Raw genomic sequence first — 121,896 nt, 5'->3', positions numbered from 1 at the left:
CTAACGGAGGGTAAATTTGTTATAGGTGTACCAATTTACGGTTTTTGATGTCTAAAAAATTAGTTTGTGGTAAATTTGTCACATATGTACCAATATAGAGTTTTTAGTAGTATTAACCCTAATATAAACCCGCTTAAAAACACATGAACATGTATATTTCTGCATTGCGAATATTTTTTTCGTATTATTTTAGTACCCTCACTTCTTTAACACATTAAATCCTTAAATCCATTAAATAACTACAACCTTGCCATAAATTCCAAGTCGACCCAAGAAAAAATTTATTCTTTACCCCCCGCCACACGACATGTGTCCGTGTTCCTCGCAATTCCTAAGGGCTATAACTGCACGTATTCTCCACCCGGATAAGCATTCACTTTCCAAGCCCCCACCAAGAAAACTGAAGCATAAAACAGTTACCAAAACCAAAAACCAAACCCGAAAATGAGACTCCTCCTCCTCGCCGCCGCCGCCGCCGCCCTGCTCCTCCTCCAAGTCTCGGCCTTCGGGGCGGCCCCCGGGGAGCCGCTGCTCGGGGGATGGACGCCGATAAAGAACCTGAGCGACCCGTACGTGAGGGAGATCGCTGAGTTCGCCGTCAAGACGCACAATGACGATGCCAATACGGGGCTGCTGCTGAAGAAGGTGGTGAAAGGCGAGACCCAGGTCGTCTCCGGGACGAACTACAGGCTCGTCGTCGAGGTCAAGGACGGGGCCAACACGAAGAACTTCGAGGCCCTCGTTTTTGACAAGCCGTGGGAGCATGTCAGGCGCCTCTCGTCGTTCAAGGCCGTTCACGGCAGAGCCTGAGTTCATCGTTTCGTCGTACTTCTTCTGAGTTATTACTAGTAATCCTCGGTCATATTACAGTTTCAGCAGTTTGAGAATAAATTAAAGAGTCTGCAGAAGTGAGATCTGGTTGTTTGTCGTTAGGGATGGAAGCTTCAGTCCGATCTGATGCGCTGTTTCCGTTTGAAAACTTCGTTGCAATTCGAGAGATCCCATGTTTTCCTTTCCTTTTTCTTGTTCTGCTCTTGCTTTTCTGGGTCTGATGTTTGCTGCATGCGACGTGCAAGAATCTTGCGAAGATGGATCAGATTAGGTCAGTCAGCCGAAGAGAGAAATCTGCAGATGAAGAAAGATGTTATCGTTGATCTTTCACTCGTGATGGGGATGGACGGTCGAGAAACGTCGAGATGACTGTGGGATCCAGCAGATCTGACGGGGGACAGACCTTATAGCCTGACTACAAATAAATCACTTTTTTTTGTACATAACTTTGTGCTATGTTCGATTCGAAATAAAGAAAAAGGGTTTTTTCAGACAAATTATCATGCGCCGAAGATTACGTTCTGTTGACTTCTGGTCGAAAAGAAAAAGATAGTTTCTTGGCTGTGGTGACTCGACGAAATTTAAGAGCGCGTTCGGTGATGGGACGTTGGAAGATAAGTAAGAAGAATAAAAATTAAAAAATTAGGGGAGACGTAAGAATGAAGACTAAATAACCCCGTCAAACAGGTGGATTAGGACAGCTTTGCGTCCAACCATATCGAAAGTATTTCAATCCAAATTGACCAATGTAATAAATATGGACCCATTTTATGCGGTACAAATTTAGCGCCCCATTCCCATACTCGTACTTGATCTGGACCCAACCGAGCTCCACTTCTTAGCAAATATTCTTTTTAAATTGCTAATATTTTTAGGCTATTTTGATTTTCCTACAACAGTCTGTAATATAAAATGATCGAATATGGTGCGGGCGACACAATAGTCAATTATAATTAGCTTTATGATTGAAGGGAAGAACTTATACAGTTGTCTGTTCTTTTTCAAAATTTTTGGCTGATCTTTATCTTTTGGATTAATACAATGAAAAACCCCAAATTAGTATACTTGTGATAATTTTACTCAAAATTAATTTTCTGACCACAAAAAATCCCAAACTGGTACACTTGTGATAATTTTACTCAAAATTAATTTTTTGACCACAAAAAACCCCAAACTGGTACACTTGTGACAAATTTACTCAAAACTAATATTTTGACCATTAAAAACCTCAAACTGGTACATTTGTGATAAATTTACCCTCCGTTGATTTCTGTTAAACTAGATTTATACCACAAAAAATCACAAATTGGTACACATGTGACAAACATAGGGTAAAACATAAAACTGGCAAATCAGACAGCTGTCGCATGTCATTTAACAAATCAATTTGACAGTAAAATTTAACGGAAATAAACTGAGGGTAAATTTGTCACAGGTGTACCAATTTGGGGTTTTTTGCGGTCAAAAAATTAGTTTGAGATAAAATTATCACAGGTGTACCGGTTTGGGGTTTTTCGTGGTATTAACCCATTTCTTTTTCTTCAGTTGATCTCGCTGTTGGATGGAATTTAGGAGTGTGAAAATTGATGAATTTCATCAATTCAAAAACTAGATTATATGAAAGAAAACGAAATTTACGAAGTTTGAGTATCATGTGGTAACTATTGTTCATTTCATTAAATAAATTTTCTTCAAAGACCGAAAAAAGTATATTTGTTTATAGGGATATATTCACTAAAAATCCTAATATTTGTTACGAACTTGCAATTTAGTCATAATACTTGCAAAAAGTACAATCAAAGTAATCTGAAAACTCTTTCAATGCCAAGAAGGAGATTTCATGAAATTTTGAAAGAGGATCTTTTAGTAAACTACAAATATGAAACATTTGATTCAAAATAAAGAAATCCTTAAAAGCAACGAAGTAATTAAAGAAATCTTGAATTCAAAGAATAAATCTATAACAAATAGAAATTTGTAAAAACACCTCTAGTAAAGTTAGTCATAACAAGATCTTTATGCAAAGAAGTAAAGCACTTATAATAATAAGCAACTAGGCTCCTACACCAATTGTTGGGGCTAACAATACAACCTAGATGGGGGTGAATAGGTTGAATGAGAAACTATAAAGGACTTTTGTGGAACACAACAAGTGAAGCTTCATTAGTAGCAGCAATAATTTAATGTAATCATGAGTTCTGCTGATGAACTAATAACGTAATCAAGTGCGGTGCCGATAAATATTTGATTTCTTTCTCTTTGAATGAGATCTCAAATCCAACGACGGTTTCATTATATATCTTACAACTAGAATCCCTCTTTTTTTCGATTGAGTTCCTCCACCACTGTGAACCCCAATTAGATTGAGGCATGATACATTTTTTCGTTATTGGGAGAACCCAAGTACTTTCTTTTTCAGATCTAGGAAACAACTCTCAGAGATCTTTTTTCCTTTTGGAAGATCGAGAAGTGAAACAATCAACCTATTGATATTAGAAGACTCAAAAGATTTTTCCGATGTAACATTTTTGGGTCCAATGGAATTCATAGGTATAGGAAGAAGTCCTGTCAAATAATGATTCTTTCTTTTGACCATATTTTGATTGTTATTACGATATAAACATATAATGAAGAGATAGAAGACAGCACACTGAGTTTTGTAGGCTTTATCCCTAAGCCTACATTCACTCTCAATACTAACGGTCATAATAGGCTGAAATCCACTAGTAATCAACATTGCAAGTTACAACTGGTAAGTATTGTTCCTTTCACGCGATAGATCACACTATCAAGACACAATCACTGCTCTTACACTTGTATACTTGACTCTACTATGATTACAACTTAACATCACAAACATAGAGACATTATTAGCATCATAGGTGCTAACAACAGAAAAAAGAAAAAAGTAAAGAAGAATACCCATGAGCTATAGGCTTGGTTTGATCATTTCCACCTCAACCTTACTATTTCACTTGGATTGAGTACATATAGCCATGCAACCCTCAAATGACCGTTTGACACTCAACTCCATGAAGTATCCATTGGTATTACCATTGCCATCAGTAGAACGACTCCCTATCACTCACCAGCATCATAATAGCTATCGCTGACTGTGATAGTTTCCCAAACTAGTCAGACTACTCCTGTCAATGTCTATCTTTTGTCAATTTTGTCGTTACTACTCTGATTCATCTCCAGTTCTCATGATGCGAATTCCAAGCCTTTGTAACGGCTATATTGGTGTTGATCAACATTCCAGTCAGATGAGCGTGCGAACACCACTTCCCACAACTCGTTATCTACACTATCCCTTACCCATATAATGAGGAGTGTAGATCATTAATAACTTGTTGGTGATACCCCCCAACGAAATTGTGTGGAATGACTTCCAATCAATCTTCCAATGATCCTCTTGGCTTCATAAGCTTCCAAAGACTTCAAAGACATTAGCATTCCCGATGATTCTTCGTCTTCACTGATTGACCAAGTCAGCATCCAAGACCTCTAATGACATCAACATCACCGTTGATTTCTCATTTTCACTAAACTCATTGGATTATCGGCATTGTCACTATCTTCCCACCTCATATGAAGAGACTACTCCAGCAAACAATTTATTGTCCCAATAGCGATCCGTTACTCTGTTATCTTCTGGTCCTTCCAAGCATATTGACGATTGTAACTTTACTAAGTTGTTCACTTTCACAAGTGCGGTCCTTCCAAGCTTCAACAAATATTACCATTCTAAGCTTGTTCACCATCACCAAGGTCCATCTAGTGGTTCACCTTATCTTGATTCTTCCAAGCCATCGCAAACATTACTAGAGTTGGCATGGTGATGTGGATCAACGTTTTGTGGACAATGAACCAGTGGTCTCCGTGCTTGTCCTTGTCTAATTAGAGTTACCAAGTGTCGAAGAATATTAATATGGACAATGCATTGCTGAGATTTCACCTGTCATGTATATTTATAGCTGGTGTATATGTCTTTCTCTAATTATAAATTCTTTAATGACTTGATAAATTTGGGTTAATATTGAAAACTTGTCATGTAGTTGAGAATTTACTTGCCATATATTTTCAAAGTTGACATAATTTTAACTTGTTGTTTTCTATTTATTATTTAAGGCATAAATCTTGTAAATTCAAAATCTTTTGGGAACATATTGAATGGCTTTACAACTTAATTTTCCTTTTTTTACGTAAGTAATGTTGACAAGTGTCAAAGGCCGTTCACGTGGGCAATATAGTGTCGAGATTTAACTTATTATGATTTTCATAGTTAGCATAATTGCAATATATCCTTTTCCTTTCTCTTTTAATGAATTGATAAACTTGGAAAAATGGTTTTCCATAATTAGAGTTACCAAATCTCAAAGAATGTTAATGTGGGCAATGCATATCTGAGATTTCACTTGCCATGTATTTCCATAGCAAGCATATATGTCACCTTACATACCTCAGAAACTTTGAATAGGGATAAGAAGTTTGTGATGAGTGTGATATGCTAGGATTATTTCTATTTTTGAATCACATCTTATATGATGTATGAGTTTAGAGTTTTGTGGCGCATTTCATGCGCTTGTGGCTTATTTACATAAAATGGGCTTATTTGCACAAAAAAATGAAAAAAAAAGATTATACAATTCTCTTTTCGTGTACACTTATCTCACCCCCTAAATGAAAAGAAAAGAGCCGAAGCAAGCGATAGTGACATTAGATCATTAGATTTAGGCTCATCGGAATTGAATCTATTTCTCTTACCATTTCATGGGCTCGTGACTTATTCGCGTAAAGTGGGCTTACTTGCAAAAAAAAAAAAAGACTGAAAAAGTAGATATGATCGCAGTTACGGAATTAGTCTCGCCTTAATTGACCGTGCAAAGAATAGATTCACCATATCAAAGGTTCAGATACGGATTCAGACACTGATTTTATTGGCGCTTTGGTTCGAGAAGTTTCTCTATGGATTTTCTATAAAGAGTGGCATAGCTTCTCTCCAATCGGGGGCTCATTTTCATTCAACTATTAAATCATGGTGTATTCAATCTATAAATTTTTTTTTATCATAAGCTCGACGACCACTATTTTGTGGTTGCATATCTTTACATATGAGTTCGATTGTTGATTAATATGCTCAATATACATTGTTGGGTAAATGGGAGTCTTGCCGCATACAAGCAAGAGAAGACCGGAAATGAAAGGTATGTGATTAGTTATAAGCCTTCTATTTTGTTGCGAAAAAAGAGTGACAAGCATCGTCCGTCAATAAATTGGACAAATGAAGCGATATTTGTCAACACTCTTTTCATGTGAAATGAACAAATCCTCGTTCTTTAACTGCAGTGTGCGAAGGACTTCGTTGTGAGGGCAAACGATGGCTACTATCGCGACCTAAATTTCTCAGGCTAATGGATTATTAAGACTAAGCCTAACTCGGGCCCTCCCAAACCCTATCAATTCGCAACTTAGGGTTTAAGTTTTTAATATACAAAAGTTTTCATGTTTGGAGTCGCCACTAATCTATTTGTCGTAGGTCGATTAGAAACCTAAATAAAACATATGGAGATATGTTTTATTCTTACGAACCAGAGATTCTAAGCTCGAGGACTTGGTTACGCTAGATCTAACGTCCTTTCGGTACCTTTTCTTTTCAAAAATGTTTATGCAGGCAGTCTGGATCCATTTTATTACCTAATCACTAACATGTGAGGTATTCATGCGGGTGCGCAAACCACCATTTTAACACCCAAGAAAGCAATAAATAAATTGCAAGATTAGGAGAATGACATACCTTAATGTAACGCAAGCATCTGCATTGTTAGTAGAAAATCATACAGACAATCCTAATATGATTTCTAATTAACAAAGCAAGGCACTCAAGATGTTCTTTAGGGTTTGCGCTTTATTAAAATGCAAACTAACCTATATGCAATGACGTGCAAAAACATGACATGCAATTAATGCAACCTAGCATGCGAACTATATGTCATGCGATGACGTGACCTAATTCTAATGACGGACAAATGATTTATTTTTTTATTTTTCTCATTGAAATTCGGAATTAAAAATACTCAAATCAACATGCAATCTATCCTAGAGAAAATGATTTGATCTATCCTAAAGTGATTCTTTTTTTGGGATTTTTATTAAAATTCGAAATTTTAAAATAACCTAAATAATCTATTAGGATTAGAATAACACCTAATTTAAACTAGGAAATAAATTATCTCAAGTTCTAATTTAAATTAAATAATTATCCTATCTTCTAGATACATTTAGGGTTCCCTAAACATGCAAAACTTCTAAGTTAAATCTAACTAACAAATTTTTGGATTTTCTTTATTTAAAAGGAAAGCAATCAAACAAAGATAACAACCACGTTCAAACAATCCACGTAATCCGCAAGATTCTTCTTATCAAATTTGAATTACGAAAGGAAATCAAATTAACGGTCATATCTATAGGGCTATAGATATCAACGGAAAGCCGATTGTTCGAATTTGGAAAGCAGATAAAATCTGTTATCGCATCCAAGTGATTATGGATAAGATAACGATTTTTCCGTTTCGCCGCATATTGTACCTTAGGGATAAGTTCGGATAGTCGTCCAGATACGTTGCCAAATTAGGAATAATTCCTAATTTTGAGTGTTTTAGAATATTGCGGATAGAGCAAACAATATCCCTAAGATTTAGCAATCCACCAAATATTCACAGAATATTTAAAACACCTAAACTAGGAATTTAAAATATTCTGAAAAAATATTGGATATCGATCATACCTAATTTGACGGATATTTCAGATTCGAACTTGGATCGGACTCAGGCTTGCGGATCGGGATGGTGACCGACGGCGGGCGCGGTGTGGCTCCGGTGTTGCTTGGTGAAGTATCGAAGCTCGGTATGAACCAGTGGGCGTCGAACAATGGACAGCAAATCTGAGAGAATTTTCACCGTGGCTAGCTATCGTCGGGCTGGATTATGGCGTGCATTGAGCAGGCCCGTCGTAGATGTAGGAGGCGTAACAGCCGCAATCGCGGAAGGGAGAGGGCAAACTCCTTTGTCTTTCTCTCTCAACGTGTGGGTTCCCGTATGGAAACCTCTACTCCCTTTTGACTTCTTCCCAGTTGACAAAACGTGGCCTTTGTCTCAAATCTTCCACTATCTCCCACTAACGGCTAAATTTGCACCGCTTCAAGCTGGACGTTGTCCACTTTTCATGTGGTCTTCCTTTGGCTGAGACTCATTGGCTCCATGGATGAACGTGAATCGGAGAACTAAGAATTCTCGCGTTCTTTGATCGAATTTCAACCACTAGTGAAGTGGGTTGATATACTCCAAAGTGCGAACGCCGGTGAAGCTCCTTGCGGATGATGATCCAAGAGCAGGGAAACGCCAATGTATTCAAGGGGCATCAAAGTGGTGTTACTTGCAGATGTAGCTCAGTGGATGCCGGAGAAAATTTTTGAGAGATCATGCGTAAATCTCCTCTCTCTTTTGTGGTTCTCTCTCGCTCCCTCGTGGCCGTGTATGAAATTGTGTGGCCTCCGAAAATTATGAAAGTCCTCCCTTGATTATGACGCATAACGACATATTTATATCGCAACCCTAGATTAATTAACCGGGCTTCCTAGTCCTAATGGGCTTAGACTTAGGCTTTATCATTTAATATTATTTTAATTTCAAATGGGCTAAATTAATTCGGACTGATTAAGCTCAAATTAAAACAACCAAAGCCTTTTAGACTTGTGAATTTTGGCCCCCAATCCCTTGAGTGAGCCGAGTGCTTGAGCTCGGTTTACGCGATGAATTTTTAGCTTTCTCGCCACAGCCGGTCCGATACGGAATGCAACTAACCTATATGGACTCAAACTATATGCTATACAATTTTAATATTTTTGTTTAGGGATTAAAATTTAATCCCTAATTTTCTATGCAAAGTATCATTAAATGGTCGATCGAAATTTAGGTGTAAATAGCTACGATCTCATCCATCAATGCCTCAGTCTCGCACAGCTCGGCAAGAAACTTATCCAGGTTGTGATGCCGACTGAACGTGAATCATTGACAACTAGCTACACGACTGGGTTCAATACAAAGAATCCGATGCTTCGAATCCTCGAAGTCAAAAGATCCAATCCAAAAATTTAAACTGGTAAATGAAGGGACTACATATGTATATAAAGAGCATATAGACCCGATAGACAGGCAATGTGGGATATATTAACACTCGCTAAGCGGACTCCGAAAACAATCTACGAGGGAGTCGATGATCAGGAGAAAGAGTTGATCTAGCAAGTGAATGATTTCGATTCGAGATCACCGAGTTGGTCAGAGGTGAATGTCACAGACCTGAGATTTTTAAGGTGCAATAGGCCAAGGGTGATCGAAATGACCGGGCATGCTTTCAAGTTTCTCTAGGATTTTTTTTATTTATGTACTTTTGCATCCAAGAAAATTCTTGTAATTAATGTGTTGCTCGTGGATGGGGAGATTAGATCCCTACTATTAGATCGAATAGAGATCTACGGTTGTAATTGGAGGGGTTCACATTCATATAGTGCCCCTCCCCTCATTTCTAACCTTGCACAAATATCCACACAAGAAGAGTAATAGAGCACTCTCTCTCAAACCCTTTTCTTTCTAGAGTTTCTCTCTAAGATCCAAGGTGGGTCAAGTGAATAGTGAGCGATTGACATGGGGAAAATCGAGCTCAGACGACTCTAATAAATAATGAGCGAGTCAAGGGAATCAGACATTGCACAATTTTGATCTCAAGTACTGAACTGTAATATTGGCAACAAGAGCTCAAAATGAATATACACAATTGGCCGTCTGTGATATGATCATTATTCCCGGTAAAACAAGGTTGCACTACCAATATCTACTTCTATCCCATAATTTTGATAATGTAACTCATGTAATCTTTTTTACCATATACTCCATTTGTTCTTTAACACAAAGGAGGCTAACGATTGTAACAAGCTCATTGATCCCTCCCACTTGTTTAAATCATCTCCAATGGAGACCGTAACATTGATGGACACCATTTGGTGCACGTAGCCACCAAAAACACGCTACATGTTAAAAAGACCTTTGGTCAAGCATGTAGAAAAAAGACAGAGATTTAGGATTTTGTTTTATCAATTTGAAATTACAGTTATTGAACGAGGGTGAAAAGGAAAATCGAGAACTTTCATCAGCTCTTTGTTTCGGCATATCCAAAAATGCTAAAATGCCCAAAGCCGATTTGCCCTTGCCTTGAAAGAAAGGGCTTTCGGAATGCATTGCATTTGCCAAATCGGCTTCGAAATTACTTCACCAAACACAATTCTTCTTGCCAAAAGCTTTTTGTAAGTTCAAAATCTCTTGACAATGCTTTTCAAGCGCAGCCTAAGTTAACCACAAATCGATCAGCCCCACCCTGCCCATTTTTGGCCACCATCTTCAATCATTAGGCGTACGTAGCCACTAAGAAGATGCCACGCGTGGAAGACCTTCGACATGAACGTGTATCTATGGATTGGTCCATCACCCGACTTCTAGTCAATCAAAACATGCCAGATCATCACAACGTGCGAAAGTGCTGCCAGATCATCATCAACCCTTTCGGTGGGGGCCACAGAAAAGTTTTTGGCCCGGAGTGCTGCATTATTATTGGCCCACCTTGCTGTCTGCTGTGCCCACGTGGCACGTACCCATGCCCTTCAATCGATCATCTAAATTATTATTTCCAAACTTTGGAGCTGATGAAGAGAGAGAAATGGTGCTAGGTCGGATGGTACTAAAGGTTCTTGGAAGGTTGTCGGCTATTGGATTGTTTTGTTGCTGCTGCCTTTTGGTCCACCCCAAAAGTCCCTCGTGAACCTCCTTCCTAGGTTAAGGTTGGCATAGCCAGACAGCATGCCGGAGGCTACGTGTTTGACCCTCATTAAAATTACGTGTAAATTCCTCTAAGTTGGGATAGGATAGGAAAGGTAAAGATCGGAACATTAGAGATTCTCGAAGGTGATACTAATGGGCAAAAGTATTCGATCAGTTCTGGATGCCAATTTAATCATAAATTTTTTAATATTATCTATTTAGTTCTAAATTTTTGCACGAGATTCCAATATAATCTTTCAAGCAAATTTTCATCAGAAATCATTGACGTACCAGTATGGCACGTAGGATGGCCGACGATTGGCACACCGGCATGTCAATGATTTCCAGCGAAAATTTGGCCAGGAGTACTATATTGGAATTTCGCGCAAAAATTTATGACTAAAGCAACAACGTTGAAAAATGTATAATAGAATTAGTACCCAAACGATGAGTTTAGAATTGATGGGACAATTTTCCAAATACTAATGTAACTCGAGATGTTAAAATAAGGAGATTAACTCAACCTATGTTGTGTAAGAGCATGATCGAGCCATGATTCTTATCTCTTCAACACTTCTTCTGGCCAAATTGGAACGAACGTGATAAATCAAATCCGCAGCCATTTAGCGAATCAATACCCATTAAACAACATCCAACTCATATTATTAATTTAATGCATTTTGCTAATAAAAAAAAAGATGATGATAATCAGCAGGCGGTGCTAACGTGTCATCAGCTCAATCTTCATCGAGAAATTCCACGTAAGCAAATTGGATTAAGACAACATTTGATTTTACAAAATGACCACATATGGGAAACGACGCAACGGCGACAGTTTAAGAAAGAAAAAAGTAAAAATGGAGCTGAGTGTCATACTTAAATTCTCCAGCGTTGGGGCTCCACGCGCCTGAAAACGATCTCATCAGCATCTCGCAGGCTTCTAGCACCTCAGGGTGATTAGCACTAATTATAATTCCACGTCACGTAATTAGAATTCGATATTTCTTGTGTTGACCAAAGATTAATCGATGTGTATTTTAGCTTCATAAATGGCATAATAATTAAAAAAACATATTAATATTAAAGTGTTAGGATAGTCATGTATGGATTTTATATATTTTTCACATCTATATGTGGTCTCTCTCTACTTATTGATTAAATTTTTTGGAAAAAGCATTGTAACATGATGTCAGAGCCGGGTTCCAGCCTCGGCTTATTTTGCATGGCGCAACATCTTCCCGGTCAGATCAAAGGCGGGTTTCGTTTGGATGGCCATGACAGTGATTCGGATTGAGACATTTTCAATCTTTCTTTTTTGTTTCTACTAGGATGGAAGGAAACATTATCGGAAAATCGTCTATAAGTATGGAATGAAATCAAGTTGAAATTGCATAAGCAGAAAGAAAAAAAGAACTGGGATTGTACGTTTGAAAAAGTCTCAACGCTGCCATGTGATCTGCATGGACACACTTGCATGTGGCGGCAAGAAAATAAAAATTAATTAAGGACTACCATCTAGTTAAAATATTGAAGAAGATGATATTGACATTAAACAAAGTAAGTCTAAGACCGCATTTAATTTCATTAATTGACAACATCCAAGACCCAAAAAAATTGCAAGATAATAATAAAATTGCCATGAGAAGAAAAAGATGAATTTGTCCACTGCCAAAGCGGGACCAACTGAGCTCCAAATTTCACAGATACAAAAGAAACGCTTCCCATACAATTCCTCCCCACCTCCCCACAAGATGAATGGCAACAACGATGACCCCACAACCCCTCTCCTCCCGCTCCGCGGAGATTGCGACAGACGAGGGCCGCTCGTTTCGCCGTCCCCCTCGCCCCTCCTCGATCTCTTCATGCCGGGGAATGCGTTTGTCGCCCTCAGCCCGCTCCTGTGCGCCGTGACGTGCCTCTGCGTGAGGCTCGACGGGCTGGGGGCTGGCTGTAACATGCTCGGCGTGCTGGTGTGGATGTTCGCGTGGTGGCTGACTGAGGCCGTGCCGATGCCAGTGACCTTGATGGCGCCGCTCTTCCTGTTCCCGATGCTCGGGATCGCGTCTGCGGACGCCGTCACCAGGTCTTACATGGACGACGTGATCACGCTCGTCCTTGGGAGCTTCATCCTTGCTCTCGCCGTCGAGCACTATAACATCCACCGGAGACTCGCCTTGAATGTGAGCTCTTCTTCGATAATCTTCCTTCTCCTCTTCTACATGAGTCCACTTGCAATTTATTTTCAAGATAGTTCATGATTATTGCACTATATGTTATTTCGAGTATAAACATTAATTTCAAGAATTTCTATCTTCACTTTTTCTTTGTTTCAAATTTATTTTTCTTGGATTAACTTTGGTGTCAAATCAATGAGCCTAGGACACCCCATATTGCTGGGTCCTGGCCCTTCCAAAAGTGGTATCAATCCTCTCTTTTCGTCCACAAAGTGAAAGCGAAATGGAGGGTTTCTCTTGAGCTTTAATAATTTGTATGGTACATTATGCTTGATCATCGGATCAAAGCCATTCTATAATGTGGATTAATTGTCACTAACATCATCTCAATGATGCCCTTCTTTTATATTGAGGTGGAATCTCCATGATGACGCATGTAAGTATTTGTCATTGTGATGTGGACTAAAGAAGCATCATCACATGTAGATGAGTGATTCCCTATTCCTATAAACCATCATGTTGTCTCATAGGAAAATATTATAATATTAGCCGGTAGGGTATTCAGTAAATCGGTCTGTGTAAACGTATACGCACAAAGTTTAACCACCCTATGAATTGTATGCTGAGAAATTGGTCATCCTTAAGTTATAGCTCTATCGTTAGTAGGGGTGACAACAGGCCAAATCGGTTTCGAGTCTCCACTGATATCAGACTAAAGATCCAACTCGTATAGAACTAAACAAAAAATGATCATGTCAGGTTATCAGGTTTTATTTTCCGTATTCGTGAATGTGTTTAGTGTTTGATAAACTATGTTTACTATGTTTGTTTTGATTTTGAAGTAAGTTCAATAATGTTTTTGGAATCGATTCGGGTTTATGATATAAAACCAATCAAACCATCGGAAACCTATTGTTTTACTTACTACCCGAAAAAAAGAGAAACCCAATTCGGAAAGATTCAAAATCTTTTGTTCTGGTCAATTCGGGTCCATTCAGGTTTTAATGTGGGTGGTTCTTTTTTACACCCCTAATAATTAGTAATTGTGAATGAGGCAGATAACATTACTTTTCTGCGGAGAGCCGCTGAACTCGCCTCTGTTGCTCCTCGGGATATGCACAACCACGGCATTCGTGAGCATGTGGATGCATAATGTGGCGGCGGCGGCGATGATGATGCCCGTTGTTACGGCTAGTTCTATTACCTAGAGGGGGGTGAATATGTGATTTTACCAAATTGGATGATTTAAACATGCGGAATGAATATGGTCGAGGTCAACAACTCGTATGTACAATAATAGATGGATGCGAATTACATTTTTGCATGTAAGTTGTCGTCAGATGATTGCGTCTGATGACTAAGATGATGTTCTGACGATCTTGTTTGACAGATATGTATGTAGCATAATGTCAGTAATAATAAATGAAAGTTTAGGGATAGAGAATACTGCACACAGATCTTTATAGTGGTTCGGTTTTATCAAGCCTACGTCTACTCTCCACGCTGGCAGCCTATTGGTTGTGTTTCACTATTGAATCACCAGAAGATTATGAGAGCAGTGCTTCATAGATGATAGACCGCACTATCACATACACTCTTCACTTAAGTAATTTTCTTTCTAAAGTTACAACGTGGAATATAGTAATCACAAGTGTATAAGATCGAAGCTTTATTCAGACTTTGGAATTCTCGATTCTAGTTCTTATTTCTTGTACGATGTTTGCACTCCTTTTATACTCCTCTACTTTCAATCTATCCGTTGGACAGTCTTCAGAGAATTGATCTCCAAATCAACCTGTTAGAGATTCTTTCCAAAATAGGATGCATAGCCGTTAGAAAAAGAACCATTATCTCCGAGTGATTTGATCGCCCATACAATTAAATCAAGGTTTCCATAAGTGTAGTTCTTCGTGTTTAAAGAACGATCTTGTGATTGCCAATTAGGATATCCTGAGATATCAATTTGATTATCCTGCATAAACTTGCCAAAAATAACACTCATTGAATCTGACGAGTAATTTTGAGTTTGATGACAAAGTCTTTTCATCGACTAAGTCTGATGACTCAGCATTTAACTGCATCAAATAACGTAAGTGTAATTCTGGTCAGTAACAGATAGTTTTGTCATTCCTCAAAACTCATTAGGGATTTTTCTCAACACCCGTCGCCACGGGGATCCTCCAACGCCTCCTAGAGGGGCCAGCCCGGCCCGACGCGGCGGGTAAGTTTTGCAAGGCGGTGGTGCTGGGGGTGATATACTTGACCGCCGTTGGGGGGATGAGCACCCTCACCGGGACAGGTGTCAACCTGATATTGGTGGGGATGTGGAAGAGCTACTTCCCAGAGGCAAACCCCATCAGCTACAACACATGATTCTTCTTTGGGTTCCCTCTGGCCTTGTTGATCTTCTTGGGCTTGTGGGGGATCCTCTGCTTGATGTACTGCTCAAGGGGCTCAGGAAGGGCTCTATTTGCTTACTTGGACAAGGCCCATCTCAAGAGAGAGCTTGAATTGTTAGGTAAATGAGACCCCGAAACTCACTTTCCTACCTTTCATTTCATGATCTTGGTCTTGAAATCATTAAGTGCAATGTGTTTCTTAATCAAAAGAAAAATGGCAGGCATCTTTTTCTTTGTTGATGAATGAGCTAATTTAGGTTAATTTGTGTGAAAAAATTTGAGAGTAGGTCCAATGGCATTTGCTGAAAAGATGGTGTTGACCGTCTTCTCGGTGCATTCATAACTTGAATTTTACTAGTAATTTCTCTAGCTTATGCGATTGACAGCATTATTAAGATGAATAAATGAAAAAAATGTGCATATGCTAATAGTTTTGTGGATGACAAGAAGCATAACAGAAGACATTCCCGGCTGGGGAGCTCTATTTGAAGGAAGAGCAGGCGATGGAACCATCAGTGTGAGTATATATGAGTTCAAAACTAAGTTACACCAAATGTTCGATCCATCTGGACATCGACTTGTGCTCTTGTCGCGATGTCACGCAACATGGTATTTACGAAACCCTAATCGCGTGATTTTTGCTCTTGAGAACAGGTGATGATGGCGACGTTGCTCTTCATAATCCCGAACAAGAAGCAGAAAGGAGAGAAACTGATGGACTGGGACAAGTGCAAGAAGCTACCGTGGAACATCATCCTCCTCCTCGGGGCTAGCTTCGCGATCGCTAATGGGGTCCGCTCCAGCGGGCTCGCGGATGTCCTATCGGAGACCCTAGGATTCCTAGAGGCGGCACCGTACCTGGCCATTGCCCTGGCCGTCTGCACCATAAGCGGGACGATCATTGAGTTCACGTCAAACAACGTGACCACAACACTCCTCATCCCTCTCCTCATTCAGATTGCCAAGACCATAGGCGTGCACCCGCTGCTCTTGATGGTTCCCGGAGCGATCGGGGCTCAATTCACTTTCTGTTGGAGTTGGCGAATACTTCGGGGACTCTTGTTTCTCATATCGGGCACGCCCATGTGAGTTTAGGGAATCTAAAGTATGATCCGACGACATGTGACCCCTGCGCACTGAATGCGGGGGTTCGGGGGTAGCGCCCCTGACACGGGGGTCCTGCTGACCGAACAGCTGGCGGGGGTTCCACTCCCCGATGGGTGGACGGCAGCCCCACTCGCCGGTGAGCGAGCGGGGGTTCGGGGGCAGAGCCCCGAAACAACATCGAGTTTGATGACCCGTTTGTTGTGGGATCAAAGGGATTTGGATAGGCTTGGGCTTTGAGCCCATTTTAAGTCCTATATATATTGTACTCGTATGAGAGATCATTGTAACGAGTGGCTGTGGTTGAAAACCTAAATATCATAGTGGAATCCCTTTGCAGGACGTAGCCCTATTCTGGGGTGAACCTGGGTAAACCTGTGTGTCAATTTTTCAATTATCTGTGTGATTGTTCTGATTCAATTTCGGATAAAACCCCATTAATTAGTATTAGAGCCAAGTTCGAGGAATTAGGGTTTATCTGAGATGTCAGGAGGGTCACGGATTGAGATAGAAAAATTCGATGGGAAGCATTTTGATCTGTGGAAGATGAAGACGGAAAATCTTCTTTGTGATCGAGATCTTTGGTTGGCAATCATAAGGGAAAGGCCGGTTGCTGCGATGGCTAGTGTCGTGATAGGTAAGGAAGCGGAGGCAACTCTCAAACAGCCAGATCTAAAGGAGATTGAAGACTGGGATCGGATTGATCGGAAAGCAAAGGGTTTGATCTGGCTTTGTCTCGCGGACTCCATTCTGACGAATGTGATGGATAAACCTACAGCCAGGGATTTATGGCAGAAACTGGAGTCGCTATTCCAAAGTAAGTCTCTGGTAAATAAGTTGTTCTTAAGGAAGAAGCTATATAATCTTCGAATGCACAAGGATGACTCGTTTGCTGCACATCTGTATAACTTTAACACGTTGATAAGCCAACTCGTATCAATCGGTGTTAAGTTCCAGGATAACGATAAGGCGATAACACTACTCTGTTCACTGTCGGATTCATGGGATAACCTGATTGTGGTAATCGGTGGTGGGGACAAGGAATTGTCATATGAGGTCGTGTGTTCGGCCTTATTATCAGAGGAGACACGAAGAAAGGGGTCAGAGAGTTCCAATAAAGAGGTGTTGGTGGCTAGGGGCAGGGCAGCAGAGAAGGGACTAAATCGGAAAGGGTCCAGATCCAAATCTCGTGGACAATCAAGAGTAGGGAGAAGAGGGTACAGTGCTGGAGATGTCAAGAGTGGGGCCATGTGAAGCGGGATTGTAAAAACAAGCCTGTTTCTAAGAAAGAAGCTGAATCATCCTCGGGAAAGAAGGAGGACGAGACAGGAGATATGTATGTAGCTGCTGCATGTATGGCGCAGTCAGACAAGGATATTTGGTTCGTCGACACCGGTGCTTCATACCACGTGACGCCTCATAGACACTGGTTTTGTGAATATGAGAAATATGATGGTGGAGATGTCATGCTCGGAGATGATACTGCAATTCAGATTGTCGAGTGTGGCAGGGTGAAGCTGAGGATGAGTAATGGCACAGTGAAGACTCTTCCAGACGTGATGCACATACCCTTGATGAGTAGAAACCTGTTATCAATCAGTACGATGGCTGATTCAGGCGTTACTTTCAGCTGTGATAAAAATTCGTGCAAGATGACTCGGGGTTCTATTGTGATTGCACGAGGAGTCCATTATGGAACGTTGTACAAGCTGCTAGGGGAAACGGTGATTGTTGGTGGTGGGTTCGTCTTTGAAAAGGCAAAGGAAGATGGATATGACACGTCCATGTTGTGGCATCAGAGGCTAGGGCATATTGGTGAAAATGGTCTGTCTACTTTAGCTTCGAGTCAAATGGTAGAGGGAGTACCAGATTGCTCTATGGGTTTTAGGTTCTGTGAACATTGCCTTCATGGAAAACAAAACCGAGTTAGTTTCCAACACGTCTGTACGAGAGCAACAGAGATTCTGGAGCTTATTCACAGTGATGTTTTCAGGCCTACTTCAACTCCATCTATTGGAGGATCTAGGTTTGATGTATCGTTCATAGATGATTTTTCAAATATAGTTGGATTTATTTTATTAAAAGTAAATCTGATGTATTCGAAAAATTTCGAGAATTTAAGGCTTTGGTTGAAAATCAATTAGGCAGAAAAATCAAGATACTTCGTACGGATAACAGAGGTGAATTCTGTTCGGACAAGTTCGAGCAATTCTGTGTGGATAATGGTATCGCGAGGCAAAAAACGACCTTATATACACCTCAACAGAATGGGGTGGCCGAAAGATTAAACCGGTCACTCATAGAAAAGGCGAGATGCATGCTGAGTTGGGCAGGTTTGAAACCTGCATTTTGGGCAGAAGCTGTAGCCACGGCCAGCTATTTGAAGAACCGGTCACCGACCTCATCAGTGAAGGATCGTACACCATACGAGGCAGTGTTTGGGAAGAAGCCGAATTTGTCACATATTCGGGTGTTTGGGTGTGACACGTATGTTCATGTACCCAAGGAGAAAAAGGGGTAAGCTTGACAATAAGTCTGAAAAGGAACATATTCGTTCGATACAAGGAAGGGGTCAAGGGCTATAAGCTGTGGAACCCTGAATCAAAGACCATTGTATACAACATGGATATTGTCTTTCTTGAAAAACAATCCTAGGCAAGCACACAGGAAAATGATGAGCCCAAGAAAGTAATAATGCTTGAAGAAAACCGGAAAGTTGAAACTGTAGAAATGGTTCCACCAGGTATACAAGTGGAGTCTGATTCTGATTCGGAACAAGAGGACTTGGTTAATGAAATTGAGGATGCAGATTCGGATGAAGACCCGGACACAGATAACATGCCGGCTCTCAGGAGATCAACGCGGGAGAGGCGAGTACCACTTCGATACTCACTTAGTGCATTGAGTATGTTTCATGCCTTGAGCATTACTGGGGATGATCTTAGTACTGGAAAAGAGGCAAGATCCATGGATGACGCGAATCAGTGGGAGCTCGCAATGATAGTTGAGATGCAGTCGCTTGATCATAACGAAACATGGAACCTGTGTAAATTGCCTAAGGATAGAAAGGCAATTGGGTGCAAGTGGGTGTTCAAGCGAAAATTGAAACCGGATGGGACTGTGGAAAAGTACAAGGCGAGGCTCGTAACCAAAGGGTATTCTCAGATCGAGGGAGTTGACCATGATGAAATTTTTTTCCCCTGTGGCGAAATTGACCTCGATACGGTTTGTTCTGTCCATAGCAGCTGCATACGATTTTGAGGTGGAACAGATGGACGTGAAAACGGCTTTCCTTCATAGGGACTTGGAGGAGGAGATTTATATGAGGCAACCAGAAGGTTTTGAAGCAAAAGAAAAGGAGAATCTGGTGTGCAAGCTGAAAAAATCTTTATATGGGCCGAAACAGCCACCGAGGATGTGGTACCAGAAGTTTGACACGTACATGCTCCAACTTGATTTTGTGCGTTCAAATTCTGACCACTGTGTTTATGTGAAGAGGGCTACCGATCAGTTTGTCATTCTCACACTATACGTGGATGATATGTTGTTAATCGGGAATAGCGTGAAGATGGTGAAATCCGTAAAAAATTTGTTGGCTATGAAATTTGATATGAAAGATTTAGGGCCTGCAGATTTTATTTTGGGCATGCAGATTACCAGGGACCGTGGGAAACGGAAGTTATGGCTAGGGCAAGAGAAATACATCAAAGAAATGTTGAAGAAATTCAACATGACGGACTGCAAGCCTGTTGGTACCCCCATACCTTTAGGGACCAAATTATCTGCGGAACAGTGCCCTAAAACGGATGATGAGACTGAAGAGATGGCCCGAGTTCCGTACGCAAGTGCAGTGGGTAGCTTGATGTATGCTATGGTGTGCACGCGCCCGGATATAGCCCAAGCAGTGGGAGTCTTGAGCCGATTTATGTCCAACCTGGGTAGAGAACATTGGAATGCAATAAAAAGGGTTTTCAGGTATCTTCATGGAACTTGGAATTTTTCTTTATGTTTTGAAGGTACCGGGAATGGAAACATCCTCGATATCGTGGGCCATGTAGATGCAAATTGGGGTGGAGACATTGATAGTAGACGGTCTACTAGCGGGTATGTTTTCACATTATTTGGAGCTGTGCTGAGTTGGATGAGTAGGAGGCAAAGCGTGGTAGCGCTCTCTTCTACGGAGGCTGAGTACATGGCTCTTACTCATGCCGGAAAAGAGGCTGTATGGTTATGGCGATTGTGCTTGGAGCTCGGTTTTAAGCAAGGTGCCGTAGAGGTGAGATATGACAACCAATGAGCTATTTATTTAGCTAAGAATCCAGCGTTTCACTCACTCACAAAGCACATCGACATACAATATCATTTTATCCGAGAGAAAGTGGAGAAGAAAGTGGTTCGGCTTATAAAGGTCGATACGGTGAAAAATAGTTTAGACTTCCTTACTAAAGCCGTCACGGGTGCGAAGTTTGAATGTTGCTCTATAGCGATTGGATTGAAGAGGAATGATATTGGGAAGGCTCTCATTTGCGCGAAGTATCCACCAAGTGGGAGAATGTTGGAGTTGGTGAATACTTCGGGGACTTTTGTTTCTCATACCGGGCACGCCCACGTGAGCTTAGGGAAACCGAAGTATGATCCGACAACATGTGACCCCTGCGCGCTGAATGCGGGGATTCGGGGGTCCCGCTGACCGGACAGCTGGCGAGGGTTCCGCTCCCCGATGAGCGAACGGCAGCCCTACTCGCCGGTGAGCGAGCGGGGGTTCGGGGGTAGCGCCCCAAAACAACATCGGGTTTGCTAACCCGTTTGTTGTGGGATCAAAGAGATTTGGTTAGTCTTGGACTTTGGGCCCATTTTAAGTCCTATATATATATTGTACTCGTATGAAAGATCATTGTAACAAGTAGCTGTGGTCGAAAACCTAAATATCATAGTGGAATCCCTTTACAGGACGTAGCCCTATTCTGGAGTGAATCTGGGTAAACCTGTGTGTCAATTTTTCTATTATCTATGTGATTATTCTAATTCAATTTCGGATAAAACCCCATCACTTTCTTGCTCCCCACCTGCACCCCTTCCAACATCGTCGGCTTCACAACCGGCCACATCAAAATCGCCGGCATGATCAAGGTCGGTTTGCCTCTCAAGATTACCGGCATTGCCATACTGTCCTTGCTGATGCCCACATTAGGTAAACTCCCTCTTCTTGGTGTAAAGTTGTAAACTACTTCATCAGTTAGCGCATCGTTTGTTCTCAATCGAGTCACTCGACTTTAATCGCGCTTCAGATGAAAACTGCTCTATCGTCGAATTCCTGATCAAAACCTGATTCGATCTGCTCTTTTTTTCTGTTGGGTGTAGGAGCATATGTCTTCGGAAACAAATGGTAAGGTGCCATAGCAGAGGAGAGCTGTCTTTTGCCATTGGAGTTTTGCATCCCAAATTCAACAGGCAAAAGAGAGGTTCCAGGATTCATCAACAGTCTAGTACAAGTGTTAGGATTAATTCTTTGGGGACTATTCTCAATTTTCCTTATCAACTCTCTCTGTATATAAAACGACTGAATATGGAGCGGGCAATGAATATCTTGAAACGAAAGTACAGGAACGACTATGAATTTTGAACCGGAGATATATAAACTGTTGGAAGATTAGCGAAAAGATTGAAGATTCCGATTATTGATGGATGAACAAAAACCATGCATAATCAGGATCAAATGCGAAAACGTGAAAAATTCTGTATAAACCTCTAGCTATTAATGAAGTCGAAAACCAGATATGCAAAGACATGAATGATCGGTGAATGAGTACTTCTAGTCAGTTGCGTTCTTGCGTGTTTTTCTATATCTCGAGGAGTTTGACTTAGACGTATTTATATTTTCATTCGCACCCTTACAGAGATAACCTCTTCCACCAAAACAGTTAACTTAAAATTGGGACGCAGCTTAATGCAGACAATAAACGTCAACAAAATTAATTAATGTGGGGGCAATAATAAACTGAATGTGGGATCACATTATCGATCGGTATGATAACATATACGTCACCGTTACGATGTTATTCTCTCTATGTTTATGCATTACAATTTCTTTTGCATTCCATAGCCCTTTCTAGTAGCTGTTGGGACTTGAATTGAACTGCGTGGGCGCCGCTCATATCCATCACAGATCCAGACATTAGTAAGTGCTTGCTTGGTTGGGTTCAATTCAATGGCTCCGACCTCGTATGTTTTACGTGCATTTGACCTCGCCACCCTTGCGAAATCCCATGTTCAAGCTTCGAATCATTTCGAACTACCCTTAAACGCCACGGCCATTAGACTCCACAAGATCAAAGGAGGGCTCGTTCAAAGCTCAAATTGAAACGTCTAGTTCAAGAAAGAGAACGTCTGTTGTCAACACTCGAAAGAGCGTGGGAAAAATTACCGAAAAAGTCCTCAACATGTCGCAATTTTACCAATTTGATTTTAAACCTTTTAATTGTGTCAATTGAGTTATAAACATTTTCATGTTTTGTCAATTGTGTTGATCCGACCAATTTTTGCTGCAAATCGTTAGCGTGGACGTTGACCGTCCTGCCTGGCACGGTCAATGCTGACGTGGATAATTTTTTTTTAATTTTTAATAGTTTTTGACTTGTTTATTAATTTTTTTATTCTTCTATTTTTTCTTTGTTTCTTTTTCCTTTTTACTGTGGCCGGTGAGAGTCGCTAGGCCCTCATCGCCCACTAGGCAAGGGTAGTGAAGCCCTCACGTACTGCTAACAAGGCCGTAATGCCCTCGCTAGCTGCAGATGAGGGTCGCAGCCCTCGCTTAGATCTGGGCAAGGCGTCCTCGTCCGTGGCCGGCGAGGGTCGACCCTCATCGGCTATAGTAAAAAAAATTAAAGGAGGAAAAAGAAGAAAAAAAAAGGAAAAAAAATAAAAATCTCGAAAAAATATTAATATATTTATTAAAAATTGTCAGTGTCAGCCACGGCACGTAGAACGGCCTGCGTCCACATCAGCGCTTTCCTGCCAAAATTGACAGGATAGATTCAAGGGAAAATTCCATTTTGGTACCCTAAGTGAAAGCGTTTTCTCAATTTGGTTCCCAAAGTGGACACTACGTCAAATAAGGGCCTGAAGTGTCCAATTAGTCTCAAATAAGGACCTGAAGTGCCCAAAAAGTCTCAAATAAGGGCCTGGGTCGCCGCCGGCCAAAATTGCCTGCCGGCCGGCAATAATGTTACTGTTCCGGCACCGGAACAGTAACTTTTTAATTATTTTTTCCTTTCTATTTTTTTTTCCTTTTCCTTTTCCTTTTTTTTTCTTCTCTTCCTCCGCCGGCCATAGCTGGGGCCGGCGGAGGTTGCCCGCCTGAGGCGGAGGCGGCCCTTGCAGACATCGGGCAAGGGCCGCCCTCGCTTGGGCTAGGCGAGGTCGGCCTCGCCGGCGTTGGGCGAGGCCGGCGTCGCCGGCGTTGGGCGAGGTCGGCGTCGCCGTTGCATGCGAGACCGACCCCGCCGGCGTTGGGCGTGGCCGGCCTCGCCGTTGCAGGCGAGACCTACCTCACCGGCGTCGGGCGAGACCGGCCTCGTCGTTGCAGGTGAGACCGACCTCGCCCGACGCCGGCGAGGTCAAGCCTCACCAGCGGCCGACAAGGTCGAGACCTTGCTAGATCTGGCCCGGCTCGACCTCGCCGGCGTTGGGGGAAGCCAGTCGCCAGGGCGAGACCGGCCTCCCCCGACGCCAGCAAGGTCGAGCCTTGCCGGCAACTGGCGAGGCTGACCTCGCCCAGCAACGGCGAGGTCGGTCTCGCCCAGCAACGGCGAGGCCGAGCCTCGCCAGCGACCGACGGGGCCGAGCCCTTGCCAGATTTGGCGAGGCTCGACCTTGCCGGCAATTGGCGAGGCTGACCTCGCCTAGCTTAGGTGAGGGCGGCCCTCGCCCGACGCCGGTGAGGGCTGCCTCCACTTGAGGCGGGCGACCTCCGACGGCCCCGGCTATAGAGAAGAAAAAAATAAGAAAAGGAAAAGGAAAAAAAAATACATAAAGGAAAAAATAATTAAAAAAAGTTACTGTTCCAGTGCCGGAACAGTAACATTCTTGCCGGCCGGCAGGCAATTTTGGCCGGCCGGCGACTCAGGCCCTTATTTGAGACTTTTTGGACACTTCGGGTCCTTATTTGAGACTAATTGGACACTTGAAGCTCTTATTTGACACCGTATCCACTTTGGGTACCAAATTGAGAAAACGTTTCCACTTGGGGTACCAAAATGAAATTTTCCCTAGATTCAATTGATAAAACGTGAATAGGTTTATGACTCAGTCGGTACAATTAAAATGTTTATGACTGAATTAGCATAAATATAAAAAATTTAGAACCGTTTTGTTAATTTTCTCCGAGAGAGGAGTTCGAGGTGTAAAGGAAACCACACCGAAGATGCTCCCGTGTTTCGGACAAAGCGCACCCGCCGCTAATCTCCCGACCCCCAACAGAAGCTCCGTGTTTTGGACACTCACTTTGCTCCCATTTTTAACGTCAGTGGCGCGTTCCATCTGTCGCCAAAACATCCTCGTTTTGTCGTCGCTGTTGCTCCGACCCTCACGACCCGTCAAAAGTTTTTGCTGCCACTTCTTTTTTCACAAACTTGACTCTTTTTTTTTTGAAAAATATCACAATGTTCTTTATGGGGCTTACTTCTATTTGTAGCTACTAAATCCCGGGATTTAATCGAGCAATAAAATGAAACAAGTAAGATCCACATTCCAAGATCGTGAAATCTCATTTGCAGTTCACTTACTTAGACTCCGTTAGTCACGGAGAATACGACATTTTTGGAAAATGATTTTCAAGGAAGTAATTTTGTCGTCGCTGTTGCTCTGACCCTCACGACCCGTCAAAAGTTTTTGCTGCCACTTCTTTTCTTCACACACTCGACTCTTGTTTTTTTTTTTTTGAAAAATATCACAATGTTTTTTATGGGGCTTACTTCTATTTGTAGCTTACTAAATGAAACAACTAAGACCCACATTCCAAGATCGTGAAATCTCTTTTGCAATTCACTTACTTGGACTCCGTTAGTCACGGAGAATATGACATTTTTGGAAAATGATTTTCAAGGAAGTAATTTTAAAAAAAATGACCATATTTTTTTTATGTTTAGTTGAAACCTAAAAATAAAAAGGAAAATATTTTTTCGTCGTCTAAAAGGAGCATATTTTTTCAACTATGCGAATCTCAAGAGTTAAGTTAGGCTCCTTTTGTTTCGGGGAAAATGAATTATTAGAAAGATCTTTTTCCGAAAACAATTGCTTATACCTCTTACGAAAAATGAACGAGCGAGAAATATTTTCATCGTCCATGAAAATATTTAGACATAATATAATGACAACACTTTCTATTAACTAATTATCTCGAGTGATACAAACGATCGCCTTTAGGAAAATTTCTTCAAAATTATTTATTTTCCATAAAACAAATAGAATCTTAGTCAAAAAAAGGTTGGAAAGAAGGCGAGAGGAAAAGGCTCTAGCATGAGAAAGAGGAAAAATGATTTCCTTTTTTCCATTTTTCCCAATTTTAGAAGGGTATTTTCCGCTGACGGAAAACTTTTTTTTTTACCACTTATTTTTCAAGTCTCAAATGCCGGAAAATGAGGATTTTTTTTTCTAAAAATGTTTACCTCGAAACAAACGAAGCCCTAGAATCGAGTTTCGAAGGAGCAATTTTTGGACTTCGAAGAATCTCCTCGTCCCAACATGCCTAGTTCGCCTTTGACCAAACTAAAAAATCCGACTTAACCTAACACATGCAAATTGACCCATGATATCATCCGACGGATAAATGCGAATATATGATCTAATGAACAGATTAAATAATATTAATAATATAAAGGGTTAATACCACGAAAAATTCCATACTGGTATATCAGTGATAAATTTATCCTGAACTAATTTTTTTATCATCAAAAACCTCAAACTGGTTCACCTTGAAGAAATTTACCCAAAACTAATTTTTTGATCACAAAAAACTCCAAACTGGTACACTTGTGACAGATTTACCATTTGTTAATTTGAATTAATACCACAAAAAATCACAAACTAGTAAACCTGCGACAAACAGAGGGGTAAAACCCTAAATTGGTGTACTCTTCAATTGACACGTGTCAATCAACTCAACAATTTGACGGTAAAATTTAATGAAAACTAATGGAAGGTAAATTTGTTACAGGTGTACTAATTTACGGGTTTTGATGGTTAAAAAATTAGTTTGGATTAAATTTGTCACATACGTACCAATATGGAGTTTTTGGTAGTATTGACCCTAATATAAACCTGCTTAAGAACACATGAACATGTATATTTCTGCATTGCGAATATTTTTTTCGTATTATTTTAGTACCCTCACATCTATAAGACGTTAAATCCTTAAATCCATTAAATAATTACAACCTTGCCATAAATTCCAAGTCGACCCAAGAAAAAAATTATTCTTTACCCCCCGCCACACGACATGTGTCCGTGTCCCTCGCAATTCCTAGGGGCTATAACTACACGTATTCTCCACCCGGATAAGCATTCACTTCCCAAGCCCCCACCAAGAAAACTGAAGCATAAAACAGTTACCAAAACCAAAACCAAACCCGAAAATGAGACTCCTCCTCCTCGCCGTCGCCGCCGCCGCCGCCGCCCTGCTCCTCCTCCAAGTCTCGGCCTTCGGGGCGGCCCCCGGGGAGCCGCTGCTCGGGGGATGGACGCCGATAAAGAACCTGAGCGACCCGTACGTGAGGGAGATCGCTGAGTTCGCCGTCAAGACGCACAATGACGATGCCAATACGGGGCTGCTGCTGAAGAAGGTGGTGAAGGGCGAGACCCAGGTCGTCTCCGGGACGAACTACAGGCTCGTCGTCGAGGTCAAGGACGGGGCCAACACGAAGAACTTCGAGGCCCTCGTTTTTGACAAGCCGTGGGAGCATGTCAGGCGCCTCGTCGTTCAAGGCGGTTCACGGCAGAGCCTGAGTTCGTCGTTTCGTCGTACTTCTTCTGAGTTATTACTAGTAATCCTGGGTCATGTTACAGCTTCAGCAGTTTGAGAATAAATTAAAGAGTCTGTAGAAGTAAGATCTGGTTGTTTGTCGTTAGGGATGGAAGCTTCAGTCTGATCTGATGCGCTGTTTCCGTTTGAAAACTTCGGTGGAAGAAAAGTAAGAAGAATAAAAATTAAAAAATTAGGGGAGACGTAAGAATGAAGACTCTTCGTTCTTCTAGATAAGCCCGTCAAACAGGTGGATTAAGACAGCTTTGCGTTCAATCATATCGAAAGTATTTTAATCCAAATTGACCAATGTAATAAATATGGCCCCATTTTATCCGGTACAAATTTAGCGCCCCGTACTCATACTTGATCTAGACCCAATCGAGCCCCACTTCTTAGCAAATATATTTTTTAAATTGCTAATATTTTTAGGCTATTTTGATTTTCCTACAACAGTCTGTAATATAAAACGACCGAATATGGTGCGGGCGACACAATAGTCAATTATAATTAGCTTTATGATTGAAGGGAAGAACTTATACAGTTGTATGTTCTTTTTCAAAAATTTTGGCTGATCTTTTTCTTTTGGATTAATATTATGAAAAACTCCAAACTGATATACTTATGATAATTTTACCAAAAATTAATTTTTTGACCATAAAAACCCCAAACTGGTACACTTATGACAAATTTACCCAAAACTAATATTTTGACCACTAAAAATCTCGAACCGGTACATTTGTGATAAATTTACCCTCTGTTGATTTTCGTTAAATTAGATTTATATCACAAAAAATCACAAATTGGTACACACGTGACAAACAGAGGGTAAAACATAAAACTGGCAAATCAGACAATTGTCGCGTGTCATTTAACAAAGCAATTTGACAGTAAAATTTAACGAAAACAAACTGAGGGTAAAATTGTCACAGGTATACCAGTTTGGGGGTTTTTTGCGGTTAAAAAATTAGTTTGGGGTAAAATTATCACAGGTGTACCGGTTTGGGATTTTTCGTAGTATTAACCCTTTTCTTTTTCTTCCGTTGATCTCGTTGTTGGATGGAATTTGGGAGTGTGAAAATTGATGAATTTCATCAATTCAAAAACTAGATTATATGAAAGAAAACGAAATTTACGAAGTTTGAGTATCATGTGGCAACTATTGTTCATTTCATTGAATAAATTTTCTTCAAAGACCGGAAAAAGTATCTTTGTTTATAGGGATATATTCACTGGAAATCCTAAAATTTGTTACGAAATTGCAATTGAGTCATAATACTTGCAAAAAGTGCAATCAAAGTAATCTGAAAACTCTTTCAATGCCAAGAAGGAGATTTCATGAAATTTTGAAAGAGGATCTTTTAGTAAATTAAATGCAAATATGAAACATTTGATTCAAAATAAAGAAATCGTTAAAAGCAACGAAGTAATTTCAGAAATCTTGAGTTCAAAGAATAAATCGATAACAAATAGAAATTTGTAAAAACACCTCTAGTAAAGTTAGTCATAGCAGGATCTTTGTGCTAAGAAGTAAAGCACTTATAATAATAAGCAACGAGGCTCCTACACCAATTGTTGGGGCTAACAATACAACCTAAAGGGGGGTGAATAGGTTGAATGAGAAACTATAAACGACTTTTGTGGAATACAACAAGTGAAGCTTCATTAGCAGCAGAAATAATTTAATGTAATCATGAGTTCTGCTGATGAACTAATTACGTAATCAAGTGCGGTGCCGATAGATATTTGATTTCTTTCTCTTTAAATGAGATCTCAAATCCAATGACGGTTTCATTATATATCTTACAACTAGAATCCCTCTTTTTTCTGATTGAGTTCCTCCACCACCGTGAACTCCAATTAGATTGAGGCATGATACATTTTTTTGTTATTGGGAGAACCCAAGTACTCTCTTTTTCATATCTAGGAAACAACACTCAAAGATCTTTTTTCCTTTTGGAAGATCAAGGAGTGAAACAATCAACCTATTGATATTAGAAGACTCAAAAGATTCTTCCAATGTAACATTTTTGGGTCCAATGGAATTCATAGGTATAGGAAGAAGTCCTGTCAAATAGTGATTCTTTCTTTTGACCATATTTTGATTGTTAATACGATATAAACATATAATGAAGAGATAGAAGACAGTACACTGAGTTTTATAGGCTTTATCCCTAAGCCTTCATTCACTCTCAACACTAATAGTCATAATAGGCTGAAATCCACTAGTAATCGGCATTGTAAGTTACAATTGGTAAGTATTGTTCCTTTCACACGATAGATCACACTATCAGGACACAACCACTACTCTTACACTTGTACACTTGACTATACTATGATTACAACTTAATAGCACAAACATAGAGACATTATTAGCATCATAGGTGCTAACAACAAAAAAAAGAAAAAAGTAAAGAAGAATACTCAAGAGCTATAGACTCGGTTTGTTCATTTCCACCTCAACCTTACTATTTTCAGTTGGATTGAGTACATATAGCCATGCAACCCTCAGATGACCGTTTGACACTCAACTCCATGAAGTATCCGTTGGTATTACCATTGCCATCAGTAGAACGGCTCCCTATCACTCACCAGCATCAGAACAGCTATCGTTGACAATGATAGTTTCCCAAACCAATCATACTACTCCTGTCAATGTCTATCTTTTGTCAATTTTGCTGTTACTACTCTGATTCATCTCCAGTTCTCATGATGCGAATTCCAAGCCTTTGTAACGGCTATATTGGTGTTGATCAACATTCCAATTAGATGAGCATGCGAACACCACTTCCCACAACTCGTTATCTACACTATCCCTTACCCATATAATCAAGAGTGTAGATCATTAATAACTTGTTGGTGACACCCCCCAACGAAATTGTGTGGAATGACTTTCGATCAATCTTCCAATGATCCCCTTGGTTTCATTAGCTTCCAAAGACTTCAAAGGACATTAGCATTCCCGATGATTCTTTGTCTTCACTGATTGACCAAGTTAGCATCCAAGACCTCTAATGACATCAACATCACTGTTGATTTCTCATTTTCACTAAACTCATTGGATTATCGGCATTGTCACTATCTTCCCACCTCATATGAAGAGACTACTCCAGCAAACAATTTGTTGTCCCAATAGCGATCCGTTGCTCTGTTATCTTCTGGTCCTTCCAAGCATATTGACGATTGTAACTTTACCAAGCTATTCACCTTCACAAGTGCGGTTCTTCCAAGCTTCAACAAATATTACCATTCTAACCTTGTTCACCATCACCAAGGTCCATCTAGTGGTTCACCTTATCTTGATTCTTCCAAGCCATCGCAAACATTATTGGAGTTGGCATGGTGATGTGGATCAACGTTTTGAGGACAATGAACCAGTGGTCTCCGTGCTTGTCCTTGTCTCGCTTGATTCTCCAAGACAATGAGGACTTGAGTCATTTATTGCTATAGATTCTCTATGGCTCTTGCCTTTCATCGTGGGTTGGTTCCAAAGTCAAGTCTCTAGGCACCAGATCACTCGTACATTTTAGAACAGAAGTATGAAGCGGAGAATCGTAGAACTTACCCACCTAACTCAACCTATAAGCTCTGATACCAACTTGATGCATAGTTGATTTAGGTAAAGTTGCTGAACGAATTTGACAATGAAAGTCTTTCATGTATTTGCGGGAAAAGAACTTTGGGATAGAATAGTTTACCACCAAGGCATAAATGAATGTTCCCCCAATGAAAAATAAAGAACTTTAAGGTTCACCACCAATAAATTGGACAACAAACCAAGTGAATCACTCACTTGAAAAAAAAAATTCATGTATTATCAACTCAAAACATTGCATGCATATAACTGAGAAAGCACCTCTTATATATAGAGCGACTTAGACACTAAACTAGGAAATGCTAAATAAGAAATCTTAAACTTTGAAACATGAAATGTTAAACTTGGAAAATAATCAAATTAAAAAAATCAACTTAAATTAGGAAACTACACTTCAGCGTATAGAAAGAGCCTTTGTTTTTCAACTTATAGAAATTACTTATTGAATCATGTTAATGATTATGTGCTTAATCTAATGTGAAAATATATGACAAATAATTATAAATTATTGTGAGATCCATTCCTTCAATAATTTATAGCTCACATCATATTACAAAAAATAAATTATAAATTGTTGTGGGGTCTATTCCTTTAAGAATTTGTGGCTCACAACATTATGTTATTTTCACGTGACTTAAAATATGTTATGTTAGTAAAGCCCAAATGATAAATCGAAAGAGTCATTAATTTCATAATCCATAAAAAAATTACCTTGTCATATATTCAAAGTTGATTTTTTTCCCACACCACACGACAAGTGTCCGTGATTTAAACAAAAAAAAAGACAAGTGTCCGTGACTCTCACAATTCGCGGCCCATAAATACAGTTACCCACCACCTATAGAAACCTTCAAGATAAGCATTAATTTCGACGCCCCACCAAGAAAAGTAAAGCATAAATAAACATCCACAATTATCACAACCCAACCGCCCCAAGAGAAGACCCAAGAAAACAGCTAACAAAACCAGAAACCGAAGCTGAAAGCCCTCCGAAAATGAGACTCCTCATCCTCGCCACCGCCGCCGTCCTCCTCCTCCTCCAAGTCTCGGCCGTCGGGTCCGCCCGCACGGAGCCGCTGCTCGGGGGGTGGAACCCGATAAAGAACCTGAGCGACCCGTACGTGAGGGAGATCGCTGAGTTCGCCGTCAAGACGCACAATGACAATGCCAAGACGGGGCTGCTGCTGAATAAGGTGGTGAAGGGCGAGACGCAGATCGTCTCCGGGACGAACTACAGGCTCGTCGTCGAGGTCAAGGACGGGGCCGACACGAAGAGCTTTGAGGCCCTCGTTTGGGACAAGCAGTGGGAGCATTTCAGGCGTCTCTCGTCGTTCAAGGCCGTTCAGGGCAACGCGTGATGTCGTCGTTTCGTCGTACTTCTGAGTTATTACTAGTAATCCTCAGTCATATTACAGTTTCAGTAGTTTGAGAATAAATTAAGAGTCTATAGAAGTAACATCTTCTGGCTGTTTATCGTTAGCAAATGGAAGCTTCAGTCTGATCTGATGCGCTGTTTCTGTTTGAAAACTTTGGTATAATTCGAGGGATCCTATGTTTTCCTTTCCTTTTTTTGTTCTGCTCTTGCTTTTCTGGGTCTGATGTTGCTTAATGCAACGTGCAAGAATCTTGTGAAGATGGATCAGATTAGGTCAGCCGAAGAGAGAAATCTGCATATGAAGAAAGATGTTGCTGCTGATCTTTGATCTGGGATGTGGATGGATGGTCGAGAAACGTCTCAGATGACGGTGGGACGAGCAGATTTGACGGGAGATTTAAGTATATGCTGGTATATTCTCACGTGAACTAATGGGAAGGGACAGACCTATGGACTGACTATAAACAAATCAGTTGTTTGTACATACCTTTTTACTATGTTAGATATGAAATAAAGAAAAAGGGTTGTTTGAGACAAATTATCATGTGCCGAAGATTAATTTTGTTGACTTCTTGTCGAAAAGACAAGGATGGTTTCTTGACGGTAGTGACTTGACAAAATTTAAGAGAGCGTTCGGTGTGGGGACGTTGGATGAAAAGTTAGATTACTAATTTAGGCTTTAGGGAAGATATAAGAATGGACACTCTTCCCTTCTTCCTCCGCAAACGAATTGGCCGGATCGAATTTGGGCCTAGTCGGGATGAAAGTGGTCCAATCCAAATCGACCCCATTTAATCAATATGGATTCATTTTTATGCGATTCAATTATAGTAACTTGTACCCATGCTCATGCTCGACCCCACTCGAGTTGCAATTCTTAGTAATTATTCTCATTAAATTGCTAAGGTTTTGGGACTATTTTGATTTTCCTACAACTCTATATAAAAACGACCGAATATGCTGCAAGCGAGACGATAGTCAATTATAATTAGCTTTATGATGAGAAGAAGAACTTGTTTGGTGCTCCCTATGAAATAGAGATATTTCTATTTTTTTCAATGTTTTTGGCAAAAAATATTTATTTTCTCCTGTTAATCTCGTTGTTGGATGAAACTTGGGAGTGTGGAAATAGATGAAGATCTTGTTAACAAATGCTCTCAGAGTACATATTAAGCATAACTAATAGAGAACAGTTCGATCTCCAAACGAGTTGATTACGCATAATAAGGGTGATCGGTTCCAGGGAGGGTCGTTCCCACCCTGGAATCTAAAACTGGACCAAGCAAGGTCGATTCCCCGTATGTGGAATTGGGAACGGACCTACCCGATCCTGGGTTTGGTCCGATTCTAGGGTCGGTCTCAGAACCAGTTATTTCTTTTTCTGTTTTTGGTTTCTTCTATTATTTATAAGTGGGAGTTTCCCAATATTAAAAGAAAAAATAATAATTTACCAATTATGATTTTTTTCAAAATAAAAAATAATAAAAAATTAAGAAATTTTGGCCGATTCGGATCCGAACATTCTGGTTGGTTTGGTTCCTTATGTAGAACTAGGAACCAAATCGGTCCCCCCTGAGAACCACCCAAAACCATGACTTGCCGTTGTGGCTTATGGCCTGTAACCACTACCACAAGGTCATGGGAGAGAGAGAGAGAGAGAGAGAGAGAGAGAGAGAGAGAGAGAGAGAGAGAGAGAGAGCCACCATGCTGCAATCATCATAACCCGAAACTCACAAGACAACAACGATCATCGCGCACATTTGATGTGACTTTTGCAAAAAAATATAACACATTTTTGAACTTTTCAGAAAAGTACAAAGATCTTGGATTCTCTTTAAATCAAACCTTAGATAGATAAAAAATTTGGTGTCATTTTATCCCTATAAGTAAATTTGTCACAGGAGCAATGAATCTTTTGAACACTAAAACGGGAGAATGATTATGAATTTTGAGTCTCTATATCTTTATAGGCAATTTTTTTGTACCTTTCATAGCTCTTCTAGTAGCTGTTGAGACTTGAATTGAACTATGTGGCGACCGCATAATCCATCACAAAAAATTAGTAAGTGCTTTCTTGGTTGGGCTCAAATCAATGGCTCCGGCTTTTGTATCTTTTATCTATATTTGACCCTGCGATACATTCCAAAATCTCGTAATCAACGTTCGAATCATTTCAAACTAATCTTAAATGCCACGGCAATTGAACTCCGCAAAATAAAAGTTTGGCTCGTTCAAAGCTCAAAGTAAGACGTCAAGTCCAGGAATGAGAACGAGTGGTCAAACCCTAAAAAAAAGAGAGGAGTTCAAGCAGCAAAGCTGCAAAGGAAGCCCCACCGAAGACACTCCAAGTTCCATCCTTTCCGCGACCACTTGCGACTCGTTCATCGACCATGGACAGCAAGACAAACCACATCCACTCAAGTTGCGACACCCCAAAGAACACTGTCGCTTGTGCGATCCATCTGTCGTGAAGACTGTCGTTTCCCGTCGCCATTGCTCATCCATCGACGCCCGCCAAAACTTCTGCTGCGATATTTTTTTCTCCGCGCACTATTTCGGATCAAATCGATCGAGTACAGATAAACTTACATCTTATTTTAAGGATTTTGATTTATGGATTTTGTCTCGCACCCTAAATAAATATCACGACAATTTATCGACTCGACTTGATCTTGTAGCTACTAAACTTGAGGACTTGATTGAAAAATTAAATGTAAGAATACGGTCTTACATTCCAAAGAGCATGAGATCTAATTTTCAATTTCTGAAAGATCGATATCAAATGAGCGGATATCTTCAGCATTATATCCCTGTGAGAACATCAACCGTCCGCGTCTCTTCATGTCCAAACTAAGTTTTAGCCTTTCTATGGGGAAAATTATCTAAAAAATTCTAAACATATTACATTTTTACCAATTCAGTTCTAAATATTTTCATTTTGCTAGTTTAGTCCTGAACCTTTTGCAATTGTACCAATTCAGTCCATCCGGCCAATTTTAATTGCCGGCATCCGATCGTCCAACCAACGCTGACGTGACAATTTTTAAAATTATTTTAATATTTTTTTTGAATTTATTTATTTATTTTTTCTGCTCTTCTTCCCTCTGGCCGACGATGTCGACCTCGCTGGCCTTTGGCGAAGCTCGCCCCCGCCGGTCACTAGTGAGGGCGAGGCCGACCTCACAGCCACTGGGTCTGCCTCGCCTAGCGATGGTGGGCTCGACCATACCATGGCCGGGCTGACCCCGTTGCTAGGTTCTCCCTTGCCCAGTGACGGCGAGGTCGGCCTTGCCTTGACTGGGTGAGGTTCACCCTCACTAGTGGCCAGTGGGGGCGAGCTTCGCTAGAGGCCAGCAAGGCGCCGGACCGGCAAGAGGGAAGAAGGGTAGAAAATAAAAAGAAAAAGAAAGAAAAAAAGGGAAAAAATTACAAAATAAATAAATATTTGAAAAAAATTAAAAAAAATTACCACATCAGCGTTGGCCGGACGGCCGGCACTGGTTGGCATCCACATTAGCGCCGGCTGCCCAAATTTAACCATATAGACTGAATTATCACAAATATAAAATATTTAGGATTGAATTGGCAAAAATACAATAGGTTTAGGAATTTTTGGATAATTTCCCCCTTTCTATGTGTATGCCTGATGCGGAATTTGGTGATGCTCTTACATTGCAAGCACTGGTGTTGGCATTGGGAGTCTTTTGAGGAGCATTGGTTTCTTCGTGAGGCATCATTGGTTGTGGCCAGTTGGCTATATATGACAAATTAGATGGAGGGACCATAATCCAATGGATCCGGTGAAAGTGGTCCACCCCAAAGGTCTTGTGAGGCTAATTGATGAGGTTGTGGTGATTAGACTGGCTGAGAAGGATTATTTGCTTAAAACTCTGATACAGCTTGCTGAATGGCATCTCTAGTTGGTTTACCATCCCCTTGGTGGTGGTTCTTTCTTCAACATCTTCTGGAGTGGATGCATAAACTTCGAAATATTGGGAACAAAGTCCCTAAGATAATTAACAATTCCAACGAACTGCTAGACTTGCTTGTGAGAGAGATTCTCATCTGGAAATTTGAGAAGTTCTTTTGCAATATGATCACTCGGATGGAATGCTCCATCCTTCAAATGCATACCTAGAAACTCAATTTCCGTCTGGACGATCACCTTCTTCTGGGACAGCATAATACCATATTGCTTAATCAAATCAGCGAATTGCTTAAGCAGCTTGCAATGAGATTCCTCTTTAGGACTCTAGAGTATCAATGTAAATCTGGGAGTTTGCGCTAATTGGATAAATTATTTTGCAAATGGCCTTTGGAATAATGATGGCGATGTCTTGAGGCCAATGGAAGGATTTTCCATTGGAAATGTTTGTTTGGGATGCAAAATCTAATTTTGTGTTTGTCTTCTGGATGGATTCCAAGTTGCCAAAATCTTGCCTTTAGATTAAAATTTGAATAAAGCTTGGTTGGGCATAAATCAATGGCTCCAACCTTTGTATCTTTTACCTATATTTGACCATGCGACCCTTCCGTAATCTCGTACTCAACATTCGAATCATTTCAAACTTATCTTAAACGCCACGTCAATTGGACTCCACAAAATCAAAGTTTGGCACGTTCAAAGCTCACATTAAGACGTCAAGTCCAAGAAAGAGAACGAGTAGTCAAACCCTTAAAAAGAGAGGAGTTCAAGTTGCAAAGGAAGCCCCACCGAAGACGCTCCAAGATCTATCCTTTCCGCGACCACTTGCGGCTCGTTCATCGAAAATGGACGACAAAACAGACCATCCCCCACTGATCTTACGACAATCCAAAGAAGCTCCACGTTTTGGACTCACACGTGCCCCATTCTCACGTTTGTGCCATCCATCTGTCGTGAACACCGTCGTTTCCCGTCGATATTGCTCATCCCTCGGTACCCATCAAAACTTTTGCCTGCGATTTCTTTTCTCCGCACACTGTGATTGGATCAAACCGATCGAGCACAGATAAATTCGCATCTTATTTTAAGAGTTTTTATCTATGGATTTTGTCCCGCATCCTCCCTAAATATGACAACATACTTTATCGACCTGACTATATCCTGTAGCTACGAAACACGAGGGCTTGATTGAAAACCAAAATGAAAGAGTACGATCTTGTATTCCAAAGAGCGCAAGGTCTCATTTTCAATTTCCTCAATTGGGGTTAAGCTCGAAAGAAACAAGTTTTGGACTTTGGAATCCCCCCGTTCCGGCGTGCATGGTTTGCCTTTGACTGAACTAGGAAGATGACTTAAGCTAATACATGAAAGTCGACTCGTGATGCCATCTGATAAATAAATGAGAACGTACGAGTTAATAAACAGACTAAATAATGATATAAACTCCACTTAAAATACATGAACATATATACTTCTATATCACGATTAAGTTTACCTATTCCGTAATACATTGATTGTCGCTTCCGGTATAGATGTAACAGCTAAATCCAAAGAGCGCATTAAATTCTTAAAGCATGAAATCATTAAGACCTTGACATGAAATCTGAGGCTATAATCCTCTCAGCGATATCCATGCATGAAGCTTTAAAGAACCAGAAAGGGTAACGTATAGCCACCTTTTAAGCACGTAAATTAAAAGTGATAAATGCAAAGCGGAAAATAAAGTTGTGGAATTTTCTGTGTGTTTCATTGAACTATACATGAACTTATTTATAGGCTTTACAAAATGACTAACTATAGTAACATAATATTACAATAGGAATTACAATAAATCAGAATAACGGGATTATGATTCTGAGAAATACTGATAATCAGAATAACGAGATTATGATCCGAGAGATACTCAGAATCAAAATAACGATATCATGATCCAAAAGATACTCAGAATCAGAGAATATATTTTTAACAAAAAGCATTAATCCTCAAATTAGTAGGTGCAAAATTGTTTTCAGTCAACGGAAATTCTTAGCTGACCCAAAAGAAATATGCAAATTCTTTTACTACCCATATAAAGTGTCCATGAATCTCGCGTTTCCAAAACCGATCCACGTGCCCACCACCTATAAAAACCTTCACCATAAGCATTCCATTTCAAAGCCAGAGAAGACCCAAGAAAGCAGTTACCAAAACCAAGAACTAGAGCCGAAAACCTCCGAAAATGAGACTCCTCATCATCCTCGCCGCTGCTGCCGTCCTCCTCCTCCAAGTCACGGCCTCCAGGACCACCCACCCGGAGCCACTGTTGGGGGGGGGGGGGGGGGTGGAAGCCGATAAAGAACCTGAGCGACCCGTATGTGAGGGAGATTGCCGAGTTTGCTGTCAAGACGCACAATGACGAGGCCAAGACGGGGCTGGTGCTGAAGAAGGTGATGAAGGGCGAGACGTAGGGCGTCGCAGGGACGAACTACAGGCTGGTCATCAAGGTCAAGGACGGGGCCGGCACGAAGAGCTTCGAGGCCATCGTTTGGGACAAGCCGTGGGAGCATTTCAGGAGTCTCACGTCGTTTAAGGCCGTTCCGGCCAAAGTGTGAGGTTGTTGTTGCGTCTTCTTGGTTAATTATCAATAATCATCCTTAGACATATTACATTTTCAGTAATTTGATAATAAAGCTCCCACAGAAATTGAGGGAAAGAACATGTTTGGTGCTTCCTATGAAATAGATATGTTTGTCTTTATTTTTTTTTTTTTTCTGAATTCTTTTTTCTTCCGTAGATCTCACTATTGGATGGAACTTGGGAGTGTGGAAGCAGATAAATTTCATTGATTCAAAAACTAGATTACCGCAAAGAAAACGGAAGCCAAGTAGTTTCACGAAATAATTAGACAAATAAAAAATATTTTCATTAGCGACAATATTTTATATTTAAATATTCTCGTAGATGATGAATATATATTTTGTTCATTTTTTTTTTTGGTAACCATTGTTCATTTTTTTTTGTAAATGATATAAGTGATTTTTTAAAACAATTAATTTTCAAATTAGTCGTTTTTAGTGGAACATACGGAATCTGGTATTGTTAATTTCATTAAATATTACTTCTCCAAAGACGCCTATGGCTTGCGACCACCACCACGAGGTGACCGTCGGGACGACGGTGACCCATCCGTTAGTCAACTACCATCAATTGCATCTGTTGTTACTTTGGCAAAATGTATAGCGCCTTTTCAAACTTTTCAAAAAATTACATGGACCAAGATTTTCTTTTGATCAAGGCTAATTAGATAACAAGATTAGCATCATTCATTCTCATAAGTAAATCCATCACCGAAATGGTTTAGTGATGGTCTAGTGATGTTAGGATTCGGCTTACAATCACAAGGAAATTAAAGTAAAAGTGAAAAGAAAATTGAGACACAAAAGTTTTAATTTGGTTCATTCTTAAATTATGGTTACGTCCAGCAAAGAATTTCACTATAATTATTATCTCTCACCTCTATGTAAGAGAAAGAGAATATATATAGGTAATACAACTCTATGTTACATCTCTCAATTATAAAATAAAGAATATATATAGGTAACAGTAACTATTCAAAATAGATACTCAAAATATAATAGCCTTCTAGCTTTGCGGAGGCGCTGCCCCGTATGACTCCAGTCGGGGGCGGCCCCCCAGACCCCGCCCGCTCACTAGGGAGCGGGACTCTGTGCTTTTCTGTCGGAGAGGAGTACGAACCATACCCCAATAAGTGATTCCTTTCGTAGCTCTTAGAGTTGCTGTTGGGAGTTGAATTGAAGTGCTTGTTGCATTGTCTTAAGTCAATTGCTCCAACCTTGTATCTTTTACGTACGTTTAACCTCGCGACACCCTCGCAAAATCTCGTATTCAACCTTCTAATCACTTGAATGCACTTCTAAACGCCACGTCAATTGGACTCCACAAAGCTAAAGCAGGCTCGTTTCGAAGCTTAAATCTAAAACGTCAAGTTCAAGATAGAGAACAAATGTCAAACCCTAAAAGGAGAAAGAGTTCAAGCTGTAAAGGAGGCCACACCGAAGACGCTCCACATTCATCCTTTTCACGACCACATGCGACTTGTTCATGGAAAATGGACAGCAAGACTGACCATTCTAACGTTTGTGCGATCCATCTGATGTAAACACTGTCACTTCCCGTCGCTATTGCTCGTCTCTCACGACCCGTCAAAATTTCTGCTGCGATCTTATTTTCTCCACACACTTTTTTTGGGATAAAATCCATTGGATGCAGATGGTCCCCCGTCTTAATTCTTCGAGATGTGACCTCTAATTAGATAGCGCTTCATCCTCAAGATATGGAGAAAGGCCTCCAGCAATGAATGTTCCCGAGATGCCATAATCACCTTTACTTGAAGGAACTCGACTGTGAAAGTTTCTCGTATAGCTTTTCCAACTTTCTAGACAATACATCAGCTTTGTTGGGAAAACCTCTAATGACATTTTAAAGTTGACAAAACCTTCTTTCTCTCACTATTGTTTAATAAATGAAAATGTTGTCTCATTTCATGTAATGTTTATGTTGTAATATTAACGCGGAAGCTAACAAGCATCTTGCAATTTAAGGCAATGTGAAATCACCAGAGAAATAAATAAGGAACAATAAAGGGCAAGAAAGATTTACGTGGTTCGATCCGAGTGTCGATACCTACATCCACGGGGAGAACCATACTGATATACTTGTCATTCATGGTTATCTTGTGATGCTTGAATTCCTATTGTCTGTTGATACCGGATTGAGTAGTAAGGTGATTTCTTACCTTAGATTTAGAGATTTCATTTACTGGACTTCGGCTCACCCTTTATTTTTCAGATTTGTAGGACAATCCCCTGGACATGGCGATGGAGGGGAAGAGATGAAGCCAAAGGCCATCAACCCTTGAGTTGGATGGTGGCTTGGTTAATGTTTAGGCTCGCTTTTGATTTAGTATGGGAGGAGCGGAGCTTGTGGACCCGAAGCGGGATTCTCTTTTAAGAAAAGTACAAAATGCTGGGATTCTCTTCTAATCAACCCTACATAGATAACAAAATTAGCATCAATTTGTCCCTATATGTAAATTTGTCACCGGAAATGGTTAAGTAACAAGCAATGGCTCTTTTGAAAACTAAAACAAGTGAATGAATATGAATTTTGAGCCATAGTTATATAACGATCACTGGTGACCTTATTATTTCTATATCTTTATGGACAATGTTTTTTACCTTTCATAGCTCATCTAGGAGCTGCTGGGATTTGAATTGAACTATGTGGCGGCCGCATAATCCATAACAAAACCAAGCATTAGTGAGTGCTTGCATGGTCGGGCTCAAACCAATCGCTCTGACCTTTGTATCTTTTACCTGAATTAGACCCTGCGACCCTTCCAAAATCTCGTATTTAACGTTTAAGTCATTTCAAACTAGTCTTAAACGCCACGTGAGTTGGACTCCACAAAATCAAAATTTGGCTCGTTCAATGCTCATATCAAGACGTCAAGTACAAGAAAGAGTACACGAGTAGTCAAACCCTGAAAAACGGTAGGAGTTCAAGCTGTAAAGGAAGCCCCAACTCGAAGACGCTCCAAAATCCATCCTTTCCGCGACCACTTGCGGCTCAATCATCGAAAATGGACGACAAAAACAGGCCATCCCCCACTGATCTTACGACACTCCAAAGAAGCTTCATGTTTTGGACTCTCACTTGGCCCATTCTCACGTTTGTACCATCCATCTGTCGTGAACACTGTCGATTCCCGTCGCCATCGCTCATCCCCCACTGCCCGTCAAAGTTTCTGCTGCGATTTCTTTTCTCCGCACACTGTTTTTGGATCAAACCGATCGAGCACAGATAAACTCACATCTTATTTTAAGGGTTTTTGGATTTTGTCTCACACCCTACCTAAATATCATGACATACTTTATTGACACGACTTCATTTTTTTTAGCTACTAAACTCAAGGGCTTGATTGAAAAATATAATGAAAGAGTACGATCTTTTATTCCAAAGAGCATGAGATCTCATTTTCAATTTCCTCTCTTGGAGTTAAAGCTCCAAGAAAAGAATTTTTGGACTTTGGAGAGCCCCCAGTTCCGACGTGCATAGTTTGCCTTCGACTGAATTAGGAAGATGACTTAAATTAATGCATGAAAGTGGACTCTTGATGTCATCTGATAAATAAATTAGAATATACGAGTTAATAAACATACTTCATAATGATATAAACTCCACTTAAAAAATACATGAACATATAGATGTAATTGCTAAATCCAAAGAGCTCATTAATCTCTTAAAGCATGAATTCATTAAGACCTTGCCATGAAATCTCAGGCTATAATCCTCTCTGTGATATGCGTGCTTGACGCTTAAAAGAATCATTAAGGGTAACGCATAGCCACCTTTTAAGCACGCAAATTAAAAACATTAATCCTCAAATTAGTAGATGCAAAAATTGTTTTCAGTCAATGGAAATTCTTAGCTGACCCAAAAGAAAAATACAAATTCTTTCACTACCCATAGAAAGTGTCCGTGACTCTCGCGTTTCCAAAACCTAAATCCACTTACCCTCCACCTGTACAAACCTTCATCATAAGCATTCCGTTTCCAAAACCTAAATCCACTGTTGGATGGAACTTGGGAGTGTGGAAGCAGATAAATTTCATTGATTCAAAAACTAGATTACTGCAAAGAAAACGAAAGCAAGGAAGTTTTTTTTTTTTTTTTGATGACCCAGGGAACCCCCGCACGGCCGACAGCCGGGAGGTAAACCCTGGGGGCGACACGTGCTAGCCACCACACACGTGCACCGGTTAAGTCACCTTGCGGCACCCGGGATTCGAACACTCAACCTTTTGCGAGAGGAAGAGTGCGCGCTCCAGCAGCGCCACCCAGGCGGGTGGTAAAAAATATTTAAATAATTAGCTAATAAAAAATATTTTATTAACAACAATGATAAATATTTAAATATTTTTGCGGACGATGAAAATATCTTTTGTTCATTTCTTTTTGTAAATAATATAAGCGATTATTTTTTCAAAAAAATTATTTTTGATTCAATCATTTTCCACCGCGAAACAAATGGAGTTTAGTATTGTTAATTTCATTGAATAAACCTTCTCCAAAAATGGCTATGGCTTGCGACCACCACCACGAGGTGACCGTCCTCCCGACGGTGACCCAAACGTTGGGAAAATTACCAAAAAAGTCCTCAACCTTTTGCAGTTGTGCCAATTCAGTCATAAACCTTTTTTTTTGGCCAATTCAGTCCTAAACCTTTTGCAAACCAGCCAATTCAGTCCTTTTGGCCGGCCGATGCTGACGTGGCCGCCGGCCGGCATCCATGTGGCAATATTTTAATAATTTTTTTATTATTTTCGATTTTTTTTTCCTTTCCCTTCTCCCCCCTGGCCTGTCCTGCCAGGGGGGACGCTCGCCGCCGCTGGGAGAGCTCGCCCAGCTCCGACGAGGCGGAGCTCACCCTGCCATGGCGAGCTCCGCCTCGCCAGATCTGGGCGAGGGCGGAGCTCGCCCAGCCAAGGCGAGCTCCGCCGCGCCAGATCTGGGCCAGGGCGGAGCTCGCCCAGCCATGGCGAGCTCCGCCTAGCCGGAGCTGGGCGAGCTCCGCCCTTGCCCAGATCTGGCGAGGCGGAGCTCGCCATGGCAGGGCGAGCTCCGCCTCGCTGGAGCTGGGCGAGGCTCGCCCAGCGGTGGCGAGGGCCCAGCTCGCCATGGCTGGGCGAGCTCCGCCCTCACCGCTGCTGGGCGAGCTCCGCCTCGCCTTGGTTGGGCGAGCTTCGCCCTCACCCAGATCAGGCGAGGCGGAGCTCGCCATGGCGGAGCGAGCTCCGCCCTCGCCCAGATCTAGCGAGGCGGAGCTCGCCATGGCAGGGTGAGGGCCCAGCTCGCCTCGCCAGAGCTGGGCCCTCGCCGGCGAGTCCGGCCAGGGGGGAGAAGGAAAAGGAAAAAAAAAATTTCGAAAATAATAAAAAAATATTAAAATATTGCCACTTGGATGCCGGCCGGCGCCACATCAGCTGGCCGGCGGCCACGTCAGCGCCGGCCGGCTAGAAGGACTGAATTGGCTGGTTTGCAAAAGGTTTAGGACTGAATTGGCAAAAAAAAAAGGTTTAGGACTGAATTGGCACAACTGCAAAAGATTGAGGACTTTTTTGGTAATTTTCCCCCCAAACGTTAGTCAACTAACATCGCATCAGTTGTGACTTTGGAAAAAAGTATAGCATCTTTTAAAACTTTTCAAAAAATTATAGGGACCAGAGATTTTTCTTTAGATCAAGGCTAAGTAGATAACAATATTAGCGTCATTCATTCTCATAAGCAAAGTCCGTCACCGAAAATGGTTTAGTGATTCCTTTGGTAGCTCTTAGAGTTGCTGTCGGGAGTTGAATTGAAGTGCTTGCTGCATTGGCTTAAGTCAATTGCTCCAACCTCGTATCTTTATCGTACGTTTGACCTAGCGACAACCTCGCAAAATCTCGTATTCAACCTTCTAATCACGTGAATGCACTTCCAAACGCCACGTCAATATGACTCCACAAAACTAAAGCAGGCTCGTTCGAAGCTCAGACTAAAATGCCAAGTTCAAGAAAGAGAACAAGCAGCTAAACCCTAAAAGAAGAAGAGTTCCAGATTCATCCTTTTTACGACCACTTGCGACTTGTTCATCGAAAATGGACAACAAGACAGACCATTCTAACGTTTGTGCGATCCATCGGTTGCAAGCACTGTCACTTCCCGTCGCTATTGCTCATCCCTCACGACCTGTCAAAGTTTCTGCTGCGATTTGTTTTCTCCACGCACTTTTTTTTGGATAAAATCCATTGAATGCTGATGGTCTCACGTCTTATTTCATTGGTTTTGGTTTATGGATTTTGTCACGCAGCCTACCTAAAAATCACAATATACTTTATCGACTCGACCTTATTTTGTAGCTACTAAGCTCAAGAAATAAAATGAAATGAGTACGATCTTATATTCCATAAAGCGTGAGATCTCATTTTCAATCCCGTCGTTTGGAGTCAAGCTCCAAGAAAGCAATTTTTTGGATTTTAGTGAATACCCCAATTTTGACACGCAGAATTTGCCTTTGATATAACTGAGAAAATAAATTTAACCTAATGCTTGAAAGTTGGGTCATTATATAATATGACAACTAAATGAGAAACTACGATTTGATAAAGATATTACATAATGCATGAACATATATATTTCTGTATCATAGAACTACAAAAGAAATCAAACGCCAGAAAGTATATAACAAAGTATAGTTTGCAGCTATAAGCATACTCTTATCCTTCAAGAATAGATCTACCACAATAAAAGATCGGTGGTTGATCACTAGATTCAGTGATGAGCACACGTCGAGATTTCCCACTCCATTTGCAATGATTTGTAGTACGCATCTAGGTTCACCATCACTGTACAGAGACACTAACATTAAAATGTTGAAAGAACATAGATCAAATACTAAGGAGCTTCTAGATCTATATCTAGATTTAGTTCGAGAGAGTAAAACTCCCAAAACTTGAACTAAATCTAAATCGGCAGAGGAGAGCAGCCTAATCTCATAGAGGTTGTAGAGTCTCGTTACAAACATTCTCCTCGATGGTTATTGATTGGACAAATGGCCAAACTGGTCTTCACATTGACACAATACCAGTTGCAGAAATTTATTTACACACACCCATAACAAATCGAGAGAGAAGAGAAAGACAAAGAGCTTCAAAAGAGAGAGAGAGAGCTCCCTCTCCCTTAGTAGCGGCACTTCAAAGAGGTGGCGCCTTCAAAGGAAAGAAGAGGAAACCCTAACTTAGGGAAAAGAAAGGAGGTCGATCTTCAAAAATAAGTTATGGCCCAAAGGGATTTTAAGGTTCATCACCAACAAAATGGATAAAAAACCAAAGGAATCGCTCAATTGAGAAAAATTGTAATATATTATCAACTAAAAATTTGCGTACAGACAACTGAGAATGCACTTCTTATTTATGGAGGGACTAAGACACATTAACCTAGGAAACATCAAATTAGGAAGCTATCCTTCAGCTTTTAAATTAGCTGAAAGTCCTTTATTCTTCAATTTATAGAAATTCCATCTTGGACGCTTTCTCCTCATTGGATCAATTGGGTCATGTTGTACCCGAAATGTCCTATTGCTTGAATAAACAACAAATGGTCTTTAATGGAATTCGATACTGCCGCATCACCCAACCTACTTTGATGGAGATGTCACCTCTAATTAGATGGCAGTTCATCCTAAGATATGGAGAAGGGCCTCCAACAATGAAAGTTCCCGAGACGTCATAATCACTATTACTTCGAGGAACTTGATTGTGTTAGTTTCTGAGACAGCTTTTCCAACTTTGTAAACAATATATCAACTTTGTTGGGAAAACCTCTAATGACGCCTTAAAGGGGAAAATTACCAAAAAAAATCTAAACATATTGTAATTGTGCCAATTGAGTTATAAACATTTTTTTACTAATTAAGTCCTAAACCTTTTACATTTATACCAATTCAATCCATCTAGCCAATTTTGTCCGGAAATCGTTAACTAGTGCCACCGACACTGACGTGAACAATTTTTATAATTTCTAAAAATTCTATGAATTTATTATTATATTATTTTTTTCTTTTTTTCTGTTTTTCATTGTGGCCGGCAAGGCGAGGCTAGACCTCCCTTTCGCTAGGCAAGGTCGGCCTTGCTAGAGCTAGGTTGGTGAGGGTCGTGCCTCACCTAGTCCCTAGCAGCCCTCACCAGTGGTCACAAGGTCTAGCCTAACTCATCGGATCTAGTGAGGCTCGACCCTCGCTGGATCTAACGAGGTCAACCTCACCCATGACTAGTGAGGCTCGACCCTCTCCAGCCTAGCTGCTGGCGAGGTCGACCTCGCCCAATGACGGTAAGGTCTAGCCTCACCAACCCAGCCCTGGCGAGGCTGACCTCACCCAGCGACAACAAGGTCCATCTTTGCTTGAACGATGAGGTAGCCGATGACCTCGCCGGCAATGATAAAAAACAGAAAAAAAAGGAAAAAGATAGATAAAATAATAAAAAATTCGTACAAAATTATGAAAATTGTCCAAATCAACGCCGGTGACGCCATGTCAACGATTTTCAGTCAAAGTTGGTTGGATAGATTGATTGGCACAAATGTAAATGGTTTAGAACTTAATTGGCAAAAAAAAAATTTAGGACTCAATTGGCATAATTGCAATAAGTTGATGACTTTTTTGGTAATTTTCCCCATTTTAAAGTTCACAAAACCTTCTATATCTAATTATTGTTTAATAAATGAAAATGTTGTCTCATTTCAATTAATGTTTATATAAATAAAGCTTCATAATCATTGACGGAATCTGAAGTGAAAGTGAAAAGATTGATAGAAACTGGATGGACCCTGATAAAAAGTGACCAAAGTCAGGAAGAACGAGAAGTGTGTGAAGACTTGGAGGTACCGTGACAAGGTGAACAATTGAGTGAAATTTTGATCACTAATGTACTAAGGAAGAACAAGGGGAAAAATTGTCTAAAAATTCCTAAACCAGTTGTGCGGCGATCAATTCACTTCATAACTTTTTTTTTAGTTTAACCAATTTAGTCCTCAACGTTTTGTCTAATTTTCAATGTAGCCATTCTAGTCAATTTTAGCTGTGAATTACTCACACGGTGATCCAATCAGTGTCAGCCATCCTACGTGACAAGACTAGCATTGACATAGCCGATTTGACATGGATGATATTTGCAAAATTTTAAAAATTTTCTGAATTTTTCCCTTTTTCTTTTTTTCCTTCCTTTTCTTCCCTTTTTCTTTTTTCTTTTTTTTTCCTATTTTCCTCCGCCAGTCACCGGGGCCTCAGTGAGGGCATGCGAGCTCTCATAGTGGCGGCAGCGAACTCAAAACCTTGCATGCTTATAACTGAAAATGCACTTCTTATTTAGGAAACGCTATAAAAAATCTTAAACTAGGAAACTTCACATTAAGAAACGTTCAACTAGGAAATAATCAGATTAGAAAATCAACTTAAATTAGGAAACTATACTTCAGCTTATAGAAAGAGCCTTTATTCTTCAACTCATGGAAATTGCCTGTGGAGTCATGTTGTACCCGAAATGTCCCTTCGCTTGTATTTAATGGAATCCGACTCCCGTATTACTCACATCCTTAATCAGGTCATTGTGGCTTCCATTAAATATCAAGCATTAATTTCAAATCCATGAAATAATTGCCTTGCCATATATTCTAGGTTGACCCTAAAACATAGATTTTTTCCAAAATCACACGACAAGTGCCCATAATTCTCTCAATTCCAAGACCTATAAATACCCGTACCCACCACCCATGGAAAACATCAAGATAAGAGGAGACCCGAGAAAACGGTTATCAAAACCAAAAACCGAAGCCGAAAGCCTCCGCAAATGCGTCTCCTCATCCTCGCCGCTGCCACCGTCCTCCTCCTCCTCCAAGTCTCGGCCACCGGGGCCGCCCGCAGGGAGCTGGTGGGGGGCTGGAGCCCAATAAAGGACCTGAGCGACTCCTACGTGGGGGAGATCGCTAAGTTCGCCGTCAAGACGCACAATGACGAGGCCAAGATGGGGCTGGTGCTGGAGAAGGTGGTGAGGGGCGAGACGCAGACCGTGTCAGGGACGAACTACAGGCTCGTCATCCAGGTCAAGGACGGGGCCGAGACCAAGAACTTCGAGGCCGCCGTTTTTGACAAGCCGTGGGAGCATGTCAGGCGTCTCACTTCGTTCAAGCCCGTTTTGGGCAACGCGTGAGGTCATGTTTGAGAATAATCGATGTCAACCATTTCAGGAATTTGACAATAAAACAAGATCCGGTTTTCATTTTTAGAATTGAAATATTAAGTCTGATGTGATGGCCCATTTCTGTTTGAAACATTTGGTGCAATTTGGGGGATCCTAGGTTTACCTTTCCTTTTCTTGTTCTGCTTCTGCTTTTCTGGGTCTGATCTTGCATAATGCAACATGCAAGAATTTCGTGAAGGGGGATCAGATTAGGTGAGCTGAGATGAGAAATCTGCATATAACCTTTTCTTTTTCTTCGAGGAGTGCAATGAAATATTCGAATGTTGATGTTTAACGAAGGAACCAGTAGATTTAACGGATATCACTTTGGTATCTGCTCACGTGAACTATAGGGAAGGGACAGACCTATGTTAGACTTGAAATAAGGGAAAAGCATTGTTTCAGATGAAATATCATTTGCCGACGGTAAGTTCTTGACTTCTGGCGTTTGGTGATGCCCGTTTGATGAAAACTCATATGACTTTGGGTGAAAGATAAGTATTAGAAATAATTAGGGATTTCTCTAAGATAATTTGTTGCCGGCCTCAGGCAAGGGACGCCCTAATCACATCGCCGTCATTCGACAGCCTAAAACCATAATATCGTCGCCATTGCCTTCAACATCAAAGAGGATCGGTAATTCACCATCTCTGCACATATCTCTCCGATATTTCCAGTCTCTATGGGCCGCGAATCGTGCTGTCATGAATTTAATCGCGGGCTCGTATGAGAAGTTCATTTGGGGCTCCAAGCTCAAGCCCCTCAAGCACTTCCCCCATGGCCATACCCTAGCCCTAACCAAACTCTTCTACTACCTCTCCTACCTCTCTCCAATCTCATCGGTCGCCGCTAGCACCCCCGTTGTGGCCTCCAGCACCGGCGATGCCACTGTCCACCTCTATAACCTAACGACGGCCTCCTCCCTCGGCTCCCTCCACCACCATTCTACTATGGTCACCGCCCTATGCTTCTACACCCCTCCGCACCTCTCGTTCCCGCACGATCTCCTCCTTGCTTCAATGGACGGCTCAGTGTGCATCTTCGACACTAATCCCTTTGTGCACTTGAAAACAGTTAGGGTTTACAAGAAGGGCGGAGTCAATAGCCTCTTGGTGCATCCGTTGGGGAAGCTGGTGAATTCACTAAAAGGACGAGGGAAAAAGGGAAAAAGAAAAAAAAAAGAGAAAGGGAAGCAACAGAAAATGAAAAGCAGCAAAGAGAAGAAAAGAACAAATAAAAAAGTCAAAAAAAGTATCAAACTACTAGTGAAAGCGAAACCTGTACACAAATAGTCAATATCCAAAATAATCTCGCAGATCATTTAGACTCCCATTGTTACTAAATTTAAAGGAATATTATCACAACATGTGTATTTATCAACACCCTCGCCTTTGTATAGAACAATAGCAATCTCATGATATTGATAATTTTGAAGAAACCGGTGACGATTTTTAGACGTTTAGGCATATTGGGATTAGAGTGAAAGTTTGAAGTTTTTTCGGATAAAAAACAAAGTTCGAGACAATATTGAACCTAAAGTTGGGGGGCTTTTTAAGGGAGTTTTGCCGAAGCAAGGACAAAAATACTAAGAATTTTTGCTAAAACTTAGTATATCCAATGATTTGGTAATTGGATGTTCAAGTAAGAGCGAAACCTATACACAAATAGTAGATATCCAATATAATATTGCCAAAACATTTTGGGGCAAATGCTAGTCTTGATTAATGAATTTCAGCATGCAATTGAGTCGCAAAACTTTAATTTCAATTATCCGATGTACTAAGATTTCATTGTGTTGTAATTGGTTCCTTTGGCCATAATTGATCAATTCCTTGATGAAATGCTAACATGGAGGAGACGTGGTCAACTTTATGTAAGCCGTCCGTGAGGCGCGGCTGAGCGCCCTAAATAAGGCAATCAATTTCAAAGCCCACACCAGGAAAAATAAAGCATAAATAAACATCCACAATTGTCAAACCCAACGCTCCAGGAAGACGCAGAAGAAAACGGTTACCAAAACCAAAAACCGAAGCCGAAAACCTCTGAAATGAGACTCCTCATTCTCGCTGCTGCCGCCGTCCTCCTCCTCCTCCGAGTCTCGGCCACCAGGGCCGCCCGCAGGGAGCTGGTCGGGGGCTGGAACCCGATAAATGACCTGAGCGACCCTTATGTGGGGGAGATTGCTGACTTCGCTGTTAAGAAGCACAGTGAAGAGGCCAAGATGGGGCTGGTGCTGGAGAAGGTGGTGAAGGGGGAGACGCAGGTCGTGTCGGGGTCGAACTACAGGCTCGTCATCGAGGTCAAGGACGGGGCTGATACCAAGTGCTTCGAGGTCGTCGTTTTTGACAAGCCGTGGGAGCATGTTAGGAGTCTCACGTCCTTCGAGCCCGTTCAGGGCAACGTGTGAGGTCGTGTTGTTAACCCTTTTAGTGATTTGAGAATAAAACAAGATCTGGTTTTCATTTTGGGAATTGAAATTGTTAGTCTGATCTGATGGCCCATTTCTATTTGAAACATTTGGTGCAATTTGAGGGATCCTATGTTTACCTTTCCTTTTCTTGTTCTACTTTTGCCTTCTGGGTCTGATCTTGCTTAATGCAACATGCAAGAATTTCGTGAAGGTGGATCAGATTAGGTCAGCTGAGATGAGAAATCTGCATATAACCTTTTCTTTTTCTTTGAGGAGTGCATTGAAATATTCGAATGTTGATCTTTGACGGAGGGACCAGCAGATTTAAGGGATATCACTTTGGTATATGCTCATGTGAACTATAGGGAAGGGACAGACCTATGTTAGACTTGAAATAAGGGAAAAGCATTGTTTCAGATGAAATATCATTTGTTGAAGGTAAGTTCTTGACTTCTGGCGTTTGGTGATGCCCGTCTGATGAAAAGTCAGATGGCTTTGGGTGAAAGATAAGTGTAAGAGATAATTAGGGATTTCTTTTTAATAATTTGTCGCTCGACAGTGTTCTTTCCATACGAAAAACTCTCATATGAGGAAGTGCTTAGTCGAGTCAATTCCATGATGGTTGTGTTTCGATGCCAACCGCAATAACTACACATCAACCGGTTGAGCATTTAATATTTTTCACGGAGGTGGCTTTCGATGCCCGCCGCATAGCATCGCCCAGTAACAATTTTCCCAAGCTAGCCGTATAGGCCGGTTGGTGCATCGCTAAGTTACTATTTCGCAAGCCAGCCACATCAGCCACTTGCCCTCTCCAATTCTCTACGTTTCACACATCTTTACACCACTGCTAGGCTCGTCACCCTCAAACCAGCTAGATATGGAAGACATTTCTCGTGTTGTTACACGACCACTACACTCACCGCTCTCAAACCAACTAGATTTAGAAGTTTCGCCATAAACATATGCGGATGCCACCTCATCCTCCAAGTCTTAGCCGATAGACACTGATTGACTTGATTTCAAACTCAAGCTGACTTGATCATCTTGAATACCTTGAATTTGAGGGGATGTTAGAGATAATTAGGGATTTCTCTGACATAATTTCCTATGTTAGAGATATTTTTATAGAATTTTGTTGGGAAAATTGTCTAAAAAGTCCTAAACCTATTACATCATTGCCAATTCAGTCATAAATTCAATTTTGTCAATTAAGTCCTAAAGATTTTCACGTTTTACCAATGAGGCCATCCGGTCAATTTCGGCCAAAAATCACTAATGTGGACTGTGTCAATCCACTTGACATGTCTTGCATTGACGTCAACAATTTTTTAATATTTTAATTATTTCCAATTTATTTTTTTCTTTTTTTCTTTTCTTCTCTTTTCCTTCTTTTCTTTTTTTTTTCCTTTTCTCTTCTTTTCTTTTCTTTTTCTTTTCTTTTTCTGTTTTTTCTTTTCGCCGAGCCTTGTCAATGGTCGACGGAGGTCGCCGGCCTCGGGTGAGGGATGCCCTGATCACATTGTCGTCGTTCGGCGGCCCAAAACCCTAACTTCGTCGCCATCACCTTCGACATCAAAGAGGATCAGAAATTCACCATCTCTGCAGATATCTCTTCAATATTTCCGGTCTCTATAGGTCGCGGATCATGCTGTCATGAGTTTAATCGCGGGCTCGTACGAGAAGTTCAATTGGGGCTCCAAGCTCAAGCCCCTCAAGCACTCCCCCCATGGCCATATCCTAACCCTAACCAAACTCTTTTGCTACCCCTCCCACCTCTCCCCAATCTCGTCCATCACCGCAGCCTGCCCCGTCGCCGGCGACGCCACTGTACACCTCTATGACCTAATGGCGGCCTCCTCCCTCGGCTCCCTCCGCCACCATTCTTCTACGGTCACCACCCTCTGCTTCTACACCCCCTCCACACCTCTCATTCCCGCACGACCTCCTCTCTGCTTCGGCGGATGGCTCAGTGTACATCTTCGACGCTCATCCCTTCGTGCACCCGATAACAGTTAGGGTTTACAAGAAGGGCGGAGTCAATAGCCTCTTGGTGCATCCATTGGGGAAGTTGGTGCATCCATTGGGGAAGCTGGTGAATTCGCTAGAAGGGTGGGGGAAAAAGGGGAAAATAAAGAAAAAGAAGAAAAGAAGAGAAAAGAAAATAAAAGAAAAGCAGGAAAGAGAAGAAAAAAAATTCAAAAAAAGTATTAAAATATTATTAAAAGCGAAACCTATATACAAATTGCTGATATCCAATATAATATTGCCAAAACATTTTAGGGTGAATGTCAGTCTTGATTACTGAATTTCGGCATGCAATTGAGTCGCAAAACTTTAATTTCAATTATCTAATTTACTAAGATTTCGTTGTATTGTAATTGGTTCCTTTGGCCATAATTGATCAATTCCTTGATGAAATGCTAACATGGAAGAGAGGTGGTAAGCTTTATGATTCTCATATCATTGCCATTTAACCTCCACCTCAATAGTTTTTCAGAAAGCTCGTCAAATTTCGGTTGAAATCCTGTTGTGAAAAAAGGAGAAATTTGGTGCATTGAGTAATTAAAATCAAATTTCATTATTGTGATTGTAAAATTTACTAAAAGATTAATGACCATTATTGAAACCTAGAGAAATATCTAAGTTGTCCATATGGGGGCATAACCATCGTTGACAATAACTTTTACTATAACGGCCTCAACTAGTCATGAGATCGCAACACATGTCCATTTTAATTTGTGTTTGACCACCTCCAAAGAAATCCTTCACCCAAACCCTAATCTCCTCCTCCCTCCCTTCCTCCCTCCCTCCTAGCCCAAATCCCAACCAAGCCGCAGCCACCTCTAGCCACTGTTGTCGATGACAAACACGATCCCCCCCCCCCCCCCCCCGCTCTCTCTCTCTCTCGGCCCCCTCCCTACTAGATCTCTCTCTCTCTCTCCCTACTAGAGCTTTCATAAGTATTGAGCTTGTTAGCAGTGATCAAGGTTGATGAATTTCACCCTCCCTCCATTAAAGTTTTTGGCTCCATCACCGTCAAGAGGCACACGTTGAACTCACATGGTCACAATTTGGATGAACCCAACCAAATAGATTCGAAGTCGGGCAAGAATCTCCATAATCTCTTCCAACATCAGACGAAACCCACACTTTCCAATAATTGTTTCACAGATTTTTAGAAAAAAAAAGTCATATATAAACATTTGAGCAGAATGATCACATCAAGGTATTTATATACTAATGTAAAAAATCTTATGGTTAATGTTGAGGTACAATATTTCTTTAATACAAAGGGGGTAATAATGCATAGGATTTATTATTAGGATAAATAACATGACGAAAGAGAAGACAAGGGAGGGGAGAGCGACAAGTGTTAATGACGACAAGTGTTAATGACTTTGAAAGTAGGACTCGAGATCCAGTTGGATCCCGCCAATCGGCTACCGTGCACCCATGGCCACCGAATTGCTCCCCAAGCGCGGATGGCCAACCGTTTCCTGCGTGTGACCGGCACGACCTGACAACCGTTGGATCTCTCCCTTGTCAAAATCTAATATTGCATCATCATGTCCTTAATTAATAAACTCTGAACAAATTAATAAAAAAATAATGACACAAATCGTCCCTAAATTTTTACTCAAAAGTGTAAATGTGGTTCTTAAACTTTTAATTTGCTCAATGTGATCTTTAAACTTTAGGCCAATGTGCAATATCATCCTTGAACTTTGAAGTTGTTTAATATAGTCTCTGGACTTTTGGTACATGTTCAAATTAGTCCCTAAACTATACGAAAATTGTTCATTGTTGTTCTTCAATTAATTCAAGTTCCAGGACAATGCTAAATATTTTCATATAGTTTTGAGACTATATTGAATATGAATCAAAAGTTTAGAAACTATGCTAAATAAATTAAAAGTTCATGGATGACATTAGATATTGAGCTAAAGTTCAAGGACCACATTGAATAAATTATAAGTTCAAGGACCACATTACACATTAGGCAAAAGTTCATGACCATTTATGTCATTTTACCTAAAAAAGGGAAAAATAAAATAATTAACTAAAAAAAACAAACTGCATGTAAGAAGAAGATCGTGTTCTCTCTCTCTCTCTCTCTCTCTCTCTCTCTCTCTCTCTCTCTCTCTCTTTGAGAATTCCTATCTCGCCATGCCCGATCTATTCTTAGTCAAAATCAGGCATTGGAGCGGGAAACCCTAGGAGGGGATCAATAGGCGGTGGCGGAGGCAAAGGTAGCGGCGGAGGCTAGATGGACTAAATTGACACAAATACAAAAGGTTTAAGACTTAATTAATAAAAAAAAAGGTTTCGGACTGAATTGGTATAATTGCAATAAGTTGAGAAATTTTTTGGTAGTTTTGCCAATTTTAAAGTTGACAAGACCTCTAACTCTCATTATAGTTTAATAAATGAAAATGTTGTTTCATTTCAGGTAATGTTTATATGAATGATGCTTTATAGTCATTGACGGAATCTAAAGTGAAATTAAAAAGATTGATAGAAGCTGGATGAACCTTGATAAAAAGTGACCAAAGTCAGGAAGAACAGGAAGTTTGTGAAGATTTGGAAGTATTGTGACAAGATGAACAATTGAGTGAAATCTTGATCACTAATGTGTTAAGGAAGAAGAAAGGAAAAATTTTCAAAAAAGGCATAAATCTATTGTACAGCGGTCAATTCAATTAATTTTTTTAAAATTTTATCAATTTAGTCCTCAGCTTTTAGACGATTTTTCAATGTAACCCTAGCTTTCAGCCAATTTTAGCCGCAAATTGCTCACCCAGTAATCCAATCAGTGTCGGCCATCCCACGTGGCATGACCGGCATTGACGTAGCCGGCTTGACATGAATGATATTTGCAATTTTTAAACAAAAAAATTCTGAATTTTTTCCCTTGTTTTTTTCATTTTATAAAGTATTCTTTAACTTACGTAAGAATAATTGTCTAACGCAAATAATAATTATGTATTATGATTTGAGAACCGCTTATGTAAAGAATAAGTTATACCGATAATGTATTGGTACTTTTAAATAAGTCTAATTTTGTAAGTTTATAGACTTTAATTTTTTGTGAATTCCTTTCACGAAAAAAATATCTGCTGGTGGAACTACTAGACAAAAAGGTGGGTCTAATGGTCATAGGTATTTTTTAGGAGATGAAATGACAGAAACGGATGAGAAGAAAAATATTTTAAGAAAATATATGAAAATAAAGAGTGACTGATTTGCTTGGTTTCCAGTGCTTCAGTTGGAAAACTTGTGGCCCCTATTGCTTCGTCATTTCTAAAGCTGACAGAGCGGTCATGCCAGCGAGATACATATTTATTGCAGGACTAAGACACTAAATTAGGGAATGCTATAAAGAATCTCAAACTAGGAAACTTCACATTAAGAAACATTAAACTAGGAAATAATTATATTAGAAAATAAACTTAAATTAGGAAACTACACTTCAGCTTATAGAAAGAGCCTTTATTTTTCAACTTATGGAAATTACCTATGGAGTCATGTTGTGCTCGAAATGTCCCTTTGCTTGTATTATTCACAACCTTAATTAGGCTATCGTAACCACTGGGGTTTGTCCTAGTGACCACCCTTCCTACTTGTGAAGGGAGAGATGGAGAGTTCGATTCCCCACCTTCTCTCGGAGGGGAGGGGTTCAAGGGTGGGGAAGTTTAGTTTCAGATTGGGTTTTCACTCCCACGCTTTGCAAAGAGGCAGAGCAAAAGTCCGAGAGTAAGTTGAGAGTTAGAGTATGATAGGCCAAAAAAAAAAAATTAAGCTATCGTTGCGACATCCAGATTTTTCATAATAATATTTGTGTGACATTAAGAATTTTCTATGTCCAATAATAACATTTAGGTTATAAAGTGAAGTATTATTTAGCTTAAAATTTGGGTAGACATGTAGAAATCTTAGTTAAAATGTTCATTTTATGAGGCACGGAAACGTGGAGATGATTTTTTCTCAAACGTGATCGTCAAGTTCAACGTGTTGCAAATTAAAAGAAGTTTATGCATATGTTAATATTATAACGGTGTTAATTAATTCAACGTCGTCTTAATAGTTGATGGGTGGTATTATTTATTTAAACTTAAATTAATTAGCACTAATTGTAATCACTTGCATTAATGGCCCCAAAAATAGAAGAATACTGTTTTTATTATAATTATTCATAAATATCTTGGATTAGGACACAAACACATCATGTGGCATTTGAGAATAAGTGCTTGGCCATATGGCTCCTTCATACTCAAACTTTACCACTAATTTTGACACATATCCTTGAGTCATCATTCTTATTAAGCCACCTTAATAAGCCACTTGTTTTCCTTAAATAGCATGAGAGCCACTTGTGTTATCTTTGCATGTCAATACTCTTTTAATCTTGACACACAATACTCACATGCCCTTCTAAGGATACATGTAAAGCCACGTGTCTATTCCAAGGTGAGACTCATGCTAACTTGACACCTAAAAACTAACTGTCATCACCATAGGGCATTAGTCATCAAATTCTTCTATCATTTGGCCATCAACTAAGTAAGACATGGCCACATGTGATTTACATGCAACATTCCATCTAATAATTAACCATGGTCATCGTTTTAATCCTAAAACCGAGTAGATTTTACTTTCTGAATTTGATATACTTACTTATGAACTCGATTATGTTTTACTTTCTAAATCTAAATATACTTACCTTTGAACCAAGTAGATTTTACTTTTTGAATCTAATATACTTATTTCTGAATTCGAGTAGGTTTTACTTTCTGAATACGAATATATTTACTTCTGAACCAAGTAGATTTTACTTTCTGAATTTGAATATACTTACTTCTAAATCTGAGTAGATTAGACTTTTTGAATCTGAACATACTTACTTCTGAACTCGAGTAGATTTTACTTTCTAAATCTAAATATACTTACTTCTAAACCCGAGTAGATTTTACTTTCTAAATCTGAATATACTTACTTCTGAACCTAGGTAGATTTTACTTTTTGAATCTGAATATATTTATCTTTTGAACGTGAGTATATTTACCTTCTGAGTCTGAGTATAATCACTTTCTAAACTTGAGTATGATTACTTTATGAACCTGAGTATATTTAATTTCTAAATCTGAAAGTATTTACTTATCTTCTGAGTATATCTATTTATTGAGTACAACCACATGTTGTTTCTTTATTTGATTGAGTGACTAATGTACTTCATTATGTTGATAAATGTGTGGCCAAATAAGAAGGGCAGAGGAGTATATGTATGGAAGTGTTTGTAATTGATTGTTTATCATTATTTGCATGAAAAATGACAAATTATTGTGATGAACATGGCAATTATTATGAATTGCATGCGAATGGTGTGATTAAGACCTTTGCCAAGGCTTATTTGCCACCGAGCAAATTCCCTTGTATGAGATGTGAATAAAACTCTGGAATTAGCTAAACGTTCTACTGTTTATGATGATTCTCTACAAGGTTGAGATGACATGATATCTTACGATGACATGACTCATGTAGTCATGGTATGACATGATCCAAGACTATGTATTTTGGGTTAATGTGGGAGTAGTGGCGCTAGTTACCCCGACCCTCTACCCAAGACTATGTATTTCGTTATGTTTTGCTTAGATGTTGTAACAAGTTAGTAGCCACTGATGCTATCATAAGGAAGATGCATGTGTATATTATTAAAATCATGTGATTTTTTGTTTAGGATGATGTAAAATTTAGTTGTGCTTCCGAGTGCTATTAATAAATTGAAAGAAAATTAGAAAGAACACGTGTCACACGTGACGTTCTGGGGTGTTACAATCGTGGCTTCAATCAAATGTCAAGTCATTAATTTCATAATCCATGAAATAATTAATTACCTTGCCATATATTCTAAGTTGACCCTAAAACAGAGATTTCTTTCTTAAATCACACCATAAGTGCCCGTGATTCTCTCAATTCCAACACCTATAAATACATGTACCCACCACCCATAGAAAACATCAAGATAAGCGTTCGATTTCAAAGCCCACACCAGGAAAAATAAAGCATAAATAAACATCCACAATTGTCAAACCCAACGCTCCAAGAGGAGACCCAAGAAAACAGTTACCAAAGCCAAAAACCAAAGCCGATAACCGCCAACAATGAGACTCCTCATCCTCGCCGCTGCCGCCGTCCTTCTCCTCCTCAAAGTCTTGACCGCTGGGGCCGCCCGCAGGGAGGCGCTGCTCGGCGGCTGGAACCCAATAAAGGACCTAAGCAACCCGTTCGTGGGGGAGATCGTTGGGTTTGCCATCAAGACGCACAATGACGAGGCCAAGACGGGGCTGGTGCTGGAGAAGGTGGTGAGGGGTGAGACGCAGGTCGTGTCGGGGACGAACTACAGGCTCGTCATCCAGGTCAAGGACGGGGCCGAGACCAAGAACTTCGAGGCCGTCGTTTTTGACGCAGGTCGTGTCGGGGACAAGTCTTGGGAGCACGTCAGGCGTCTCAGGTCGTTCAAGCCCGTTTTGGGCAATGCGTGAGGTCGTGTTTGAGAATAATTGATGTCAACCCTTTTAGTAATTTGACAACAAAACAAGAACTGGTTTTCATTTTCAGAATTGAAACATTTAGTCTGATGTGATGGCCCATTTCTATTTGAAACAATTGGTGCAATTTAAGGGATCTTATGTTTACCTTTCCTTTCTTGTTCTTTTTTTGCTTTTCTGGGTCTGATCTTGCTTTATGCAACATGCAAGAATTTCGTGAAGGGGGATCAGATTAGGTGAGCTGAGATGAGAAATCTGCATATAACCTTTTCTTTTTCTTCGACGAGTGCCTTGAAATATTCGAATGTTGATCTTTGACGGAGGGACCAGCAGATTTAAGGGATATCACTTTGGTATATGCTCACGTGAACTATAGGGAAGGGACAGACCTATGTTAGACTTGAAATAAGGGAAAAGCATTGTTTCAGATAAAATAGCATTTGCCGAAGGTAACTTCTTGACTTCTGGCGTTTGGTGACGCCCGTTTGATGAAAATTCATATGACTTTGGTTGAAAGATAAGTGTTAGAAATAATTAGGGATTTCTCTAAGATAATTTGTTGCTCAATAGTGTTCATTCCGTGTCCCTAAGATGACTTTATGTTTAATGTTCATAACAAGAAGGAACGAAGTTTTATAAGAAGTATTACCTTTTACTATTTCAGCTTTTGGAATTTTATAATTAATATGTAATTTATTTCCTGATGCTGATTTAAGTGATTGGGTTATTTTCTCAAAATATTTGGTCGGTATAAGACCTTCTCTAATACAGTTGAGATCTGCTCCTATATCAAAGAGTGCTGTTGTATTAAAATGAAATCATTATTGATTCTTATAGTGATATTTGTAAACCATTTTCTTGTTGTTATTTCTGAAAGAACGAGCAAAAAGTTTGGATCGGAGGGGTTAGGGCTAGAATTGAATTGAGATTCTGAAGATTCTTCAATTTTTTCATTTCCTTTCATAAAATTGGATTTTATCTCTAGAATTTCCTTTTGCATCTCAATTTGGGTATGCTTGAGATTCTGAATTTCTTGCTTCTAGTGGTTGATCTCTTGATTAAGATTGTTAATGGAAATAGGTCGAGAAATAATTTTCTTCCCCCTATTGAGAATGGTAGAAAGATTATAAGGGGCATCGGAATGCTGTTTGGAGGTTATAGAAGATTGGAGATCACTGAGATATTTAATTCTATCTTTAGAGTCAACGATTTGATCAACTGTTTGTAAAAGAATTTCTTCTTCTATTGTTAGGCCATTTATTTCAAAAAAATCTTGAGATTCTTCTAATTCTGAAGAGGAAGTGGTTTCAATATCATTAACCTAAAGTCCATTTTCTTCGGATTCATCAAAGGAACTGATATCAGTTTCAGCCATGATTTGACTAAGATGATTAAGAGTTTCCTCGTCTAGATTTAATTCGTTAAGTTTTTTACTTATTTTGCAATATTTGGTAGTATGTCATGTCCTTTCTTTCCACAATTGTAGCATTCAATATTTTGGAAGGACTTTTTAAAGGATTTATTTTTGTCATAACCTTTTCTAATATTCTGGTTATTATTATTATTATTATTATTATTATATATAATTGATTCGTGCGTGCAAGTGTGGCTTTGAAATGGACCATGCTAGGTTCCATAGTATGTAGGGTAAGTTCTAAGTTCCAAAAAATGAGAAACCTATTCCCATTGGTAGGTTGTAACAGTCTGAATTTTCGATCCTTTTCCCGGGATCTATGAAATGAATATTTTGGCCAATGCACTTGTAGTGAAATCTCACCCGGAAATGCGCATTCACGGGATGCTAACCTTAGGGGTAAGGCTATTACGGGATTGAGTTCGCACGACCAAAGAACTCGACCTGGGTTCGATCTTCGACCATATGGATTGACGAGGGAATGTTTTGAGCCAACCGAGACCGATCTACTTGATTGATCGTGTCCAAAGGGCACTAGCGACAGACCCTCGCAATTATATGACAATCGAGGTCGTCTTGGTTCGAGCAAACTTAAACGTGATTTGACTTAGTGTCGGTCATGGGTCGAGAGCGCGTAATCCCAATGAGCCACCCGTTAGCCAGAGATAAGCTAAAGTTGCTATTGCTCGATTTTAGTCATTTCTTGGAATTCGGGCCCGGGAATCGAGAATTTTGAAAGTGACAATTTTGGATGGCCGATGACGTTTTTGGCTTGGCCAACCTTGGGGCCACCCATTTCTGCAAAAAAATGGATTTCGGTCCGGGGCCGGGAAAATTACAGTTTTGCCCCTGTGGGCACCGAGGCTGGATTCGAAGGCCGTTTGAGGTTATTTTTCGCGGCCAAGGTCATTTTGGGGTGGCCACGCACATTTAGAGTGGTTTTGGCCAAAATTGGAATTTCGACAAAAATTGGAAAAATAATATTATTTTATTCCCGAGACTTTGACGTGGATTTTCGAGGGCTTGCGCGATGAATTTCGCGATTCCGACGCCATATTATGTTGGCCACGCATATATGGAACGCGTATGTGCAAAAATTGGAATTTCGGTTCGGGATCGGAAAATTACGAAAATGCCCCTAGGCCATTTTTGATTAATTCCGAAAATTGGATTTAATTTTGGGATTAACCAAGGTGAGTTAGGCTTAACTCAGGTCTGGTCAACCATGGTTAAGAGCAAATGACCATTCTACCCCTAAATTATTGGATTGGATCAAATTTGGGCCCTTGGATTAGGGGCAAAATTGTCCAATGGGCCTAGATTGTGACACTTGGACTCCACTAAGCTATCTTTGACCCATTTGACCAGATAGTCTTCTCTCTCTCTCTCGTGCAGACCCATTCAGCCATATTTTCCCCAGAATTTTCCTCTTCTTCTTCACGTTTCTGGTTCTGCAGTCCCGTTTCTGCCATTTTCGGTACTGTTCACGCCGGAACAGTACCAGCCGGTGCTGCCCCCACCAAGCCAACATCACCAGCAACCATTTCCACCTCTGTGCAGCCACCACAGCCCCAGTTTTTGTCCAAAACAGCCTTGTTTCTCTGTTTTTCTCTTTCCCGGTCTGCAAACAGTACCGCCGGAGCTTCGCCGGAGCTCCGATCGTCGTTCCGTCGACACCCAGCCGTCCAGCCTCGCCGTACGTCGCCGTCCAGCGTAGTCCGTACAGTGTCCGTACGGGGTACTGTTCACCCCGTCCGTACGGATCACTGTTCACGCCCGGACCGTCGGACGCCGCGGCTGTCACCGGCACCTCTTTGGCCACCGTCCCAGCCTGTCCGTACAGTGTCCGTACGGAGTGGTACTGTTCATCGCGTCCGTACGGAACACTGTTCACGCCGTCCGTACATCGCCGGCGACGCTGCTGCCGCTGTCCCGGCCCGTTCAAGCCCCGTTCTGTGTCGCCTTTTTGGGTAAGTGTTTTCCCCAAATGTCATTTAGGACCTCGGGTATTTCTAGACTCGTTTAGTATTCGGTTTAAGTGATTTTAGGGACTGTTAGTGGTTATTTCGTGGCTGTCTTCGGGACTAAATTAGGGGCTGAATGTTTGGAGGTTGTGGGCTGATTGGGTGACGAAATTCGTGGTTTAGGAATGCTGAGTTAGGGCGGTGATGTCGAGGATCGATCGGGAATTAAATGGGTGATTAATTGGAAATGTATTGGTTTGATTGGGTTTATCGGATTAATTGTGTAGTTTGCTGTCATTGGCTTGTTCTAGTTTGTGATTGGGCCGAATGTAATGTGGCGCTATGCCGTGTGTGTGGCCGTGAGGTGTGGTGGCGTGGACATGTGAATGTGCATTGAGTTCGTGTGCCGAGTGTGGGTGATCATGTGGTGTCCGTGTGATGAGAATGCGTGTTTGTGAAGTGTACGTGAGATGTGAATTTGGTGTGTGGCTATAAATGTGTGAGGCGTGTATGTTTGGCCGTGCGTGTGCTGGTTGTGTGTAAGTGTGGTTTGAGTGGAACGAGGATATGGAAATGTGAGATTGGTTGGAAAGGATCCGTCCCGGGCGTGTACGTTACGCGGGACGATGCCGTCCCCGACGAGGTGACGATGCCCGGCCCGACGGGGTGTCGATGCCCGACGTGGTCGAAGACCGTTGGCCGATGCGTTTACGCGGGCGCGTAGAAGGAAAGTGTGTGTAGGATTCCGTCCCGAGGCGTGTACGTTTACGCGGGACGATGCCGTCCCTGACGAGGTGACGATGCCCGGCCCGACGGGGTGGCGATGCCTGACGAGGTCAGAAGACCGTTTGGCCTGATGCGTTTTACGCGGGCGCGGTAGTGGTGGAAAGGTTGAGAATGAACAAGAATTGGCGGGACGAGTGAAATTAAGAAAGTGACGCGTGGTGTGAGTTGGTGTGCGAGTGTGTTTGTATCGCGTGGTGTGATGCTCGATTATGGGGTAAAAACTGCTAGGCATGGTATGGGACGTGCCCAAGTGGGTTTTGCTCTATAATCGGGGCACGCGCGCTGCTGTGATGTATTTCTGTGGCATACTGGATGTGTGGTTGACTAACGTGCAGGGACGTGCGTGAGGAATTCCAGGTAGGGTCGCATGTGATTGTTAGTTGGCTGATCGTTGTGTGTTATGTGTGTTTTCGTGACGTGAGTGCCTACGTGGGGTTTGGGGTTGTACACTTATTGAGATTCGTCTCACGGTTGTATAACCGTCACTTTCAGACCCCCGGCCCTAAACCCGGGAAGTGCGCCTTTTCTTTTTGGAAGTCCGGGGAGCTACTGTTGGTACCCAGTGGAGCTGCAGGTGAGTTCCAGAGATTCGAGCCAGAGATTCAGAAGCAGACAGGAGGAGGGCGATCCTTAGGTTTTTCCTTAAGATTTTAGGGGTTGTGTAAATCGGGTTGACCCATAGGGAAGTTAAGTTAACCAGACCTCGATCTTTTGTTTAAACGGTGACTGAGGATGTTAGTCTGTATTTATGTCTGGAATATGATGTTTGTATATTTGGTGTTGTATGAATATGTGGTTGCTTTGGATTGTTCGTTGTTCTACCCCGTTGTCGTCATTATTTGTCCGGGTTTTGTTATTCGCTTCCGCATGTGGCTCGATGTTTGGGTTGGGTCGGCGACGTTCCTGGGACGTCGCATCATTTCGACCGGAGCAGGGGATGCCGCGAGCTCGTTGGGGTTCGGGGCGTGACATCCCCGTTTGAATTGGTATCAGAGCAAGGTTAGCTCGATATCAGTAAGGTCGAGACCTGGAGTGATAAGGAGCGACGACTGCAGGGTAGCCAGTTAGGGAGCCCTTTGTAGATGCCTGTTTATGTTAATTGTGCGTGTTTTGTGAGTACGTGCCTGTGATTGCTGAGTGGTTTGTTGTAGTTATATTGATGGTTGAGACGAAGGTGCGGCAGGACTTGAGGTGAGTACGAGATCCCTGTTGGGTGTTTAATGGTGTTGGTTTGATGTTAGGTGATTGATTTGATGGTGGGTTGCTGGTTGTTAAGTGCTGGTTGTCGAGTGTTGTGCCTAGGGTTTAGACTAGTATAGTTGGCCTAGACCTCTGATACCCGTGTGGACTTATAGCAGGTAAGAGAGTAGTAGGAAGCTGATACAATGAGCAGCCAAGGAAGGGGTGCAGGAAGAGGAGTAAGGGGTCGAGGTCGAGGTCGTGCTAGAGCTAGAGCCGTAGAGGATCCGGGTATGGATGCTTGGTATAGTAGGAAATCCTGGAGCGGGTGTTAGAGCCGCAAGGGACCCCGGAGCGATACTAGGCTCGGGAAGATCCGCGAATGGAAGGAGTTCTCGGGGTATTAGAAAGGATTGGGAATATGTTGGATCGGCAAGCCCAAGAGCGAGATAATGCGACCGCCCAAGCTTGAGGCTGCATTCAGCTGCAGTGAATGAAAATGCTGGTATTGGAGGGAATCAAGCCCATCAAGGGCAGGTTCAACCAACCGGGGTTAGGCAAATGCCCCAGTTAGTAGAGCAATTTATGAAATTGAAGCCGCCTAAATTTCATGGTCGTGGTGACCCCTAGGTTGCGCCAAGGTGGGTAGAAGAACTGGAGAAAACTTTTAAGGTTTTGGGGTGCACCGAGGAGGAGAAAGTGACATTGGCGGTTTATCAATTACAAGAGGGTGCAAATGATTGGTGGAATGCTGTGGAAGGTAGAGTGTTTCCTGTAGGAACGGCCCCGACTTGGGCTGTGTTTGTAGAGAATTTTTATGAAAAATATTTCTCGGAAAATGCGCAAGAAAAGAAGTTGATGGAATTTATGCGCTTGCGCCAGGGACAAATGACTGTGGATCAGTATGAGGCCGAGTTCGCGAGATTGGCTGAGTTTGCACCGACCATGGTGGAGAACCCGAGAGATAGAGCGCGAAGATTCCGGGATGGACTGAAGCCGGATCTTCGGAGTCTGATATTATCGCATGACATTAAGGATTATGGAGAAATGTATAGGCGGGCTCAAATTATTGAGCAGGATATGATGGAAAGAAACGTCGCGTCTGGATCACCACATATCTCAGCCGGGGACGATCGTCAGCTGGGGAAAAGGCCGATGATGGAAAATCGACGTTTTGTCCCTCCGGCAAGAAGGAATATTGGAAAGTCGGCATATTCGTCTAATTCCGCCTGTAAACGATGTGGGAGATACCATGGGAATGGTTCCTGCCCAAGTGTGATTGGGGCATGTTTTGGGTGTGGTGGAATGGGACATCACATAAGGAATTGCCCGAATCTTCAAGTTCGACCACCCCCGTCAGTGCAGGCACCTCGGATTGGGAATCCGACTAGTGCCCCCCCGGCTAATTCGAGCGGACCGCCGGCACAAGGACGTGTGTACGCCTTGACGCGAGAGGAGTTGAGGATGCGCCAGGCGTAACCCCAGGTATGGTTCTTTGTATAATTAGGTGGCATTTGTTTTATAGATTCGGGGCGTTGCACTCGTTTGCGTCTGTTTGATTTGTTATATGGCTGGATTGAAATTGTTTCTAGAAGTACAAGCGTGTGTGATTATGCCATTGATGAATAAGATGTGCATGCTGTTGGGATGTTCAGACTGTGAAATGGTGTTTGGTGGTGTAGAAAGCGGAATAGATTTGGCTTTGTTAGTTATGTGTGATTTCGGTTTGATCGTGGGTTTGGATTGGTTAGTTAAACAGAATGCTGTAATGGATTGCAGCAATAGGGTGATTCAGTTTGGTCTGGCTGGACACCTTAGATTTGAGATTGTAAGGAGTCGAGAAGGAACCTCGATAGTTGCGCTGTTGACAGGACTTAAGTAAGAGATCTTATTGGATGACCAGTTTGGAAGGACTATACGGACTGTAGAGGATATGTTGGGAATATGTATATTGGATTTTAGGGGCAAATGTGAAGGAACAGGTTTTAAGGATTAGGACGGTCCCGTTGGTCTAAGTTGTGTGGGAATATTACGGAAGTAAGGATAATAAGACGTCATCTCCCCCACCTGTTTGGATAGCAGGTATAGTTGTAAATTTCGAGGACGAAATTTTTATTAGGGGGGAAGAATTGTAACAGTCTGAATTTTCGATCCTTTTCCCGGGATCTATGAAATGAATATTTTGGCCAATGCACTTGTAGTGAAATCTCACCCGGAAATGCGCATTCACGGGATGCTAACCTTAGGGGTAAGGCTATTACGGGATTGAGTTCGCACGACCAAAGAACTCGACCTGGGTTCGATCTTCGACCATATGGATTGACGAGGGAATGTTTTGAGCCAACCGAGACCGATCTACTTGATTGATCGTGTCCAAAGGGCACTAGCGACAGACCCTCGCAATTATATGACAATCGAGGTCGTCTTGGTTCGAGCAAACTTAAACGTGATTTGACTTAGTGTCGGTCATGGGTCGAGAGCGCGTAATCCCAATGAGCCACCCGTTAGCCAGAGATAAGCTAAAGTTGCTATTGCTCGATTTTAGTCATTTCTTGGAATTCGGGCCCGGGAATCGAGAATTTTGAAAGTGACAATTTTGGATGGCCGATGACGTTTTTGGCTTGGCCAACCTTGGGGCCACCCATTTCTGCAAAAAAATGGATTTCGGTCCGGGGCCGGAAAAATTACGGTTTTGCCCCTGTGGGCACCGAGGCTGGATTCGAAGGCCGTTTGAGGTTATTTTTCGCGGCCAAGGTCATTTTGGGGTGGCCACGCACATTTAGAGTGGTTTTGGCCAAAAATTGGAATTTCGACAAAAATTGGAAAAATAATATTATTTTATTCCCGAGACTTTGACGTGGATTTTCGAGGGCTTGCGCGATGAATTTCGCGATTCCGACGCCATATTATGTTGGCCACGCATATATGGAACGCGTATGTGCAAAAATTGGAATTTCGGTTCGGGATCGGAAAATTACGAAAATGCCCCTAGGCCATTTTTGATTAATTCCGAAAATTGGATTTAATTTTGGGATTAACCAAGGTGAGTTAGGCTTAACTCAGGTCTGGTCAACCATGGTTAAGAGCAAATGACCATTCTACCCCTAAATTATTGGATTGGATCAAATTTGGGCCCTTGGATTAGGGGCAAAATTGTCCAATGGGCCTAGATTGTGACACTTGGACTCCACTAAGCTATCTTTGACCCATTTGACCAGATAGTCTTCTCTCTCTCTCTCGTGCAGACCCATTCAGCCATATTTTCCCCAGAATTTTCCTCTTCTTCTTCACGTTTCTGTTCCGCAGTCCGTTTCTCGCCATTTTCGGTATGTTCACGCCGGAACAGTACCAGCGGTGCTGCCCCCACCAAGCCAACATCACCAGCAACCATTTCCACCTCTGTGCAGCCACCACAGCCCCAGTTTTGTCCAAAACAGCCTTGTTTCTCTGTTTTTCTCTTTCCCGGTCTGCAAACAGTACCGCCGGAGCTTCGCCGGAGCTCCGATCGTCGTTCCGTCGACACCCAGCCGTCCAGCCTCGCCGTACGTCGCCGTCCAGCGTAGTCCGTACAGTGTCCGTACGGGGTACTGTTCACCCCGTCCGTACGGATCACTGTTCACGCCCGGACCGTCGGACGCCGCGGCTGTCACCGGCACCTCTTTGGCCACCGTCCCAGCCTGTCCGTACAGTGTCCGTACGGAGTGGTACTGTTCATCGCGTCCGTACGGAACACTGTTCACGCCGTCCGTACATCGCCGGCGACGCTGCTGCCGCTGTCCCGGCCCGTTCAAGCCCCGTTCTGTGTCGCCTTTTTGGGTAAGTGTTTTCCCCAAATGTCATTTAGGACCTCGGGTATTTCTAGACTCGTTTAGTATTCGGTTTAAGTGATTTTAGGGACTGTTAGTGGTTATTTCGTGGCTGTCTTCGGGACTAAATTAGGGGCTGAATGTTTGGAGGTTGTGGGCTGATTGGGTGACGAAATTCGTGGTTTAGGAATGCTGAGTTAGGGCGGTGATGTCGAGGATCGATCGGGAATTAAATGGGTGATTAATTGGAAATGTATTGGTTTGATTGGGTTTATCGGATTAATTGTGTAGTTTGCTGTCATTGGCTTGTTCTAGTTTGTGATTGGGCCGAATGTAATGTGGCGCTATGCCGTGTGTGTGGCCGTGAGGTGTGGTGGCGTGGACATGTGAATGTGCATTGAGTTCGTGTGCCGAGTGTGGGTGATCATGTGGTGTCCGTGTGATGAGAATGCGTGTTTGTGAAGTGTACGTGAGATGTGAATTTGGTGTGTGGCTATAAATGTGTGAGGCGTGTATGTTTGGCCGTGCGTGTGCTGGTTGTGTGTAAGTGTGGTTTGAGTGGAACGAGGATATGGAAATGTGAGATTGGTTGGAAAGGATCCGTCCTGAGGCGTGTACGTTTACGCGGGACGATGCCGTCCCTGACGAGGTGACGATGCCCGGCCCGACGGGGTGTCGATGCCTGACGTGGTCAGAAGACCGTTGGCCTGATGCGTTTTACGCGGGCGCGGTAGAAGGAAAGTGTGTGTAGGATTCCGTCCCGAGGCGTGTACGTTTACGCGGGACGATGCCGTCCCCGACGAGGTGACGATGCCCGGCCCGACGGGTGGCGATGCCCGACGAGGTCGAAGACCGTTTGGCCTCGATGCGTTTACGCGGGCGCGGTAGTGGTGGAAAGGTTGAGAATGAACAAGAATTGGCGGGACGAGTGAAATTAAGAAAGTGACGCGTGGTGTGAGTTGGTGTGCGAGTGTGTTTGTATCGCGTGGTGTGATGCTCGATTATGGGGTAAAACTGCTAGGCATGGTATGGGACGTGCCCAAGTGGGTTTTGCTCTATAATCGGGCACGCCGTGATGTATTTACGTGGCATCTTGGATGTGTGGTTGACTAACGTGCGGGGACGTGCGTGAGGAATTCCAGGTAGGGTCGCATGTGATTGTTAGTTGGCCGATCGTTGTGTGTTATGTGTGTTTTCGTCGGGCGGTACGTGAGTGCCTACGTGGGGTTTGGGGTTGTACACTTATTGAGATTCGTCTCACGGTTGTATAACCGTCACTTTCGAACCCCGGCCCTAAACCCGGGAAGTGCGCCTTTTCTTTTTGGAAGTCCGGGAGCTACTGTTGGTACCCAAAGTGGAGCTGCAGTGAGTTCCGAGATTCGAGCCGAGATTCGGAAGCAGACGGAGGAGGGCGATCCTTAGGTTTTTCCTTAAGATTTTAGGGGTTGTGTAAATCGGGTTGACCCATAGGGAAGTTAAGTTAACCAGACCTCGATCTTTTGTTTAAACGGTGACTGAGGATGTTAGTCTGTATTTATGTCTGGAATATGATGTTTGTATATTTGGTGTTGTATGAATATGTGGTTGCTGGATTGTTCTGTTGTTCTACCCCGTTGTCGTCATTATTTGTCCGGGGTTTTGTTATTCGCTTCCGCATGTGGCTCTGATGTTTGGGTTGGGTCGGCGACGTTCCTGGGACGTCGCATCATTTCGACCGGAGCAGGGGATGCCGCGAGCTCGTTGGGGTTCGGGGCGTGACATAGGTTCTAAGTTCCAGGTGCACCTGGAACCGCTCAACCCTACATTACATCAGAATAAATATTTCAATTCTAAAAATGAAAACCAGATCTTGTTTTATTGCCAAATTCCTAAAGGGTTAACATCAATTATTCTCAAACACGACCTCATGCGTTGCCCAAAAGGGGCTTGAACGACGTGAGACGCCTGACATAATCCCACGGCTTGTCAAAAACGATGGCCTCGTAGCTCTTGGTCTCGGCCCCATCCTTGACCTGGATGACGAGCCTATAGTTCGTCCCCGACACGACCTGCGTCTCGCCCCTCACCACCTTCTCCAGCACCAGCCCCGTCTTGGCCTTGTCATTGTGTATCTGGACGGCAAACTTAGCGATATTCACCACGTACGGGTCACTCACGTCCTTTATCGGGTTCCAGCCATTGATCAGCTCCCTACGGGCAGCCCCGGCGGCCGAGACTTGGAGGAGGAGGAGGACGGCGGCAGCGGCCAGAATGAGGAGTCTCATTTTCGGAGGTTTTGGCTTCGGTTTTTGGTTTTGGTAACCGTTTTCTTGGGTCTCTTCTTGGAGCGTTGGGTTTGACAATTGTGGATGTTTATTTATGCTTTATGTTCCTGGTGTGAGCTTTTTGAAATCGAACGCTTATCTTGATGTTTTCATGGGTGGTGGGTACGTGTATTTATAGGTCTTGGAATCGAGAGAATCACGGACACTAGTCGTGTGATTTGGGAAAAATATATGTTTTAGGGTCAACTTAGAATATATGGCAAGGTAATTATTTCATGGATTATGGAAATCAATGCTTGATATTTGACGGAAGCCACGACGACCTGATTAAGAATGTGAGTAATACAAGAGTTTTGGATTCCATTAAATACAAGCAAAGGGATATTTCGGGCCCAATACAGGGAGAAGGACATTAGGAGTGTCAAAAGTTGTGTACAACGTTCACTTTAGTGCAAAAAATTTTTGCCGGATCACTTGAGTGACAAATCAAAGAAAAAACGATCACTTAAGTACCAACAGCGAGAAATTCCAGCAAAAAATAATAAATGGCTTTTATAATTAAAAATTTTATATGACTTGACATATTATTAAAAAAATCCAGTCCATGTGACATTTCCATGTTTACAATTCTTCCTCCTCACCTCCATGTTGTTTTTTCTTTTTTTCTATTTAATCCAGTCCCGATTAAGTATGTGAGTAATACGGGAGTTTCGGATTCCATTAAATACAAGCAAAGGGGCATTTCGGGCACAACATGACTCCATAGTTCATTTCGCTAAGTTGAAGAATAAAGGCGCTTTCTATGAGCTGAGCTGTAGTTTCCTAATTTAAGTTGATTTTCTAATCTGATTTTTCCTAGTTTAACGTTTCTTAATGTGAATTTTCGTAGTTTAAGATTATTTACTTCTAAATCTAGTTGGTTTGATGACCACGGACGGTTACCTAAGCATTTTCCTAAATAAAAGTTTTGAGTTTGCTGCCAGCCACAACGACAGCTTGCATGGCCTTGCCGAGGCCCCAACGACAGGTGGAGGAAAATAGGAAAAAAAAAAGGAAAAAGGGAAGGAAAGGAAGGATAAATAGAAAAAAGGGAAACAAATTGCAAATATCATCCATGTCAAGCCGGCTATGTCAATGCCGGTCATGTCACGTAGGATGACCGACACTGACTGAATCACCACGTGAGCGGCTAAAATTGGTTAAAAGAGCTATATTGAAAAATAGTCTAAATGTTGAGGATTAGATTGATCAAATTTTAAAAAAAATTCAATTCAATTCACAACCGTACAACAGGTTTAGGAATTTTTAGATAACTTTCCCTTTCTTCTTCCTTAATACATTAGTGATCGAGATTTCACTCAATTGTTCACTTTGTCATAATACCTCCAAGTCTTCACAAACTTCGCGTTCTTCCAGACTTTGGTCACTTTTTATGAAGGTCCATCCAACTTCTATCAAACTTTTTACTTTCACTTAAGATTCCGTCAATGACTATACAGCATCATTCATATAAACAATACATGAAATGTGACAACATTTTAGTTTTGTCAACTTTAAAATTGGCAAACCTACCAAAAAAGTCATCAACTTATTGCAAATTTGCCAATTCAGTCATAAATTTTTCTTTTGCTAATTAATTCCTAAATCTTTTGCATTTGTACTAATTTAGTCCTTTCGGCCTCTGCCACCGCCTGCTAATCCCCTCCTAGGGTTTCGAGCTCCAACGCCTGAATTTGACGAAGAACATATCGGGCATGGCGAGATAGGAATTCTAAGAGAGAGAGAGAGAGAGAGAGAGAGAGAGATCTTCTTCTTTTGATTTACACGTAGTTCATTTTTTTCATTTAATTATTTTTTCCCTTTTTTTAGGTAAAATGACATAAATGGTCCTGAATTTTTTTGTTGATATGCAATGTGGTCCATCAACTTATAATTTGTTTAATTTGGTTCTTAAACTTTAGCTCAATATGCAATGTCATCTCTGAGCTTTCAATTTGTTAAACATAGTTTTTGAACTTTTGAATCATATTTAATCTAGTCCCTAAACTATATAAAAAACGTTTAATATTGTCCTAGAATTTAAATTAATGTAAGAACAATATTGAACAATCTTCGTATAGTTTAGGGACTAATTTGAACATGTACCAAAAGTCTAGAGATTATATTAAATAACTTCAAAGTTCAAGGATGACATTGCACATTTGGCTAAAATTCAAGGATCATATTGACCAAATTAAAAGTTCGAGGATCACATTTACACTTTTGAGCAAAAGTTTAGAGACAATTTGTGTCATTATTTTTTTATTAATTTGTTCAGAGTTTATTAATTAAGGACGTGATGATGCGATATTACATCATGATCCGCGAGAGATCCAACGCCAGGTCATGCCGGTCACGCGCGGGAAACGGCTGTCCGTCCGTGCTCGGGGAGCGATTTGGTGGTCATAGGTGCACGGTAGCCCATTGGCGGTATCCGATCGGATCTCGAGTCCCCTTTCAAAGTCGTTAACACTTGTCGCTCTCACCTCCCCTGTGTTCTCTTTCATCGTTTTATTTATCCTAATATTAAATCATATGCATTATTACTCCTTTCTATCAAAGAAATATTGTACCTCAACATAAACCACAAGATTTTTTACATTAGTATATAAATACCTTGATGTGATCTTTGTGCTCAAATGTTTATACATGACTTTTATTTATGTATAAAAAACCTATGAAACAACTATTGAAAAGCGCGGTTTACATCTAATGAAGGAGGAGATTATAATAATTCTTGCCTAGACTTAGAATATATTTGATTGGGTTCATCCAAGTCGTGATCATGTGAGTTCGACGTGTGCCTCTTGATGGCGATGAAGCCAAAAACTTCAATGGAGGGAGGGCAAAATTTATTGACCTTTGTCACGTCTAACGAGCTTGATACTTATGAATGCTCGACTAGTGAGGGAGGGAGAGAGAGAGGGACGGTGTTTGTCATCGACGACGGTGGCTAGAGGTGGCTGTGGCTTGGTTGGGATTTGGGCTAGGGGGAGGGAGGGAGGGAGGAGGAGATTAGGGTTTAGGTGAGGGATTTCTTTGGAGGTGGTCAAATACAAATTAAAATGGACATGTGTTGCGATCTCATGACTAGTTGAGGCCGTTATGGTAAAAGTCATTGTCGATGGTGGTTATGCCCCCATATGGACAACTTAGATATTTGTCCAAGTTTCAATAATGGTCATTAATCTGTTAGTAAATTTTACAATCACAATAATGAAATTTGATTTTAATTACTTAATGCACCAAATTTTCCTTTTTTTCACAACAAAATTTGACGGGCTTTCTGGAAAACTATTGAGGTGGAGGTTAAATGGCAATGATATGGGAATCATAGAGCCGACCACGTCTCCTCCATATTAGCATCTCATCAAGGAATTGATAAACTATGGCCAAAGGAACCAATTAAAATACAATGAAATGTTAGTACATCGAATAATTGAAATAAAAGTTTTACGACTCGGTTGCATGCTAAAATTCAGTAATCAAGACTGGCATTCACCCTAAAATGTTTTGGCAATATTATGTTGATTATCGACTATTTGTGTATATGTTTCGCTTTTAATACATTTTTTAAAAATTTTTATTTGTTCTTTTCTTCTCTTTCCTCCTTTTCTCTTTTTGGATTTTCTCTTCTTTTCTTTTTTTCTTTATTTTTCCCTTTTTCCCTTACGCTTCTAGTGAATTCACTAGCTTCCCCAAATGGATGCACCAAGAGGCTATTGACTCCGCCCTTCTTGGAAACCTTAATTGTTATTGGATGAGTGTCGAAGATGCACACTGAGCCATTCGCCAAAGCAGAGAGGAAGTCGCGCGGGAACGAGAGGTGTGGAGGGGGTGCAGAAGTAGAGATTGGTGACCATAGTAGAATGGTGGTGGAGGGAGCCGAGGGAGGAGGCCACCGTCAGGTCATAGAGGTGGACGGTGGCGTTGCCGTGACGGATGAGATTGGGGAGAGGTGGGAGGGGTAGCAAACGAGTTTGGTTAGGGTTAGGGTATGGCCATCGGGGGAGTGCTTAAGGGGCTTGAGCTTGAAGGCCTAAATGAACTTCTTGTACGAGTCCACAATTAAACTCATGACAGCATGATCCGCCACCTATAGAGACTGGAAATATCGAAGAGAAATTTGCAGAGATGGTGAATTTCCGATCCTCTTTGATGTCGAAGGCAATGGTGATGAAATTAGGGCTTTAGGCCGCCGAACGATAGCAGTCTGATCAGGGCATCCCTCACCGGAGGCCGGCAACCTTCGCCGGCCATTAACGAGGCTGGACGGAAAGAAAAAATGGAAAAAGAAAAGAAAAAAAAGAAAATAAGAGAAAAGGAAAAAGAAAAGAAAAAAAAGAAATCGAAAAAAACTAAAATGCTAAAAATTGTTGACGTCATGCCAGACATGCCAAGTGGACAGCCAGTATCCATGTCAGCGATTTCTGTCCAAAATTGACCGGATGGTCTCAATTGGCATGAAAATCTTTAGGACTCAATTGACAAAATTGAATTTAGAACTGAAATGACAAATGTGCAATAGGTTTAGGACTTTTTGGACAATTTTCCCAGTAAAATTCTATCAAAATATCTCTAACATAATCTCTAACATAGGAAATTATGTTAGAGAAATCCCTAATAATCTCTAACATGCCCTCAAATTCAAGGTGATTAAGTCAGCTTGAGTTTGAAATCAAGTATATCAGTGTCCATTGGCTAAGACTTGGAGGATGAGGCGGTGTCCACAGCTGTTTATGGCAAAACTTCTAAATCTAGTTGGTTTGATAGCGGCGAGTGTAGTGGTGGTGTAACAACACGCGCAATGTCTTCCATATCTAGCTAGTTTGAGGGTGGCGAGCCTAGTGGTGGTGTAAAGACAAACGAAACATCGAGAATCGGAGGGGCAGGTGGCCAATGTGGCTGCTTGCGAAATAGTAACTTAGTAACACATCAAGCATCCTACATGGCTAGCTTGGGAAATTGTTATTGGGCGATGCTGCGATGAAAGCCACCTTTATGAAAAATAATAAATGCTCGACTGGGTGATGTGCAGTTGTTGCCTTTGGCATCGAAACACAACCATCATGGAATTGACTCGACTAAGCACTTCCTCGTATGAGAGTTTTTCGTATGGAAAGAATACTGTTGAGCGACAAATTATTTAAAAAAAATCCCTAATTATCTCTTACACTTGTCTTTCACCAAAGTCATCGGAGTTTTCATCAAACGGGCATCACCAAACACCAGAAGTCAAGAACTTACCTTCAACAAATAATATTTCATCTGAAACAATGCTTTTCCCTTATTTCAAGTCTAACATAGGTCTGTCCCTTCCCTATAGTTCACGTGAGCGGATATCCTTTAATCCTGACACATGATACTCACATGCCCTTATAAGTATACATGCAAAGCCATGTGTCTCTTCCGAGATGAGACTCATGCTAATTTGAAACCTAAAGACTAACTGTCATCACCATAAAGCATTAGTCATCTAATTATTCTCCCACTTGGTCATCAACTAAGTGAGACATGGCCACATGTAATTTACATGCAGCCTTACATCTAATAATTACTCATGGTCATCGTTTTAATCTTGGTAACATTAGACTCAAATGGTACCCCGCCATATCACTCTATTTTTCCATTTTGAGAAGCAGATTCTCCTATGATCTTATCTTTCATGAGTTAGAAGGTAGTTGAGGCATCCGATTGTTCCAGATTTTATTTAAGAGGTAAATGAAGACTCTAGACATTAAGTTAGTTCAATCTACTTAACAATTTTAAGCATGGTTGGTTGAGATATGTCATTTTGATGTGGTATAATATTATGGATATGGTGATTGTTGGATTCATTTTGTTTGTTTCATACATATTCAAAAGGTGTGTGATTGGCTTCCTTAAAGTGTGATATGTTTGGGAAGTGAAAATGACGAATATGAACCGGAGTAGATTTACACGTGAAACCGAGTAGATTTTACTTTTTGAATCTAATATACTTACTTCTGAACTCGAATGGGTTTTACTTTATCGATCTGAATATATTTACTGTTGAACCCGAGTAGATTTTACTTTATGAATATGATATATTTACTTCTGAACTCGAGTAGATTTTACTTTCTGAATCTGAATATATTTACTTTTGAACCCGAGTAAATTTTACTTTCTAAATTTGAATATATTTACTCTTGAACCTGAGTAGATTACATTTTCTGAATTAAAAATATATTTACTTATGAACCCAAGTAGATTAGATTTTCTGAATCTGAATATGCTTAATTCTGAACTCGAGTAAATTTTACTTTCTAAATCTGAATATACTTACTTCTGAACCGAGTAGATTTTACTTTCTAAATCTGAATATACTTACTTCTGAACCTAAGTCGATTTTACTTTTTGAATATGAATATACTTACTTCTGAACCTAAGTCGATTTTACTTTTTGAATATGAATATACTTACTTCTGAACCTGGATAGATTTTACTTTCCAAGTTGATCCCTAAAATAGAGAATTCTCTCTTAAATCACACAATTAGAAGTGTTCGTGATTCTCTCAATTCCATGACCTATAAATACACGTACCCACCACCCATAGAAAACATCAAGATAAGCGTTCGAGTTCAAAGCCCACACCAGGAAATATAAAGCATAAATAAACCTCCACAATTGTCAAACCCAACGCTCCAAGAGGAGACCCAATAAAACAGTTACATAAACTAAAACCCGAAGCCCAAATCTTCCGAAAATGAGACTTTTCATCCTCACCGCTACCGCCGTCCTCCTCCTCCTCCAAGTTTCGGCCACCCAGGCTGCCCGCAGGGCGGCGCTGGATGGGGGCTGGAACCCAATAAATGACCTGAGCGACCCTTACGTGGGGGAGATTGCTGACTTCGCGGTTAAGACGCACAACGACGAGGCCAAGACAGGGCTGGTGCTGGAGAAGGTGGTGAAGGGCGAGACGCAGGTCGTGTCGGGGACGAACTACAGGCTCGTCATCGAGGTCAAGGACGGGGCTGATACCAAGAGCTTTGAGGCCGTCGTTTTTGACAAGCCGTGGGAGCATGTCAGGAGTCTCACGTCGTTCGAGCCCGTTCAGGGCAACGTGTGAGGTCGTGTTGTCAACCCTTTTAGTAATTTGAGAATAAAACAAGATCTGGTTTTCATATTTGGAATTGAAATTGTTAGTCTGATCTGATGGCCCATTTCTATTTGAAACATTTGGTGCAATTTGAGGGAGCCTAAGTTTACCTTTCCTTTTCTTGTTCTGCTTTTGCTTTTAAAGGTCTGATCTAGCTTAATGCAACATGCAAGAATTTCGTGAAGGTGGATCAGATTAAGTGAGCTGAGATGAGAAATTTGCATATAACCTTTTCTTTTTCTTCGAGGAGTGCATTGAAATATTCGAATGTTGATCTTTGACGAAGGGACCAGTAAATTTAATGGATATCACTTTGGTATCTGCTCACGTGAACTATAGGGAAGGGACAGACCTATGTTAGACTTGAAATAAGGGAAAAGCATTGTATCAGATGAAATATTATTTGTTGAAGGTAAGTTCTTGACTTCTGGCGTTTGGTGATGCCCGTTTGATGAAAACTCAGATGACTTTGGGTGAAAGACAAGTGTAAGGGATAATTAGGGATTTTTTTTTAATAATTTGTCGCTCAACAGTGTTCTTTCCATACGAAAAACTCTCATACGAGGAAGTGCTTAGGCGAGTTAATTCCATGATGGCTATGTTTCGATGCCAACAGCAACAACTGCACATCACCTAGTCGAGCATTTATTATTTTTCACGGAGGTGGCTTTCGATGCCTGCCGCGCAGCATTGCCCAATAACAATTTTCCCAAGCTAGCCGTGTAGGACGCTTGATGTGTTGCTAATTTACTATTTCGCAAGCAGCCACATTGGCCACTTGCCCCCTCCAATTCTCGCTGTTTCGTTTGTCTTTACACCACCACTAGGCTTGCCACCCTCAAACCAGCTAGATATGGAAGACATTTCGCGTGTTGTTACACCACCACTACATTCATCGCTATCAAACCAACTAGATTTAGAAGTTTCGCCATAAACAACTGTGGACGCCGCCTCATCCTCCAAGTCTTAGCCGATGGACACTGATATACTTGATTTCAAACTGAAGCTGACTTAATTACCTTGAATTTGAGGGCATGTTAGAGATTATTAGGGATTTCTCTAACATAATTTCCTATGTTAGAGATTGTGTTAGAGATATTTTGATAGAATTTTTTACGGAAAATTGTTCAAAAAGTCCTAAACCTATTGCACTTTCGCCAAGTTAGTCTTTAAAACTTAAATTTTATCAATAGAGTCCTAAAGATCTTCACGTTTTGCTAATTAAGGCCATTCAGCCTATTTTACTCAGAAATCACTAACATGGACACCACAGCTATCCACATGGCATCTCCAACATTGACGTGAATAATTTTTAATATTTTAACTATTTTCGATGTATTTTTCTTTCTTTTTTTCTTTTCTTCTCTTTTCCTTCTTTTCCTTTTTTTCCTTTTTTTTCCTTTTCTCTTCTTTTATTTTTTTATTTTTTCCTTTTTCCCTCTGTCGAGCCTCATCGATAACCAGCGGAGGTCATCGGCCTCAAGCGAGGGATGCCCATATCACATAGTCGTCGTTCGAAAACATAAAACCCTAATTTTGTCACCAATGCGACGAGGCCCAGCGGAGGTTGCCGGCCTCGGGGAGTCGCAATATTGAGATGATATGTAACTCCTTTACCATCTTAAACTAGCATGGTCCATTTCAAAGCCACACTAGCACGCACGAATTGACTATACATATATATGTGTGTGTGTGTGAATGTAAGTCGTAATTTTAACGTAAAACACACAAGTAAATTGACTAGTCGGCATTACACGAATAAATTGAAGAACTTATACTGTTCACAGGTAACATAGTATATTTTCCCTCTTACAAAAGTTTTTTTTTTTCATTTTATAAAGCATTCTTTAACTTACGTAAGAATAATTTTCTAACGCAAATAATAATTATGTATCATGATTTGAGAACCGCTTATGTAGAGAATAAATTACACCGATAATGTATTGGTACTTTCTAAATAAGTCTAATTTTGTAGGTTAATAGACTTTAATTTTTTTTCACGGAAAATATATCTATTGGTGGAACTATTAGACAAAAAGGTGGGTTTAATGGTCATAGTTATTTTTGAGGAGATGGAATGATAGAAACGGATGAGAACGAAACTATTCTAAAAAAACAGGTATGAAAATAAAGAGTGATTGATTTGGTTGGTTTCCAGTCTTTCAGTTGCAAAACTTGTGGCAACTATTGCTCCGTCATTTCTAAAACTGACAGGGTGGTCATGCTAGCACGATCCATATTTATTGAAGGACTAAGACACTAAATTAGGAAACGCTATAAATAACTTCACATTAAGAAACTTTAAATTAGGAAAAATCAGATTAGAAAATCAACTTAAATTAGGAAACCACAGTTCAGCTAATAGAAAGAGCTTTTATTCTTCAACTTATGGAAATGACCTATGGACTCATGTTGTACGATGAAATGTCCCTTGGCTTGTATTTAGTGGAATCCGAAACTCCCGTATTACTCACATCCTTAATAAGGTCACCGTGGCTTCTGTTACATATCAAGAATTAATTTCCATAATCCATGAAATAATCAACTTGCCTTATGTTCTAAGTTGACCCTAAAACATATATTTTTTCCCAAATCACATGACAAGTGTCCGTAATTCTCTCAATTCCAAGGCCTATAAATACACGTACCCACCACCCATGGAAAACATCAAGATAAGAGGAGACCCGAGAAAACGGTTACCAAAACCAAAACCGAAGCCGAAAGCCTCCGAAAATGCGTCTCCTCATCCTCGCCGTTGCCGCCGTCCTCCTCCTCCTCCAAGTCTCAGCCGCCAGGGCCGCCCGCAGGGAGCTGGTCGGGGGCTGGAGCCCGATAAAGGACCTGAGCGACCCGTACGTGGGGGAGATCGCTAAGTTCGCCGTCAAGACGCACAATGACGAGGCCAAGACGGGGCTGGTGCTGGAGAAGGTGGTGAGGGGCGAGACGCAGACCGTGTCAGGGACGAACTACAGGCTCGTCATCCAGGTCAAGGACGGGGCCGAGACCAAGAACTTCGAGGCCGCCGTTTTTGACAAGCCGTGGGAGCATGTCAGGCGTCTCACTTCGTTCAAGCCCGTTTTGGGCAACGCGTGAGATCATGTTTGAGAATAATCGATGTCAACCATTTCAGGAATTTGACAATAAAACAAGATCCGGTTTTCATTTTTAGAATTGAAATATTAAGTCTGATGTGATGGCCCATTTCTGTTTGAAACATTTGGTGCAATTTGGGGGATCCTAGGTTTACCTTTCCTTTTCTTATTCTGCTTCTGCTTTTCTAGGTTTGATCTTGCACAATGCAACATGCAAGAATTTCGTGAAGGGGGATCAGATTAGGTGAGCTGAGATGAGAAATCTGCATATAACCTTTTCTTTTCCTTCGAGGAGTGCACTGAAATATTCGAATGTTGATCTTTGACGGAGGGACCAGCAGATTCAAGGGGGGAAGAACAGCATTGGTGCCAAAACTTGTGTACGGAGACCACTTTGGTGCCAAAACTTTCATTTGGATCACTTAAGTGTCAAAAGTTTACGCCGGCGATCACTTAAGTGCCAAATCGGAGAAAAAACGATCACTTAAGTGCCAACGGCGAGAAATTCCGATCAAATTTAATACGTGGCTTTTATATTTAAATTTTAATGACACGTGGCATTTCCATGTGTATAATTCAAATTTTTAAATATTTTTTTCTGATTTTCTTTTTTTTTTCTTTTCTTTCTTCTTATTTCCGATGGCCGGCGTCCGGCCACCGGCCATGGCCGGCCTCGCCGGGCGTCGCCTTCCTCCGGGCGAGGCCGGCCCTCGCTGAGGCCACGGCGGCCTCGCCGGGCCTCGCCCGGAGGAAGGCGAGGCCCGCGAGGCCGGCCATGGCGGTGGCCGGACGCCGGCCATTGGAAATAAGAAGAAAGAAAAGAAAAAAAAAAAGAAAAGAAAGAAAAGAAAAAAAAAAGGAAAAGAAAGGAAAAAAAAAAGAAAAGAAATGCCATGTCAGGCCCTCCGGCGAGCCACATCGGCCTCCGGCGAGCCACATCGGCTTGAGAAATTAATAAAAAAATGCCACGTCAGATTTCTGGCGAAGTGGCACTTAAGTGATCGTTTTTCACAACTTTTAGCACTTAAGTGATCCGATTGAAAGTTTTGGCACCAAAGTGGCCTCCGTACACAAGTTTTGGCACCAATGCTGTTCTTCCCCCCAGATTCAAGGGATATCACTTTGGTATCTGCTCACGTGAACAATAGGGAAGGGACAGACCTATGTTAGACTTGAAATAAGGGAAAAGCATTGTTTCAGATGAAATATCATTTGCCGACGGTAAGTTCTTGACTTCTGGCGTTTGGTGATGCCCGTTTGATGAGAAACTCAAATGACTTTGGGTGAAAGATAAGTGATAGAAATAATTAGGGATTTCTCTAAGATAATTTGTTGCCGGCCTCGGGCGAGGGACGCCCTAATCACACCGCCGTCATTCGACGGCCTAAAACCATAATATCGTCGCCACTGCCTTCAACATCAAAGAGGATCGGAAATTCACCATCTCTACACATATCTCTCCGATATTTCCAGTCTCTACGGGCCGCGAATCGTGCTGTCATGAATTTAATTGCGGGCTCGTATGAGAAGTTCATTTGGGGCACCAAGCTCAAGCCCCTCAAGCATTCTCCCCATGGCCATACCCTAGCCCTAACCAAACTCTTCTACTACCTCTCCTACCTCTCTCCAATCTCGTCGGTCGCGGCTGGCAACCCCGTCGCAGCCTCCAGCACCGGCGATGCCACTGTCCACCTCTATAACCTAACGACGGCCTCCTCCCTCGGCTCCCTCCACCACCATTCTACTACGGTCACCGCCCTATGCTTCTACACCCCTCCGCACCTCTCATTCCCGCACGATCTCCTCCTTGCTTCGATGGACGGCTCAGTGTGCATCTTCGACACTAATCCCTTTGTGCACTTGAAAACAATTAGGGTTTACAAGAAGGGCGGAGTCAATAGCCTCTTGGTGCATCCGTTGGGGAAGCAGGTGAATTCACTAGAAGGACGAGGGAAAAAGGGAAAACGAAAAAAGAGAGAAAGGGAAGCAACAGAAAATGAAAAGAAAATGAAAAGCAGGAAAGAGAAGAAAAGAACAAATAAAAAATTCAAAAAAAGTATCAAACTATTAGTGAAAGCGAAACCTGTACACAAATAGTCGATATCCAAAATAATCTCGCAGATCATTTAGACTCCTATTGTTACTGAATTTAAGGGAATATTATCACAACATGTGTATTTATCAACACCCTCGCCTTTGTATAGAACAATAGCAGTCTCATGATATTGATAATTTTGAAGAAATCGATGATGATTTTTAGACGTTTAGGCAAATTGGGATTAGAGTTAAAGTTTGAAATTTTTTCGGACAAAAAACAAAGTTTGGGACAATATTGAACCTAAAGTTGGGGGGCTTTTTAAGGGAGTTTTGCCGGAGCAAGGACAAAAATACTAAGAATTTTTGCTAAAACTTAGTATATCCAATGATTTGGTAATTGGATGTTCAAGTAAGAGCGAAACCTATACATAAATAGTAGATATCCAATATAATATTGCCAAAACATTTAGGGGTGAATGCTAGTCTTGATTAACGAATTTCAGCATGCAATAGAGTCACAAAACTTTAATTTCAATTATCCGATGTACTAAGATTTCATTGTGTTGTAATTGGTTCCTTTGGCCATAATTGATCAATTCCTTGATGAAATGCTAACATGGAGGAGACATGGTCAACTTTATGTAAGCCGTCCGTGAGGCGCGGCTGAGCGCCCTAGGATCACCAAAGCAAGAAATAGATGGTACAGTAAAAGGATAGACGGGATTTGTACACATGTTTTGGAATCCATCGCCTCTGGATGCGGAAATGACGACGAACAGGTGCCAGAGCTCTTCTCCCCTATAACCCCCAGAGTCCCTGCCGCTATGAGACCGCCTCAACCCTCACAAGTACTGTATGCGAGGTTTGAGAGTGTTTAAGAGAGAGTTGGGATAGGGGAGGGACTTCCAGCTCTATTTATAGAGTTTCCGGCCAAGCCCTCTCACAACGGGCCGGGCTCAACTCGGCCCACACAAGCCAGACCCATATCAGACTGATTTAAAATTCTTATATCCAACCTTATTAGACTAAGCCCGTAAACGGTTAATTACAATCTCAATTAATGTAGCCCACATACACGAAAACTCTTACATTCTCCCATTTGGACTATATTAATTGAAATCGTACGGTATGTGTGCACCTTTATATTGGTCTAGGGATTATTCTTAATAGTCAATCCGATCCCATAAAGTCTCAAACATCGAATCATGGTGGTAACTGCATGAACATCAAACGTAGAGCCTTCCATGGTTACAAGTGCCTTTGACTTTACTGATATGGATTCGATATGGTTATGCAGCAAACGGATAACACCTCATAAAGAGTTATACCTTATGTGTTATCCCCTTTGTTAGTCCACATTCTCTCTCCTTAAATGTCACAAAAAAACTGATGTGTCACTAGAGATTATCTTTATGGTTCCAATGAACCTATATATGTCTTATCCTTATTGTTAACATTACTTTATGTGTAATAAGACATATCCTTAAGGCTAATAACTAAATGCCCATAGCCTTTACTCGAGATTTACACAGTACCTTAAGATTTTCACCTTATATGTGTATTTGGCATGACAACAATGCATTCAAAAACACCTTATTGAATGCAAATGAGTTGATACACATCCAAAATGTTACTAAATGTAACAAAAACACAGATGTAAACTTTATTAGAGCAAAGATAAAAGCAGCTCCCACTAAATAACATCATCCCATGATACTCCTAAGCCCATGTTAACGACATGTTGTTTATATATACAAGGGCGAAGGTCTTTAGTTAGTGGATCTGCTACCATATCATCTGTGAAAATATGCTCTACTGTAATATCACCATCCCTAACTTTTTCCTTTATAGTCAAGTACTTGACCTCCATATACTTAGACCCCTTGAGACATCTGTTGTTATTAACAAACAATACTGCAGAGTTATTGTCACAATACAACTGTATGGGCCTATCCACAAAATCAAAAACGGTCAACTCCCTAATGAGGTTCCGAAGCCAAATTGCCTGAGTAGCGGCCGAAAAGCATGCTACAAACTCCGCTTGCATGGTAGAGGATTGCATTGATTTCTGTTTTCACTTTTTCATGATACTGCACCTCCTGCTAACTTAAAGACGTAACCCGTTGTCGAATTCTTTTCATCCTGATAGCCAACAAAGTCTGAATCCGAATACCCTACCAGTTGTAGGTCCTGAACATGTCTGTAGAGCAGCATATAGTCTTTTGTCCTCTTTAATTACCTCAAAACCTTCTTGGCAGCAACCCAGTGATCATGTCCTGGATTTGACTGATATCTGCCTAGAAGTCCTATTGCAAAAGCAATGTCTGGTCCAGTGCAAACTTGAGCATACATGATACTTCCAAGTGCACTAGCATAAGGTATATCTTTCATTTAGGTTTTCTCAACATCTATATGAGGACACTGTGACAGACTCAGTTTATCACATTTTACGACAGGAGCAATTCCTGGCTTGCAGTGCTGCATACTGAATCTTTATAAAATACGATCAATATATGCCCTCTGAGACAAACCCAATACTCGGCGAGAACGATCCCTATGGATCTCAATGCCTAGGACAAAAGACGCCTCATCAAGGTCCTTCATGTCAAAATTCTTCGACAACAATCGCTTTGTCTCATATAGTAAACCAATATCACTACTCGCAAGTAAGATATCGTCGACATAGAGTATGAGAAAATAAATTTCGTCGCACTAACATTGCTGTATATACACTAATCCAACTTGTTTCAATAAAATCGAATGAAGTGACAACACTATGAAACTTCAAGTACCATTATCTAGAAGCTTGCTTAAGGCCATAAATAAACTTTTTCAATCTATACACAAGCTCACCTTATTCATCAGTTGTAAAACTTTCGGGTTGCACCATATAGACTTCTTCATCAAGGTCTCCATTTAGAAAGGCAGTCTTAACATCCATCTAGTGTAACTCCATGTCAAAATGAGCTACTAATGCCATGATCACTCTGAAAGAATCTTTAGAAGAGACTGGAGAAAAAGTTACCTCATAGTCTACTCCTTCTTTCTGAGTGAAACTCTTGGCTACCAGTCTGGCTTTGAACTTCTCAATCTTTCCTTTGAAGTCCCTTTTGGTTTTGTACATCCATTTGCAGCCAACAGGCTGGTAACTTTTAGGCAATTCAATAAGCTCCCAAACATCATTATGTTTCATAGATTGTATCTCATCTTTCATTGCATCCACCCACATATCTAATTGAGAACAAGAAACAGCATATGAATGAGTTACTGGATCAACCACGCAGCCTATATCGCAGTCATGCTCTCCTAGATAGACCATATAATCTGGTGGTATAGCGGATCGTCTCTACCTGATAGATCTCCTTAGTTGAGCTATTACAACTTCATCCTGCACCTGAGGGGCTTGAAGTACTTCATCAGGAGGTGTTTCAATAACAGAATCCTGGACCACAACAGGTTGAGTCCGTGGTGTAGGGGTCTCCATTATTATCTGTACAGATAGAGAGAAAGACACACTAGTACCTACCATATCGTTATCCTCAATAATCTGAGAGCAACTACATTCTTCGGCCACATCAAATTCTAGAAACTTCGCTGTCTGTGATTCCACAATTCTTGTGCTCCATGGGGACTGTAAAACCGATATCCCTTCGAATGATCTAGGTAAGATACGAAGTAACATTGAGTGATTCTAGATTCCAACTTGCTAAATGTTGGATTGTATAACCTTACTTCTGCAGGACACCCCCAGACTTTAAGATGATTCAAGCTAGGTTTACGTCCAATCCATAACTCAAAAGGAGTCAATGGAACAGCCTTGGTAGGAACACGGTTTAGAATGTAGAAAGCTGTTTTCAAAGCTTCACTCCATAAAAAACTAGGTAAGTTTGTCCTACTAATCATACTCTTTATCATGTCCATAAGGGTGCGATTCCGCCTTTCGGCCACACCATTCTGTTTAGGACTCCCGGGCATAGTGAACTGAGCCACTATCCCAGAATCCTTCAAGTATTTGGCAAATGGCCCTTTAAGCTGTCCAGCATCGCCATGTCTGCCATAATACTCACCACCCCGATCAGACCTAACAACCTTTATGACTTTTCCCAACTGTTTCTCGACTTCAGTCAGAAAAATCTTGAACTTGTTAAGAGACTCAGACTTTTCTATACAAACCATTTGATATATTGCAACACCTAACCTTATTTGAATTAAAGAACATAGAAACAACGTTGTTTTTTATTTCAAAAGAGTAGCCACACACATCCAAACAAGATACGTAAACTAAGTTTCGTCTGAAGGAAGGTACATAAAAGGTGTTTCTTAACATCATATTAAAACCAGAATCCAGAATTAAAATGACATCTCCCACGAATTCGACGTCGACTTTCTTGTTGTTTCCTACCGTGAGCTTTGATTTATCCTGATTTGGCTTCCTTCTGTTTGTGAATCCTTGAATGCTTACGCTTGGACAACCAAGTTTTATATCTATTACAGTCTTTCTTCATGTGACCCTTCTTTCTACAAAAGTAGCAATGAACACCATCATTTTTCAAGGATGCTATCTTAGGACCCAGATGGTCAGAATGACTAGTGGTTTTAGGAGTTCCTTTATAAGTATGATTTTTTATCTTCTTACTCCTCTTGCTGCTGGAACTAGAGGCATAAAAAGAAAGATTTCCTTTATCTTTCTTTAGTTTCTCTTCCTCTGCCACCACCCTAACTATTAGGTCATTGATTGACCAAGTTTCATTTTGGGAATTATAATTGATTTTTATAATTCCAAACTCAGTAGGAAGGGTGTTCAGGGCTTGATGCACAATGTAGGCATCAGAAAGGACAATATTATGAGCCTTCAGTTTTGTCTGCAGGTCTACCATCCTAAGAATGTAATCCCTAGCCCCACCAGAACCATCATACCTCATATTGCTGAGTACATGCATATAAGTCTCACTCTCAGCATTAGACGAGACACGATTCCTTGCTTGCAAGGTATCCATCATTTCTTTAGCAGTACAGTCAACTGGCAAATCACTCTTCAAGTGGTCCTGAATGGATCACTTCATGAATAACAAACAAATCCGATTGCTCTTTTCCCAAGTAGCACGGTCTACCTTTTCTATATTCATACTATCAACAGTGACGTCTGCTGGCTTATTCTCAGTAAGAGCAATATGAATACCTGTCAGCTCCATACCAAATAGAAAATCCTCTTTCCATTTCTTAAAATTTGAACCAGTAAGAACCTCAATACTAATGGAGTTGCCGTTTAGAGAGTAGGTGACTGGGAAAATAAGCAATGTTTATAATCAGCATTATGTGAGTACTATCTTGAGAGTTACATACACCATCATATAATCACCTTTGGACATAATACATGACATGCAGTTATATACCCTCTACATGACAACGGCCATGAGAATATATTCTAATCTTTTATGAATTTACCACCTTTGGGTGTATGAACCACTAGGATTAGTCATTCCTCAAGCATATACTATACATGTATCCCTCCATGAACCAATACATAATCACTTCCTTTGGGAGTATGACAGCACATTAGAACAAGAGACATCCTTAACAATACGAGACTGATATTTCTCAAACCCAATCAAGTGTGCCACTTTGGCGGTCACTACCCAATTGAATCCTTGAAACTCTCTCATACCAAGGATATAAGCTTTATGTATCACGTTCATCATATACATGTAATTCTAGACTTGAAGACATGGGCAATGTCACTAAAATTACACACTATGCTAATTACATCGTTGTAATCATTGATATATGTTAAACCTTATACATACTATCAATGAATCATGCTCTACACATTCTTTATGTGGTCGTGTACATGTAAGCTTTAATATGTGTTTCCGAAACCATAGAGAAATACAGGAAAATACGCAAATATAACCTAAAAATACGCATATATAGGGTTCTGTATGTATTTTCATATCCTTAAAAGTATCAAACATGTAAAATAAATATACGACAATGTAGATAATCTTAATACGAGCACGTCGGTACCTTACACGCTCTAAACGGAGCCCGGACGCGCCCTCACGCGCCTCCTGAATGCGTAGCGCGTGAAGCGCACGCACTGGCGTGTAATCCGTCCTAAAAGGGCCTAACCGCCAACCGGTCCAACCGCAGACCGGTTCGACCGATCAACGGTCAACTCGGGTCGGGTCACCCAGTCAACGAGTCAAACCCGAGTCGGTTCCGGAGTCGGGTCGGGTCAGCCGGATCGACTCGGCTCGCAGAAACCCTAGCGCGTGCGTTGCACGCGCTAGGAACACCCACACGTGTGCCGCCGGGGCTCACCGACACCCCAACGCGTGCCAGCACGTGTGGCCACTTTCGACGGTCCCCGGAGGTCGGCAACCACTCAAAATTCTTATTTCGAGCCGATCTATCAGTTTATGTGATTTATTCTAACTTTCATCAGACGAAAAATCGAAAATCACATACGAAACAGTATGGTCTAATCCTCGATTATGGCGGCTCTGACACCACATGTAAGCCGTCCGTGAGGCGCGGGTGAGCGCCCTAGGATCGCCATAGCAAGAAATAGATGATACGGTAAAAGGATAGACGGGATTTGTGCACCTGTTTTGGAATCCATCGCCTTTGGATGCGGAAATAACGACGAACAGGTACCGGAGCTCTTTTACCCTATAAACCCCGGAGTCTCTGGCACTATGAGACCGCCTCAGCCCTCACAAGTACCGTATGCGAGGTTTGAGAGTGTTTGAGAGAGAGTTGGGATAGGAGAGGGACCTCCAGCTCTATTTATGGAGTTTCCGGTCAGGCCCTCTCATAACGGGTCGGGCTCAACTTAGCCCACACAAGCTAGGCCCATATCAGACTGATTTAGAATCCTTATATCCAACCTTATTAGACCTAGCCCGTAAACGGTTAATTACAATCTCAATTAATGTAGCCCACATACACGAAAACTCTTACACTTTATGATCAATTCCCATATCATTGCCATTTAACCTCCATCTCAATAGTTTTCCAAAAGGCTTGTCAAATTTCAGATGAAATCTTGTAGGGGAAAAAGCGGAAATTTGGTGCATTGAGTAATTAAAATCAAATATCATTACTATGAATGTGAAATTTACTAAAAGATTAATGACCATTATTGAAAGTTGGAGAAATATCTAAGTTGTCCCTATGGTGGCATAACCATCATCGACAATGACTTTTACTAGTCATGAGATCGCACCACACGTCCATTTTAATTTGTATTTGACCACCTCCAAAGAAATACCTCACCCAAACTCTAATCTCCTCCTCCCTCCCTCCTTCCCCCTAGCCCAAATCCCAACCAAGCCACAGCCACCTCTAGTCACCGTTGTCGATGACAAACACCACCCTCTCTCTCTCCCTCCCTCCCTACTCAAGCTTTCATAAGTATCGAGCTCGTTAGCCACGACAGAGGTCGATAAATTTCGCCCACCCTCCCTTGAAGTTTTTTGCTCCAACGCCGTCAAGAAGCACACGTCGAACTCACATGATCACGACTTGGATGAACCCAATCAAATAGATTTGAAGTCGGGCAAGAATCTCCATAATCTCCTCCATCATTAGATGTAGCCCAGGGGAAGAACAGCATTGGTGCCAAAACTTGTGTACGGAGGCCACTTTGGTGTCAAAAGTTTCATTTGGATCACTTAAGTGCCAAAAGTTTACGCCGGTGATCACTTAAGTGACAAATCGGAGAAAAAACTATCACTTAAGTGCCAACGGCGAGAAATTCCCATCAAATTTAATACGTGGCTTTTATATTTAAATTTTAATGACACATGGCATTTCCACGTGTATAATTCAATTTTTTAAATATTTTTTTCTGATTTTTTTCTGTCTTTTCTTTTTTCTTTTTTCTTTTCTTTCTTTTCTTTTTTTTTTTCTTTTCTTTCTTCTTATTTCCGATGGCCGGCGTCCGGCCACCGGCCACCGGCCATGGCCGGCCTCGCCGGGCGTCGCCTTCCTCCGGGCGAGGCCCGACGAGGCCGCCGTGGCCTCGCCGAGGGCCGACCTCGCCGGATCTGGGCGAGGCGAGCCCTCGCCGGGGCTCGCCCCGCCCGTGGCGACCTCGACCCTCACCTAGGCGGAGGCGAGCCCCGGCGAGGACTCGCCTCGCCGTATCCGGGCGAGGCCGGCCTCGACGAGGCCACGGCTGCCTCTGGCGAGGCTGGCCTCGCCGGATCCGGCGAGGCGAGCCCTCGCCGGGGCTCACCCCCGCCCGGTGACCTCGGCCCTCGCCTGGGCAGGGCGAGCCCTGGCGAGGGCTCGCCTCGCCAGATCCGGCGAGGCCGGCCCTCGCCGAGGCCACGTCGGATTTCCGGCAAAGTGGCACTTAAGTGATCGTTTTTCACAACTTTTAGCACTTAAGTGATCCGATTGAAACTTTTGGCACCAAAGTGGCCTCCGTACATAAGTTTTGGCACCAATGTTGTTCTTCCCCCGATGTAGCCCTCGCTTATCAATAGTGATTTCATAGATTTTTTATAAATAAAAAAAAGTCATATATAAACATTCGAGCACAAAGATCACATCAAGGTTTATATATACTAATGCAAAAATTCTTATGGTTAATGTTGAGGTACAATATTTCTTTAGTACAAAGGAGTAATAATGCATAGGATTTAATATTAGGATAAATAACATGACGAGAGAGAAGACAGGGAGGGGAGAGAGCAACATGTGTTAACGACTTTGAAAGTAGGACTCGAGATCCAGTTGGATCCAGCGAATCGGCCACCGTGCACCCGCGACCATCAAATCGCTCCCCAAGCGCGGACGGCCAGCCGTTTGCCTCCTTCATACTCAAACTTTACCACTAATTTTGACACATATCCTTGAGTCATCATTCGTATTAAGCCACTTTAGTAAGCCACTTGTTTTCCTTAAATAGCATGAGAGCCACTTGTGTTATCTTTGCATGTCAAGACTCATTTTGACACATAATACTCATATGCCCTTATAAGGATACGTGCGAAGCCATGTGTCTCTTCCAAGGTGAGACTCATGCTAACTTGACACCTAAAGACTAATAAGTGTCATCACCATAAAGCATTAGTCATCAAATTCTTCTCCCATTTGGCCATCAACTAGGTGAGACATGGCCACATGTGATTTACATGCAACCTTGCATCTAATAATTACCCATGGTCATCGTTTTAATCTTGGTAACATTAGACTCAAATCGTACCTAGCCGTATCACTCTATTTTTCCATTTTGAGAAGCAAATTCTCCTTTGATCTTATCTTTCACGAGTTAGAAGGTAGTTGAGGCATTCGATTGTTCAAGATTTTATTTAAGAGGTAAAGGAAGACTCTAGACATTAAGTTAGTTCAATTTACTTAACAATTTTAAGCATGGTTGGTTGAGATATGTCATTTTAATGTGGTATAATATTATGGATATGGTGATTGTTGGATTCATTTTGTTTGTTTCATACATATTCAAAAGGTGTGTGATTGGCTTCCTTAAAGTGTGATATGTTTGGGAAGTGAAAATGATGAATATGAACCGGAGTAGATTTACACGTGAAATCGAGTAAATTTTACTTTTTGAATCTAATATATTTACTTCTGAACTCGAATGGGTTTTACTTTATCGATCTGAATATATTTACTTCTGAACCCGAGTAGATTTTACTTTATGAATATGATATATTTACTTCTGAACTCGAGTAGGTTTTACTTTCTGAATCTGAATATATTTACTTTTGAACCCGGGTAAATTTTACTTTCTAAATTTGAATATATTTACTCTTGAACCTGAGTAGATTACATTTTCTGAATTAAAAATATATTTACTTATGAACCCAAGTAGTTTAGACTTTCTGAACCTGAATATGCTTAATTCTGAACTCGAGTAGATTTTACTTTCTGAATCTAAATATACTTATTTCTGAACCTTACTTTCTGAATCTAAATATACTTACTTCTGAACCCGGATAGATTTTACTTTCTAAGTTGACCCTAAAATAGAGATTTCGTTCTTAAATCACACAAGAAGTGTCCGTCATTCTCTCAATTCCAAGACTTATAAATACACGTACCCACCACCCAAAGAAAACATCAAGATAAGCGTTCGATTTCAAAGCCCCCACCATGAAATATAAAGCATAAATAAATATCCACAATTGTCAAAACCAACGCTCAAAGAGGAGACCCAAGAAAACAGTTACAAAAACCAAAACCCGAAGCCGAAATCTTCCGAAAATGAGACTTTTCATCCTCGCTGCTACCGCCGTCCTCCTCCTCCTCCAAGTCTCGACCACCTGGGCCGCCCGCAAGGAGGCACTGGTCGGGGGCCTGGAACCCGATAAATGACCTGAGCGACCCTTACGTGGGGGAGATTGCTGACTTCGCCGTTAAGACGCACAACGACGAGGCAAAGACAGGGCTGGTGCTGGAGAAGGTGGTGAAGGGCGAGACGTAGGTTGTGTCGGGGACGAACTACAGGCTCGTCATCGAGGTCAAGGATGGGGCTGAAACCAAGAGCTTCGAGGCCGTCGTTTTTGACAAGCCGTGAGAGCATGTCAGGAGTCTCGCGTCGTTCGAGCCCGTTCAGGGCAACGCATGAGGTCGTGCTGTCAACCCTTTTAGTAATTTGAGAATTAAACAAGATCTGGTTTTCATATTTGGAATTTAAATTTTTAGGTAGCGCATGATAACCATTACGTTGTCCGTCTAACCTGGTTTTCGTTCCCGAAAATAGCTTTGGACCAAAACCCGTTTGGTAACGCAATTCCATTTTTCTATTTCGGAACAACTTTTTGTTCCAAACCGATTCCAGAACCAGAAATCGAACAAAAAAAAAGTAGATTTTCTACTTCTAGACAAAAAATGAGAATCATTTCTGAGGGAACTCTTTCTTCAAAACACATGTTCATTTGGAAGTCACGATATTTGAGGTGGGAAAAAAAAGCAAAAAATCATAAATTTCAAAACTTCACAGAATGGTTTAGAATCTGTGGCTACCCACTTTGAACGAAATTTAAATTTTTTTAGGTGCCGAAAAAAATAAAAAAAATCAAAAAATCAAAAATTTCAAAATTTCACAAAATGGCTTAGAATACCTATGGCCACCCACTTTGAGCGAAATTTAATTTTTTTTAGATGCCAAAAAAAAATAAAAAATAATCAAAAAATCTAAAATTTAAAAACTTCGCAGAATGTTTTAAAATACCTGTGGCTACCCAATTTGAGCGAAATTTAATTTTTTTTAGGTGCCGAAAAAATTAAAAAAAGCAAAAAATAAAAAATTTCAAAACTTCACAGAATGGCTTAGAATACCTGTGGTCATCCACTTTGAGCGAAATTTAAATTTTTTTGTGCCGAAAAAAATAAAAAAATAAAAAATTTCAAAACTTCACAGCATGGCTTAGAATACCTGTGACCACCCACTTTGACCGAAATTTAATTTTTTTAGATGCAAAAAAAAATAAAAATAAGCAAAACAGCAAAAATTTCAAAACTTCATAGAATGGCTTAAAATACTTGTGGCCACCCACTTTGAGCGAAATTTTATTTTTTTAGGTGCCTAAAAAAATAAAAAAAGCAAAAAATCAAAAATTTTAAAACTTCACATAATGGCTTAGAATACCTGTGGCCATCCACTTTGAGCGAAATTTAATTTTTTTAGGTACCGAAAAATATAAAAAAATAAAAAATTTCAAAACTTCACAGAATTGCTTAGAATACCTGTGGCCACCCACTTTGAGCGAAATTTAATTTTTTTTAGGTGCCGAAAAAAAATAAAAATAAGCAAAAAAGAAAAAATTTCAAAACTTCACAGAATGGCTTAGAATACCTATGGCCACCAACTTTGAATGAAATTTTATTTTTTTAGGTGCCGAAAAAAAAAAAGCAAAAAATCAAAAATTTTCAAAACTTCACAGAATGGTTTAGAATACATGTGACCATCCACTTTGAGTAAAATTTAATTTTCTTTAGGTGCCGAAAAAAAATTAAAAAAATCAAAAATACCATTTGGTCATCTAAAAAATATTAAATTTCACTCAGAGTGGGTGGCTAGAGGCATTCTAAGTCATTCTGTGAAGTTTTAAAATTTTTGATTTTTTTATGTTTTTATTATTTTTTCGGCACCTAAAAAATTTAAATTTCACTTAAAGTGGTGGCCACGTGATATTCTAAGTCATTCTACAGCTGAAGTTTGAAATTTGATTTTTTGCTTTTTTTTCACCTCAAAAATTAAAATTTCACTCAAAGTGGGCCACAGTATTCTAAGCTATTCTGTGAAGTTTTGAAATTTTTGATTTTTTGATTTTTTTGGGCACCTAAAAAATTTAAATTTCACTAAAAGTGGGTGGCCACAGGTATTTTAAGACATTCTATAAAGTTTTGAATTTTTTGATTTTTTGATTTTTTTTGAAAAAATTCAACAAATTTCCTATTTCCCTAAATCTGAATTTTTTTATTTTTTGGAAATTGTGATGAATTTTTCTAGAATTTTTCAATTTTTTTTGGATTTTTTGGATTTTTTTGAGATTTTTAGGAATTTTTTGGATTTTCTAATTATTTTTATTCCATTTCTAAAAAAATGGATTTTTGTTCCTGGAAATAAAATTTTGTGTTGTTTACCAAACAGGTTTTTGTTTCAAGAAATAGAAATTTTGTGCTATTATCAAACGGGTTTCTGTTCCAGAAATAGAAATTTTTGTTCGTTATCAAACGGGTTTCTTTTCTCAAAAACTCATCCAGGAACTAGAAATAGAAAAATCTATTTCTGTTTCAGGAACTCATTCTGGAACAGAATGGTTATCATTCGCTACCTTAGTCTGATCGGATGGCCCATTTCTATTTGAATTTGAGGGAGCCAATGTTTACCTTCCCTTTTCTTGTTCTACTTTTGCTTTTGAAGGTCTGATCTTGCTTAATGCAACATGCAAGAATTTCGCGAAGGTGGATCAGATTAGGTAAGCTGAGATGAGAAATTCGCATATAACCTTTTATTTTTCTTCGAGGAGAGCATTGAAATATTCAAATGCTAATCTTTAACGAAGGGACCAGTAAATTTAACGGTATCATTTCGGTATCTGCTCTCGTGAGCTATAGGGAAGGGACAGATCTATGTTAGACTTGAAATAAAGGCAAAGCATTGTTTCAGACGAAATATCACTTCCCGAAGGTAAGTTCTATGTAGGCCGCTTGATGGGTCGCTAAGTTACTATTTCCCAATCCAGCCACATCGGCCACTTACCTCTCTCTCTCTCTCTCTCTCTCTCTCCATGCCCGATCTGTTCTTTGTCAAATTCAAGCACTGGACTAAGAAACCCTAGGAGGGGATCCGTAGGCGGTGGCGGTGGCAGAGGCAAAGGCAGTGGCGGAGGTTGGATAGACAAAATTTGTACAAATGCAAAAGGTGTATGACTTAATTAATAAAAAAAAAAAAAGGTTCAGCATTGAATTGGCACAACAATCAGTTAGAAGATTTTTTTGGTAATTTTGCCAATTTTAAAGTTGACAAAACCTTCTAACTCTCGTTATTGTTTAACAAATGAAAATGTTGTCTCATTTCAGGTAATGTTTATATGAATGATACTTTATAGTCATTGAAGGAATCTGAAGTGAAAGTAAAAAGATTGATAGGACCTTGATAAAAAGTGACCAAAGTCAGGAGGAACAGTGACCAAAGTCTTGATAATTTTGTGAAGATGAACAATTGAGTGAAATCTTGATCACCAATGTATTAAGGAAGAAGAAAGGGAAAATTGTCTAAAAGGTCCTAAACCTATTGTACGGCGGTCAATTCAATTTAATTTTTTTAATTTGACCAATTTAGTCCTCAACCTTTAGACGATTTTTCAATATAGCCCTTACAGTCAATTTTAGCTGCAAATTGCTCATGCGGTGATCCAGTCAGTGTTGATCATCCCACATGACATGACCGGCATTGACATAACCGGCTTGACATGGATGATATTCAGAAATTTTTTATGATATTCAAAAAAAAATTTCTGAATTTGAAATTTCTGAATTCTTTTCCCTTATTCTTTCCATTCCTTCCCTTTTTCCCTTTTCTTTTTCCTATTTTCCTCCGCCAGTCGTTGGGGCCTCAGCGAGGGCATGCAAGCTGTCGTTGTGGCTGGCTGCCAACTCAAAACTTGGCATACGTATAACTGAGAATGCACTTTTTATTTAGGAAAATGCTTGGGTAACCGTCCTTCGTCATCAAACCAAATGACGAGCTATTATTCACCGTTCATTTTGTAGCATGTTATTCGATAACCTCCTTTGCCGGTTTGTTTCACAAAATTTCCTCCTCCTACAAATGTATTGCGCATTCCACCCATTGATGGTCTTACTCATATAGGAAGTTTGTTTTGTGATAGTGATAAATATAAACACGGTGTATTGAATTACTTTTGAACGAATGAAATGTACTAATATTTCGAAACGATGATACGGAAATGTATCAACTAGTTTAATCGATTTAAACATTATATAAGGAGAAGTTAGGATATGTAAATTGATGTCACATAAAATAATAAATTTAAATCATTTGGTGTCAAGTATCTCATTGATTTCACACCAACTAGCATAGCACATTTTAAGTCATGTAGGTATAAATATCGTGTTGGGAGAAGGTCGGGTGGGGCTGCCTACTTTGTTAAATGAGGGCACTAATGTCGAGGGGCATCGCAATATTGAGATGATATGTAACTCTTTTACCATCTTAAACTAGCATGGTCCATTTCAAAGCCACACTAGCACGCACGAATCGATTTTATATATATATATATATATATATATATATATATATATATATATATGTTAGTGTAATTCGTAATTTTAACGTAAAATTCACAAGTAAATTGACTAGTCGGCATTACACGAATAAATTGAAGAACTTATACTGTTCACAGGTAACATAGTATATTTTCCCTCTTACAAAAGTTTTTTTTTTCATTTTATAAAGCATTCTTTAACTTACGTAAGAATAATTTTCTAACGCAAATAATAATTATGTATCATGATTTGAGAACTGCTTATGTAAAGAATAAATTACACCGATAATGTATTGGTACTTTCTCAATAAGTCTAATTTTGTAAGTTTATAGACTTTAATTTTTTTCAGGAAAAATATATCTATTGGTGGAACTATTAGACAAAAAGGTGGGTTTAATGGTCATAGTTATTTTTGAGGAGATGGAATGATAGAAACGGATGAGAACGAAACTATTCTAAAAAAACAGGTATGAAAATAAAGAGTGATTGATTTGGTTGGTTTCCAGTCTTTCAGTTGCAAAACTTGTGGCAACTATTGCTCCGTCATTTCTAAAACTGACAGGGTGGTCATGCTAGCACGATCCATATTTATTGAAGGACTAAGACACTAAATTAGGAAACGCTATAAATAACTTCACATTAAGAAACTTTAAATTAGGAAAAATCAGATTAGAAAATCAACTTAAATTAGGAAACCACAGTTCAGCTAATAGAAAGAGCTTTTATTCTTCAACTTATGGAAATGACCTATGGACTCATGTTGTACGATGAAATGTCCCTTGGCTTGTATTTAGTGGAATCCGAAACTCCCGTATTACTCACATCCTTAATAAGGTCACCGTGGCTTCTGTTACATATCAAGAATTAATTTCCATAATCCATGAAATAATCAACTTGCCTTATGTTCTAAGTTGACCCTAAAACATATATTTTTTCCCAAATCACATGACAAGTGTCCGTAATTCTCTCAATTCCAAGGCCTATAAATACACGTACCCACCACCCATGGAAAACATCAAGATAAGAGGAGACCCGAGAAAACGGTTACCAAAACCAAAAACCGAAGCCGAAAGCCTCCGAAAATGCGTCTCCTCATCCTCGCCGTTGCCGCCGTCCTCCTCCTCCTCCAAGTCTCAGCCGCCAGGGCCGCCCGCAGGGAGCTGGTCGGGGGCTGGAGCCCGATAAAGGACCTGAGCGACCCGTACGTGGGGGAGATCGCTAAGTTCGCCGTCAAGACGCACAATGACGAGGCCAAGACGGGGCTGGTGCTGGAGAAGGTGGTGAGGGGCGAGACGCAGACCGTGTCAGGGACGAACTACAGGCTCGTCATCCAGGTCAAGGACGGGGCCGAGACCAAGAACTTCGAGGCCGTCGTTTTTGACAAGCCGTGGGAGCATGTCAGGCGTCTCACTTCGTTCAAGCCCGTTTTGGGCAACGCGTGAGGTCATGTTTGAGAATAATCGATGTCAACCATTTCAGGAATTTGACAATAAAACAAGATCCGGTTTTCATTTTTAGAATTGAAATATTAAGTCTGATGCGATGGCCCATTTCTGTTTGAAACATTTGGTGCAATTTGGGGGATCCTAGGTTTACCTTTCCTTTTCTTGTTCTGCTTCTGCTTTTCTGGGTCTGATCTTGCATAATGCAACATGCAAGAATTTCGTGAAGGTGGATCAGATTAGGTGAGCTGAGATGAGAAATCTGCATGTGACCTTTTCTTTTTCTTCGAGGAGTGCACTGAAATATTCGAATGTTGATCTTTGACGGAGGGACCAGCAGATTCAAGGGATATCACTTTGGTATATGCTCACGTCAACTATAGTGAAGGGACAGACCTATGTTAGACTTGAAATAAGGGAAAAGCATTGTTTCAGATGAAATATCATTTGCCGAAGGTAAGTTCTTGACTTCTGGCGTTTGGTGATGCCCCGTTTGACGAAAACTCACATGACTTTGGGTGAAAGATAAGTGATAGAAATAATTAGGGATTTCTCTAAGATAATTTGTTGCCGGCCTCGGGCGAGGGACGCCCTAATCACACTACCGTCATTCGACGGCCTAAAACCATAATATCGACGCCATTGCCTTGAACATCAAAGAGGATCGGAAATTCACCGTCTCTGCACATATCTCTCCGATATTTCCAGTCTCTACGGGCCACGAATCGTGCTGTCATGAATTTAATCGCGGGCTCGTATGAGAAGTTCATTTGGGGCTCCAAGCTCAAGCCCCTCAAGCACTCCCCCAATGGCCATACCCTAGCCCTAACCAAACTCTTCTACTACCTCTCCCACCTCTCCCCAATATCGTCGGTCGTGGCTGGCGACCCCGTCGCGGCCTCCAGCACCGGCGATGCCACCGTCCACCTCTATAACCTAACGACGGCCTCCTCCCTCGGCTCCCTCCACCACCATTCTACTACGGTCACCGCCCTATGCTTCTACACCCCTCCGCACCTCTCGTTCCCGCACGATCTCCACCCTGCTTCGATGGACGGCTCAGTGTGCATCTTCGACACTGATCCCTTCGTGCACTTGAAAACAGTTAGGGTTTACAAGAAGGGCGGAGTCAATAGCCTCTTGGTGCATCCATTAGGGAAGCTGGTGAATTCACTAGAAGGACGAGGAAAAAAGGGAAAAAGAAAAAAAAGAGAAAGGGAAGCAACAGAAAATGAAAAGCAGGAAAGAGAAGAAAAGAACAAATAAAAAATTCAAAAAAAGTATCAAAATATTAGTAAAAGCAAAACCTGTACACAAATAGTCAATATCCAAAATAATCTCGCAGATCATTTAGACTCCCATTGTTACTGAATTTAAAGGAATATTATCACAACCTGCGTATTTATCAACACCCTCGCCTTTGTATAGAACAATAGCAGTCTCATGATATTTAGAATTTTGAAGAAACCGGTGACTATTTTTAGACGTTTAGGCAGATTGGGATTAGAGTGAAAGTTTGAAGTTTTTTCGGATAAAAACAAAGTTCGGAACAATATTGAACCTAAAGTTGGGGGGCTTTTTAAGGGGGTTTTGCGGGAGCAAGGACAAAAATACTAAGAATTTTTGCTAAAACTTAGTATATCCAATGATTTGGTAATTGGATGTTCAAGTAAGAGCGAAACCTATACACAAATAGTAGATATCCAATATAATATTGCCAAAACATTTTGGGGTAAATGCTAGTCTTGGTTAACGAATTTCAGCATGTAATCGAGTCGCAAAACTTTAATTTCAATTATCCGATGTACTAAGATTTCATTGTGTTGTAATTGGTTCCTTTGGCCGTAATTGATCAATTCCTTGATGAAATGCTAACATGGAGGAGACGTGGTCAACTTTATGATCAATTCCCATATCATTGCCATTTAACCTCCACCTCAATAGTTTTCCAAAAAGCTTGTCAAATTTCGGATGAAATCTTGTTGTGGGAAAAGGGGAAATAGGGTGCATTGAGTAATTAAAATCAAATATCATTACTATGAATGTGAAATTTACTAAAAGATTAATGACCATTATTGAAACTTGGAGAAATATCTAAGTTGTCCGTATGGTGGCATAACCATCATCGACAATAACTTTTACTAGTCATGAGATCGCACCACACGTCCATTTTAATTTGTATTTGACCACCTCCAAAGAAATACCTCACCCAAACTCTAATCTCCTCCTCCCTCCCTCCCTCCCCCAAGCCCAAATCCCAACCAAGCCACAGCCACCTCTAGTCACCGTTGTCGATGACAAACACCATCCCTCTCTCTCTCCCTCCCTCCCTACTCTTGCTTTCATAAGTATCGAGCTCGTTAGCCACAACAAAGGTCGATAAATTTCACCCTCCCTCCATTGAAGTTTTTTGCTCCATCGCCGTCAAGAGACACACGTCAAACTCACATGATCACGACTTGGATGAACCCAATCAAATAGATTCGAAGTCGGGCAAGAATCTCCATAATCTCCTCCATCATTAGATGTAACCTTCGCTTATCAATAGTGATTTCATAGATTTTTTATAAATAAAAAAAAGTCCACTGCAGCAAAGGCAACCACCACCATCGCGATGGTCATCATGGAAACACAACCACCACGATGGTGGTTGTTGTCAACAATGGTGACCAGCTATGAGGATTGAAAGAAATTAAGGAATTGGGAAATTTTTATTGTATTCTATTCACTTTATTTGTATACAAGTACATCAATCTATTTATAGTGTAAGAATGAAAGAAAATAATAGAAAATAATATACAATCGATTACAATTCCCTATATATCAAATCAATCAAAGATTGACCGAATCAATTAGTCCGTAATCACGATTTCCATAATTAGGATCTTCAATCATAGCTTCAACACTCCCCCTCAAGCTAGTAGCCTATATATGTCAAGGACACCTAGCTTGCTTAGTAGGTATGTATATTGCCTTTGACACAGTGGTTTGATGAAGATGTCTGCAGGCTGTTCTACAGTTTCAATTCCTTTTGTTATAAGGACGCCTTCTATAATCTTGTCCCGAGTGAAATGACAATCAACTTCTATATGTTTTATTCTCTCATGAAAGATTGGATTTGCCGCTAATTTGAGTAGCATCGTTGTCATAAAACAGTTCACTTGGTCCATTGACTTGTATTCCAAGGTCCGAGAGTAGCCTTCATATCCAAACTATCTTGCAGGTAGTTTTTGCCATGGCTCGATATTCTGATTCAGCTGATGATAGAGATACAGTTGACTGTTTCTTTGTCTTCCATGAAATTAATGACTTTCCCAATTTGATGCAAAAACCAGTGATGGATCTCCTGGTCATTGGGCAAGTAACATAATCTGTATCACAGTAAGCTGTCATCTTCATGTTGCAATCACGAAATAAAATATGCCAAGTCATGGACATCCCTTCAAATATTTTACAACCTTTAGGGCCACATTCATATGGGACTGTTTTGGGCTATGCATGAATTGGCTAAGTATTTGCACGGCATAATATATGCCAGGTCTTGTCATGGTAAGGTATATTAATTTTTCAACAAGTCGTTGATATCCCGATGGATCCTTAAGCAATGGATCCTCAACAGATAAAGAGGAATCCAAATCATACTCATGGGTAGCCAGCTTGGCATTTTCTTCAATTAGTATCACAGCTGGTTTGCAACCTGATAATCCTGCTTCAGAAATAATTTCCCAGACGAATTTTCTCTGGCTAAGGCCGATACCTTTGTTAGATCGAGCAATTTCCATGCCAAGAAAATATTTTGGAGGTCCCAAATCCTTGATATGGAAAGTGGAATGCAGAAATTCTTTGAACTTTGTAACATGATAGTCATTATTCTATGACAAGAATATCATCAACATATATCAACAAATAAATTAATGAATTACGTGCAGTCCACGTAAATAAAGTATAATCGTGCTTGGAATGCTGGAAATGTGCACTTGTTAGTGCAGTAGTGAACTTGGCATATCATTGCCTAGATGCCTGTTTAAGTCCATATAGGGATTTGCGTAGACGACATACTCGAGACTCCCCCTGTCTGCGTAAACCCTGTGGAATATCCATATAGATTTCTTCATCCAGATCTCCATGAAGGAAAACATTGTGGTCATCCATTTGATGTAATGGCCAATTTCGAATGGCAGCAATGGTCAAGAAAGAACAAACGGTTACTTCTTTGGCAACACGAGAAAAGGTTTCATAATAATCAAAACCTTCTCTTTGTGTGAATCATTTAGCAACTAAACGAGCCTTGTAGCGTTCAATAGAGCCATTAGCCTTGTATTTGATTTTGTATACCCATTTACACCCAATCGATTTCCGATGCGGAGATAATGGAACAATATCCCAAGTATGATTCTCCAAGAGGGTGGTGAGTTCAGACTCCATTGCATGTTGCTAGCGAGGGTCTCGTGCTACTTCATTAAATGAAGATGGTTCCTATTCTTCTAAGATGCGGCTAATACAATACATATGTTATGGTGATAGCCAACTAAATGAGACAAACGAAGAGACAGGATACTGTGTACCTGAAGAGCTTACTGTATAACATATGTAGTCTTTGCTCCACGTAGGTGGACGAACATTCCGCCCAGAGCGTCGAAGTTGTTCAGTTGGCATCAAGTACTTGTGAGGATTATAAATCATGTTGTGGAGATGAAGCCACCGTGGAAGGACTGGGGGAAATATCCTCAAATAATATTGATGATTTAGCTACTGGTTTTGAAGATTCCCTTTGAATTGGGATAGATGGTTCCGGTACAATGACAACATATTGTGGGGTCATGGAAAAATCCTCATCGGATAAGAATGGACGGTTGTCTGATGACGTGAACGATTGTGATGAAGATATTATTTCCTGGAATGGAAATACATCTTCATGAAATATAACGTCTCTGCATATAAAGAAATGTCACGTAGAAATCTCCATAACACAATATCCTTTTTTAAGAGGAGGGTATCCCATGACAATACATTTAGTAGCACGGGGATCCGTTTATCTCGAGGGCCCACATTTGTTGTATAGCATAAGCAATCAAATACTTTAAGATGACCAATTTCTGGTTGTTTACCATAAAGCATTTCAAAAGGAGTTCGACTATCAAGAACTCGAGTTAGCATGCGATTAATCAAATAGGCAGCCGTGACCACACAATCTCCCCAAAAACTTTTATGAATAGAGGCTTGATATTTAAGTGCTCTTGCACTCAACAATTCCATTTTGTTGTGGAATATATGTGTAAGAACTTTCATGAAGTACCCCATGAGAGGATAGAAAAGTGTTGCAATCGGAAGTGAAGAACTCACGCCCATTATCTGTACGAATTCTTCGTACAGATTTATTTAATTGATTTCTAATCAAAGAAATGAAATTCGACAGATGAGTAAATGTCTGGCTTTTGGATTGCATAAGGAATACCTAAGTGGCACAGGTATAATCATCAACTATTGTAAGGAAAAAACAAGATGCATCACGATAAGGGGTATGATAAGAACTCCAGATATCCATGTGAAGTAAGGAAAAAGGACTGTTAGCTCGAGATGTACTTATTGGAAAATATACTCGAGATTGTTTAGCCAAAGGACATATTGGGCATTTTGGATCAGGGAAACATGCACTATGACCCAAGCATTGATGTAAAAGGAGATTTTTGTTTCGAATAATTACATTACAAAAAATGCTTTTATTCAATAAATCTAAATCTCTTGGCGAATCAATCCAGAAATACAATCCTTGAGCAACATTACCCAAGCCCATCAGTTTGTCAGTCGAACGGTCCTGAAAGAAACCATTTTCGAAACTGAATATGGCACGACAAGAATTATCCTCGCAGACTTTTGAGACAGAAAGAAGGTTAAACTCAAAATCAGGAATATATAGGACATTCTTGAGTTTAAAATTTGGACCAAGATGCACAGTACCAATTTTGGTAACATAAGTGACATTTTCATTTGGGTGACGTATTGACATGGAAGATTGTGGACCTTTCTAAATGTGGGAAAAGAATTTTTCATTGCATATTATGTGGTCACTAGCACCTAAATTGATTATCCACGCATCAACTAAGAATGAATTCTCCTTGTAAATAAAATTACCTGAGAAATTTGCATTATTGTCGTTGGTCTTCAACTGATTCAGAATTTGCACAATATTCCGGTATTGTTCTTGAGTAATCGTTTGATGTGCTCCATCAATTTTTCTTGTGGAAACCTGATAAGTAGAAGATTCCTTCTCCTTTTTGTCTTTGTCATTAGGTTTTCCATGTAGTTTCTAGCATGTATCAATAGTATGGTGTGGGCGCTTGCAATATTCACAATATTTATTTTTAAATTTTGAGTTTTGCCCACTAACCTGCCCTGATGATGTCACGCCCCGAACCCCATCGAGCTCGCGACATCCCGCTACGGGTCGAATTTGTTGCGACGTCCCAGGAACGTCGCCGACCCAACTCAAACATCAGAGCCACATGCGGAAGCGAATATAAAAACCCCGGACAAAAAGATGACGACGACGGGGTAGAACACCATAAGAATCAAACAACGACATCACATACAGCACCAAATATACAAACATCATATTACAGACATAAATACAAACGAACATCCTCCGCCACCGTTTTAACAAAAGTTCAGGGGTTTGGTTATCTTAACTTCACTATCGGATAACCCAAGTTGAACAACCCCTAAAATACCCTAGGGAAAAACCTAAGGGTCGCCCTTCTACATTCTGCTCCTAATTCATCTGGCTCGATCCTATGGAAATCTCTTGGGCATCGCCTACGAATCCACCGGGCACCATGGACGGCTCTTCGTACTTCAAAAAGAGGAAGCGAGCTCCTTGGGTTTACGGCTGGGGGTCTGAAAGTGGTGGTTATACAACCATGAGACGAATCTCAATAAGTGTACAACCCCAAACCCCACGTAGGCACTCACGTACCGCCAGACAGAACACGCATCTCACACAACGATCAATCAATCTAACAATCACACACGAACCTACCTGGAACCCATCATGCACATTCCTGCACGATGGACCATAATACAGCCAGCACCTCGCAGTAATACATCATAGACGCGCGCGTGCCTTGATTATAAGACAGAAACCACTTGGACACGTCTCATACCGTGCCTAGCAGTTTCTACCCCATAATTAAGCATCACATTACGCGATACAAACACACTCGCACACTAACTCACACCATGCGTCACTTTCTCAAGCCTCGCACCTCAAGCCAATTCCCGCTCATTCTCAACTCTTTCACCACTACCGCGCCCGCGTAAAACGCATCAGGCCAACGGTCTTCTGACCTCGTCAGGCATCGACACCCCGTCGGGCCGTGCATCGTCACCTCGTCAGGGACGGCATCGTCCTGCGTAAACGAACACGCCTCAGGACGGAATCCTACCTCTCCCTTTCCTTAATTACCGTGCCCGCGTAAAACGCATCAGGCCACCGGTCTTCTGACCTCGTCAGGCATCGACACCCCGTTGGGCAGGTCATCGTCACCTCGTCAGGGACGGCATCGTCCCGCGTAAACGTACACGCCTCAGGGCGGACCTTTTTCCCAACCAATCTTACACATCCGTACCTTCGTTCCACTCATACCACACGTACCACACGGCCACTCAAACGCGCTATCACACACAATCTCACACCTCCCATAGACATCACAAATGCACACATTCTCGTCACACGAACACACCACCCGATCACACGTACTTGGGACGCGCATCCAATGCACAATCACATCACCACGCCTCACGGCCACACACATACAGCACACAATCAACCCACAATCAACCCGAAATGCATTTCCGCACCAGCCAACGATCACAAATAATGCAATTATCAGAATAAACACAATCATGCCGTAACAATTCCAATCAATCACACAATTAATCCCTGATTAATCCACAACATCACAGCCCTAACTCAGCCTCCTAAACCTCGAAATTCATTGCCCAAATTAGTCCACAACCACGCAAACGACCAGCTACTATTTCAGTCCAAAACAGCCACGAAAATCACCTAAACCGAATCCTAAACGAGCCTAGCAATACCCGAGGTCCTAGGTTTCGATTGGGGAAGTCACTTACCTAAGAAAAACAGGGCAACTCGACTGGACAGAGGCGGGGACAGCGGGCCAGCAGCGGTGGCGGCGGCGTCGCCGGCGGCCTAGTGGGCGAACGGCTGCTCCACGGCAGGCGGGTGGCTGGCGGGCGATTTACGGCCAGCTGGGGGTGGCGACGGCGACGTACAGGGCTGGGGAGGGCGGCTAGGGATGGATCGGTGATGGCCAGGCCGATCGGAACAGGGAAAGACGAAGAGAGAAGAGAGAGGCGGACGGTAGCCGGAAAGGAGAAGCAGCGGCATCGGACGGCTGGGCTGGGCGGCAACCGGCGGCGGCGAGCTGGTGGTCGGCCAAGGGGCTCACGCACGGGGGAGAGGGGAGAGAGAGACCAATCGGGAGGGGAGGGGGTGATGAGAGAGAAAACGTAAGAGTGAAAGAGAGAGAGAGAGAGAGAGATAGAGAGAGAGAGAGAGAGTTCGGGGAAGCTGGCCGAATGGGGATGGGAGGAGAGAGAATAAGGTCAAAGCTAGTCAAATATGGTGGGCCAAGGGCGCCACGTGTCGCGATCCTACGCGATCTTCCCAAAATACCCTTGATCCAACGGTCCTTGTTTGTCCATATCCAATAATTGAGGGGCAAAAGCGTCCAAGGTCCAATAATTAAGCTGAAATTTTAATTTAATAATTCCCAATTCTCCAGTCCAAAATTAGGAATACCCAGTACCGGGTCCAGGGGCAAAACAGTAATTTTTTCGCCCCGGGCCGAAATTTCATTTTTCGACCGTACCAATCCCAAATGTGTGTGGCCAACATAATATGGCATCAGAATCGCAAAAATAGCTTCTTAAGCCCTCGAAAATCGACTGCAAAGTCCTGGAGATTAAAATAATATTATTTTTCACTTCCGAGCCAAAATTCCAATTTTTGACCGAAACCACTCCAAATATGCGTGGCCACCCTAAAATGACATCGGCCTCGAAAAATAACCTCATACGGCCTCAGAATCAACGTCGGGGTCCCGAGGGGCAAAATCGTAATTTTTCCGGTCCCAAACCGAAATCCATTTTTTTTTGCAGAAATGGGTGGCCCCAAGGTTGGCCAAGCCAAAAACGTCATCAGCCGCTCAAAATTGTCACTTTCAAAATTCTCGATTCCCGGGCCCGAATTTCAAGAAATGACTAAAATTGAACAATCGCAACTTTAGCTTATCTCTGGCTAACGGGTGGCTCATTGGGATTACGCGCTCTCGACCCGTGACCGACACTAAGTCAAATCACGTTTAAGTTTACTATACCCCGGACGACCTCAGTTGTCATATAATTACGAGGGTATGTCGCTAGTTCCCTTCGGACACGATCAATCAAATAGACCGGTCTCGATTGGCTCAAAACATTCCCTCGTCAATCCATATGGTCGAAGATCGGACCCAGGTCAAGTTCTTTGGTCGTGCGAACTCAATCCCGTAATAGCCTTACCCCTAAGGTTAGCATCCCATGAATGCGCTGTTCCGTGTGAGATCTCACTATAGTGTATTAGTCAAATTCATTTCTTAAATCCCGGGAAAAGGATCGAAAATTCAAACTATTACAGATGACATGGCATTTCGTGAACCATATGATCATTTATAAACTGGAGCTGATGTGGCTTGATAGTGGCCGTTTGATTCAACTGATATGATGGACGAATAAGGACCGCCCGATCCCATGTGTTGATCCCAGCTGTCCGTCCGAAAAACCTTAGGGTTTCATTCGTTTACTCTGGTCGCCTCATTTCCTCTGGACGCCGCAGCAGCTCTTCGGGTCCCAACACTCCCAAGAGCTCCATAGCCTCCATTCGTCGTCTCCATCGCAGTGGCGCTAGGTGGAAAAGCTCTGAGGGCAACACTCTCACCCACCCGCGTATGTTCGGCAGCGTCTTGTCGTTGGCTCTTCTCTTGGGCGGCCAACTGGTAGATCCGGTTGAGTGATGGTGCGGGTTCCATTGCAAGAATTTGCGAACGAAAAGACGAATACGATTCATTCAAAATCAATAAGAACCTCGTTGCTTTTTCTCTTTCTTTAATTTCTTTGTATTGTCGGAGTATAGTCTCAGGACCCTCAAGCTACTCCTTAGCTGCCTCGAGCTCATTCCACAGAGCCGAGAGCTGGTTGAAGCAAGCGGAGGTTCCCTTGCTTCACTTTCGACGAGGCTTGAGTGATAGTGAATAGTATCGCCCGATCGAGTCGTCCATACATCTCACAGATGCTCTCCCAAAAAAATTTTGAGTCTTCTTTAGGTGGAAGTCCTGCTGCAATGTCAGAAGTTAGGCAATTGCTGATCCAAGTGCGAACCAACAAGTTGCACTTTCGCCAGTGTCTCTAGAGGCGCTCGTCAGCCGGAAAAGGGACGGCTCTATCACAGAAGCCGTCCTTGTCTTTTGTGACAAGAGCTCACCGGAAATCTCGAGCCCAAGTGTTGTAGTTCTCCAGCCCGGTGAGCTACAAATTAATGAGCTGTAGATTAGCGAGCTGTAGTTCGGGACCATCGATCGCCAATGTGTAAAGTGGATAGCCAAGCTCGGGGCAGCCGGCGTCGACGTGTAGGAAACCGGGTTGAATAGTCAAGTAGGGATTTGTCCCTGGACCAAGTAGATTGGATCCGGGTCTGTGACCCGAATTCATCCAACCCAATCCGTCATTCAGGTTGGTCTCATGCGAAGTAGGTACTGGCCCTCCTCCGTTTGGCCCAAGGCCAGGGACATTTTCCTCTCCAGGTGGACCATGTTGATATGGTTAGGCCCACACTTATCCTAACCCCGATGGCCCATTGTCCCTATACAGGGTACCAGTGAACCGGAAGCCATTGAAATGGGCCAGGAATCTGAACTAAAGCATGAGTGATTCCAGCTGAATGTTGAGCACCATCGAGGTGCTAAACAGAAGATCGATCCTCTTGGGTCGAATCAATTTGATCCGACGGAGTTGGAGTTTGATTTTGAGGTGAGTTGATGGCTTCCTCCATTGAAGAATTCCGAGTGTTTTTATCCTTAGGCTTGGTAAAAAAATTCTGAATTCCTACTTGGTTTGCTAGTTTGTTTTGCAGGATAGGAACTTGCAATAACAACTCAAAAAAAAAAAGGCAATTCTAGACTCACGGAAGCTAGGCCAGGAAAGGCTGCTCTAATACCATGAAAAAAATTAAGGAATTGGGGAATTTCTGATTATATTCTATTCATTTAATTTGTGTACAGGTACATCAATCTATTTATAGTGTAAGAATGAAAGAAAATAATAGGAAATAATATACAATCGATTACAATTCCCTATTTGTTGACACCTACATTTTAATTTGTCCGAAATTAATTACACAAAATTTAGGGATTAATGTCCTTAATTCCTAAACCAAAAAAAAATTATTTAGTTTCAATTACATTGCATATAGACATAGGTACATTTTGCAATATTAGAATATATTTTCTTATTTTAAAAAATTTTAAAAATTAATTAATTAAAAAATTGAAAAAATTGGAATGGGACGGGTTGGCCCGGCACTCTCTCCTTTTCCCCCACGGGCCCAACCCGCTCCACCCTTTTTTCTTTTCCTCTCGCGCGAGCTGGGCCTAGCCTAGCTCACTCCTTTCTTCTTCCCCCTGCTGGCCCAGCTGTCCCCCTCTCCTCTCTCCTCTATTCGCCTCTTCCCCGATCGGCCGCTTGGGGATTATGGACTTTTCGTGGCCACCAAAGTCACGGAGCACGTTGGCCGGTGCAATGCCATTAAGACGACAACTTCTGGACAGGAGCAGGTGGCCGCCGGCCGCTATAAAAGTCGGCAAATGAGAGAGAGAAGGGGTCAGTTCACACGATCCAGAAATAGAAGAAAGAGAGAGAAGAAAGAGAAGAGAGAAAAGAGAGAGAAAGAGTGAGCTAAGAGAATTTGAAGGTCGTCGAGGAGTACCAGCAGTCTCTCCGTCGCCCACGGAACCGACCGGCGATCCCCCAAACGCCGACCAAACTGGTGAGAATCCCCCATACTCTGTTTCTCCCCTGTTTTTGTGCATCGGTCGGCCGGGACTCGCGCTGGCCATTTCGCGCGAATCCCGGCCCATACCATTGTTCCCCGCAGCCCGTACGTCGTTGCCAAAGGTAAGGATAGGTCGCCAGAGGACGGTGGGGCTCCAAAACAGGTCGAAAGTTCCCGTTTTTGGTTGTGCACGCCAGGTTTTCAACGAAATGCCTTAGTGAGGCCGAATTGATTTTGGTCGCCAGCCGGCGAGTGAGTGGTCGGACGGCGATCTAGGTGGCTGAGGAGGCTCGGTGGTGGTCCCTAGAGGCAACATTCAGGCCGAAGCCGGCTTCGGTCGGCCGGCGAGAGGCCAATTTTGGCTACACCGGCGTCCCCACGTGCCTTTGCACGCGGGAACCGACCCTGGTCCATGTTTTGGGTCGGATCTGTTGACCCGGGTCGGATTTGACCCGACCCGACCGGATTTATTATTATATTAATATTTTATTATTTTTAATAAAATTATTTTTAAAAAATCAAAATATTATTTTTTAATCATGATTATTATTATTATTATTATTTCTAAAAAATATTAAAAAATATATTTAAAAAATCGTTTTTTATTATTTTCTTTTAAAATTGAGAAATAGTTTAGAAATTATTATTTTTTATATTTTTCTAAATTATACGAATTACTCAATTAAATGATCATGTTTAAATTGGATAAGCCTATAGGGCTATCCGATGTTATTTTGCATGTTATTTTCTACTATCATTGTATTATTATTATGCATGTTGTTTTTTTAATTAAATATAATTGCATAAATTATTGTATTTTGAATTTTGTTGCCTTAGTTAGGGTTAGAACCCCAGGCTGCATATTTATTTTGATTGCTAATCGTTAATAATTGTACACTCGTTTGATCACCCCACATGTTAGGAGATAGGTCCTAAAATCAATCCAAACTACCTGACAAATATTTTATAAAGTGAACAGGATGAAAGGTACCGAAAGGGCACTCGTCACTCAACTAGTGTAACCAAATCCCCGAACTCATTTAATCTTTAGTTCGTAAGAGTAGGGTGATTCTCTGGTCACCTTACTTGGGTTTCTAATCGACCCACCCCAAACCGATTAGTGACGACTCCTAGATAAAAACTACTTGCAGGTTAAAAACCTAAACCTTAAGTCGTGATATGATATGGGCTTGGGAGAGCCCGAGTTAAGTCTTGAACTTAGACTTAGCGCATACCAGGCGAGACCCCCCTTTTTAATGTTTAAAAAATCGGAGGTCGATCTCGACAGACTGGCGAACTCTACTAGGGACCGTAGTTTTTCTTAAGTGGACTTAGGCCTAAAATTTTTATCCTGTTCAAAAATATTTCTGTTTGGCAGCGAGGATTCCAAGTACGTCCTTGACGTTTGAGGCGTTAAATGTTCTTGCAGTTGGGAGTTATAAGGGGCATAATTTTTGTTAACCCCTTGTTCTGCATGTTCGGAGTTTAGGAGTGAGGGATCATTTCCTAAACATTTGAAGTGATGATTGTTTATGAATTGTTATACATGCTTTAATGATTTAGCACTACACTGTTGCACATACAACCATGCCGCCAGACCTGGGCCGTGATAAGGCATTTGAGGATGGCGTTAAGAAAGATACGACCTCGAACGCGAGCCCGCGATGTAAAGATTGCGTTTCTTTTCCCCGAAATTTCATTCTGAATGTCGTAAAGTGTCTATCTTTAGCCGCTATTCGCATGACTATAAGGTATTCCTTTCAACTAAGCCGAGGTTAGAAAGACATGACAACAATGCAAGACTGCGACGGTCAGGCATCCTTTTAGCTTCACTTTGCTAAACCAGTGTAGATAGAAATCGAACCTCACTCCTCATGTGTATATTTCTGTGATTGCCATGGTTTCCTGTAAAGTAAGTTTTCTATTCCTGCACCTTGAAATTTACTTATTTTTTTGTATATCCCGGTTGGTCCATGATTAGTCTAGTTTAATTGTGGATTCAATACCATAGCCATTTCGGAAAAAATAATCACTAAAACTTTTTCATAATATTTACTTCCAAATCATGCCCTTATTTTTATAAGCACATTATAAATCATCGTTTTCCCATGCGATTTCTTGTCATTTTCAAAAAAAAAAAGGGAGAAAATGATGTATAAATAAAAAAGGACACACCTTGGTAACACTACCAGCACCTCAGCCTGGTGGTACCTAGGAGTGAAGGCAGTCCAAAAGACCAGGGTTCGAACCCCGAAGACTGCAACTATGGTGCCGTTGTTGTAAAAAAATATATAAATAAAAAAATTTGCTTCTCTTATTTTTTGCCTAAAAAAAAGGAAAATACGTGATAAGTAGAGTAAAAAATACAGTACTAGACTAAGTCATGGACTGATCCTTATGTGGTCTTATACTCATTCGTTGCCATTTTTTTAACAAGTAGTTACGAATTATACTCATTCGCCAGGCAAAAATGGCCGAGGAAGACGTGCCGATCCGTCTCACTAATGTGGAAAACAAGATGAAGCTGGTCCTCAATGCAATCAAAAATCTCACGAAGCAGGTGGAGTCCATTCATGACAAACTCACTCCTACGCCTGCATCAATTGAGGTGGTGCTACCACATTCATCCTCTGGCAACGATGAAGCCACAGCTAGTAACGGCAAGATGCCTATGTTAGAAGAGGATCCACTCTCACTTGCAATCAAGGAGGCCAAACTCGTGAGTGCGCTAATGACAAAACAGGACAAACGCCTTGTGAAGGTTGAGGAAATGTGGAAGTAGTTACAGGGCCCGCAGCATTCTATCCCGCTTGATCTATCTATGTACAAAAAGGTCAAGGTGCCAGAAAAGTTCAAGATGCCAGAGTTCGAGAAATATAATGGCACCTCATGCCCTAGGCACCACTTGCACATGTGTCATGTGCGAATGACCCAGTATGTCGATAATGAACTCCTCATAATCCAGACCTTTCAAGCAAGCTTGACAGGGCCAGCTTTGACATGATATATGTCAAAAGATGTAGATGCCTTCAAATCTTGGGATGATGTCGCTGATGCATACCGCTAGCAGTACCAATTCAATAACGACGTCATATTTTCTCGTGACAACCTCGAACGCACTGATAAGAAGAAGAGTGAGTCGTTCAAAGAATATGCCACCAGATGGAGGAACTTAGCCGTCCAAGTCACCCCAGAACTTCTTGACCATGAACAAATGAAGCTGTTCATTAAGTCTCTTCCGTATGAATACAAATACCGACTGGTTGGAGCCACTATTGAGTCACTTAATCGACTCATTCCGGTGGGCGAACGCATCGAAATGGGATTGGTGAAGGGTGATTTATTGACCCCGCCTCGACAAGCAATAGACTCGGCACGAAAAAGGAGAATGAGCTCCTTGCAGATATGGATTTCACATACACCCAGATTGCTCATCCTCCCTTAACAGTTTAGACAAGCAGTGGGCAGAAGCCGGCCTCAAGCCACCAGCCGCCCCAAAGGCGAAATAACAAAAAGCAGTTCACGCCACTCTCTTGGCCTATGTCTCAGATCGCGCCTACTCTTCTGAGAAGAAGTTGCTTGCTAAAGAGCCAAAGCGTGAAAATCCTGAGCGTTTTCCCAACTACGATCACTCCAAGGCATGCGACTATCATTTGGGTGAAATGGGACATTCCGCCAATGACTGTGTTGTTTTGAAGAATAAGGCACAGAATTTGTTGGATGCAAATATGCTTTCATTCCGTAACGCACCACCCAATCAAGCAAGAGGCGCAGATGTTGTCATTGAGTAAACTGAAGACTCAATTTTCCTCCTTTAGAATAGAGGCATATTTAATAGTTTGAATCCTCTCCTATGTGGAAGCTTTTTTTGCTTTCTAAAGTCTCATTTGTTTTCTAGGATTCCCAATTTTCTGAATTTTCAATTATGCTTGGAATTTTAGTATTGCAATTTCCATTCCAACAAATGTAATTCGCTTAAATTATTCAAAAGAATTACAAATGTTTTGTTTTGAGGGCTTGAGGAAGTATCCAAAACCGGCCCGTTGACGATATCTAGCCATGTAAAGGAAAGTGTTCTGAGGCCCGGGCTTCCTCATGCTTCCTCGTTTCTAAACTTTTGAAAATAAAACGAACGTTTTATCATTTTTCAAAAGGACCGAAGAAAGAATCATGTTAGAAAGATATACATGCTCATAGCCATGTTTTTTTTTTTTTCTAATTCGCTCACTTCGTGTTTCAGAGCATATCCCCTTTTGATTTGTTATTACCAAGGGGCATTTGGAAATGACACAAACTGAAGAGCACATCAGGCCCTGGTAATGATCGCGGACCGACTAATCCGATTGGGGCAAGCCAGACGAAGATCATCCAACCTTCAAGATGAAATGTGGGGCAAATCTCATTATTACTAGTGTGAGATATCAGTCCCAAAGAGTCAGAGAGAGTGCTAAGCATTCCTTGACTCCACAATGAGCGGAGCATCATCTCGTACAAGAAAGTGACGAACTGAGGAACATGCTACACTCTGACGTGCTAAGGAGCCGGATAGAGCGCAAATGTTGGGACCTCTTGAATGAAACATAACGAAATACTAAAAAGAGGTATCTCGTTCCTTGTCCTAGCCCAAGTTTGTACAAACAGCTAACATGTTTTTCCCTTAAAATGCAGGAAGCGCTTAATTGGAAGAGTAAACTAAGGGGCATGGAATTCCCCCAGTCCATCAAAAAGGATGTACTTCGTTCCTAAAGTTCATCCACGTCAGCATAGAAATAACATATCCTTTCCTTTTATATAGGACAAATTTGAATAAAGGTCTAACACAAGCAGCTTGGAAAGACTTTGCATATGACAAAATAATGTTGATACTGATCCTGACAACCATGGAAGTCTCGACGGTAATCATCAGAAAAGATTACAACGTCCATATCAATCGAAGACATTTAAAGTCAAGATTAGCTTTGCTGCAAAGATCCTCATGGAAGCAATTGTACATGCCCTGTGTAGTTAGAAATCAGAGGATTTCTGAGAAGCTCCTCAACATGCCGAGACCGCATTGACACAGCATGCGCCGAGGATAGGACCGCCTATTTGGGAGCACCCTTAATTATAGAGAATTTTATTCGAGCTTCAAGACCAACCATGAGATAAGAAAAGACTCTACTAGCTTTGAAAACAAAAGAGAGACACGAGGGGTAGTTTGGTATCGTTCTCAATTTACCCTTGATCATTTTATTCCTAATATGAGCTCATGTTATTATCAACAGGAATTGTCAACATCTGAGAAAAACTCAAGGAGTCAATAGCTTAAACTCAAATGAAGGGAGTCATAAAGGGTAATGTTGTATCATTCCCAATTCTTATCCCTTAATGAGCCGTTCATTAACACGGTCTTTCTTATTACGTTGTAGGTTTGCCTCGCCATTGCAGCATAGGTAAGTATCTCTTTCCCTAAAAACTCTTCTCATAAGAGTAGAAAGAAACAAAGAAGAGGAAACATGTTAAAGCAAATGGATGCTTAATCCTCCCCCAAGTGCATTGCATGTATTTTGAAAAGGAATTTTGCATAGTAATTTTACCTATTTAATTCTCCAATTTCATGTCACAATTGACAATTCAACGAATGGTGTCGAACTGCTCCGATATACTGAACAAGATATGTCAGGATAATGAAAGGCAATCCTTAGTCTATACACATTCTCACGTACTAATCCCTAGCGAGACAAGTGAAAAGGTTCCATGTTTGCAAGGTAAAGGGATTTCTCGCATAAGGTACGGTAGCCAAAATGACGAGAGGCAGTTCATTTCTCTACCCCATACACTACTGGTGATCCTTTGCTTAATCATTTTGAGCTCATATACTTGGAAGCTCCTTTCAAATTATCTCTGTCTAGAACCACCCCACATTGGGGCAACTCGAGGTAAGTCGACATTGCGAAGTGAGAAAAATGAATAGAAATTTTCTGGCTCTCACTTGCATCAATCTTTGAGTGTTATTATTGCAATTGAACTCTCACGATGATTTAAGTACCCTAGGATGACGAAGAGCAATTCTTTTTCTATCCCATACACTCATATCCCTTGCTAGCCCAATTAAGCCGGCAATTTCATTTCATACGAACTTAATTGGTAATCATCCCCCACATTAGGGCAATGCGAAGGTCACCACAATTCAAGCATCATGGTCCAAAGTGCCGGATGAAGATGAAGACCCTAAGAGCCTAATAATATTGGTCTTATTCAAACTTGTCTAGGCTAGTTCCTAACAATACCAAAAGAACAGCAAAAAAGAAAAATGCTGAAAACTAAGGGCAACAAAAAAGTAATGTATCTGGTAAAAGCAAAGGTCAATGCCCATGGACAAAAAAGCGATAAAAAAAAGGCGAAGGAATTTGTATCCCCAAGCGAATTTGCAATTGTTGGACAAAAGTCTAAGAAGCCAAAGCACGGGATTACCCAGGGAGTTTGCAAAAAAAGATCCTTACAGTGAAGAAAAAGATAGGTGACAATGCCAAGACGATTGCCAACTCTCACCCTTACACACATTTTTTAGCCCAATGATCTTTCGTGTCTCAACCTGTGAGCCAAATTTATGTTATGTCCCTCATAAAATCTCTTCTGACTAGGGCACCTGAATTAACGTAGAATTTCAAATGTTTATAAATGCTACTCGAGAAAGTGTGAATAAGACTACTTCTATCTCATTTTGTAGGGTTCTTGACTTGTAAACTCGGAGATGATTGCATTATATTTTCTTTCATGGCCTTGACTTGGACAGTTTTCTTTGTTAAGCCATTGACCAAGCCTATATTACGATTCTGATAAAGACTTCTCGTATTGGTAAGATGGTACCGCTTGCGAGAAAACTCAGACCCTTGTAGATGTGACGATGGTTAGATTGAGTGTTTTCAATATTCCCACATTAATGGTTGGGATAAATAACCTTTTTTAATGAGAGCGAGTGGAAATTCCTTTCTAACTAAAGATCCCTCATTCAGCATCTTGAGAAGTCCACCTTGCGAGCGAAAATTATCTCATTGATAATTACCCTCGGTAGATATTTGGTGATGCAAACATGGCAAAACCATCATGTATAAGATTTAACTGAGTTATCTACAGCTCCAGTGAGCTTTGAAATGAGCATTCTGGAATAGCCTAGCTTGTCTATATCCTTGATGAATGCATACATATTTGCTCTAATCGTCACTGACAGATGAAATGTCCTTAAGGACTCAAAGAGCGCTAGACGTCTAACTGTCTCCAAAGACATCCCAAAGACTCTCGAATATTCTCCCCAGTAGAGCTGACACGGCACGCTTTTGCATATCGGAGTCCCTTTCAAGACCTGCTGGCAAGGACCCACAAGGAAAATCATCAAATCCTCGGGCGAAAACCTCTAGGTGCTCATTATTTGAGTCTCTTCAAGACCTGCTGGCAAGGACCTACCAAGCAAATCATCAAATTCTCCGGCGAGAACCCCCAGGTGCTTATTGTTTGAGTCTCTTCAAGATCTATTGGCGAAAACCCACCAGACAAATCATCAAATCCTTGGGCGAGGACCCTAGGTGCTCATTGTTTGAGCCTTTTCAAGACCTGCTGGCGAGGACCTACCGGGCAAACCATCGAATCCTCGGGCAAGGATTCGTAGGTGCGCTCAATGTTTGAGCCTTTCCAAGACCTGCTAGCGATGACCCACCAAGCAAACCATCAAATCCTCGGGCGAAGACCCGTAGGTGCTCATTGTTTGAGTCTTTCCAAGATCCGCTGGCGAGGACCCACCAGGCAAACCATTAAATCCTCGGGCGAGAACCCTCATGTACTCATTGTTTGAGTCTCTCCAAGATCTGCTGGCAAGAACCCACCAGGCAAACCATCAAATCCTCGGGCAAGGACCCCTAGATGCTCATTGTTTGAGTCTTTCCAAGACCTGCTGGCGAGGACCCACCAGGCAAATCATCAAATCCTCGGGTGAGAACCCCCATGTGCTTATTGTTTAAGTCTTTGTAAGACCTGCTGGAGATGACCCACCAGGCAAATCATCAAATCCTCAGGTGATGACTCCTAAGTGTTCACATCAAGCCTTTTTAGGTACATCTGACAAAATTCAAGTACTTCGACAAGCAAACGAAATCTAGTCAAAGCGACCGAAGATATGTTCAGGTCCTAGGCAAACGATTTCCCCCCGTCAAGGCAACCGAAAATAGGTTCGAGTCCTAGGCAAACGATTTCCTCCCGTCAAAACGACCGAAGATAGGTTCGGGTTCTCGACACACATCATCAACTATCTGGAATTACTCTACCCTCTTGGTAAGGTAGGTAACCTCAAGTATGTATTTATTTGCTTTAGTATGCATCATTTTATATCGCATCATGAAAATGAGACCCTTGGTCTTGCAAAAAATAGCATCCATCGTACATGTATGGGCCAAAATCGGGTGTCATTTTATCGTTGAATGCAATCTATTTAACCCAACCTCTACGAGCTCACCTTCAAAGAGGGGTAGCTATTGACACCTACTTTTTTATTGCTCGAAATTAATTACACAAAATTTAGGGGTTAATGTCCTTAATTCCTAAACCAAAAAAAAATTATTTAGTTTCGATTGCATTGCATATAGACATGGTGCATTTTTGCAATATTAGAATATATTTTATTTTTTAAAAATAATTAATTAATTAAAAAATAAAAAAAATCGGAATAGGCTGGGTTGGCCCGGCTCTCTCTTTTTCCCCCGTGAGCCTAGCCCACTCCATCTTTTTTTCTATTCCTCTCGCGCAAGCTGGGCCTAGCCCAGCCCGCTCTTTTCGTTTTCCCCCATGCCGGCCCAGCTGGCCCTCTCTCCTCTCTCCTCTGTTCGCCTCTGCCCCAATCGGTCGCCTAGAGATTGTGGACTTTCCGCAGCCACCAAAGTCGCAGAGCAGGTTGGCTGGTGCAACGCCATTAAGACAATGATTTCTGGGCAAGAGCAGGTGGCCGCCGGCCGCTATAAAAGTCGGCGAATGAGAGAGAGAAGGGGTCGGTTCACACAATCTAGAAGCAAAACAGAGAGAGAGAGAGAGAGAGAGAGAAAAGAGAGAGAAAGAGAGAGAGTGAGCTAAGAGAATTCGAAGGTGTTACGGCTAGTGCTATCACTTAGAGGGGGTGAATAGGTGATTTTACCAAATTGGATGATTTAAACGTACAAAATGAATATAGTCGAGATCAACAACTCGTATAATCAACCTTACAAAAAAAAAACAACTCGTATAATCAATATCAGATGGATACGTATGACAAACTTGTATACAAGTTGTCGTCAGATGATTGCGTCTGATGACTATGATGATGTTCTAACGAACTCGTTTGACAAATATGTATGCAGTATAATATCAATAATAATAAATGAAAGTTTAGGGATAGAGAATACTACATACAGATATTTATAGTGGTTCGGCTTTATCAAGCCTACATCCACTCTCCACGCTGGCAGCCTGTTGGCTGTGTTTCATTATTGAATCACCAAGAAATTATAAGAGCAGTGCTTCTCAGATGATAGATTGCACTATCACATACACTCTTCACTCAAGTAAATTTCTCTCTGAAGTAACGTGGAATACAGTAATCACAAGTGTGTAAAATCGAAGCTCTATTCAGACTTTGGAATTCTCGATTCTGGTTATTCTTCTTGTACGACGTTTGCACTCCTTTTATACTCCTCTATGTCCAATCTCTTTGTTGGACAGTCTTCAGAGGATTGATCCCCAAATCAACCCATTGGAGAAACTTCCCAAAAAAAAATGCATAGCCGTTAGAAGA

General features: G+C 41.2%; 11 protein-coding genes and 2 pseudogenes across 11 annotated transcripts; 12 read left to right on the top strand and 1 right to left on the bottom strand.

Moving 5' to 3' along the window:
* The first annotated feature begins 211 nt into the window (after nucleotides 1–211).
* On the top strand, nucleotides 212–1,016 carry LOC115662938 (cysteine proteinase inhibitor 1-like). The gene has a single exon (XM_030585024.2). It carries the CDS (start codon nucleotides 445–447, stop codon nucleotides 808–810), a length of 366 nt encoding a protein of 121 aa, XP_030440884.1. The 5' UTR covers nucleotides 212–444; the 3' UTR covers nucleotides 811–1,016.
* Nucleotides 1,017–12,278: 11,262 nt separating this feature from the next.
* LOC115662937 (tonoplast dicarboxylate transporter) lies at nucleotides 12,279–21,975 on the top strand. Its single transcript, XM_056315693.1, is given in 8 exon segments — nucleotides 12,279–12,880; nucleotides 13,933–14,055; nucleotides 15,020–15,392; nucleotides 15,561–15,603; nucleotides 15,694–15,790; nucleotides 15,928–16,294; nucleotides 21,425–21,568; nucleotides 21,739–21,975. Coding segments are annotated over 8 exon segments (1,704 nt in total). The 5' UTR covers nucleotides 12,279–12,352; the 3' UTR covers nucleotides 21,768–21,975.
* Nucleotides 21,976–26,737: 4,762 nt separating this feature from the next.
* Nucleotides 26,738–27,547, top strand: LOC115689337 (cysteine proteinase inhibitor 1-like; annotated as a pseudogene).
* Nucleotides 27,548–31,841: 4,294 nt separating this feature from the next.
* On the top strand, nucleotides 31,842–32,554 carry LOC115689338 (cysteine proteinase inhibitor 1-like). Its single transcript, XM_030615345.2, has one exon. The coding sequence runs from the start codon at nucleotides 31,985–31,987 to the stop codon at nucleotides 32,345–32,347; it is 363 nt and encodes a 120-aa protein (XP_030471205.1). The 5' UTR covers nucleotides 31,842–31,984; the 3' UTR covers nucleotides 32,348–32,554.
* A 16,181-nt stretch (nucleotides 32,555–48,735) lies between these two features.
* Nucleotides 48,736–49,254, top strand: LOC130139384 (cysteine proteinase inhibitor 1-like). Its single transcript, XM_056316197.1, has one exon. The coding sequence runs from the start codon at nucleotides 48,736–48,738 to the stop codon at nucleotides 49,093–49,095; it is 360 nt and encodes a 119-aa protein (XP_056172172.1). The 3' UTR covers nucleotides 49,096–49,254.
* Nucleotides 49,255–51,125: 1,871 nt separating this feature from the next.
* Nucleotides 51,126–51,602, top strand: LOC115669391 (cysteine proteinase inhibitor 1-like). The gene has a single exon (XM_030590608.2). The coding sequence runs from the start codon at nucleotides 51,173–51,175 to the stop codon at nucleotides 51,530–51,532; it is 360 nt and encodes a 119-aa protein (XP_030446468.1). The 5' UTR covers nucleotides 51,126–51,172; the 3' UTR covers nucleotides 51,533–51,602.
* A 7,971-nt stretch (nucleotides 51,603–59,573) lies between these two features.
* On the top strand, nucleotides 59,574–60,078 carry LOC115689332 (cysteine proteinase inhibitor 1-like). The gene has a single exon (XM_030615343.2). The coding sequence runs from the start codon at nucleotides 59,698–59,700 to the stop codon at nucleotides 60,076–60,078; it is 381 nt and encodes a 126-aa protein (XP_030471203.1). The 5' UTR covers nucleotides 59,574–59,697.
* Nucleotides 60,079–71,060: 10,982 nt separating this feature from the next.
* LOC115689339 (cysteine proteinase inhibitor 5-like) lies at nucleotides 71,061–71,624 on the bottom strand. Its single transcript, XM_030615347.2, has one exon. It carries the CDS (start codon nucleotides 71,495–71,497, stop codon nucleotides 71,138–71,140), a length of 360 nt encoding a protein of 119 aa, XP_030471207.1. The 5' UTR covers nucleotides 71,498–71,624; the 3' UTR covers nucleotides 71,061–71,137.
* A 6,640-nt stretch (nucleotides 71,625–78,264) lies between these two features.
* On the top strand, nucleotides 78,265–78,708 carry LOC115668835 (cysteine proteinase inhibitor 1-like). The gene has a single exon (XM_030590207.2). It carries the CDS (start codon nucleotides 78,265–78,267, stop codon nucleotides 78,625–78,627), a length of 363 nt encoding a protein of 120 aa, XP_030446067.2. The 3' UTR covers nucleotides 78,628–78,708.
* A 2,645-nt stretch (nucleotides 78,709–81,353) lies between these two features.
* On the top strand, nucleotides 81,354–81,913 carry LOC130139381 (cysteine proteinase inhibitor 1-like). The gene has a single exon (XM_056316195.1). The coding sequence runs from the start codon at nucleotides 81,391–81,393 to the stop codon at nucleotides 81,748–81,750; it is 360 nt and encodes a 119-aa protein (XP_056172170.1). The 5' UTR covers nucleotides 81,354–81,390; the 3' UTR covers nucleotides 81,751–81,913.
* Nucleotides 81,914–83,249: 1,336 nt separating this feature from the next.
* LOC130139342 (uncharacterized) lies at nucleotides 83,250–85,104 on the top strand. The gene is made up of 2 exons (XM_056316142.1): nucleotides 83,250–83,678; nucleotides 85,084–85,104. The coding sequence occupies exons 1-2, from the start codon at nucleotides 83,250–83,252 to the stop codon at nucleotides 85,102–85,104; spliced, it is 450 nt and encodes a 149-aa protein (XP_056172117.1).
* Nucleotides 85,105–94,022: 8,918 nt separating this feature from the next.
* Nucleotides 94,023–94,386, top strand: LOC115663865 (cysteine proteinase inhibitor 5-like; annotated as a pseudogene).
* A 5,198-nt stretch (nucleotides 94,387–99,584) lies between these two features.
* LOC130139374 (cysteine proteinase inhibitor 1-like) lies at nucleotides 99,585–100,087 on the top strand. The gene has a single exon (XM_056316186.1). It carries the CDS (start codon nucleotides 99,638–99,640, stop codon nucleotides 99,995–99,997), a length of 360 nt encoding a protein of 119 aa, XP_056172161.1. The 5' UTR covers nucleotides 99,585–99,637; the 3' UTR covers nucleotides 99,998–100,087.
* Nucleotides 100,088–121,896: the final 21,809 nt, after the last annotated feature.

This window comes from Syzygium oleosum, unplaced genomic scaffold (assembly GCF_021117445.2).
Source record: "Syzygium oleosum isolate NSW1041296 unplaced genomic scaffold, Sole_v2.1 Sole_v2.11, whole genome shotgun sequence".
Lineage (NCBI taxonomy): Eukaryota > Viridiplantae > Streptophyta > Magnoliopsida > Myrtales > Myrtaceae > Syzygium > Syzygium oleosum.
This window is presented reverse-complemented; position numbering and strand designations above follow the sequence as displayed.

Bases quoted from the DNA above. Each gene is read 5' to 3' on its own strand.
- LOC115662938 (XM_030585024.2), top strand. From the start codon at position 445: ATGAGACTCCTCCTCCTCGCCGCCGCCGCCGCCGCCCTGCTCCTCCTC.
- LOC115689338 (XM_030615345.2), top strand. From the start codon at position 31,985: ATGAGACTCCTCATCCTCGCCACCGCCGCCGTCCTCCTCCTCCTCCAA.
- LOC130139384 (XM_056316197.1), top strand. From the start codon at position 48,736: ATGCGTCTCCTCATCCTCGCCGCTGCCACCGTCCTCCTCCTCCTCCAA.
- LOC115669391 (XM_030590608.2), top strand. From the start codon at position 51,173: ATGAGACTCCTCATTCTCGCTGCTGCCGCCGTCCTCCTCCTCCTCCGA.
- LOC115689332 (XM_030615343.2), top strand. From the start codon at position 59,698: ATGAGACTCCTCATCCTCGCCGCTGCCGCCGTCCTTCTCCTCCTCAAA.
- LOC115689339 (XM_030615347.2), bottom strand. From the start codon at position 71,497: ATGAGACTCCTCATTCTGGCCGCTGCCGCCGTCCTCCTCCTCCTCCAA.
- LOC115668835 (XM_030590207.2), top strand. From the start codon at position 78,265: ATGAGACTTTTCATCCTCACCGCTACCGCCGTCCTCCTCCTCCTCCAA.
- LOC130139381 (XM_056316195.1), top strand. From the start codon at position 81,391: ATGCGTCTCCTCATCCTCGCCGTTGCCGCCGTCCTCCTCCTCCTCCAA.
- LOC130139342 (XM_056316142.1), top strand. From the start codon at position 83,250: ATGAATTTAATTGCGGGCTCGTATGAGAAGTTCATTTGGGGCACCAAG. The intron at 83,679-85,083 runs GTGAATTCACTA...ATGGTTATGCAG, and splicing joins TGCATCCGTTGGGGAAGCAG to CAAACGGATAACACCTCATA.
- LOC130139374 (XM_056316186.1), top strand. From the start codon at position 99,638: ATGCGTCTCCTCATCCTCGCCGTTGCCGCCGTCCTCCTCCTCCTCCAA.